The sequence below is a fragment of the Scyliorhinus torazame genome, chromosome 3, assembly GCF_047496885.1.
Source record: "Scyliorhinus torazame isolate Kashiwa2021f chromosome 3, sScyTor2.1, whole genome shotgun sequence".
In the NCBI taxonomy this organism is placed as follows: Eukaryota; Metazoa; Chordata; class Chondrichthyes; order Carcharhiniformes; family Scyliorhinidae; genus Scyliorhinus; species Scyliorhinus torazame.
Genome location: NC_092709.1, coordinates 205,334,291 through 205,478,469, shown reverse-complemented (window position 1 = coordinate 205,478,469; position 144,179 = coordinate 205,334,291). Strand labels below are relative to the sequence as shown.

At 48.2% G+C, this 144,179-nt stretch overlaps 1 protein-coding gene across 2 annotated transcripts; it reads left to right on the top strand.

The window, feature by feature from the left end:
- Positions 1-27,906: 27,906 nt before the first annotated feature.
- Positions 27,907-126,639, top strand: kdr (kinase insert domain receptor (a type III receptor tyrosine kinase)). 2 transcript variants are annotated; one of them, XM_072496781.1, is made up of 30 exons: positions 27,907-27,925; positions 35,371-35,452; positions 37,021-37,226; positions 39,911-40,035; positions 43,981-44,149; positions 45,749-45,888; positions 51,807-51,975; positions 54,770-54,887; positions 55,970-56,145; positions 64,445-64,601; positions 68,219-68,351; positions 68,661-68,769; positions 70,702-71,052; positions 71,368-71,514; positions 73,877-74,008; positions 79,521-79,627; positions 80,083-80,218; positions 80,798-80,902; positions 82,225-82,338; positions 86,867-86,955; positions 90,248-90,404; positions 90,682-90,779; positions 93,485-93,607; positions 93,946-94,057; positions 94,182-94,281; positions 95,839-95,944; positions 103,260-103,405; positions 104,252-104,345; positions 104,944-105,029; positions 123,841-126,639. In XM_072496781.1, exons 3-30 carry the CDS (start codon positions 37,067-37,069, stop codon positions 124,037-124,039), a joined length of 3,858 nt encoding a protein of 1,285 aa, XP_072352882.1. In that variant the 5' UTR covers positions 27,907-27,925; positions 35,371-35,452; positions 37,021-37,066; the 3' UTR covers positions 124,040-126,639. The 2 variants fall into 2 exon arrangements, with proteins under 2 accessions (XP_072352882.1, XP_072352881.1); XM_072496780.1 differs by lacking the exon at positions 27,907-27,925 and adding an exon at positions 28,585-28,948.
- The last annotated feature ends 17,540 nt before the right edge of the window (positions 126,640-144,179 follow it).

Here is a 144,179-nt window from a genome sequence, read left to right as displayed (position 1 = left end):
CCATTCATGGGGGCACTTGGCCCTGCATCAAATGTTCCAGAAAATCTGGTGGGGTCAGGGATTCAAAAAGCACACCCAGTTGGCAGCAGGCGGCTGTGTGATCTGCCAGAAGAATAATCCTGGACCTATCATGGCAATGCCCCAACTGAGGTCCCCAGCCCCTACTGGACCATTCCAGCATTTACAGGTTGACTATATCTCCCTTCCTCCATCTCATGGATACACCGATGTTCTTGTGGTGGTCAACAAGTTCTCAAGGTGGGTGGAAGCTGTTCCAACTAAAAGGGCCACAGCCAATTATAGATGCTAAGTGGGAAGGACCCTATCAAGTGCTACTGACCACCCAAGCAGTTGTTCAAGTCCTGGGGAAGAAAGCTTGGATTCACACATCTCATGTTAAATGAGCACAATGGGATTAAAACTCATATCCTTTAAAAGGACAATCTTATTTGCCAACAAGTTTAAGTTTTTGCATTCCTCATTATCAATCTTGTTGTGTATTGTATTATTATGCTTATTAAGAGTTGCTGTAAACAATTAACTGAAGCCCCTGCTGAAGTTCCACCTCTCAAGACAACCCGTCATCCCCTCTTGCCTAATAAACATGCTTCCCACATTCAAAGGATTGTAACAGTTTATCGGCTTGCCCATTCCGGTGTTGAAGGCTGTTCCTAAACAAAGGGATTATCTGTGAATGTGTTCCTTTGTGCTATTTTCTGCTTGTTTGTTTTTATTGCTCATTCTCTTTTAATTTTTAGAAGAATCAAAGGGGGTGGATTGTGGTGAAATATTAAAACTAGGTTTTGAAAATATTGTAACTGTAGCAAAGTCAGATAAAGAATTAGTTTGGGTGTAGATGAAATACAAGCTTGTATTATTCTGAGCCAAGGTCAGATTATGCATTTGCAGTTTGGAGGTGATAGAACTGAAATGTTACACCAGCCTTTCAGGATCCAGACTGCAAATGTGCAGAGCCAGTAAGTTAGATACCAGCATGAGTGATGGTATGGGGCACCATTCAGAAGTCACAATTCAAAACTTGTAAGCCAATTAGGGGCAGAGAGGGGAGCGGTACCAGAAAGTGCAGGTAAAAAGCTCTTGGTTCACGTGATGTCCTCTCTCTTCTTTGTTCTCTTTCCATTGTTCTCTCCCTTATGCCCTGCTGGACTTTTGTTTCTCTGTTTGTATTTGAAAGTGCACAAGCCATGTTTTGCAATAAACTCAATCTCAAGCCACCACAGGACCCTGTCTCTTATTAGAAAATAAGAGATCCTACAGTCACTGTGATTCTATTCAGTAGCCACCCTCCACGTTTCTAAACAAAAAAATAGAAGTTAGGATCTTTCAAGCCAGCTTCCACCCTGGGATCCAATAGTAACATCAGCTGGGATTGTAACAAGCTTGATAGAACAGGTTAGTCTGTTGTCCCAGCTTTTCCAGAAGCTGTTTTAACTATATTTATTTTAAACATAAAAATTGCCTGTCAAAGTTCATTTATTTCACAGCAGAATGCAAACAGTAAATCGATAGCCTTCCCATCAATGATAATGTATTGATAATCTTTCATTGTATGAATTTAATTTATCTTTCTGGCTACATTGACAGATCACTGACTACACACTTCCTCCCTTCACAGAAGGGAATTACAGATATTCCTTTATCTTGATTATGGAGATGGTTTTATGTGTATTTTGTGGTTATGTAGAGATATATCAGACTTGCCTCACTTTATTGAACAAGTCTGACTAACAACTATGTCATCCCCTGTACTTCTTGCTGAGTCATGAGTTGCAAACCCACATCAGAAGCTCACAGGACATTGCAGAATAATTATGAAATGCTGTTAAATATATTACCCTAATGTGAAGGGTTTTGAAATGACATCTTCCCTTTCATGGCAATTTTGACTTGAGTCTGTTTTTCAAATTTCTGTGGTCTAAAGCATGTTGTGGAGCTGTCAAATTGATCTCTGCATAGGTTCATACTGCAGCAAGAGAAAACAAGACATAACTTGTAATTGTTGGTTCTGGTAACATACCATTGAGCTGATCATGGGCGCCTGGCTGCAATAGTGACACTAGTGGGTAACAGAGTACGCATCTGCAATAATTAGAAGATTATGAACCTCCTGAACTTTATTGCTTTTGACATAAAATGTGGTGGAAAGGTCAGTACTAAGTTTTTTTTTCTTTTTTTTCCAATTAAGGTGCAATTTAGCATGGCCAATCCACCTACCCTGCACATCTTTGGGTTGTGGGGGGTGAAACCCATGCAAACACGGGGAGAATGTGCAAACTCCACACGGACAGTGACCCAGAGCCGGGATCGTACCTGGGACCTCGGCGCTGTGAAATAACAGTGCTAACCACTGCGCCCTGTGCCATGTGCCCCCTTTTTAAAAAAAAATTTAGACTACCCAATTTTTTTTTTCCAAATAAGGGGCAATTTAGCATGGCCAATCCACTTAACCTGCACATCTTTGGGTTGTGCGGATGAAACTCATGCAGACATGGGGAGAATGTGCAAACTCCACACGGACAGCGACCCAGGGCCGGGATTCGAACCTGGGTCTTCAGCACCGCAGTCCAAGTGCTAACCACTGCACCACATGCCTCCCCTCTAACTTAGCAAGTTATTAATATTTGTCATCTGCCTTTCTATCAACAGGGTCAGCTCGTTTCTCCGGCTCCTTCACTCAGATCTATTGCCAGTGCATACATATATTTAGGAAAATGGTAATCAAAGTTGGTAGCAGTAAACGTTGGTAGCATCCCCATTAACAGTATTGATAGACTGACCCAGTATCAGCATAAACAGATTGGCCCCAGTATAGTGCAAACAGACTGTCCCTGGTGCCCGCATCGCTCCTATTTACTGTACAAAAGTCAACTTGGTCTAGTCATGGAAATGCTGATTTACCTGAATAGATTCTGACCATTCAGAATCAGATTGATTTGGATGTCAGAAACTTATATTAGGATTAATATATTTAGATTATTTTTTTGTTTATAATACAAAAGACAGTAGTCTGTCCATGACTGATTCATTTGCAGATATGCCAATGCATTTTATGATTATTACATGCCTCAATATACACAGTGTTGTAGCATTATAACAATAAATTCTGAGGTCATCACAGAAAGTACCAGAGGCATTCCCAATAGTATTTAGTGAAATGCAATGTTTGGTGTCATACAGGCATGTTTAAGCACCAGCTTTGCTGAACCAATTGGTCACAACCAGGGGATTAATGCAATTTTCCTCAGCATGCCAGGCTTTAGGACAGGAAAAGTCAACCAGGGTTTCTGCTTATTTTTCTGCTAACCAGAGATTCTTGTTGAAATTTGCATGCATGGACACGCATAGTAGAAAGATCACGTGACAATCTTGAAGGTGAAATATGCTGATACTTAATGTTTAATTAACCACATGAGGTTCAGCACTAAGGCTAGGTACTAGAATTCTGCGAAAGCCCATAAAACTGGTACCCCAGTAAAGTGTCAGTACTTTCCAGAAAGAAAGAAAAACTTGGGATGATGAGAATCGATGTCCAATAGAAATGGAACAATTTTACCATGGAACTACCGTGTCAAATCCACATTAACAATTAGTTTGACATGTTTTGCCAGTGCTGGGAGGTTTTAGAATAGTGGACAGTTTTTTGAGAGTGAGTATCGACTGTGTAAATATCTGTATTTGAAATGTATTTGAATTTGAAATATCATAGAAATATCATAGAATCTCTACAGTGCAGAAGGAGGCCATTCGGCCCATCGAGTTGTTCAACCCTCCAAAAGAGCAACCTATCTAGGTCCACAACCCCTCCCTATCCTCGTAACCTCATAACCCCAACTAACCTTTTGGACACTAAGCGGCAATTTAACATGGCCATCCACCTATCTGCACAGCTTTGGACTGTGGGAGGAAACATGAGCACCCGTAGGAATCTCACGCAGACACAGGGGAGAATGCGAAAACTCCACACAAACAGTCACCCAAGGTCGGAATTTAACCAGGATCCCTGGCGCTGTGAGGCAGCGGTGCTAACCACTGTGCCACCATGCTGCCCCTGACGCCACTCATACCTCAAAACCAAAAACCTCAATTTTGACCAAACATACCCAGCAAGAACTGGGCATGAATGGCTCAGATGGCTGATTTACATGCCATCCAATTTCTGCCAATGGAGCATAAATTTGGGCAACATGTAAAACAGACTTGAGACGCCAATTGTGCACGTGTGTTAGGTTGAAATCAGGGCTTAAATGACTTCTGCGCTGAATTTAGGTTACTTTATTAAACGATGAGCTATAAACAGTGATAGTGTTTGACTCCACATGAAGTGTTATAAGACTCATCAATATCTGAAAATCATACACTGATTCCATTCCTGGGAAGCACCTTGGAAAGCCTCACTATATTAAAAGTGCTCTCGAAGTGTGAGCTGTTTCAATAATTTCACTGGGATAACTATAGTCGCTCAAGATACATGGACTTTGGCAGAGTGGCAGGGGATTATGAGGGGACAGAGGGAGCATCTGGGGCGGATTCTCCGACCCCCCACCGGGTCGGAGAATGTCTGTTGGCCGCCGTGAATTCCGCCCCCGCCGCCCGCCGAATTCTCCGAAGGGAGAAAAGTCGGCGGGGCGTCAATGGCGGCGCACACCTCGGAGAATGGCACGGGTGGGCGCAAGGCAATGGATTTTGGGGCTGCCGATATTCTCCCGTCCGGATTTCAATCGGCGTCAACCAGTGCTCAAGGTTTACGCCGACCAGCGTGGAGGTGGGTGACAGCCTGGGGGGTTTGGCCGCTGGAGAGGCGATGGCGTGGCCGCAGTCTGAATGTGTGGGAGAGAGGTGTGTGTAGGGTTTTGTGTGTGTGTGTGCGGTGGGGGGTGGGGGGTGGTTAGAGTGGGCTGGGCTCCGGGGCAGTGCCGGGAGGAGGGTTGAGTGCCGGGGACGGGAGGATGACTGCCGGGGAGGGGGATGGGGGGATGGGGTCCGTGCCGGGGAGGGGGATGGGGGAACGGGGTCTGTGCCGGGGAGGGGGATGGGGGGGACGGGGTTCGTGCCGGGGAGGGGATGGGGCGGGTCCGTGCCAGGGAGGGGGATGGGGGGACGGGGTCAGTGCCGGGACGGGGATGGGGGGGGGTGGGTCCGTGCCGGGGAGGGGGATGGGGGGACGGGGTCCGTGCCGGGGAGGGTGTGGGGGGGTGTCCGTGCCGGGGAGAGGGTTGGGGGGACGGGGTCGTGCCAGGGAGGGACGTGGGGGGGGGGGGGGGGGGCAAGTGAGTTGGTCCACCTTGCCAGGTGCCAGCCTCCAACAGTCGGACCCATGCGGTCCATGCCACCTGGCTGTGGGGAGGAGGGGGTATGGGCAATGACGACATGTCGTCGTTCCCCCCACCCCCACCCCCCAAGGCCGTCATGTTTTCCGCTCAGCCAGCGATGTTGGCCGCCATGGCGGCAGCCGCTAATGTCCATGTTGCCCTGGACGAGGAGGAGGAGGAGGAGCGTGCCAGAGAGGCGGCGCAGGCTGCCGCAGAGGGGCAGGCGGCAGCTGACCAGGCTGGAGGGACACCTGACCGACAGGACGAGGAGGGGGAGGAGGACGTCGCGGCCCAACGGCAACGGAGGCACCCGAGGGCGCCCCGTGTGTACCGGCCCTGGCAGTCATACCAGGACCTCACGGACCGGGAATGCAGGAGGAGACTCCGGATGAGGCGGGAAACCGTGGCACACATCTGCCACCTGCTGGCACACATGTCACCGCGTGGCACAGGCGGGGGACACCCTCTCCCCGTGTCCGTCAAGGTTACGGTGGCCCTGAACTTTTATGCAACGGGGTCATTCCAGGCACCGAGTGGGGACCTGTCCGGCATATCGCAGACATCGGTGCACCGGTGCATCCGGGCAGTGACAGACGCCCTATATGCCATGGCGCACCGCTACATCCGCTTCCCTTTGGACCGGGCCAGCCAAGATGCCCGGGCCGTGAGCTTCTCTGCCGTGGCCGGGTTCCCCATGGTCCAGGGCGCGATCGATGGGATGCACGTCGCCGTGCGGCCACCTGCAGATAACAGGGCCGTGTTCACCAATAGGAAGGGGACCTATTCGATGAACATACAGGTGGTCTGCGACCACCGCATGGTGATCCTGCACGTCTGCGCCCGGTACCCGGGCAGTGTACACGACTCATACATGTTGTCGCGGTCATACATCACCGGCATGTACGAGGGACGCCATCCCCGGCTGAGGGACTGGTTGCTGGGCGACAGGGACTACCCATTGCGATCGTGGCTGATGACGCCTATACGGAGGCCACGCAATGAGGCGGAGAACTGCTACAATGATGCCCATGTAGCGACAAGGGGAGTGATAGAGAGGTGCTTTGGCGTGCTGAAGATGCGTTTCAGGTGCCTGGACCTCTCTGGGGGCGCCCTCCAGTATCGGTCAAATAGGGTCGGCCGCATCATTGTGGTGTGCTGCGTCCTGCACAATATAGCCCAGCAGAGGGGCGATGTGCCGCAGGCAGAGGAGGGCGGAGTGGAGGAGCAGCAGGAAGAGGCGCAGTCCTCCCCAGATGAGGGGGATGGGGGCAATGGTCAGGGCAGACGGGCTAAGCACGGGCGGGTGGCTGAACACCGTTACCGGCTGGGCCAGTGGGCACGGGACAGGCTGGTAGCCGCCCGCTTCACTGACTAGATGGGCATGGGAATCGGGGAGTATGGCCACAGACCGCACACCATGGCAACAGCCGACCACCCACACCCCCCACCCATCCACCCACCCAGCACCCTCAACCCCAACCCCACCCACCCCACCCGCATGCACACCACCCCCCCCCCCATTGCCGATCCACCTGTGGCACAACGGTCGGGCTCACACAGTTGCCGGTGGATGCATGTCTATTGCAGGCCATGGAGGATGATGACAACCCGCTTTGCGATGAGCTCCTGGCTCCACATCGTTGGACTATGTCTGACCCATGGCCACAGTACCACCATCCACCCGGACCATCCCTGCATGCGGCTGTGACACTGCAGCGCACGGTCCCGTCCTCTGCCCGGGGGGATGTTGATGGCGGCCCAGGGGGAAGGGGGCAGACTCACCTGGGGCTGAGGTAAGACCACCCCTCACACACACACTTGCGCTCAACGTACATGACACCCCCGCACGCTTTGGACAGAGCACAAAGGCAGCTTCTGTAGGTGTAACATTGACTTTAATAACCAAAGGAGTTCATGCACGTGCCCTAGCCCCTAAAACTCATCTGTGCCCTGCACCCATGCCAACTTACTCAGTGTCTAATTGTTTGGCCTTACGGACCCTATGACTACGTCTGTGTGGTTCCCCAGATGGTCCAGCAGAACTGGAGGTGGACTCCTGTGATTCCTGCCCTCTGACACGGGATCCCTTTGGCGGCCGTTTTCTGGGGCGTACTGGCCTAGATGGGCCAGGCTGCGGCCCGGGCGACTGGGATGGCGAGCTGCCAGCCTGTCCTGCCCGTTGCCCACCCGATGCACCTGGGATGGAAGGGGGGGAGTCCGAGGTGTCGCGGTGTTCCGGGACCTCCCCTACAGGGGGACCCGGGACGGACCACAGCACCTCCTCCTCCCTCGGGGTGCCCGATGGCCCCCAGGCCTCTACATGGGTGGGGGATGTGAACGGACTGGCCATCCGACGCCCCCCCGACATCTGGCGCTGCCAGTCCTGGAGGCCCGTGCTGGTATCGACAAGGATCTGCAGGTTTGCAGCCATGGAGCCCAGGGGATTGGCAAACCCTGTCTGTGTCTGGGCGACGCCAGCTAGCACATGGCCACTGGTGCCGATGCCCTCAGCGATGGCCTGCTAAGACTGGGCCATGGCCTGCTGAGACTGGGCCATGGCCTGCTGAGACTGGGAAATGGCCTGCAGAGACTGTGCCACGGAGTTGAGCCCCTCTGCCATCTGGCGCTGGCTCATGGCCTCCTGTGAGAGGGCAGCCATGTCCTGGGCCACAGATGCAGCCTGCACGGAAAGCCCCAGGCCTCGCAAACCGTTCCCCATGTCTGACACCGTCGCACCCATTGCCTCCACCGTGGACGCCACCCGTGCGGTGTCGGCCTGGGTGGCACGCATGACCAGCACCACTGCCAGCTCCTGGACGCGGGTGGACTCCTCCACCTGCGACTGCAGCCGCCGCAAGCTGGCCGTCACCCTCTTCGCTCGTCTCAGATTCGGTGGTTGCATCGGATCTATGTGTGGGTGTGGTAACTCCAGGAACCCGGGATCCATGTGGGCGGCAGATGTTCGCTTGGGCTGGGCTGCCCTCCGACCGCCCGGCCCCTCTGCTGCTCCTACCTCCACCTGCTGTATCGGGACGGCTGTGTTGTGCGCACCAGTGAGTGTACCAGACGCCTCATCACTAAAGTGCCCAACCGAGGTGAGTGTTTCTGCGATGGTGGAGGGTGTTGGTGACAGCAGTGGCGTTGTGTCGTGCGCATCGTCCCACTCTGAGTCCATGGCACTTTGGGGTGGCGGTTCGTCTCCACCCATCCAATCTGTGTCACTGTCCTGTATTTCGGTTTCCTGGTTAGTGATGTCCTGGGTAGGGGTGTCCTGGGTAGTGGTGGCCTGGGTAGGGGTGTCCTGGGTAGTGGTGTTCTGGGTAGTGGTTTCGTGGCTCGGCTGTGACGGGAGCCTGTGGCTGCCCCTCTCGTCGCTGGGTGGCACACGCCTGCGTCGCCGTACCCGCACGAGACGGGGGCGTCGTCTCCCTGTTGCTCCAGGTCTCTCCATCTCCAGTGGTCTCCGAGGGGCATCATGCGGGCGTCGCATGCCAGAGGGTCCGGGTCTCTCCGTCCCCCGTGGTTTCCGAGGGGCATCATGCGGGCGGTCTGCATCTGCGGGGATGGGTGCCTGGACGTTTGGTCCTGCGATGCACAATGAAGCATGCATGGTTAGACACGCAGGCAGTGATCAGGTGATATGGCGGAGGGGGATATAGGGGAGGGGGCATATGGGGGAGAGGGATATGGGGAGGGGGGATATGGGGGATATGGGGGAGGGGGGATATGGGGGAGGGGGTATATGAGGGAGGGGAGATATGGGGACGGGCTGTCGGTGGCTCACTTGCTGGTGGGCCCCCGACCTCTGCATCAGCAACCTCCCGGTTCTCAGGTCCGCCAGCCAGTTCCAGGGCCCTTTCCTCATGTTCGGTCAGTGGCTTCTCATCAGCTGGGCCTCCTCCAGTCCTCACATGCTCCCTGGTGTTGTGTGCGCGCTTCTCCTGGGGGGGGGGGGGGGGGTGGCAGGGGTAAAAGGCAACAGTGTTAGGCAGGTATATGAATGCACGCCATCGGTTGCGCGTGTATTGCAGAGGTTAAGGTTAGGGCTGGATTCACTTGGGGAAATGGGGGAAGGCGGATATGGGGGAGGGGGGATATGGGGAGGGGGGATATGGGGGAGGGGAAATATGGGGGATATGGGGGTGGGGGGGTGTGGGGGAGGGGGATATGGGGGAGGGGGGATATGGGGGAGGGGGGATATGGGGGATATGGGGGAGGGGGGATATGGGGAGGGGGGATATGGGGGAGGGGGGATATGGGTATATGGGGGAGGGGGGATATGGGGGAGGGGGGATATGGGGGAGGGGGGGATATGGGAGATGTGGGATATGGATATCGGGAAGGGGAGGCTCACCCTGCCTGCTCTGACGAGGTCGTTCACCTTCTTGTGGCACTGGGTGCCTGTCCGTGGTGTCAGGGCCACAGCGGTGACGGCCTCTGCCACCTCCCTCCACAGACGCCGGCTGTGGCGTGGGGCAACTCTGTGGCCGTGTCCGGGATACAGGGCCTCCCTCCTCTGCTCCACTGCGTCCAGGGGCGCCTCAATGTCGCGGGACTGGAACCTCGGGGCTGAGTGGCGGGCGGCCATCCGATCGGGTGTTCCAGTCGGGTGTTCTGGTCGGGTGGGGAGAGCAGCGCGTCCTTAATGAGCCGTCACGCCGTGCGGTGTGTATGACGCCGCACGGCGTGAACCATGTGAGCCAGCGCGGATAGCGCCACGTTGCTGCTAGCCCATTCCGGGCCGGAGACTTTGCAACGTTTGGGGCGGCGTGATGCAGGTGGGATTGGCGCCGCTTTGGTCGGCGGACTTTGCGCCAATAACGGAGAATTTCGCCCCAGAGGCCGCTCTATGCCGATGACCACATGCTGCATGTTTCGAATCCGTTGGCGAGTATGGGAAGGATTATGGGCCTGTTGGGGAGGTTGGAGGGTTCTCGCGATACAAGCTGAATGTAGGGAAAAGCAAGGTATTCCCGGTGAATGAGCTGGCACTGCGGGCTAATTTAGGGGGCATGCCATTTACGGTAGCGAGGAATAGGTTTAGGTATTTGGGGATTCAGGTCGCGAGGGAATGGACGGGGCTCCATAAGTGGAACTTAACGAAGCTGGTGGAGGAGGCCAGGGAGGAACTTAAGAGGTGGGATACACTGCACTTAACAGTGGTGGGGAAGGTTCAAGTGGTGAAAATGAATATTCTGCTGAGGTTCTTGTTTATCTTTCAAATTCTCCCGATCTTTATACCAAAGGCCTTTTTTTGGAAAGTGGACACGATAATTTCTGACTTTGTGTAGGCGGGGAAGGAGCCGAGGGTGGGGAGGACCCTGCTACAGAGGCAGAGGCAGAAGGGGAGGTTGACATTGCCAAACTTGCTTCATTATTATTGGGCGGCGAATGTGGATAAGGTGGTGGGAAGGAGAAGGGGTAGAGTGGGTTAGGATGGAGGAGGAATCTTGTTAGGGGTCTAGTTTGAGGGCTATGGTGACGGCAGCATTGCCAGTGGCTCCGAGTAGGTATTCAGGGAGCCCAGTGGTGCAGTCCACGGTGAAGATATGGAATCAGCTGAGGAGGCATTTTAGGGTGGAAGGGATGTCGGTGCTAACGCTGCTGTGCGAGAATCATGGATTTGAGCCAGGGGGGATGGATCGTGTATACAGGAGGTGGAGGGAAGTGGGGCTGGTCGAGGTGAGGGATTTGTATTTGGAGGAAGGGTTCGCCAGTCTGGAGGAGCTAAGGGAGAGGGTAGAGCTGCCGAGAGGGACTGAGTTCAGGTATCTACAGATTGGGAACTTTGCGCTTTGCGTGAAAGGTCTGGAGGGGGTTCCCTCGGTTGCTAGGATACACCCTGTTGGAGGGACTGCAGCTTCCAGATGTGGAAGGGGAGGGAAGAATTGGAGATATATATACACGTGGCTGGGGAGCAGGGAGGCGTGCGGATGGTGAAGATCTAGGACAAATGGGAAGCGGAGTTGGGAGAGGAAATCAATTGGGGAGGATGGAGTGAGGCACTGTGAAGGGTAAAAGGGACCTCCACTTGTGCAAGGATGAGCCTGATACAGTTTAAGGGGCTTGTTTAGCACACTGGGCTAAATCGCTGGCTTTTAAAGCAGACTAAAGCAGGCCAGCAGCATGGTTCAATTCCCGTTCCAGCTTCCCCGAACAGGCACCGGAATGTGGCGACTCGGGGCTTTTCACAGTAACTTCATTTGAATCCTACTTGTGACAATAAGCAATTTTCATTTTCAGGTGGTGTGCAGGGTGCATATGTCTCGGGCAAGAAGCAGCAGCCAGAACAGTGGAACCATGGCTGGCTCTGATGTTCAGAAGGGAGGGTCAAAGCTCAGGAGAGCAATAGTCATAGGGGACTCTATAGTCAGGGGCACAGATAGGCGCTTCTGTGGACGTGAAAGAGACTCCAGGATGGTATGTTGCCTCCCTGGTGCCTGGGTCCAGGATGTCTCCGAACGGGTAGCGGGCATCCTGAAGGGGGAGGGCAAACAGGCAGAGGTTGTTATACATATTGGTACTAACGACATAGGCAGGAAGGGGCATGAGGTCCTGCAGCAGGAGTTCAGGGAGCTAGGCAGAAAGTTAAAAGACAGGACCTCTAGGGTTGTAATCTCGGGATTACTCCCTGTGCCACGTGCCAGTGAGGCTAGAAATAGGAAGATAGAGCAGCTAAACACGTGGCTAAACAGCTGGTGTAGGAGGGAGGGTTTCCATTATCTGGACCACTGGGAGCTCTTCCGGGGCAGGTGTGACCTATATAAGGACGGGTTGCACCTAAAGTAGAGAGGCATAAATATCCTGGCCGCGAGGTTTGCGAGTGTCACACGGGAGGGTTTAAACTAGTATGGCAGGGGGGTGGGCACGGGAGCAATAGGTCAGAAGGTGAGAGCATTGAGGGAGAACTAGGGAGGGCCAGTATGGCTCTGAGGCAGAGCAGACAGGGAGAAGTTGCTGAACACAGCGGGTCTGGTGGCCTGAAGTGCATATGTTTTAATGCAAGAAGTATTGCGGGTAAGGCAGATGAATTTAGAGCTTGGATTAGTACTTGGAACTATGATGTTGTTGCCATTATAGAGACCTGGTTGAGGGAAGGGCAGGATTGGCAGCTAAACGTTCCAGGATTTAGATGTTTCAGGCGGGATAGAGGGGGATGTAAAAGGGGTGGCGGAGTTGCGCTACTGGTTAGAGAGAATATCACAGCTGTACTACGGGGGGGACACCTCAGAGGGCAGTGAGGCTATATGGGTAGAAATCAGGAATAAGAAGGGTGCAGTCACTATGTTGGGGGTTTACTACAGGCCTCCCAACAGCTAGCGAGAGATGGAGGAGCAGATAGGTAGACAGATTTTGGAAAAGAGTAAAAACAACAGGGCTGTTGTGATGGGAGACTTCAACTTCCCCAATATTGACTGGGACTCACTTAGTGCCAGGGGCTTAAATGGGGCAGAGTTTGTAAGGAGCATCCAGGAGGGCTTCTTAAAACAATATGTAGACAGTCCAACTAGGGAAGGGGCTGTACTGGACCTGGTATTGGGGAATGAGCACGGCCAGGTGGGAGAAGTTTCAGTAGGGGAGCATTTCGGGAACAGTGACCATAATTCAGTAAGTTTTAAAGTGCTGGTGGACAAGGATAAGAGTGGTCCTAGGGTGAATGTGGGAAATTGGGGGTTGGCTAATTATAGTAATATTAGGCGGGAACTGAGGAACCTAGATTAGGGGCGGATGTTTGAGGGTCAATCAACATCTGACATGTGGGAGGCTTTCAAGTGTCAGTCGAAAGGAATTCATGACCGGCATGTTCCTGTGAGGAAGAAGGATAAATACGGCAATTTTCGGGAACCTTGGATAACGAGAGATATTGTAGGCCTCATCAAAAAGAAATAGGAGGCATTTGTCAGGGCTAAAAGGCTGGGAACAGACGAAGCCTGTGTGGAATATAGGGAAAGTAGGAAGGAACTTAAGCAAGGAGTCAGGAGGGCTAGAAGGGGTCACGAAAAGTCATTGGCAAATAGGGTTAAGGAAAATCCCAAGGCTTTTTACACGTGCATAAAAAGCAAGAGGGTAGCCAGGGAAAGGGTTGGCCCACTGAAGGATAGGCAAGGGAATCTATGTGTGGAGCCAGAGGAAATGGGTGAGGTACTAAATGAATACTTTGCATCAGTATTCACCGAAGAGAAGGAATTGGTAGATGTTGAGTCTGGAGAAGGGTGTGTAGATAGCCTGGGTCACATTGAGATCCAAAAAGATGAGGTGGGCGTCTTGAAACATATTAAGGTGGATAAGTCCCCAGGGCCTGATGGGATCTACCCCAGAATACTGAAGGAGGCTAGAGAGGAAATTGCTGAGGTCTTGACAGAAATCTTTAGATCCTCACTGTCTTCAGGTGATGTCCCGGAGGACCGGAGAATAGCCAATGTTGTTCCTCTGTTTAAGAAGGATAGCAAGGATAATCCAGGGAACTACAGGCCGGTGAGCCTTACGTCAGTGGTAGGGAAATTACTGGAGATAATTCTTCGAGATAGGATCTACTCCCATTTGGAAGCAAATGGACGTATTAATGAGAGGCAGCATGGTTTTGTGAAGGGGAGGTCGTGTCTCACTAACTTGATAGAGTTTTTCGAAGAGGTCACAAAGATGATAGATGCAGGTAGGGCAGTGGATGGTGTCTATATGGACTTCAGTAAGGCCTTTGACAAGGTCCCTCATGGTAGACTAGTACAAAAGGTGAAATCACATGATTTCAGGGGTGAGCTGGCAAGGTGGATACATAAGTGACTAGGTCATAAAAGGCAGAGAGTAGCAATGGAAGGATGCTTTTCTAATTGGAGGGCTGTGACTAGTGGTGTTCCACAGGGATCAGTGCTGGGACCGTTGCTGTTTGTAGTATATATAAATGATTTGGAGGAAAATGTAACTGGTCTGATTAGTAAGTTTGCAGACGACACAAAGGTTGGTGGAATTGCGGATAGCAATGAGGACTGTCAGAGGATACAGCAGGACTTAGATTGTTTGGAGACTTGGGTGGAGAGATGGCAGATGGGGTTTAATCCGGACAAATGTGAGGTAATGCATTTTGGAATGTCTTATGCAGGTAGGGAATATACAGTAATTGGCAGAACCCTCAAGAGTATTGACAGTCAGAGAGATCTAGGTGTACAGGTCCACAGGTCACTGAAAGGGGCAACACAGGTGGAGAAGGTAGTCAAGAAGGCAAACGGCATGCTTGCCTTCATTGGCCGGGGCATTGAGTATAAGAATTGGCAAGTCATGTTGCAGCTGTATAGAACCTTAGTTAGGCCACACTTGGAGTATAGTGTTCAATTCTGGTCGCCACACTACCAGAAGGATGTGGAGGCTTTAGAGAGGGTGCAGAAGAGATTTACCAGAATGTAGCCTGGTATGGAGAGCATTAGCTATGAGGAGCGGTTGAATAAACTTGGTTTGTTCTCACTGGAATGACGGAGGTTGAGGGGCGACCTGATATAGGTCTACAAAATTATGAGGGGCATAAACTAAGTGGATAGTCAGAGGCTTTTCCCCAGGCTAGAGGGGTCAATTACTAGGGGGCATAGGTTTAAGGTGCGAGGGGCAAGGTTTAGAGTAGATGTACGAGGCAAGTTTTTTACGCAGAGGGTAGTGGGTGCCTGGAACTCGCTGCCGGAGGAGGTGGTGGAAGCAGGGACGATAGTGACATTTAAGGGGCATCTTGACAAATACATGAATAGGATGGGAATAGAAGGATACGGACCCAGGAAGTGTAGAAGATTGTAGTTTAGTCGGGCAGCATGGTCGTCACGGGCTTGGAGGGCTGAAGGGCCTGTTCCTGTGCTGTACTTTTCTTTGTTCTTTGTTCTTTGTTCTTTGAGTGTGTTCTTTCAGGAGGTAGCAGATGAGTGTGAGAGGTGTGGATGGGGGCCAACGAATCACACGCTCATGTTTTGGAGTTGCAAAATATTGGGAAGCCCGAATCCTTTGGTGGCGATATTTGGGGTTTTAGAGAAGCCGGAACTCATGGAGAGGAGGAAGGCCTTCGCCTCTCTGATTGCATGGCGGCAAATTTTGCTGGAGTGGCAGTCGGCATCGCCACTGGGAGTAGCGGCTTCACGTGATCTGTACGACTTCCTGCGATTAGAGAAAATTAAATATTAGTTAAGGGGCTCTTCAGGAGTGTTTGTGGAAAGGTGGAGGGTGTTTGTGACCATGTTTGAGGGGCTGTTTGTCGCGGGAGCGGGGGGGGTGAAAAGGGGGGCAAATCTGTACCGACTGTATAATTGATTGTTTGGTATGTTTTCCGGGTTGTTTATTTGCTGTCTTGATACATGTTTGTAATAAAATACATTTTTTAAAAACAAGATACATGGACTGCATCAGTTCAAGAAGGCAGTTCACAGGCACCTTCTCAAGGACAATTAAGCACGGTTAACAAGGGCAGCACGGTGGCACAGTGGTTACCATTGCTGCCTCACAGCGCTGAGGTCCCAGGTTCGATCCCGGCTCTGGGTCACTGTCCGTGTGGAGTTTGCACAGTTTCCCCATGTTTGTGTGGGTTTTGCCCCCACAATTCAGAGATGTGCAGGTTAGGTGGATTGGCCATGCTAAATTGCCCCCTAATTGGAAAAAATGAATCGGGTACACTAAATTTATTTAAAAAAAGAAAGAGAAGGGTGGTCAACAAATGCTGGCCTAGCCAGCGACGGCCACATCCCATAAATGTTTTTTTTTAAATGCAGCTCTTTAACTCATGCTTGAATTAAGGGCCATTTCCCAGTAAAATTTTGAAAAAGGCATATATTTAATAGGCGTTAGCAATGGATGTAGTTTTTCTCAAACTGTGTTCGCAGGTCACAGAAAAATAAATGGGGGTCATGAGCTCCCCCTCCTCTGAGATAGGCCCGGCAATGGATTCAAGCCCAGGCATCATCCAGCTCTGCTGATTCCCTGATTCTCTCTTGCTCTCTCTCCATGCCATGGCATAAGAGAACTTGGCAGGTGACAGGCTTCAGAAACATCTTATGTAGGCTGCAAACCCCAAAGCAGGAACAGCTCAATCCTCTGATTCCACTGAGCAGAGTGGCAGCTGCAGGGCTTCTGGTGGCAAGCCTGGTTAAGAACATCCATCTCATTAGGGAGCAATGTGCAGCAAGGTACACAGGCAGCCATCCTGGGCCTGGAAGCTGAAGAAGAGGGCCTTCACTGAGTTTTATATCACTTGGGGAATACAGAGAGCTTGACTGAAATCTATATTAATACATGAGATAGCACATTTTTTATAAAGTAAATTAAAGTACAGATTTCCATATACACCTATAGATGACCCAGAGCATCAGGTTTAAAGCGGGCTGCCATGGGCATGCGCAGCTGCAGGGCTGCCTTGCCGGCTGCGGTAATGGTGTTGCGTACCCATCCACCCCGACCCAACAACCCGCCTCCTGGCCACCCCCCAATACTCCCCCCCACCCCTGGCAGAAGCCCCCTGGCCAGCGGTACACGCTGTCAGCGAAGTATGACGGCGCTGGACACTGTCCGTACACCCTCTCTCTCTTTCAGCGGCCACCACACCAGGTTAATGGTTTGTGAGAGCACATGTGGACAGCGCCGTCGGGAACTCGGCCCATCGGAGGCAGAGAATTGCAGGTAGACCGCTAATGATATGCAAAAGATGTTTCAACTAACATCAACTAACACGCATTGACGCCGTGTTCGAGGAGGTGAAGCATTGCGATTCGGCGTCAAACCGGGCCTGCCGCGATTTCGGCATCGGGAGCTATTCTCCGCCCGATCAGACGCACCGATTTTGGCGACGGCTAATGGAGAATCCCACCGTGATTTCTTGAGCAGTATATGAATGTCATACTTTAATAGAGAGTGTTATTACTGTAAATTCAAAATGACAAGCCATATAAATTCATGGGGCGGGATTCTCTCCAATCGGCGTGATGGCCGCCTACCAGCGCCAAAAACGGCGCGAATCAGTGTGGCATCACGCCGCCCCAAAGGTGCGGAATTCTCCGCAGCTTGGGGGGCCGAACACTCACCTTGAGGGGCTAGGCCTGCGCCGGACTGATTTCCGCCCTGCCAGCTGGCGGGAAAGGCCTTTGGTGCCCCACCAGCTGGCGCGGGAATGACTTTGCCGTGCGGCGCATGTGCGGGAGCGCAGCGGCCGCTCACGGCATCCCCGATCATGCGCAGTGGAGGGGGTCTCTTCAACCTCCACCATAGTGGAGACCATGGCGAAGGCGGAAGGAAAAGAGTGCCCCCACGGCACAGGCCCGCCCACGGATCAGTGGCCCCGATCGCGGGCCAGGCCACCGTGGGGGCACACCCCGGGGCCAGATCGCCCCGCGCCACCCCCAGGACCCCGGAGCCCGCCCGCGCCGCCGGCTGGCGTGGATTGACAGCGGCGGGAATTCGGACCATCGCGTACCGGAGAATCGCCGGGAGATTTCCGCCGAATCTCCAGTGGCGGAGAATTCGGGACACGGCGGGGGCAGGATTCACGGGCGTCATTCTCCGACCCCCACCGGGTCGGAGAATGGCCTTTGGCCGCCGTGAATCCCGCCCCCGCCGAAGTCTCCGCTCCCGGAGATTGGGCGGGGGCGGGAATCGGGCCGCGCCGGTTGGCGGGACCCCCCGCTGGATTCTCCAGCCCGGATGGGCCGAGGTCCCGCCCAGAAATTGCCTGGTCCCGCCGGCGTAAATCAAACCTGGTATTTACCGGCGGGACCAGGCGGCGTGGGCGGGCTCCGGGGTCCTGGGGGGGGGGCGCGGGGCGATCTGACCCCGGGGGGTGCCCCCACGGTGGCCTGGCCCACGATCGGGGCCCACCGATCCGCGGGCGGGCCTGTGCCGTGGGGGCACTCTTTCCCTTCCGCCTCCGCCACGGTCTCCACCATGGCGGAGGCGGAAGAGACTCTCCCCACTGCGCATGCGCGGGAAACTGACAGGGCCGCTGACGCTCCCGCGCATGCGCCGGGAAACTGTCAGCGGCCGCTGACGCTTCCGTGCATGCGCTGCATTTCCGCGCCAGCTGGCGGGGCAACAAACGCCATTTCCGCCAGCTGGCGGGGCGGAAATCCCTCTGGCGTCGGCCTAGCCCCTCAATGTTGGGGCTCGGCCCCCAAAGATGCGGAGCATTCCGCACCTTTGGGCCGGCGCGATGCCCGTCTGATTGGCGCCGTGTTTGGCGCCAGTCGGCGGACATCGCGCCGTTGGGGGAGAATCTCGCCCCAGGACAGCCCCCGGCGATTCTCCGACCCGGTGGGGGGTCGGAGAATCGCGCCCATGAATTGGATTTAAGACAATGATGTAATTCTTCACTCATGACGGTAAAGTAGCATAAGGGTTATGTCATTGGACTAGTAGAACAACGATCTGGACTAATAATTCAGAAATGTAAGTTCAAGTCCCATCATGGCTTTTGAGGATTTGAGTTAATTAAATGAATCTGGAATTTCATAAGCAAATATCAGTAATAGTGACAAGGGCAAAATTCTCCGGTATCAGCACGATGTCCGCCGACTGCCGCCCAAAACGGCGCAAGTCAGTCGGGCATCGCGGCACCTTGGGGGGCCGAGCCCCAACCTTAAGGGGCTAGGCCTGCACCGGACTAATTTCCGCCCCACCAGCTGGCGGAAAAGGCCTTTGGTGCCCCGCCAGCTGGCGCGGAAATGACATCTCCGGGCAGCGCATGCGTGTGAGCGTTAGCGGACGCTGACGGCCTTCCCGCGCATGCGCAGTGGAGGGAGTCTCTTCCGCCTCCGCCATGGTGGAGACCGTGGCGAAGGCGGAAGGAAAAGAGTGCCCCACGGCACAGTCCCGCCCACGGATCGGTGGGCCCCGATCGCGGGCCAGGCCACCGTGGGTGCACCCCACGAGGCCAGATCGCCCCGCGCCCCCCCCAGGACCCCGGAGCCCGCCCGCGTTGCCTTGTCCTGCCGGTAAGGTAGGTGGTTTAATCTACGCCGGCGGGACAGGCATTTTAGCAGCGGGACTTCGGCCCATCCGGGTCGGAGAATCGCGGGGGGTGGGGGGGGGCGCCAACCGTTGCGGCGTGATTCCCGCCCCCGCCGAATATCCGGTGCCAGAGAATTCGGCAACCGGCGGGGGCGGGATTCACGCCAGCCCCCGGCGATTCTCCGACCCAGCGGGGGGGTCGGAGAATCTCGCCCGATAAAACTATTTATTGCCATGAAATTCCATCTCATTTACCAATGTCCTTCAGGAACCGAAACCTGCTTTTCAAACCAGTCTGGATTACATGTGATTTGACTCCAAATCCACAGTAATGCTGTTGACTCTAACTTACTTCTGAAATGGAAAAGCAAACTGTTTTCAATCCTCTACAGGAAAGCATTTTAATAATGAAACTAGAAAGATCCACCAACAGCAGCGTTGACATCAAATTCAGACTTTACAAAGGCAAAGTCGAACCCACAAATTCCTTTGTGCTGTCATCTGGGAAAATTGTGCCAAAATTGAAATAGCTGCCCCACAGATTACTTAAGCCTAACATGATCACACTAATAGAGGTAAACTGTCCAGCCAACATCACAGACTACTACATTACTATCCCTTATATGTCCTGTTGCTCCAACAGGACAGACCCACCAAAGGTTGATAACACAATGATATACAGTCAGGAGGAAATCATCCTGGAAGTCCTCAACATTAAGGAAACCTCATGCTGATTACCACTCACAGTCCTCTATCAGATGAATGAGTATTGTTTCACGTTGGGCACAAATTAGAAAAAGCACTGAGTGTGGCAAGAATGTACTCTGGGTGAGGGGCTTCAATGTCCAGCATCAACAGTGGCCCGATAGCACTACTACTGACCAAGCTGGCCTAAAGGACATGACTGCCAGAATGGGCCTGTAGCAATTAGTTTGAAACCAACACAAGAGAAAACTTGACCTCACCCTCACTAATCTACCTGTTGGTAATTTTCCATTAGTAGAAGTGACTATCGCATTCTCCTTGCGAAAAGGAAGTCCCATCATCACATTGAGGAGACCGTAGAACATGATACTACCACTGTGCAAAACAGGATAGATTCAGAACTGATCTAACAGCTCAATACAGAGCATTCATAAGGTTTAGTGGGAAACCACCAGCAGCAGAATTGCATTCAACTGCACACATTCTTGTTGTCAATATTTAGCTCACGGTTCCTGTGTTTTAGAATATGTATTTTAGTTTCAGAATATTACTTATCATTTTAAGAATTACACTTGAACTGTAGAAATGGGGACTGCAACATAAACAATCTCAGAGGTGATTACACATAAAAGGTCAGAATAAAAGGGATGGAACCATAAAACAGCAGGTGGAGAAACTTAAACAATGCCCTACCTAACTGTATGAGGAGTATAACAGAAGGTGTTAATAGCAGATCTGCTATTTTACCTTATGCTTCTATTCGTACCTTCTTTAGCCTTTAAAAATGCCATTAACATTCCCTTTGTCTTGTGTCAAACCTCTTCTTGTTCCCACTTATCCCTGACCTTCTATTATGTTCCACCTGCTCCACCGCCCTCTTAAATAGTATAAAATCCATCATATTTTTCCCTCTCTTCTACTCTGAAGAAGTCATGCAAACTTGAAACGTTAACTCTGTTTCTCTCTCTGCAGATGCTACCAGACCTACTGAGTTTTTCCAGCATTTTCTGTTCTTATTAAAGGAACCAGCAGATTTGCTTGGAAGAAAAGGAAAAGTAATCAGAACAAGAGAATGAGTCATCCAGAGTCAAGAATGGTAAATTAAAGTTTTGCCTCTGCGAACAGCTGGAGCTGAGGAGAATTAAAGTAGTCTTCAGAGGACTGCAGCATACTTTTGGTCCCTACAGAACTAAATAATGTTAAGATTGATGTATCTCACAAGAGACTTCTTGGGGGAAGTAAAAAGTAAACTTGAGTGCATAAAATACAAAGTTATACACCATATTGCTAAATTAATACTTCTTGTTTTATTTCAGCCTTTTATATGCAATTAAGTTTCTTTTTGTTTAAGAATGTGGAATCTTCTGGAATAATTTTATTGGTTACAATAAAGGGTGGAATTCTCCGTTTCTGAGACAAAGTGTTGACGCCAACGCAGAATCCATGGACTTTTACAACAGAAAAACCGGCGCCACACCGGGACCAATTCCGCTACCGTTGAGGGGCTAGCACTGGTGCTGTGTGGAATACAATTTATTCCAATGAAAAATGGTGCAGGATTCACCGGGTCCATGACCGACAGTCAAGAGGCTGACAAGCTGCAGCTGCACATACACATTACAGTCCCCACATATACTCATCCCAGCCAACATGATGGCACTGGTTGCAATGGAGCACGCCCATAAGCTGATGGGTCGACTGCGCCAGAGGGCACCCGGGAGGGGGGTGGGGTGGCCTGGGGTGCACCTATGCAACCCATGGCACTAAGTTCACAGTCGGCTGTTAGCAGTAAACGCAGCTGCATGGCTGCCTTCCCGGCTACAGCAATGGTATTCCGGGCCCTTCCACCCCAACCCCACAGCCCACCTTCTGGCCCTGGTAGAAACCCCCTGGCCAACGGCACAACTGTCAGCAAACTATGGTGATGTTGGACACTTTCAGTACCCACTCTCTCTCCCTCAGCAGCCGTCATGCCGGTTTCGTGATTTTTAAAAGCACAAGTGATCCGTGCCGTCAGGAACTTGGCCCATCTGAGGCGGAGAATCGTGGAGGCCCCGGATAATACCGGGTTGGGCCCGCTAATGAAATGCAAACAGTGTCTACTGTAGCTGTGATCCGGAATGCATTGATGCCACTATTGAGGTGCTGGAGCATTGCGATTTGGCGTCAAATCGGCACCTGCTGTGATTTTGCCGTTGGGACCGATTCTCTGCCAAATCGCCTTTATGACTTTGGTGTCAGCTACCGGAGAATCCCGCCCAAGGTGTTTGGATTTCTCTTTGAATGTTAACAATCTCTTACTGGATCATAACAATCTGCAATCTCATAACCTCGCATATTCCTTACTCTATTCTTACCAACAAGCCAGGGGACCAGCCCTGGTTCAATGTGGAGTATAGAAGAACATGCCTGGAATAGTAACAGGCTTACAACAAAATTACGTGCCAACCTGGTGAAGCTACAACACAGGACTGCATGTTTGTTAACCAGCAGAAGTGCATGTGATAGTCAAAGATAAGTGATCCCATAGTAAACAGATAAGATCAAAATCTGCTGTCCTGTCACATCCAGTCATGCATCATGGTGGACAATTAAATAACTAATAAGAGGAGACGCCATGAATATCCCCATCGTCAATGATGGCAGAGCCCAGCAGTGCTATTTTCAGCCAGAAGTGCAGCATGGAATGACTCACCTTGGCTTCCTCCTGGAGTCCGAATCATCACAGAAATCAGAAGTGGCATTGAGATGGTAAGAGAATGTCAGCATAAACTTTGGGGTTGGGGGAAAATAGAACATTGGCATAACATTTGGAGAGAATAGAAAACTGGGAGCAGTACAGTGTCTCTGTATATTAAGAGGACGGTTGAATGATGGATGGTTGGAGTGAGTGCCAATGTGAGATCTTAGAGAGGAGGTGCAGGATTGTTTTAGTAACCATTGGAGAAATCAGACCTAAATATATAAAAATGTTTTAAACTTTGAAGCATAGTCTCAATGGTAAAGTTATTTTTTTGTTACCAAATGTATTTTCTTTTTCCCAATAATGAACTGCTTGCTGTCACTGAGATTTAATGGATTTAAAATATGCATAAAAATCACATATTTCCATGTGACAAAAGCAGAATAAAATTACCAAATGGTCTATCTTTTTAAAAAGAAACTGGAACTCCTCTCTTCATTGTAGGTTTGAAGTATTGGGAAATGCACCCAGATTGTAGGAAGCACAGCTTAGGGAGTCCTAGAAAGTAAGCATTCGGCTTTCAGAACCCGACCCTTCACCCAATGCACATTCCTATTTTCACATCAATGTAATTCGGCAAACTTTCCCACCCCACTTCCATTGGAGTGCATCACTTTCAGGAATCATCTGTGCGGAAATTTCAGCCACATAGCCAGAAGTCATGTGACTAACTGAGCCTCTCAACACGACACCATAGTCAAAATCAGGCATTGTCAAACTCAGGGGCGCGACCCGCGGATGGTCACGGGCGGGTGAAGAGAGGGTCGCGGAGCCGTCCGTCGCGGCGCTCCCAATCGCGTAAATCTGCGTGCAACAGCCGCAGCAGCCGGCTGTAATAACGCCTGCTGCAAGCGGCCTTCAAAATGGCCGCGAACATGTAAAAAAAATTTGGCCGCATTGCGCATGCGTGCCCGATCATCGGCACGCACACGGAAAACTATGCGCATGTGCGCCGATGATCGGGCACGCAGACTCAGTGCGGCCGCTTTTTTTTAAACGGCCGCAGCTTTTTGTTTTACAAGTTCGGGCCGGTTTTATTCATTTATTTTATTCATTTTATTTTATTCTTTACAAGTTCGGGTGGATTTTATTTGATAAAATTTTACAGGACAAAAATGCAGAACTTTGGACAGATGGAGACTCCATACTTTCCGACACTGGAAGGTTTCACCTTCACCCAACAGGTTCCATTGGAGGAGCGTGTACGAGGGCCAAAGGGACCCAAAACCATTTCCTCCATTTTTGTCAGCAGCAAACAAGGTAAGAGAAAATGGTGGGTCGCGCAGGTCGGCCAGCGTAATCGCGAAGGTTGGCCGGTTGGTAAAAATGGGTCCACGGAAAAAAAGTTTGAAGAACACTGGTCTAAATGGACAGAATTCTTTATTCCTGAAGTGTTTTGTTATGTCCTATTACTTGAGGTAAGGCCAACTTGTAAGGTTGGCTCCTCAGTCATCCAAACAATCCCCTTCTGACGTCACTAATAGCACCTTTGTGAGAGGCATGGGCAGAAGCAGGACTCGTACACCACACAATTACCATAGAGGAATCCAGCACTTTCGGGTGACCTCCCCCATCATTATTGGATGCTGTGTATGCTGCTTAATGTGGTAATGCAAACAAGCACAAGCATTAAGGTCCACCCCACACTCAAGACCAGAGTGAAATAGAAACTTCGACCAACAGAATATCAATGTAGGAACCCTCATTCAGTTAGAGATTCAAAAAAGACACATTATGTTGATGTTTTAAATTAGCCATTTAAATTGTACCCAGTAGAGCTCAGGACAGGCCTGAAGTGCATATTGACATGTCAGGACCATGCTGCGTATGATTTTCCGAAGGAAAAATAAATTAATGGACAGAAGATCGTGTGGAGCCTGATCGAATTTGCAATATGCATTTTCACCAAGCAAGGCTCGCTGTCAAAGTCAGAGAAGGAGCCCTTATTACTCACCCTAGTGAGATTAGGCAGGCACTTAAATCAGCTCCTGGACTGTGTACTGTGAGATCTCTTGTAATACTGCCACCTTGGCCTTCACGTGAACTAAAAGTTTATTTTTTTTAATGTTGATAAGAACCAGGCAAGAATGAGTCGGGTACAGGGACGATATAAAGCGCGCCTCGTGCTTATCTAACAGAGCGCCAGAAACCCAACCAGTTCTTTTCTAAACTCGAAATCGTGACAGAAACTGGTCAGACGTGACTGCAGGAGATCATCTGCAAGGCGAAAAAAACATTCCTTCCAGCAGGAAGTCTTCTCCTATTGTGGAAAAAAAGCACTTAAGGGAATGCAGTCGTTTTCCGCGGTGTGCTATAATAACTTGTTTTATCTCATGTGAAACAGTTAGATCTAGTGTAAACCATAGCTGAACATATAAACCTCTCAGTCACAGACTGTCCGCTCTGAAGAATACTTTTGTTGACAAGTTGCAAGCAGCAAGGTGCGACTTGACAAACGGGTCTGTGAGGGAATCTGGGGATTATTAGTTTCTATGATATTTGATAATTGCAGGAATTGATTGGATCTTAATTCCATAAAAATGTCTTTCCTGGGCAAATCATGGCACGGATTGTTTTATATCATCCAAGGCACATTGGTGGAAATGTAACTGTCTGAGTTCAGTTAGTGTCCTGGGGTTTGTGTTGCTTTGAGTGACAGAGACCTACCTCTCAGGACGCGATAAGGACAGGCAGCGTCTTTACGAGCATTCATCTTTAGTGTTTGCCCACATCAACTCGGATCAGCTTCCGTTCAATTACTTGCCGGAGTGTTGTACAGATAAGCACAGCACAAATACTGCAGCAGCCGAGCCACTTCTCCGGTTTCAAAGGTAACGAGCAATGTGTATTGTGTGATGGTCCTGAAAATAAAAGCACTGCTCCAATGGTCACCCCACGGCCTTCAACCCCAACTCACACAATGTTGACAACTTGCTGAATGAAGCATAGTCGGTGCGGTGAGCACCCAGCCGCAGCAGTCTGACCACACCAAGGAGATGGTCAAGGCAGCCACCGTGTAACTGAAAATTCTGCCAATCAGCCAAGTTTTGGTTTAGGGGCTGGTTTAGCACAGGGCTAAATCGCTGGCTTTTAAAGCAGACCCAGGCAGGCCAGCAGCACGGTTCAATTCCTGTACCAGCCTCCCCGAACAGGCGCCGGAATGTGGCGACTAGGGGCTTTTCACAGTAATTTCATTGAAGCCTACTTGTGACAATAAGCGATTTTCATTCATTTCTTTTCAAGTTGGCAGGAGGGTAGCTGGGGGTCAGAGTTAACTTTTCAGGTAGCTCATCGTCTCCCGAAAGGTCACCGACCTGATAGCTCTGAGTAGGGATGACAATTGGCAACGTTTACTTTCTCCTGAGATTGTTATGTATTTGGGTAGAGTTTAATGTCCTCTGCATTTGTCATTCCCTGATTGTGGCTCCGGTTTTTTTCCCATGTGACTTTCTTTCCACGCTCCGCTCCTGAAGATGCTGATTGGTGCTGAGTCTGAACTCCACAGGGACCGTACCCATGTGATTCATTTCCATGTGTATTCGAGGGCAGTGAGAGTGAGTGGGTCCCAGGGAAAAACATGGCCAATTTAATTCTGACATCCCCATAGACATATCACAGTTCGAGCGCCTTTGCAGATTTGTGGTCTCCAGTATCACAGAGATCCAAAAAAAATATTGTTGTTGTCGATTTGAATGGAAAATGTGCTCTTACCCAATGTGCCGCCTTCCAATGACTGTAAGCGGTATCAGGTAAAGCGCTTGTGATAAGGCCTCGTGGATGCTAAGCATTGTCTGTAACAGCGGGCTGCCTTTTAAACAGAGGTAACAGACATATGCATGGAAGTGTTTGGCTGGGAAGGAATTGAGTCACTTATTTGGGTATCAGCCAAAGCGAAAAGGTGTACAAAACTGCAAATGTTTCAGATAATCTGACATCCAGGCAGCAGTGTGCGCTTCAGGGCTGAAGAAAGGCAGTATCTTCACCCATCGGCATGACTCAGACAGACCAGGAGGCTGGTAATGTCAGTCACATTGCTGACAACTCAAAAAACTGTTTCTCACAGTTTCTGTTTGTGTCCATTCCTGACAAAGTACCTGGTCCCAAACCCAACCCAACAAGCTGCCTGGTTTCAACCTTCCAAGGAAAGAGTGGTCCTGCCATAACAGGTCCAGGGCCGGCCAGGGCCCCTGCTTAACAACCTCATGATGGGACATTAGTGCCAGCCCCCCATGTGCCTGTGGAGAGAGTAAACATTACAGAAGGATATCCAATCCACAGACCCAGTGGAGGCCTATCCGCACTCAACACAGTAGGATTGGGACAAACTGCTTGGCTTAGGGACCATGCATTCGCTCAATAAATACAATATTCATCAATGCGAGGGATACCACTGGCATGGGCCAGACTGATGGTGGTGGAGCTGCTCTGCCAAATCACCCCGGTATTAATGGGAGCGCTGGCAGGTCACTGAGTTGCTCCAATATGGAGGCCTTGCTCTACCACACCAATTTTCTTTCCCACCAATTACACCGACTGGGGCTGTCAGTTAGTGCAGACTGGTGCCAAAATGTGATCCATTCATTACATCTGAAATGATGCCCTTGCCTGTCTCATAGTGGAGTCATTACAGTCACCGCATTGGACTCACGGGTCAAAGAGCAAGGAGCGAGGAGAGAAACGTCAATGTGTACTTGGCCGTGAACTTCCGATTGGAATTCCAATGGGTGCCGATATAAAGGTAAGGCAGGAAGGGAACAAGTTACCGACATTACAACGTTTTGGGAAAGTATGACGGGAAAGCATCAATGAGTCACAGGCATTCGTGTTTGTACATACAAAATAAAACACTGGTTATGGTCGACATCACATCGGAAAAGTGCTGCCTGGATTTGGCAGATGTACTGAACTGGAATTAAATGCGTGTAGTCTATTGTATTTGCTTGCTGGTCCTTGTGTTCATTCAGGGAAAGGTGTCTCTGTTGGTGGATAAGGCACTCGCATTGTATGTCAGGATTAGTGATTCATTATCAGATGTAACGCTGAGCGAAGGTCCCTCTCTGCCTTCCCAAAGTTAAAATAAACTCCAAAAAGTGCTGTTGCTTCACATCCTCGCCCTAGGAACCGGATCGAGACTGCTCAAATTGATTCCACACAGGATCATTACACACTGTTCAAGAAAGAGACACAGGTAATGCACGGGGCATGCGATTGACTGGAGCTCATTGCTGAACTTAATAGGAAGAGACCTGGCGCCGCATTTCATTGGGAGCGTTCAGGAAGCTGTGTGTGTTTGTGCAAATTAAACCATTAATCAAAATCGCTGGGCAGTAATATCAAGATCATTTCTCTTTTAATTTTCGTTGCCTGATTCCTGACAAATAATTGGAGATAGTAATAACTCCAGACAAAAGGTCCTTGCATTGTGTACAATTAATTTTGCTTATTTTTAGGTATTTGTATATTTGGCTGGAGCAACACAACTTTTCATTTCTTAATGACATTAAAGGGCCGCCCTAATTGCAGCATTAAGAAAGATTTGCATTCGCATTTTAGAGCAGTTAGGTTTAAATATAACCTTATTTTAACGTTGTGTGCGAATTATGTCTATACTTATTTCAACATGCGTTTTTAATGCGAGACTTTTTTACGGGTGATCTTACATCCACCTTTTACTATTTCGCAGTCAACTTTGTGCTAACCTTCCTTTCGAGGTTGTTTGGAGCCTTTCCCCCCTTTTTTAAGGATGAACTCCGCCCTCAGGTCATGTGACGGGTGGATCAACTTGCCTGGTTTGGAACCTCCTCCTGTATATAATCAGCAAGTTGCCATGTCCACTTGACACTTATCCAACTGAACCCAAAGTGCAACATCTTCCCTTTCAGCGTCTGCCGAGATTCCAAGAGCAGTAGCTACCGGATTATCGCTTTAGCGACCGACCTTTGCCGAATACCTTTGCCGAATTCCTTTGCCTCTCCAACGAATGAAAGGTGACTTTAATATGTTCCGCGATCCGATCGACAGTAAGAGAATAAGACTGTGAGGCTGGAGCGCATCCAACACTTACTGAGGAAACAGGCCCTCTTGGAGCAGCGGCTACTGGGATAATCCATTGGAGGTCGGGACAATCTGGAGCCCCGGGCTTCCCTTGGTGACATGTGGAAAATTTTCGTGCTGTTGATGTGGCTGCGGATGGGATTCTCTATTGCAAAGGGTGAGGGCTATTTGCATGCTAACATAGCAATGTTGTTGTGTAATATTTAATGGCACCAAATTCAAACCTATGAATTCAATGCACAATTGCAGCTGTAGGGAACCCACACATCTGCAAACGGTAATACGAAGCCGGGTTAGTTTTGCACGTTCGTGAACACATTATTCAATCGAGTTTTATCGTGCTGCAGAGTTTAACCCCTTAACCCCACGGTTTAATTTCGTTTGAGACTAAACCCCGAGTATAAGGTGTACAGATTGATCGGCGAGTATAAAATGTGGAGTGTTGAGGTTATACGAACTGGTTGTGTGAAACATCTGCTGGATCCAGATGCGGAGGGTTCGATCAGCTACTTTGCAAACCCCACTGAGCTAACATTCGCCCTAACAGGTCGCAAGCAGACAGAGTCCATCTAGAGGAATTCTAACGATAGTTCCAAAAAGCTGAGGATTTAAAACACAATTTTGTAATCAGCTTCAACTTAAAATACAGTTGGATACAGGGCCACTGGCTGCACAATCTTCCTCAGCAACCTGCTGACGGGCAGAAGGGTTGGAGAAAGTGGAGCAGGGATTCGGTAGTTTTTGGCGATAAACAATAAATGTCAATTCTTCTGTGAGACTGGGGATCTATAGCCAGTGCATAGTAATCAACCCACGTCGGACTTAGGAGCAGGAGGAGGCCATGCGGCCCCTCGAGCCTGCTACACCATTGAATAAGACGATGGCTAATCTGGCTGTGGTCTCAGCTCCATTTTCCTGTCTGCTCCCGCCCCCCATAACCTCGTCTATCAAAACTCTGTCTAACTCGGCCTTGAGTAAATTCAATGATGCAGTCTCTCTGAGGAAGAGAGTTCCACAGGCGCGTGATGGAGATTCAACGAGATCAGTTTGGGGAAAACTAGGAACCAGCGCTGTAACTGGAATCAGCCCAATGGCTGGGTGCGACCCCCGCTTCCCTCAGTAGCCCAGCTTGAACTCTGGAATAGATAGCGAGTATCTGATGTGAGAGATGCTCCGAGCGGCAGGAAGGGTGATGGAGATTTCAGTTCGCCCAGAAGGTATGGAATGCACAACTGATGCCTCGACGCCCGTCTATTCGTACCCAGCAGCCTGGGAAGTTGGTGCAAACCTCAGCTGCCCATTGAGAATCTGCTCCAGGATCTGAGGAGGGGGGATTTGAGGTCACATTTAGTGCTCACACTTCACTCCAGGACCTTTAGAAACGGCCAGCCAAACAACCAATCTGGATCAGACAGGAAGAAGAAAGCATACAGGAGCTGTGCAAATGAGTCCGAGTCACCATCCCCACCTAAACACAAGTCAGGAACAAATCCACTATTTGTGATCCCCTAAAAAGACACACTTTGTTCAAAATAAACCTATCTGCTCTCGTTCTCTCTATATATGTATAAAGTAGTTCCCATTTAAAAAAAAACTTTACTAATACATTTCGATTTTATCGCGTGGATTCGGCATCTCTCGATTTAATTAATGGTTCATGTAGTTCGGCCTCCGGAGGAACAGAAACCCGAACAAAATAATCTGATTAAAACCGCCAGTTTTCCCACGAATTCATAGAAAAGGAAATTGGAAAAGACCCAGGGGCCAGAGAGGCTTTGAAACTCTCGGGGCTGTTCTTCACTTTTACAAGGTTTTTAATCACCGCAGTTCCCCAGTAACTGATTAAAGGTGAGCTGGTGAATAATGGGGGGGGGGGGGGGGGGGGCGGCAAGGGAATCGCTGAAGTCTGCTGTCAACAAGGATTGTTTCGCTGAAGTAGCTCCTGACAGACGGGCAGGAGATGTGGGAGTTGTTACTGATCAGAGGAAATCTGTTACACAATAAGTGCAAGTACCCGAGAACAGGCAATGGTCTTTCGCATGAGGTGAATCTGTACCCATTTTGAACTGAACTTAATTCCGGATTTGGACCCAGAACTGTGTGTTTCTTCCGCACTCCTCTGAGATAGAGAGACATGTCTTCTGTTGCAATATATTGGACATTCACATTTAATAAACCGCCAGAATGCTTAATTGTCATAATGGTGATGCTAGCTGGACATAAGTAAGTTCTATAAAGATTGCAGTATATGAAAGCATTTTATACGGGTTTAAGAACTGCACTATGTCCAAAACACTTCGTAATGGGTCAATTATTCAAGACTTCATTCATTATTTTACTGATCACACAATTTAAGGAAAATATGTTTAGAAATAACTTTGAAATTCATCAAACGGTAAGATCATCTGCTGTTTTCCCGATTCATTTCAATGTTTCACATCCTTTGTCAGTCCTTGAAGTTGGACAACATCGGAAAATCGGAACTGTGCCCATAGTTTGTAAGGTTTCAATCAATCAACTAATGCTTGACCATTTGCCCTTCATCCTATTATGATGGAGATTGCAGAACAACACACTGTGATTTGAAGGGACAGTGTTCTCTTTAACAACCAATATTTCAGAAATACTGCACTCCAAAATAAAGTACTCTGGATATCCCATCAGCATTGTTAAAGTGCTCACCTCGTTGTTCAAATATTTTATTTTGAATGCTTTGTTTCTGTGAATCAAATGACAGTCACTGCACTTTGCTTGTCTTCCTTGAGACAGCTAAGAGTCGAAATTAACAACATTATGCATTTTTCATTTTCTTAAAATATTTTGTTGACCAGTGGAATGTTTATTGTACCACCCAAGATCACAAGATACTTATTGAGGGAGAAAGCCAATAGACCCATCCTAATTCATCTACACAGTACAATATGATTCTCAGCTTTTTGGCTAAAATCGTGTGTGACCAGCTCTAAAGCCTGTTCTTGTCAGCTTGGATCTAGTATGTCTCTTTTGTGGGGACCATGAATTGGATTCAATTTGAATTTGAATTGGTTTTTGGAGCAAGCAAGGAGATGGATTGGGGTTTTTTCCCTTCCACACTGCACATTGGCTTTGTAATTGTGAGAAAGGAATACATTTTTTAAAAAATGACACTCCTCCACAAACCGAATCATAGAATCACGAACCTTAGATGATTCCGGGGCCTTTGCCTCCACAATGCTCACAGCAGGCCTTTGCAACTAATTAGCTCAAGTATATTAGAGTACATGTCAAAGAGTTCAAATGCAGCAATGTATATAACACACACCACACATATTCAATAGCTTTCTGGTCTTTGTCATTTTTCAGTTTTTCATTAAAATTCAAAATTTTCATGAAAAACCTGGGAGGGGCTGTTTAGCACAGGGCTAAATCGCTGGCTTTGAAAGCAGACCAAGGCAAGCCAGCAGCACGGTTCAATTCCCATACCAGCCTCCCCGAACAGGCGCCGGAATGTGGCGACTAGGGGCTTTTCACAGTAACTTCATTTGAAGCCTACTTGTGACAATAAGCGATTTTCATTTCATTTCAAATGCCAAGTTGGACGTCCTATTGTAATTTGTCAAAATCTACACTATAGGAATGATAGCATAAGTCTAACCTACAGCTAAAGAATGTCAAACATGAAACTGAAATGCTCTGTATTAATTACAATTTTGAGAATCAACATTTTTACTAATGAACCTAATAATGTGATGCCAGGTAGCTATTGTTCCTAAATGCATGAAGTGGAGTTTAGCCATACTATCAGCCTTTGAGGCAGATAGACCTTCTCTGCATGTTGTATATACCATAAGAGTAAGGCAATGCCCCACTGAGGGCCAGCATACTGGTACACTGCTAGTTATTGCTACTTTAGAAAATATTTAAGGGCCTTGCTCAATGCCATAGTTCCTGAGCAGCACTGCTGAATCTCAGAACCCATAGGAAATAGATACCTTGTGAATGGCTCTTCAGCTATGTTGGCTCTGATTCTTTAAATTTGTTGAGTAGGCAGTTGCAAAATCTTGACATAGCAATTTTCTTATTTATCCATGGAATTTGCCACTATTTTTTTAAAAAGTTGGATTTTGTTTGTCATCAGGTAGCCAAAGGACTATAACTGAGCACAGCCTAGTTAAGGACTTGGATATTCTATTTCTCAACCTCTGTTAGTTCCAAAAGGGGAAAGAAAGGATCAGAGGAAGAAAGTATTCTAGGTTGACCTTGCTGTTGTGAACGATTGAAATTTGGTGGCCCTTGCACAACCTCAACATTCTAAGGAATAGGAGAAGAAATTAAGAAGTCCCCTCAATCATTAGCAGGCATCGTTTAATATATCTTGTGTTCAGTGATTGTTCCTTGGCTGCATCAAATGGCAATACCTCATTGGTTACACGGAAATAGCAGTAGCTAGCGCAGTGCAAAAAATATGCCTGGCCTAAGTGGGGGAATGTGCCATGGACTATTGCTCAGTGATGTGTCACCAGACGTACAATAACAACCTTTAAGAGTCATTGCTGCTCCAATGCTGCTCTTGCTTATGTATTTGCTTTGTATGGCCCCTTGTTCCGCACTGTAACCAATCACTGTTTGTCGATGTACCATTTGTCAATGTACTCTGTTGATTATTCTTTTATTGTCTACTATGTACGTACTGTGTACGTTCCCTTGGCCGTAGAAAAATACTTTTCACTCTACTTCGCTACATATGACATTAAATCAATCAAATCAAATAATGTAGAATTAAGCAAAGCATAAACATGTTTATCTTGGCAACATTTCAGAGAGTGGCAATGTTCATTCCTCACCTGTTGCGAGCATCTGGCCACAATTGAGATACATTTACACTTTGTGCTACCGCCATCCACCTATTCTCATGCTAGACTTCAGAGAAGATTTCCCCTGCTCTGGAAAGTATTGCCCTTACTCTTCAGCACCTCGTGCAACTGGACCTCGAAAGGCCCATTCTGTTCATCATCATAGGCCTGATTAAGCCATTTCTATCTTTTAGTAGCAGTACAGTTTTAAGATTAGTTTGAAAGAGTTCTGGACAACATTTAATGTACCTCTGTGCTTCATGTGCTGTGTCTTAACAGCAGCATAATATTATCTAAAGGAGCTGACCTCACATTGGCATGTAAGCTCAGCTATTAGAATTAAATGTGCAGGCAGCACATCACTCCCATCACCACAGTACTGTGACTGTGTGAATGAAGAATCCTCTAGCTGCAACATTTTGTCAATATATCATTCAAGGAGTTAAATGGTTTGAAAAAGTATATATTTTTTAACAGGCCAGACTCCTTTTGCAGCCAAAACTAGCATTACATAAATATGGCTCCTGTATCACCATGCTGGCTCCTGAATTAAGTTTATCATAGATCATTGATCATAGAATTTAGAGTGCAGAAGGAGGCCATTTGGCCCATCGAGTCTGCACTGGCTCTTGGAAGAGCACCCCACTTAAGCCCACACCTCCACCCTATCCCTGTAACCCAGCAACCCCATCTAACCTAAGGGCAATTTATCATGTCCAATCTACCTAACTGCACATCTTTGGACTGTGGGAGGAAACCGGAGCACCCGGAGGAAACCCACGCAGACAGGGGGAGAACGTGCAGACTCTGCACAGACAGTGACCCAAGCGGGAATCAAACCTGGGACCCTGGTGCAGTGAAGCCATAGTGCTAACCACTATGCTACCATGCAGCCCTATCATGCAATCAACCCTCCTCTGGTATGCTGGTAATTAGGGCACCATATTTTCCATTAATCAAATTAATAATTTGCTTCATTTGTTTTAACAGAGATATTACATATATGCTTAACTCTTGGTAGAGGCTTTATTCATTGAAGCTAGAGCCAAAACTATGTTTACATTTTTTTAAAGTGCATGCAGATTAATATGAGATTTGTGGCTAACATAGTGTATGCAATATAAATGCACACTATTTACTATTGAAGAATGTTCAGATAGAAAAGTTTATCATAACTTAATGCAAAAAATGTACTGTGATTTATTAAAACAATAACAAAGTAATCAGTTACTTTTCAGGTAAATATTGGACCTCGACTTTTGCACCTTCATTGTTCTATCACAACCTCCAATCTTCGTCTGAGCCCTCAAATATTGCAAGTACAGGAAAATACATATTTGAAAGTATAGTTTTGCAAAGTTCCTCAGGGGAAACAGTGCTTGGTCCGTCCCAAGAAGAATTTCCTTCCTATCTTCCTACAACAGCAGTTACATATTTTCTAGTCTTTCCTGACTACACCCTCGTGTACTATGCATAATGCGATGTCGATTGATGGCTGATACATGTACGGGTTTCCATTCAATAACACTCATAAAAAACAGTGAGGTGGCAAATAAGTGTTGCAAAACAAGGACAACTTGTTTTGCCACAAATCTGCTCTCATAAAACGTGTGTGAGCATTTGGATTTTTCAACCATCAAACTCACTTCAGCATTTCTATAAAAAGTCAACTAACATGCATGAGTGTATTCACTCCATTTTTTACAAATATTTCTCATAACAATTAATCAGATGTTTTTATTTGCAGGTTCCGGCTCATCCCCATACCTTAGCATCCCAAATGAGGAACATGTAATTAATGCTAATGAAACTTTAATAATTACTTGCAGGTAAGAGAAGGTTCTGCATTTTACCTGACATATTGTCACATATGTATCAAATAAAGTCATTATACATTCCATAACCTTGCACTTAATTTGTATATGTGTGTATATATGCCTTTATGTAAATAATAATAATATTTTATTGTCACAAGCCTGTAGTTACTGTGAAAAGCCCCTAGTCGCCACATTCCGGCGCCTGTTCGGGTAAGCTGGTACGGGAATTGAACCCGCGTTGCTGGCCTTGTTCTGCATTACAAACCAGCTGTCTAGCCCACTGAGCTATTGTGGTGACTATGTACATGTTGCTGTGCATTTATTCAATCCATCTGTCCAGCTATGTATTCTATTTATCTATTCAATCTATCTATCTAATTATCATTATGTATAGCATCTATAACCCAGAATTGCTACAGGCAACATCAGTGAACATACAGTTAATGTAGTTGTAAGATTCTATTAGCCTTGTATAAATGAAGATAATTCAAGGTAAAGAAGTTAGCACTTGTGTTACTGCACTGTTCATAAGTCGCAGTGTGAGCATCAGACAGACAGCTATCCACCATTTAAAGTTTTTCTACATTAAAATATACTGATTAGCTATACCTTTTAAAGAAAGAGCAAGCTTATAAAGTTTGCTATTGAAAGTTTACAATCACCTCTAATCATCTTTTGAAGCAGTCAAATAGAAAAATATGATATTATCATTTACAGTTCATGTTGCATCTCTGTTAACAAGGGTGGCGTGTGGACAACACTTTGTGAGTTCATTTCATTTCTCCTGTGAACTCTCACTAACAAATTTACAAAATATCTCAAAATGTATGTTTAATTTTGGCATTGAATCTGACACATTTTTTTTTAGAAACTGTTGAAATGTTTTCATTTCCTGCATAAAATCATTACTATCATTGGATTGATTAAAATGTTTCAAAATATCAGTTGATTTGGCAAATTTTTTCCCTAGCTTTCCCCTTCATTCTGCCTGCTTCTAATTCATTTCACTAAGCCGAATATCCCACTATATGTTGATATATCTAAAACAAAGAGATATCAGGAGCAGAATTCATTCCGAAGGCTCTTTACCAGGGAGATCCATTGGTTGTAGCATTACTCCATGAAGGCAAAACAGTCTTTTAGCACGTCATGTTCTCGAGCTGTTTTTCTTTGCAATTTTCATTTTAACCAGTAGTTAAATTGCAACAAATTATGTTGCAACCGTCTTTAATTTTTTAATGATGAGACTTAAACATTGATGAAATAATCTCACTGTGTACCACTGTGACCTATTATATTCTACATAATTACGAATTATTTCTAATTTAAATGATAATTGCAATCCTTCTGGAGAACCACAATCGATGAATTATAATAACATGTAATTTGTATCCTGGTCTTTATTCCTTTTTGGAAACAGAATAGGGGGGAAATGAAGTTGTAAGTTTAATACTGCATCTTTCCATTTTGTTAAATGAGACGTTATCGTTATTGTGGTTAAGCAAAAAACGAAAAAAAATAACTTTATGCAGCTCTGCATTTCTAATTGAGAGCATGTTGCTTCTGAATGTTTGCTGTAGCGGAAGTGAGCCGTTGGAATGGTCATGGCCCAAAAATCACAGTAGCATGGAGCATAGGATATCATTGAGTGACTGCACCAACGGGACCGCTTTTTGCAAAACTCTTATTCTGACAAGAACCACTGCAAATGATACGGGAACATACCGGTGTTTCCACAAGCACTCTACAGTGCAAAAAGCTGCAAGTATCTATGTCTTTGTTCAGGGTAAGATAATATTTCTTTTAAAAAGTCGTGATGGGACCCTGGAAAGAAAGTTGTTGTGGCAGTTCCTATAAGCAGCAAACATTTCCACTTCCATCTCGACTAGTAGTCACTTCTTCTATGTTTAGTATCTAAATATTCCAACAAAATCATTTTAAAAGGTAACTAATGAAGGCAAAAATTACTATCAATTTATTTTAACTGATTATAAGAAATAGCACAAGTGCGAGTAGCAGTAATAGCAAATGAATTCAAAGCTAGCGTATGGAAATAAATACAAACAGAGTTCATTTTCAATTGGTAACATTTTCTCCAGTAGGTAACATTTCAATTTAAACTTGTATTTCCTGCAGCATGTGGATTTGTTCTGTTTTACTCTTTGATCTCAGGGCAATGCCTATTTTGTGGGAACAGATACAGATTCTTATCAGATGCAATACAAATGATCACCTTTGCTTCGACTCGAGTAGCGTACCCACAATAAAGCCCACCACATGCTGGGGTTAACCTCCATAGGGTTCCTGTTCTCCGACTTCCAAAGCAATGTGGTTAATTGCAGTTTGCCTGCAGCACTTCCTCCTGTCTTACCGATCAGACAGAGCTATAATGAGAAAACAGACCAATTTCCTGATTAGTGTCCTTGACACCCTGTATTTTATGTCTGTCATACCATTATACTGTAGTCAATTGTGAATCAGCCTCAAACAGTGAGTTTTACAATTTTAAAAATGCAATATTCCTAGAACTATAATGCTTAACAAAATTACACTTTTTGAAGAATACCTTATAAATGTAATATGAAAGATGCCTTGTGCTCTATTTAAAGTTATTTGGCCAGCAGATCTTATGCTGATGCAACTCAAATATTTTGTAAGAGAGCTTATTTTAAGATGCAGCATGCAACAAATCCACCAGTGTCATGTAAATAAGGAAAGCATCTGTAATGAAAAACATTGGTTTTGGCATATGTTGGCATTCTTTTAGCTTATACTTTAGAACATGCCCAATTGCTCCATTAAATATCGCTGGTGAGATGCTGAAGAGGTTGTTTGGCTAACATCGCATTTTTGAGCAATTTCTAAGTGTGGGCAAGCTTTAGAATCTTTGGTGCCTCACTGTTTAGAGAAGTTGCAATGAAATATATTGATTGATTCACAATTGGTAATGCGGCTATAGGTGCTCAAAAGGTTCCCTCAGAGACTTCTTGTATGTCTATCTTGCAGCAAACTTTATTAATTGACTGGTAATACAGACAGTCCCTTACAAAGCTTTGGGAACTTTTTACCCTAATATTGACATTTTTTGTACATTTCAAGTTTATTTTGAATGTGTATCGAAATTAGAAAGAGACAGGTAAACATTTGTCAAATGTGAATGACAAATTGCCTCATTGTTCTCACTGAATTTTAGATGTGGCACAATTAACTTGCAATTATCTGAAGGTTACTTCACGTGGAAATTGTTTTAATAAAACTCCAACCGAGAGGGAAATGTAAATCAAAAGATTTATGTCCGATCCCTAAGAATTTCTTCTGCCTCCCACCTTAATCCTGGCGAGGCAGGCAGATCCCATTATAAAACAGCATCAACCTGGTTGCTTAGCAACCTCCATTTATGGGATTTTCCAAAAAGCCTTGTAAGGTACCGAATCATTTCCCACACCATCCAAGGTGAGCGATATCAGAAGGGTCCCCTCTGGGTTATTAGGCATTGTATGGGAGGGTAGAGGCCTCTTTAACATAGAAGTTTGTGTTTTCCTGACACCATGGTGGACAGGAGACAGATTTTCTGGCTGAATGGGGCAAATATTGTTGTAATGACTGTGTGTGTTCCTTGGCTCAATACAAAATAAGTGGGCTCCCATTGACTCTGCATGGTATGCTATACCTGCACATTTGTGGGTGTTTAAACCTATTTTCTTTTTCAATACTCCTGAAGTTATGCAAAATCTTTGAAGGAGAAAATAGGGATTTTCTGAGTGCTGGATCTTTCATCCAAAGTGACCAGTACTACTCCCTTTCATTCAACCCATGCACACTTTGCAAGGCCAGAATTACTGATTTTTCCTTTCCAAGATGAGCTGAACCAATATGTTGAAAAACTCTTGAGATAACAGTCTGGAAAATGACAAAATTGCTCCTTAAGCTGGTAAACCTATGAAGGCTGGCATGCAATCTAAATCTTAAGGATGGGAATCCAGTTGTCTACAAGTACACCAATCAAAGAAGCATACACATTGCGCGTTACCATTTAGTCTTGGTTTCATCAAGACAGATGGACCTCTACTCTTAAGCCCAACCAGGAACTATAGGCATTGACCTAGATTTCTCGGCCCCCTCATGGCTAGTTTTCCAGTGATGGAGGCAGCTCGTCATTGGCTGCTGGCAGGATCTTCTCGTCCCACCATAGCTAAAGGCCATTTGCGTTAGTCGCCCGTTGCGCTGTCGGAGAACCCACATGAGGGTGTCATCTTCAGCATGTTCAGAAGATCCTGCTGGCAGGAAAGGCTCGAAAATCCTGGCCATTGTTTCAAATTTCTTAAAGGACTTTGCAATTATATTCTTCTAAGGATTTGATTGAAGTCATCAGCACCTGTTGATTACCTAAAAAATGCTTTGGAAGCATCTGCCTGTAATACCAAATTACTCCACCTTCGTAGCTAACCAGGTATGTTATTTGCATTTTAGACTACCAAATTCCTTTTGTGAATCTCCACCCTGGGAACCCAGAAGCACTGATTATAATGGAAGCCAAGACACCGGTCATTCCATGCAAGGTTTCCATGCCTGATCTTAATGTGACTCTACATACGGTAAATATAATTGCTTATGTTGCATCATATAACTGGATATACTTTTTGGTTGCCGCACTGCAAGTTAAGGCCCTTCTACAGCAAAATTAGATTCTGTTTGAACCCTGCATTGAGATAAAATGGACCTTCTGAATTTAAGTATTCCTCATACACCTCACTCCCCTTCCCTTAACAATGAAATGGGATTGATTGGAAATAGTGGTGGAACTTCCAAATCCGGGTCCCACCCATCATTTTTAATGGTCCAAGTAATCTCCATGAATCTTCAAACATCATCCTTTTGTGTATTTACAATACAGTTTACCTTTTAACAGCCATGCTGTTCAAGATATAAATGCACATATATATCTAATGTAATGGTGTTAACAGTGTGATCGTGTTCAGGATACGTTTTTTTAACCTGCATAATTTTAGAATACTGGAGGCCTCTCTGAAATGGAAATTAAAGTAATCATCGGTTAAATCAAACATTTCAGGATACTGTAAAGTATTATACTACAAAACCATGACATGGAGAGGGCAGGTATTGCAGTCCAATGGTTATACTTTCAGGAGCTAAGGAGGAAATTAAAAAGGAGATCTTCAAAAGTAGTAATTTGAAGATTACTCCCACTGCCATGCACATGAAAGCACCGCACCATTTGTACTTCAAAACAGGGAGGAGGTTCACTAGTGTGGTTGAAAGGATTAAATTGTCAGGGAGATGGGCTCCAGCATATAAAAGGAGAAAAGAAGCATAAGGTGCATAAAACAATGAGGGTGTTGGATAGTTGTAGAGAAAGAAGTTGTACCACATTAGGTAGGAGCAGACTAAGGAGAACTACAAGGAATACAACAACAGGTTTAGAATGTGTGCATGTAAATGCACAAAGACTGGATTTTTGTGGAGTCCTGGAGACCTACTTAGCTCTTTAAAAATGATGAGAGGGAACTGGATTCGGAAACCCTGCCACAATTTCCAATATATCGCATTTTTACCTTTAGGGGAAAGGGAGCAAGGTGCAACTCACATATGAGGGAAATCTGAATTCAGCAGGTCCATTTTAACTCAGCGTTGAGTTCAAACAGGCCCACCTTTGCTGTAGCAAGAGCCTTAACTTGTAGTATGGGAGCTCACAAATCTTTAGAGTAGATGTAACTGCTTATGAAGGGTAAATAAAATCTGTAGGAACTGTCAAGCTGTAAAGTATTTCAATCCACAACCCTTAAAAATTAATAAATCTGTTCCAGCAGCTACAATAGCCATTTGTTAATGTCCATGCTAATGAGGGCTATCCTTATTAATGCTTGACTGCTTTCCATAGATTATAACTGTCTCAGCAGGGGTATCCTCGCTCATAATTTTATTGATAGCTTAAGGAAATTACAAAGAGATTAGTTGTCTTTGATGTGGGGTTATGAATACTAGTCTGTTTGTCTTTATAAAGAATTCAGTAATTGGTTTAAACATTTTGAATGGGCTTTCATGAAAGGGATTTATTTTACTACAGTAAAGGCTGTAATAAATATTTAGAGCTTTACCTTATTTCATCTCAACATGGCCCCTAAGGTCTTCCCATTGGTGGATACTGGGTGAATTAGCTTGGAGGCTGTAACAGCTAAGTGTGGTGGATGGGGGCATGGGTTGGCATGAGGTGGCATGCAGAATATGTGAGGGGAGGGGTGATGAGGTGTGAGGGTTAGAGGGCCTAAAATTTAAGGAACCGACTGGGAATATGTGGCCAGAGAACTGAGGGGGGGGGGAGGAGACACGTTTAAACAGCCCATCTCACCACTTGGGTGTTCTTGAGGCCATCGCTAATCTGTGTCCGAAGATGGCAGGTCTAATTCCATCCTGCACTGCATTACACCTTACCCTGCAGCAAAAATTGGGTCTAGTAGGGCAATCTCTCACAAGGTCAGTGCAGTGAGCCTGGGAATATCCTGACTACCTGCCTTGAGAGTGAAAAGCTGGCTCAAAGGTGTGTGGAATAGGATTAGTGAGGTGCAAGAACAAATAACTGTGTAGGAATATGAAGTAGTGGTAATAATGGAAATGTGGTTGAAAAATGGTGAGGAAAGAGTGTCTAATATTCAAGGATACAAAGTATTTGAAAGAGATTCGGAAGGGAAACAAGAAAGTGGTGTGGCAATGCTGATTAGGGAAGAAACTGAACTTTTGGAAAGGGAGGATATCATTGAGGGGGCAAAGGCAGAATCCATTTAGTTAGATTTAAGGTGTATGAACGGTATGATCACACAACTGGGGTTGCCCTATAGGCGTCCAAATATCGTGAGATAGAGGAGCAAATATGCAGAGAAATCATAGATATATGTGTAAAAATTATGATATTGAGGACTTCAACTCGCCAAATATTGCTTGAGATAATGTTAAGGGTTAAGGTAAAGGGCTTGGAGACTTGCTTCCCAAGTTGCTAAGGGAAGTATGATGGAGATAACAGAAAGGCTTGTCATAATCTTGCAAACTCCCCTTGATACAAGCAAGGTGCCAGAAGATTTAAAAATAGCCATCTTGTAGAAGAAAGTGTGAAACGAAATTTCTAGTAACTATAGACTGGTCAGTTTAATGTTAGTGGTGGGTAAGGTTTTGGAAACAATAATCAAGGAAAGATTTAACAAGCGCTTGGAAAGGTATGAGTTAACTAAGGAGATACAGCGTGATTTGTAAAGGGCAAATCATGTTTGATTTATCTATTTGAATTTTTTTATGAAGTAACAGTGAAGGTTGATGAATGAAATGCAAGTTTTCTACATGGATTTTAAGAAAGCATTTGACAAAGTATCATATAAAATGCTGATTAACAAAACTGAGGCTCAGTGAATATGACAGTGCCAACTTGGACGAAAATATTTGGCTTCAGGACAGAAACAACGAGTCATGGTCAATGGTTCTTATTCAGACTGAAGAATGATGAAAAGTAGTGTTCCCTCAGGACCAGTGCTCGGAACACATTTTTTGATACATATAAATTACTTAGACATTGGAATACGGAGTAAAATTTCAAAATTTGATGATACCAAACTTGGAGGTGTGGCAAACTGTGGAGATAATACCAATTGACTGTAACAGGACATAGACAGACTAACAAATGGATGGACAAATGGTAGATGTGAGAGAGGAAATATACACTTACTGGCACAGTTTTAAAGAGCCTGCAGGGACTGAGGGATGTGGCGGTTCATGTGCATAAATCTTGGAAAGTGATTCGTAAATGGGATTTTGGGCTTCATAAATTGTGGTTTTGAATACAGTAGCAGGTACATTACGATGAACCTTTACAATACTCTGGTTAGTCACAACTACAGTATTGTGTACAGTACTGGTCACCACATTTTAGGATGGATGGTAGGGTCCTTGGGAGGATACAGTGGAGATTTGCCAGAATGCTTTCACGGATGAAGAATTTTAGCTCCAAGGTTAGGTTGGAAAAGGATGGGTTGTTCAACTTGGAGTCAAAGAGATTGAAGGGAGATTTGGTGGAGGTGTACAGATTTAGATAATGTAGCCAAAGCAAAGCTGTTCCCTTAATTGATATTACAAATACAAGGGGACAAAGGTTTAGGGTTTTAGGCAAGAGATGCAGGGGTAATATGAGGAAGAACTTGTTCACAAGCATGTGTTAATGACCGGAAGCTCACTACCTATGAGACTGATGGAAGTGAAGACAATGATTTTAGAAGAAAATTGGAGGTCACTTGAGCTAAGTAAACTTGCAGGGGTCCAGGGTCAGAATGGGTCAATGAGAGTGACTGAATTGTTCGAAAGAGAGCCAGCTTGGACTCAATGGGGGAATGGCCTCCTTCTATGCTGTTATACCTCTGTAATGCTGACATATTTTATAACATTAAATACTCATTGTATGCAATCTTAACAATAGTCAGCAATTATATTTTAATATTACAATTTTAGTCCACAAAATAATCCCCGTTTAAATTTTTGAACAGAAATTTCCAGAAAAATATATTGTTCCTGATGGAATGACAACTTTCTGGGACAATCAAAAAGGATTCACCATTTTGAGTCACAAGATCAGAGATGTCGCAATGGTCGCATGTGAGACAACAATAAATGGAAGAATATATAGTTCCAACATGTATGTGGTGGTAGTTTTAGGTAAGGTGCATTTTGTACATTTATGCTGAAGAAGCTATTTTTTCTATTTCATATTTAACTTCCACTGCAGAACAACTGTTACATTTTGAAAAATGCTTGGAGGGCGGATGAGACATGTGTTTGCCATCACAAAGTTTTTGTCACCAGACCCAAGCCTATATTTGGCCAGCCCTTGTGCAGTTTATTTTGGTAAGTTGCCAGTGCAGCATGCCTTCCTCATAGGTAGTTCACCGATTTGACAGTGGGATATTCAGCAGGGGCCGCTGAATTTCAAATTCCTGCAGCAGCACCATAAAGAAGAGTTGGAAGTGCTGGGAATGATTTGGACAAACCATTTTTGAGAAGCAGAGACAAACTTTCAACAGTTATGACAGTGTGGAAACCTTTCAGCCTCAAAATGAACAAACAACTGGTATTTTAAAAATATGTCAAGCCAGCATTCAGACTGTCCTGAATGAAGCTTCAAATTCCTTCACTGTGCACACAAAATAGCTGGCTCACAATTTCTACCATCGATATTTGGTGGATGGGGCCAGGAATGGGTGGTGATAATCTGTCAGGCCGAGATAGTGCCTTTGGCGCTCAGATCTAAATCAACTGACCCTGCATGTTCCTGGAGGAAACTTTTAACTTTCTGCGTCAGATCTATCTGAAAATGGGAGCAGGCCAGAGCTGATCTTCAACCAGCCACATTCTTATGATCCTGCAACCACCCTGTTTTGAAGTACAAATGGTGCGGTGATGACATGAAACTCATTATAGTTTCTTTCTACTATTTCTGCTGAAGTGGATATAATTACAGCAAAACAGTGGGAGCACAGTTCAGACTGGGGAAGACGTTCTAATGCAATGTCGAAATAGTTCCTTGATGAAAATAATATGGATGTTTATCAGCCTATAACCCAAAACATCTGTACCGTGGCCCATATGTATCCTACTTTAAAAATACTACAATGCAATCTGTAAACTGAGATAACAGATAATCAGAACTGGCCAGTTTATGCTACTTCACAGTGGGGCTGCTCTACTGGCTGATAACCCTAGGCTCTGCTACAGACATTAGGATGCTATTTCGTACTTATTGCCTGCTGGGATAGAGGTTCAGGTTGAGAGATCGTTTATACTACTGTGTCTCCGGTTTTATCAACAGGAAACCTAGCTCTCCTCCAGTAAATAATTTGGTTGCTTTTACACATCAAATTCTTTCATGAAGTTATACCTTCCCAAGATCTTTTGGTGTGGGATTGATGTTGTAATTGATTGAGGCTACAACCAAGAGTCTCTCTTATTTCCTAACGTTTCTTTATGCCACAGTTGGTCACCTGATTGGCAAGGGTAGACTGTCAACACAATTGTAGATGTATATTCAATACTCTGACATGGTCATGGATCTAGATGGTATTTGCTAATACAGGAAGATTTCCCTCCCATGTCTAGCGTAGAGAAATTGTAAATATGCTTTTTATATTGCACAAAGCAAATACCTCTATAGTTTGCATTATCTTCATCTCTCAACAGATGTTTCATGACTCAAAGCTTATTTCTATTATCATTGTGCCATCATATAAGGAATAATTGTGCAATGCATTCTCCCTGCAGGAACCAAGATTGAGGAGCTTACATTGAACCCTCGGCCGCAAGTGGAGTTAGCAGTGGGGGAACGTTTGATGCTTAACTGCAGTGCCAAAACTGAGCTCAATGTAGGATTAACCTTTGAATGGAAGTATCCTAGAGTGCAGGTATAACATATGAAGTCCTTGTGTTTTTGTTTAGCTCGGGAAAAGCATCTCAGTTTCTGACAATACAAGCATGAGATTAGTGCATTCAATAGGGAAGGGAAGTACAGTCAGGAATGTAATATAAAGGGTTAACAGATGGGCTGTGCTGCTATATGATGTAAATGACAATGTACCACTGCTACCAGTCAGTCAGTCAAACTTGAGAGAGAATTTGGAGTCATGCCTCGGGAGTTACATGCCTACTTTGTAACCTGATATAGATCTAAGAAGCAACTGTTTAAGCAGATACCAGTGTATGTCTATAGTCTGTCTAAGAACCAAGTCCCATGTCCAAGATAGAAAGACCAATCTCAGTTTGATCTCAGATGGAGATATCAATGTAAAAAAACATATTGTTATCGAAGGAATTGAGGGAATCACAGAGTGAAAAAACCTTTGAAGCAGCTCAAGAAATTTCAGTGCAAGAAGAAGGCACAAGGGGGGGGGGGACGGGACGTAATGATGACCATATGCAGTGAGCAGTCCCTGCCCTTTCCCTGTCCATTTTACTGCCTTGAAGGCCCACAGAGAAGTCAGCAGTGGGAGTTAGGAAATGGCACTTTCTACAGTACTGAGCAGAGTCAGGACACCATGAAAAAGAGTCATAGCTTCAAGTTAATTTATTTCTTTATGCAGTAGGTCCAATAGCAGACACTGTCCTCCTAAAGCTGGGTGTTCAGGAGTCTGCCATGGACTTTGATTCCATTCTTAAAGCCTTATCACCATAAAGCCTATTTTAACCCAAAGAAAAAATTGGTAATTGAATGAGCACGTTTTAACCAGTGCTCACAACAAACTTGGGAACCAATTGAATTATTCTCAATCGACTTATAGCTAGTTCGTGCAGATATGAGGCATTGAGGATGAGCTAATCCATGATCACAATGTCGTTGGTGTCCGGAATGAAAAATTCTCCGATCTTACATCGGATCATGAGGTCCAATTTGTGAGCAGGTTGAGCTTCAAACAATTAATCAAGCTGTAATTCATGGTGACTCCAGGGCACCACGGGCAGCAGTCCCACCCACACCAAAGCTCGCCAAACCAACTGAAAGGGCAGGAAAATCCTTGCCGGCAGCCATTTTGAGATGCTTGCATTGTGATGCCAAGACCGAGCATGGATGCAAAGGTTTCACAGCAGGAGTCAAGGATTGCTTCAAATGTTGCAAAAGTGGACATTTCAAGTGTTTCTGCAAATCCAGCAATTTTAATCAAAGTCACAGATCAACAAGTATTTATGAACATATTCCTTCCAAGAAATGGAAAGTCAAGAAAAAGACAACATCACAGAGTTCCTTAGGGAAGTAAATAGTCTTGATCCAGACTATTGGACAGTTGCAGTACAAGTTCTAGGCTTGATACTACATTTAAAGGTGAACCTGGTATGGCTGTTATATATTAGTAGAAAACTTCAACTGGCTTCAGCCAATGATCCTTCCTCTATGAGACATCAAGTTACAAGATCCAGGCGGCATAGATCTTCCAATCAAAGGCTGGATTATTGCTCCTTTTAGTTGGTGTTCCTCTTCATGTACTTCATAATCAGCATACATCACAGAATACCTACAGTGCAGAAGGAGGCACTCGGCCAAACAAGTCTGCACCAACCCTTCGAAAGAGCACTCTATCTAGGCCCATTCCTACACCCTGTCCCCATAACCCCATAACCCCACCTAACCTTTGGACACTAACGGGCAATTTAGCATGCCCAATCCACCTAACCTGCACATCTTTGGATTGTGGGAGGAAACCAGAGCACCCGGAGGAAACACACGCAGACACGGGGAGAAAGGGCAATCTCCACACAGACATCACCCTTATTGAGTGGCAATGTAGGCCTACTTCAAGGAATCCTAGACAAATCAGATGATGCTCATCATTTGAATGACTCACTGTCTTTCATGCAACAATTTCCAACCTTTTAGAAGCAGTAGAAATTCATTCTTCAGAAGTTGTGTAAGTCTATGCACTCAGCACTCTTTGTTCACAGAGACACCATCCACTAGGCCCAGGACAGAGTTGGAAGTTACAAATCTCTCAGTTCATCACAAAGTAAGGGGAAAAATACAGAAAGCACTGCAGGGGATGGTGATCATTCCCATGAAGAACTGTTGAACCTGAATTAGCTCTTCTTGAAGAGTGATAAAGAAGAATCCCTTACTACAACACATTGATCTCTTGGAGGTTGACGTCCTAGAGAGTGATGCATCTTTCCAGTTGATGGATGCACCTTATGAATTCTCTGCTGTCTTTTTAGAAGAATCAGCTGCAGGCAGAACAGTGTATTTGGCTCTGGGGAAGTCGGCCCAGACCGATACCTGCAACCATGAACAGCACATCAACCCAGCCATCTGCATTTTAATCGGCCATCCCCGGGAACAATTGCTACAAATTAGCTATTGAAAGCCGATCCAGACCTTTCGGCGCCAGCAGGGGCTGAGACAAAGAAAGGTGGACGACCACCCCCCGATCAAGGAATCGCCCCATTATTGGAGCATATCGAACCCAGTGATTGGGACCAAGTCCAATCACTTGGGACCAGGGTCAAGGTCCGCCCCGAGAGGCGGGAAGCCCCTAGGGACTAGAAAAATAGGGGCCAAGTTCAGATCAACCCTTCTTCTCCTACTTCCAACCTTCGAGACCCTTCGACGAAAGAACAAGTAAGTCTTACTCCAGCAATCGCTACCAGATAGGTGTTCCAGACTATCGATCCGTACCAGCCTTTTTGAATCCCGCAGGCCAGACCCAATTTGATAGACCATTCGTTTCCCTGACCTGGTGGGCCATCACCCATATCCCCACCTAACATACACATTCTCTTATATGATTATCTTCTGTCTTTTCCTTTGGATCAGTCTTTCATTGAAAATTCTTTGTCCTTGCAACTCAGTCATCCTGAAATTTGCATCTTGCTTTCCAGAAATGATGATAGCATTGATGATAATGTGTTGTCCTATTCTGCATATGATGGTGCCCAACCAGATGCAGAAGAAAGTTCTCGGGCAGGATTCTCCGGTCGCCAAAATCAGATTCAACGAATGGCTGGAGAATCACATTTCTCGACCAAATCGGGGGTGGCCCCACTTTTATGATGCGCCGCCCCATCCAAAGCGGTGGTACGCAGAGTACACTGCATGTTATACATTTTAGTTACCATTGTATGAAGAGTCTGTAGTCCTATTCCTTTTCACCAAACACCATTTATTTCACTTCCACATAGGACTCTGCACACACCTCTTAACAACACACCACCTGACACAAGGGCCACCTGAAGCCCCTTTACATATCAGTGTCAATCATTGGATACTTAACATAAATGAGACAACTAATTGCAATGTCTCTTAATGCATTACTTAACTCTTAACCCATTACTTAACACTGCATGCCGTATCGACAGCCTCAGGCTATTGCCTGAGGCACCCTCCCCGAGGGTTAACAGATGGAATATGCTAATACATGATATAGGTGATGATGCACCACTGTCACTAGTCAGTCATATGTTGAACTCGAGAGAGAGAGAGAGAGAGGTTGGAACCATGCCTAGGAGCTACATGCCTACTCTGTTACCTGCTTAAATGTAGTACTAACAAACAAGTGTTAAGCAGACACCAGAGTATGTTTACAGTCTGTCTACTATTTCCATGCCTATAGTCCAAGACAGAACCAATCGCAGAACAAAGACAATTGTAGCAATGAAATGTTGCTCTTATTAGCCTTAGTTTTATTAGCTCTAATTCTGTCACCTTTGCTCACGAGTCGTCAGGTATCTTTCTGATACCGCCACGTGGTCCAAGCTCAAGCAATGATTAATAATGCAGCACACCACTTAGTAAATGTTAAATCAATGATCATTTATTATATACAGCAATAAATACTTATACAATAATCCTACTTCTAGACTATTACCTACCACTAAAGGCCAATACTTAACTTTGGTGATGGCCCACCAGGTCAGGGAAACGAATGGTCTATCGAATTGGGTCTGGCCTGCGGGATTCAAAAAGGCTGGTACGGATCGATAGTCTGGAACACCTATCTGGTAGCGATCGCTGGAGTAAGACTTACTTGTTCTTTCGTCGAAGGGTCTCGAAGGTTGGAAGTAGGAGAAGAAGGGTTGATCTGAACTTGGCCCCTATTTTTCTAGTCCCTAGGGGCTTCCCGCCTCTCGGGGCGGACCTTGACCCTGGTCCCAAGTGATTGGACTTGGTCCCAATCACTGGGTTCGATATGCTCCAATAATGGGGCGATTCCTTGATCGGGGGGTGGTCGTCCACCTTTCTTTGTCTCAGCCCCTGCTGGCGCCGAAAGGTCTGGATCGGCTTTCAATAGCTAATTTGTAGCAATTGTTCCCGGGGATGGCCGATTAAAATGCAGATGGCTGGGTTGATGTGCTGTTCATGGTTGCAGGTATCGGTCTGGGCCGACTTCCCCAGAGCCAAATACACTGTTCTGCCTGCAGCTGTCCGTTTGGGTCCTGTTGGCTGATTTTCCCATCAGCCTCTTTCGTTCGCCAGTTTAGATCGGGGTTTGGCCATTTTACTCGGGAATCAGCCATTTTAGGTGGCTACAGAGTATAGAACTTTTATTTGTTTAACTGCTAGAAATTTTATTCTTAGTGCAGATGTTGGACAAGGAAAGTGTGAAATAGCAAATCAAGTACAAACATTAAAAGAAATAAGATTGACAGTGAGTCCTTCTTGAGCTGCACACTCAGAGGTGAAAATCTCCAAAAGGTTACATTGTTGGGGGGCAAAACTGATTGGAAATACTTTGTAGTTACATAATAACCATGAATTTGCTTTAGAAATGAGAAACAAACGTTCAGTAGAATTAATTGAAGCTATATTGTTTAACCCATCCAAATGGAGGTGAATAAAAATGTGACTGAGAACTGATTTTTGTTATAGGGATAGGTATAGATTGGCATGATCAAATACTCCATGGGGTACCTTCTTTTGCTATTGTAGCGGGTGATGTTCTCTGAGGAGGACAACAGTTCAGAATTAAACAGTTCAGAATTAAACCTTAGAAATATGAGGGCCAGAGTTCGATAGTAAAACAATGTCATCTGAACAATGCACGCTGTTATTAATGTGTAAGTCAGACAGCAACTGTAGCCAGTTTGACTAGTTCAGGAAAGAACCATTCCCCTTTTCCTGAACTGTATTCCTCCCTTTCTGACAATTATACCTACTGCCCTCCAGAACAAAATCCTAGCTTGAATATTAATTGCACTTTCAAGTTGAGAGTAGCATTGTTTAAAGCTGGCAAGATATGACTTGGGGGTATAATATTCTCAGTACTATCATAAATATTTCATTCAATTAATTTTGATTATCTGTGCATAGCCCAAAGGGTCAGGCCCCCTTTTTGCACTGTTCTCAATATAGAAAGAACTCACATTCATATAGCATGATGCCATGCCACAAAATAACTCAGCATATAATGAACTACTTTTGAAGCATAATCACTTGTTATGAAGGTAATGTGACAGTCTGTTTACACACAAACAAAATCCATAAACAGCAATTGGGATTTCATGGAGGGAGGAATGTTGGTCAGAATACCAGGAGAATATCCTAATTTTTGTCATGGGTATTTTATCAGGGCAGACAGGCCTTCAGTTTAATGTTCAATACAAAGGCTGCACCTTTAATGATCCAGAACGTGCGCAGTATTTTACTAAAGCAATATAAGTAACACAATTTTGGTCCGACAATGGGGCTTGAAATCTTCTACTTCAGATGTAAGAATATTGCCAAACTGACAAGGTAGCATTCACATTATTTAGAGGGTCTGCCTTACCATAATGCAATCCACTTCAGAATATATCCAGTAGGTTTTGAAACACAATTAACTGGGCCCTTTACATTACACAGATTCCACTCCCACACTTCCAAACAGTGAAAACAGCATCACCCAAAGGACTGGAATTCTTAGACGTTCTGATTATAGATAATGTGACAAAAGGAGATGAAGGGACATATTTCTGCAGTGCTTCCAGTGGAGTCATGACAATGGAGAACAGTACCAACATCATCATCTATGGTGAGATTTTCTATTTGATGTGCTGTGAAATACATGAACTCAGGAAGGGCTCTTGTAAACATTTGTAAAGCACATAATCCTTAACAATTAAAAGAAGAGATAGACCTTCATTGATGACCACCATTGGTAAATCCAATTATGAATTGTGAGTTCCTATATCAAATGAGCTGGCCAGTTAAAGTTTGAAGAATATATTTGTCATTTAAAATTCAGCTTGTTCAATTGTTGAAAGGATGTGGGCACCATTGACGAGGCCAGCGTTTATTGCCCATCCTAATTGCCCTTGAATGAAATGAAATGAAAATCGCTTATTGTCACAAGTGGGCTTCAAATGAAGTTACTGTGAAAAGCCCCTAGTCGCCACATTCTGGCACCTGTTCGGGGAGGCTGGTACGGGAATTGAACCATGCTGCTGGCCTGCCTTGGTCTGCTTTAAAAGCCAGCGATTTAGCCCAGTGTGCTAAACAGAGTGGTAGAAGGTGGGAAGTGATGTTCCACAGGGATAAGTGCTGGGACCCCTGCTATTCACAATTTACATTAATAATTTGGACTTTTGAATCAAAACCACAATTTCTAAGTTTCTGGATGACACTGAATTGGCAATATAGTTATTATTGAGGAGGACTGCCACAAACTACAGGGGGGCATTTATAAACTTGCAAATTAGGCGAATGATTGGCATGTGAAGTTAGCACAGATAAATGTGAGGCAGTACATTTCAGTGGAAAGAATAGGGAGTTAACTTATTACTCCAAGTCACTCACCATCCTGACTTTGAAATATGTCACCATTTTCGAGGAAGTGACAAAGATGATTGATGAAGGTAGGGCAGTGGATGTTGTCTTCAGTAAGACCTTTGACAAGGTCCCTTATGGCAGACTGGTACAGAAGGTGAAGTCACACGGAACCAGAGGTGAGCTGGAAAATGGATATAGACAGGCTCGGTCAGACAGAGGATAGCAGTGGAAGGTTGCTTTTCTGAATGGAGGGCTGTGACTAGCGGTGTTCCGCAGGGATCAGTGCTGGAACCGTTGCTGTTTGTAGTATATATATATAAATGATTTGGAGGAATATGTAACTGGTCTGATTAGTAAGTTTGTGGATGACACAAAGGTTGGTGGAATTGCGGATAGCAATGAGGACTATCAGAGGATACAGCAGGATTTAGATCGTTTGGAGTCTTGGGCGGAGAGATGGCATATGGAGTTTAATGTGGACAAATGTGAGGTAATACATTTTGGAAGGCCTAATACAGGTGGGAACTATACAGTAAATGGCAGAACCCTTAACAGTATTGACAGCCAGAGGAATCTGGGTGTACAGGTCCACAGATCACTGAAAGTGGCATCGCAGGAGGAGGTAGTCAAGAAGGCATACGGCATGCATACCTTCATCGGCCGAGGCATTGATTATAAATACTGTCAAGTCATGCTGCAGCTGTATTGTACCTCAGTTAGGCCACACTTGGAATATAGTGTTCAATTCTGGTCACCACACTACCAGAAGGATGTAGAGGCTTTGGAGAGAGTACAGAAGAGATTTACCAGAATGTTGTCTGGTATGGAGGGCATTAGCTATGAGGAGCGGTTGAATAAACATGGTTTGTTCTCACTGGAACGACGGAGGTTGAGGGGCGACCTGATAGAGGTCTACAAAATTATGAGGGGCATAGACTGAGTAGATAGTCAGAGGCTTTTCCCCAGGGTAGAGGGGTCAATTACTAGGGGGCATAGGTTTAAGGTGCGAGGGGCAAGGTTTAGAGTAGATGTACGAGGCAAGTTATTTACACAGAGGGTAGTGGGTGCCTGGAACTCGCTGCCGGAGGAGGTGGTGGAAGCAGGGACGATAGTGACATTTAAGGGGCATCTTGACAAATACATGAATAGGATGGGAATAGAGGGATACGGACCCCAGAAGTGTAGAAGGTTTTAGGTTAGACGGGCAGCATTGTCGGTGCAGGCTTGGAGGGCCGAAGACCTGAACCTGTGCTGTACATTTCTTTGTTTTTTGGTGTTCATTCCTTCACTGTCGCTGGGACAAAATCCTGGAACTCCCTCCCCAACAGCACTGTGGGACCATTCACCACCACCTTCTCAAAGGAAATTAGGGGTGGTTAATAAACACTGGTCCAGTCAATGACTCTCACACCCCAGGAATTAATGAATAAAATCCAGTCTTTCATATTGTGAAACAAAATGCTCAGTTGGATTGGAATTGTCTGTGATATGCGCACCTAAAAATCTATGGACATTCCTTATACTTACAATTGAAAAATGGCTATTTGAGTGAGGGATGTGAAAGGGGTCTGGCAACCATATACCTGTTCCCCGACAAGATGTGTCATCAGGAGAGAGGAAAAGATAAGTTAAAATTTACAGAAAAATTAGGAAATACAGTAATCTGGAATTCAATTTCCTCTCAACTGAAGACAGGGTAATAAAGAAAAGGAATTGATGCAGTTTTAAGGTCATTTGAAAAATGTACTTTTTGGGCATTAAGGAAGGTTCCCAAAGATTGTTTGGAGAATGAAATTCCTGGCAGAATAAAATGTTCCTTATAATGATGACCTAGCACTCTTCACACCAATTTGACAGTGCTGGAAGCTTGATTTTCACACACTTTTGCTGAATGTTAAGATTTGTTTTCTCAAACTTGCTCATACAAATATAATGAAGAATGCTGCCTTACACAAACAGTGTCAGTCCTTCTGGTGCTCAGAGATTTACAAACCTCATGTTTTCAATAAGAACACTAGCTTTTAGGATCTGACTTTGTTTTCATTGTGTGCTTTCAGACAGACCCTTCATCTTCATAGATCACAAAGCCGGGTCGATAGTCGAGGCAGTGCTGAAACAAAAGAATGTCAAAATTCCAGTGAAGTTTACCGGCTATCCCCAACCAGACATAAGATGGTAATTGCTAAATAAATGATGCAAAGAAATAAGGAGGCTTATTTTTTAGGAAAGCCTTATCATAATTTCAGTTAGATATGGTGGAGCATTACCAGCATTTATTCTACTGCATATAATATTCAAGTTTATGATTAATATTGGCATATTTACATTCAATAGTGAATGCCTTTGTGCAATTAGTGCACTGAAACAGAATGCATTAAATTGAACAGTGAATTCCTGCATTGGTTTTCCAGAGCTGAAAGTTTTCTGGTGTAGTGTGCACCTATGCAAAAAAGAATGAGAATAATTTTTGTAAGAATTTCAGAGATTTTGAAATCTGATATTAGATCAGTAATTTATGAATTTTTAAGGCAGAGGTGGATAGATTCTTGGTAAGCGGGGCAGGGGTGGGGTGATAGGCTATTGTGGGTAGGCAGGATGTAGATTTGAGGTTACTGTCAGATCAACCACATCTTATTAAATAGCGGGCATGAGGGGCTGAATGGCCCACTCCTTGCTCCTTGTTCATATGAATCTATCAACAATATGAATTATTTCTCGTTAGATAATTTAAATAATTCAGTTGCCTGCAATTTATTCATGGCAAATAATTCCATGGTAAAATTACATTCTTAAAATCACTATTATTACAAAAAGCAAGTCAGAAAATTGTGCAAACCTTTTCTACATATTTTGTGCTATCAATCATCAATTACTTTAAAAAAATAATAATTTAGAGTACCCAATTCATTATTTCCAATTTAGGGGCAATTTATGGTGGCCAATCCACCTATCCTGCATGTCTTTGGGTTGTGGGGGCGAAATCCACGCAAATACAGGGAGAATGTGCAGGCTCCACACGTACAGTGACCCAAAGCCGGGATCGAACTTGGAACCTTGGCGCCATGAGGCAGCAGTGCTAACCACTGCGCCACTGTGCTGCCTGTATCATCAATTCCTTATTCAATGACAAACATACTGGATTGTTTATTATTGTCGTAATGCTGCACACATTTTATTGGTCATTTTCTAATGGCTGCTCTATTAATGCTTATTGCCATGTGCCTCACAACAGTTTCTAATGGTTTGGATTTTTTTAGGACCAAGAATGGAAAGCTAATTAGCAACGGTCAAAAACATGACAGGACAAAGCAAGTTGGAGATACATTGATGATCAGTGACGTGACTGAGAAGGATGCTGGGAATTACACGATTATACTTACGAATCCAATGACAAAAGAGAGGCAGCGTCACACAATCAGACTCATGGTAAATGGTAAGAAATGCAAAATTCAGTAAGTGCAAGCATTTTTTTTTAAATTGAAGAATTTCATGTGAAAGACCAAAGTCACTGTAGGACACGCCACCCAGATAGGAAAAAAGGGTAAGGAAATCAGATGGTCGCTTTTTTTTTTAGTTTACAGAAGGAAGGGACGACTAAAAGAGGTTAGTTGCTTTGCAATTTTGAGAAAGATGGGAGCTGAAGATAATTTGCATGCAAAAGATATACTGAGATGTTTCTCAGTATTGGAACTCATTGCAAAGATACTTGTCCATGGGATTGCACCATATCAATTCAATATGGAATTAACATTATAGTCATACTTTGTGCAGTCAATTCTTTCTTTCTGACACATAAATTCACATGTGCAATGCAGGCAAAGAAATGGCAAGGTCTCCTTAACAAGAGTACTATTTAAGTTACAAAGTTATTTTGAATACATCCTTAGTTTTAAATCTGATAGGTTGATTTGAATTTATGGCTCAAATTTATGGCTCGGTCTAATGTCTATGGATTAATATTTTTATTCCACAAAGCACCAGATATAAAACTTATTGTGATAAAATTCAATTTTGACTGGGGCACCTAAGGGTGGTGGTGGATTAGCCACCTTTTTTACACTCTTGCATCTGTTGGTCAGTTTAAACTGGGGGTGATAGGGGAGATGGTGGCATCGTGGTAACTTCAATGAACTACTAATCTAGAGGCTCAATCTAATGTTCTGGGGACAGAGGCTTAAATCCCACCACGGCAGCCATTGAAATTTAAAATTAATTAATGAAATAAATCTGGAACTGGCAGCCTGTCACAGTAATGGTGACCATGAAATTATAATCAATTGCTGTAGAAACCCATTTGGTTCACTAATGTCCTGTGGGGAAGGAAATCTGACATTTTTAACTGGTCTGGCCTACATATGAATTCAGACCCACAGCAGTGTAATTGACATCTTAACTGCCCTTTGAAATGGCCTAACAAGCCATTCAGTTCAAAATTATGGATGGGCAACAAATGTTGGCCTTGCAAGTGATGTCCACATCCGACAAATGAAAAAAAAACTATGAAATTTTTTCTGTTTGTCCTTGTGCTTTGAACACTTTTACGGTATTGTCTTCTGGTATTCCAGATACAGCCCAAATTAAAACATATATTGCAGTAAACTTCAGAATTTTCTGTCGAGTTATATGATTCCCACCATGCCGCTCCGACGCCAGGACGCGATTCTCCGGTGACTGGGGAATCGGAGCCAGTCACGCGCGCGTGGTCGACGCGGCGCCGGTTCAGGGGCCGTTGAAAGAGGCCCCACGTGGCGATTCTCCGCAGTCATCCCGCCGAGTTCCCGCAGAGTTCTGCCGGCGTGGTTCACATATGGTACCACCCAGCGGGAGCTCGGACCCGGGGCCACGGTGGCCATCCTGGTGGGGGGGGATCAGACACTGGGCGGGGCCTCCACGATGGCCAGGCCCGCGATCGGGGGTTACCGATCGGCGGGCGCGCGTGTTCCGGGGGGGCCTACCTACGTCTGCGTGGGCCCGCTGTGTCGCTACACCATGTTGCGTGGCGCTGACGTGGAAATGGTAGCATGCGCATGCGCAGACACGCGCCGGCAGTGCAACGTCGCCTATCGGTGCCGGAGCTGCATGGAGCACCTCCGGTGTGTGCTGGCCCCTGTGGGCCGCTGAATCACTGAGCCAAGAGGCCCCTTGACGCTGGCGTGAAACATTCCGGTGTTTACGCCGGCGTCAACACTTATCCAGGATTTTAGAGAATCCCGGCCATGGACTTTGGGCAGAATTTTCCCATTTTTTGGCAGAGTGATGCACCAGGCTGGAAGAACTGTGCTAAAGCCACCAGCCACAACACCATATTGTCAGGCACCTCATTGAAAAAGGTTGAGGGGGCGGGTACCACAATGTCACGCTGGCTGTGCCGACAACTTGGTCTGGATTCTCCGAAAATGGGGCTATGTCCCCATGCTGGCGTACAAATGCTGGCGTTGCACTCCCCAGTTTCCTGCCAAAAATAATAGTCAATTCACATACCTTGAAGGGGCTGGCACAGAACCGGAGTGCTTCACCCAGCTTTCTCTGCACGAACGGGCCCCCGCACTTCTGGTTCCGGGTCCGTGCATGCGCATGGTGGGCCTCCTGCGGCCGCGCCAAGCGCCATGGCGGACCACGGACCAACACCAACAAACTAGGCAGCGCGCCCCTGCATCGGATTGGCCCGATCGCTGCCCCGGCCACCCATAAGCCCACTCCCGGTGCTCGATCCACCCGCACCCCACCAGGGCGGCCGCGCACTGAGTCCTTAGCCGCCACATGAGGTTGCCGACTGGCCATACGTGGTTAGAACCACACCCTCAGCAACACGGCCTGCAGGGAGCGGAGTGTCGCTGGGCGGGCCTCTGGCAATGGTCTCCCAGCTGCGTAGCATAAATCGCGGACGCGCGGATATTCGGGGCCCGGAGAATCACTGGAGTGGTGCCAAACCGGATTTTGTCATAAACATTGATTCTCCGCCCCCACGCCAAACGCGATTTCGGCGCGGGGCTGCGGAGAATCCGCCCTTTAGATTTTAAAAGATCGGGGCACCATTTAAGGGGCACCCTAACGCAAAAAATTAAAAGTAGAACCCCCATTGCACCCCGAATGCCAAAACCACCCTGAATGCCATCCCCCCATAACCCATGGAAGACCCGCCACGCAACACATCCCTTCATGAGACATTCACCCCCTGATGCACGATCAATGACCACTAAAGTGAGGTTGTCGTCCAACTGAAGGCTTTAATAAGCTAGATGTTTCCCCCAGCAGCTCAGGTACAGAATGAGGGCTGCTGGGGCGGCACGGGTTCTTATACTCCGCCTATCAGGGCGGAGCTATTATACACTCTAGCCAATAGCAAGCATACAGGTTCTACCAATGGTACTTTAGCCTCTCAGGTACTGTAATACCGATAATACCACATTCACCCTCTGTTAAAAAAAGTCCGGCGAGGATGGTGGCCAGAAGCTACAAAACATAACAACATGGCATAATTAGTTATGGAGGTACCGTAATACCTCCGTTCAGTGTTTCGTAACTATTTACAAGTCTGGTAGCTATGTACATTTGGTGTTTTATATTTACAGATTACAGTTAAAATGAAGCAATCAGTCGATCGGGGGACCTGGTCATCCTCTGTGATCGTCGGAGCCTCGGTGGTGATTTCAGTGGAGGCTCGGGCGCCTGTGACTCCGGGAGCGTGGCTTCGATCTCCATGGCAGCTTCGTCACCCCTAGACGGCGCGGGTGGGGAAAACGGCTGACCTGGGAAGGGAGCGCCTGCGGAGGGGCGTCGGTGGGTGTGGGGGCCTAGACGGGGCGGCGGAAGGACCGATCCTCCTGTAAGGTGCTGCGGTGGAGGGGAGGGTGGGACTGGTGGCTGGAATGTGCGTGGTGCTCCGGTGGGCGCCAGGTCCCGTAGGGAGACCGTATCTTGTCTGCCGTCGGGGTACGCCACATAGGCGTACTGGGGGTTGGCATTGGGCAGATGGACCCTCTCGACCAACGGGTCCGACTTGTGCACCCCCACGTGTTTTCGGAGCACGTCCGGGTGCTGCCAGCCAGGTCGGGAGCGAGGTCCCAGAGGAGGACTTCCTAGGGAAGACAAGGAGACGTTTGTGAGGTGTCTGGTGGTTGTACAAAGTAGTGACCGGATGGAGTGGAGGGCATCCGGGAGGACTTCTTGCCAGCGGGAGACTGGGAGGTTCCTGGACCGTAGGGACAGTAGGACGGTCTTCCAGACCATTCCGTTCTCCCTCTCTACCTGTCCGTTACCGCGGGGGTTGTAAGTGCAAAGATGCGATGGAGGGCCTTGATAACGGTGGAGGTGGTCATGTCAGGGCAGGGGATGGCGAATGGGAACCGGGAGTACTCGTCAATCACGTTCAGGAAGTACGTGTTGCAGTCGGTGGAGGGGAGGGGGCCTTTGAAGTCCATGCTGAGGCGTTCAAAGGGACGGGAAGCCTTCATCAGGTGAGCTCTCTCTGGCCAGTAGAAGTGTGGTTTACACTCCGCGCAGATTTGGTAGTCCCTGGTGGCTGTCCTGACCTCCTCGATGGAGTAGGGCAGGTTGCGGGTCTTGACGAAATGGAAAAAGCAAGTGACCCCCAGGTGGCAGAAGTCCTCGTGGAGGGCTCGGAGGCGGTCCACTTGTGCGGTGGCACATGTGCCGCCGGACAGGTCGTCAGGAGGCTCATTTAGCTTCCCGGGACGATACAAGATCTCGTAGTTGTAGGTGAAGAGTTCGATCCTCCACCGCAAGAACTTGTCGTTTTTTATCTTGCCCCGCTGTGCATTATCGAACATGAAAGCCACCGACCGTTGGTCCATGAGGAGAGTGAATCTCCTGCCGGCCAGGTAATGCCTCCAATGTCGCACAGCTTCTACTATGGCCTGGGCCTCCTTTTCGACTGAAGAGTGGCGGATTTCGGAAGCATGGACGCTTGGTTGAGGGTGGCCGCCAGAGCTACGTTGGACGCATCGCTCTCGACCTGGAAGGAGAGGGACTCGTCGATGGCGTGCATCGTGGCCTTTGCAATGTCTGCTTTGATGCGGCTGAAGGCCTGGCGGGCCTCTATCGGCAGGGGAAAAACTGTGGATTGGATCAGGGGACGGGCCTTGTCCGCGTAGTTGGGGACCCACTGGGCGTAGTAGCTAAAAAACCCTAGGCAGCGTTTTAGGGCCATAGAGCAGTGAGGGAGGGGCAACTCCATAAGGGGGCGCATGCGTTCAGGGTCGGGGCCTATAACTCCACTTCGCACTACGTAGCCGAGAATGGCTAGACGGTTGGTGCTGAACACGCATTTATCCTTATTGTATGTTAGGTTAAGGATTTAGCGGTCTGGAGAAATTTTCGGAGGTTGGTGTCGTGGTCCTGCTGGTCGTGGCCGCAGTTGGTGACATTATCGAGATATGGGAATGTTGTTGCCCGTAAACCGTACCGGTCAACCATTCGGTCCATCTCGCGCTGGAAGACCGAGACCCCGTTAGTGACACCAAAGGGAACCCTTAAGAAGTGATAGAGCCGCCCATCTGCCTCAAAGGCAGTGTATTTGTGTTCGCTAGTGCGGATGGGGAGCTGGTGGTAGGCGGACTTGAGATCCACCGTGGAGAAGACCTTATAATGCGCAATCCTGTTTACCAGGTCGGATATGCGGGGGAAGGGGTAGGCGTCCAGCTGCGTAAACCTGTTGATGGTCTGACTGTAGTCGACCATCCTTTGCTTCTCCCCGGTCTTTACCACCACTACTTGGGCTCTCCAGGGGCTGTTACTGGCTTCAATGACCCCTTCCCTCAGTAGCCTTTGGACCTCTGACCTAATAAAGATCCGGTCCTGGGCACTGTAGCGTCTGCTCCTGGTGGCGACGGGTTTGCAATCCGGGTTAAGGTTCACAAACAGGGAAGGCGGGTCGACCTTAAGGGTCGCGAGGCCGCAGACAGTAAGGGGGGGGGGGGTATAGGGCCGTCATATTTTTTCACGGGGCCCGTGGAGGGGTTTGTGGTGGCGGTCCAGATTCGCCGCTGGAGACCGCGGCCACCGCACGGGCCTGACATACCCCCACTAAATGGCCCTTTTTGCCGCATCCCTTGCAGGTGGATGCGCGGGCCAGGCAGCGCTGGCGGGGGTGATAGGCCTGCCCACAAAAGTAACAGCGGGGCCCCTCGGGGTTGCCAGGCCGCCTTGCAGTGCAGGCCTGCGGGGGAACGGGGGAAGTCTCTGGGTCGGCCGCTGCGGGGTTCCACGCTGCCCAGGGGGCTGCTGCGCGGTTGGGAACGTAGTCGTGGGTGTTCCTGGAGGCCACGTCCAGGGAGCCTGCAAGGGCCCGTGACTCCCTGAGACACAGGCTGTCCTTCTCTAACAGGCGCTGGCGGATTTGTGATGAAAACATTCCTGCCACGAAAGCGTCCCGGACTAAGAGTTCCGTGTGTTCGCTCGCCGAAACTTGCTCGCAGCCGCAGCTTCTTCCCAGCACCGGGAGTGCGCGGTAGAATTCCTCCAACGATTCCCCAGGGGTTTACCGTCTTCTTGCAAGCAGGTGCCGGGCGTAGACCTGGTTCACCGGGCGAATATAGTGTCCTTTTAGCAGCTCGATTGCTGCATCGAAGTCTTCCGCTTCCTCAATGAGGGTGTAAATCTCCGGGCTCACCCTTGATTGCAGGACGTGCAGTTTCTGCTCTCCCGTGGGTGCGTTTTTGGCCATCTCGAGATACCCTTTAAAACAAGCCAGCCAGTGCTTAAAGATTGCCGCTGAGTTCGCCGCATGGGGGCTAAGTTGCAGACACTCTGGCTTGATTCGGAGCTCCATCCTTTCTTCTTAAGAATTTAGCTTATTAAATTGATGCACGATCAATGACCACTAAAGCGAGGTTGTTGTCCAACTGAAGGCTTTAATAAGCTAGATGTTTTCCCCAGCAGCTCAGGTACAGAATGAAGGCTGCTGGGGCGGCATGGGTTCTTATAACCCGCCTATCAGGGCGGAGCTTTTATACACTCTAGCCAATAGCAATCATGCAGGTTCTACCAATGGTACTTTAGCCTCTCAGGTACCGTAATACCTATAATACCACCAACCCCCCATAAAATACTCCCACCCAACACCTACCCCCCACCATGCAACACTTCCCTGGCACTGCCCCCTGGCACGATACCCTATCATGATCCCCTGGCACTACCTGGGAGTAAATTTTAATCCAATAAAAATCTGGAATTAAAAGTCTAATGATGACCATAAAACCATTGTAGATTGACACACAATCCCATCTGGGTCACTAATTTTTTTTTAGGGAAGGAAGTTTACCATCCTTACCCCGTCTGGCCTACATGTGACTCCAGAGTCACAGCGATATGCTTGACTCTTAACTACCCTCTGAAATGGCCGAGCAAGCCATTCAGTACAAGGGCAATTAGGGATGGGCAATAAATGCTGGCCCAACCAACTACATCCACATCCTATAAATTGATGAATGAATAAAAGTACTGGGGCAGTGCCAGGGGGCAGTCCCAAGGGTCAGTGCACGAGCATGACTTACTGAGCGTTGCACTCACCTGATACCCTCTGGGGGTATGTTCGCCAGGTGCATGCCGTGGGAGGTCTGTCATCGTCTGCCGTGAATAGGTTATGTAACACGAGGGATGATTAGGAATAGAGATCTGATAATCAGACGTTAATGTATTCTAATGGGCTTCCTGATGTTGAACATTGAGATTCCCGTTACATCATTGGTGTGTGTGCGGAGGACACAATAGCATTGGGAAATCTTGCCTGTGTAAATCGCGTGTTGGACCTCTCCTGGGAAATTCCGCTCCCACTGCCTGTCCTGTTCATCGAAAATGGGTGCGGAAGATCCCCCTTCGTTTGTCTCTCCACAGATTCTAGCCTTATAGAAAATAAGAGCCATTTTAAAGGGCATCCCATTTGGCTCTTTGAGCCTGGTCTGCCATTCATTCTGATCATGGCTGATCATCCAATTCAATAGCCTGATACCACCTTCCCCTCATGTCCTTTGATCCCCTTCACCCCGAATGCTATATCAAACTGATTCTTGACAACATACAATATTTTGGCCTCAACTATTTCCTGTGGTAGTGAATTCCACAGGCTGACCACTTTCAGAGTGAAGAAATTTCTCCTCATCTCAATCCTAAATGATCCACCCCGTTTCCTCAGTGGTAAATAAGGGGAGGCAGTGGTGTAGTGGTATTGTCATGGGACTAGTAATCCAGAGATTCAGAGTCATGCTCTGGGCCCTGGGTTCGAATCCCACGATGGCAGATGGTAACATTTGAATTCAACAAAAATCTGGAATTAAAAATCCAAGAATGATGACCATGAAACGTTGTTGATTGTTGTAAAAAAACCTATCTGGTTCACTTGGGGCTGAATTAGCACAGTGGGCTAAACAGCTGGCTTGTAATGCTGAACAAGGCCAGCAGCGCGGGTTCAATTCCCATACCGGCCTCCCTGAACAGGCGCCGGAAGGTGGCGACTAGGGCCTTTTCACAGTAACTTCATTGAAGCGATTATTATTATTAAGGCCCTTTAGGGAAGGAAATCTGTTGTCCTTACCTAGTCTGGCCTACATGTGACTCCAGACCCACAGCATAAATGCCCTCAGGAATGGGCAATAAATGTTGGCCCAGCCAGCAACACGCACATCTCATGGGTGAATTTAAAAAAAAAATCATGTTCAATATTTATTTACAAAATCAAGTAATTTCTGAAAATGTGATTTTAATATTTTTTGCAGTTCCCCCAGAGATTCATGAAAAAGCTGTGGCTACACACACTGACTTTTACAGCTATGGAAGCAGGCAGAGTCTGGCCTGTACTGTCTATGGTGTTCCTGCTCCCAAAAGGATTATCTGGGAATGGCAGCCAACAGAGAACTGCAGCTTCCTCCACTAGTAAGTAATTAACAATGAAGTTTAGAAACATACATGTTGATTTATTGTTCTTGACTTGTTGTGTGCCTCGAGGCTGGGTGGTGGGGACCACACGCTTTCCATTTATCAACTTCTGTGACCACTGAACACGTTCCTTGAGAAGTAAAAATAACAGGCGGAACAGGGGCAGCACGGTAGCATTGTGGATAGCACAATTGCTTCACAGCTCCAGGGTCCCAGGTTCGATTCCGGCTTGGGTCACTGTCTGTGCGGAGTCTGCACATCCTCCCCGTGTGTGCGTGGGTTTCCTCCGGGTGCTCCGGTTTCCTCCCACAGTCCAAAGATGTGCAGGTTAGGTGGATTGGCCGTGATAAATTGCCCCTTAGTGTCCAAAATTGCACTTAGTGTTGGGTGGGGTTACTGGGTTATGAGGATGGGGTGGAGGTGTTGACCTTGGGTAGGGTGCTCTTTCCAAGAGCCGGTGCAGACTCGATGGGCCGAATGGCCTCCTTCTGCACTGTAAATTCTATGATAATCTATGATAATTTTCCCCAAATTGCGTAGAGTGTTGAATGAGGCGAGAAAAGCGGTGTGAAACACGTTGGCTTCACAGATGCCTTTTCTCACCTGATCAAACAGCACTCTGCAATTTCAGAGTGCTGGTGAGGGTCACACAATCATTTTGAGGAGTGTGGGTGACCTAAACACGGCAGCGTAATTGGGATTCAGAGATCGAGCACCATATTTAAAGAACATTGTGGCCCCACTCACACGAACCTCGGCATCCCTGGCGTCATGGGGAACACCACCAACCCTCAACCCGCAGAGGGCCATCCCACTCCATGACTGGAAGATCAGGACACCCACCCCCCCCCCAACACCAGGCAAGCATTAGAGCGACCCGACCCCCCTCACCCCCCCCCGCCCTCCGGCTGGCATTGGGGCACCCCCCCCTTACAGATTTCAATCCCCATCCCACTCCATTGCAAGTGCAAGCCCTATCCTCAACATCCAACAAGCTTCCACAACACATAATGGAACCAACACGCTCCCCCACCTCAAGAAATTAGATCTTGACACAGCGAATCCCATTATGGCCCTCTTGCGAAGGTTAGCAGCCATAACATGATTCGCGGGCGTGTTGAAAGGGACTGAAAAATCACTACCATGTTTCTGAAGTGAAGCATTAAGATGTGTCTATATGTGTGATATACGGGCAGCACTGTAGCACAGTGGTTAGCACAGTTGCTTACAGCTCCAGGGTCCCAGGTTCGATTCCCGGCTTGGGTCGCTATCTGTGCGGAATCTGCACGTTCTCCCCGTGTGTGCGTGGGTTTACTCCGGGTGCTCTGGTTTTCTCCCACAGTCCAACGATGTGCAGGTTAGATGGATTGGCCATGCTAAATTGCCCTTAGTGTCCAAAAAAGTTTCGGTTGGGATTGGGGAATAGGGTGGAGGTTTGGTCTTAAGTAGGGTGCTTTTTCCAAGGGCCGGTGCAGATCATATATATCATAGAATTTACAGTGCAGAAGGAGGCCATTCGGCCCATCGAGTTTGCACCGGCCCTTGGAAAGAGCACCCTACCCAAGTCCACATCTCCACCCTATCCCCATAACCCAGTAACCCCACCCAACACCAAGGACAATTTATCATGGCCAATCCACCTAACCTGCACATCTTTGGACTGTGGGAGGAAACCGGAGCACCTGGAGGAAACCCATGCACACACGGGGAGGATGTGCAGACTCCACACAGACAGTAACCCAAGCCGGAATCGAACCTGGGACCCTGGAGCTGTGAAGCAATTGTGCTATCCACAATGCTACCGTGCTGCCCCATCGATGGGCTGAATGGCCTCCTTTTGCACTGTAAATTCTATGATTCTATGATATATATATATCATAAGCAGTGCTATGGGAAAAAATAAGGAACAGGTTCAATGGATATATCAATGTAATAAAATCAAATAAATGATTTGTGATTTGCAGTGTTGCAAGCCCTTTAGTACTTCATGAGGCTATCAGCTTGTAAAATAGTAACTTGTGCTATACAGCAATTGAACTCATTAAAAAAAATTTGACTCTGTGTGTCCATGCAAGATGCATTCATTCTAGAGGAAGTAAGTTGATTGATGTTCAGAATGAATGACAGCATCGCCCACTAAGCCCAAGAGGCCTCTCTTATCTTGGCTCAGCAGAAGGTCCGGTGGACTTCCTGCATGACAATCCTGGGCAATCTGCTTTCCTGTTGTTTGTTTGGCCACTAACTTCCACTGGCTCTTTCCTCCACCACCCCCATTGTTTTCCCTTTCCAATCACGGATGCAAGAATTGTATTGAGGACTGCAGAGGCTTCTCTGTCTCCTTATCTTCCTCAGAAATTGAATTATCTCTGGCAACAATTCCATTTATCAAAGCCTTACTTCCAAAAATAGTTATTTTCTTCTACACATCCTAATTGGAAATCACTTGAGGCTGAATAATATTTTAAGATTTATTTCTATATTTGCTATTGCTGTGTATATAAAACATATATATTATGTGTACGTTAAAGGTCCTTTGTTTTTAAGAAAAAATGTTTTCAAACTTTTTTTGGTTTGGAAAAGGAGTGCTGGAAGAAATTGAATTCAATTTCATTGAAATAACACTTGCAAGTGATCCAATAATGTATTCCAGTTATAATAACTGGCAGCACGGTAGCATTGTGGATAGCACAATTGCTTCACAGCTCCAGGGTCCCAGGTTCGATTCCGGCTTGGGTCACTGTCTGTGCGGAGTTTGCACGTTCTCCCCATGTGTGCGTGGGTTTCCTCCGGGTGCTCCGGTTTCCTCCCACAGTCCAAAGATGTGCAGGTTAGGTGGATTGGGCATGCTAAATTGCCCTTAGTGTCCAAAATTGCCCTTCGTGTTGGGTGGGGTTACTGGGTTATGGGGATAGGGTGGAGGTGTTGACTTTAGGTAGGGTGCTCTTTCCAAGAGCCGGTGCAGACTCGATGGGCTGAATGGCCTCCTTCTGCACTGTAAATTCTATGATCTATGAATAACCTTATTGCATCATTCTAATGGTTACATAATATTTTGCATGTAGATGGCACCCTTCATCAATGCCATTTTAAGTCAACTATCAAGTCAACATTCTGTCCTGACTGGTTCAATGTAAGGGAGATATTTTCAAATACTGCCCTAGTACATTAGCAAAATACACTTTTATTAACTTGTTCAATAAAAAAAACTCTTTTACATTTTTCCAAGAGCTTATTTTCTTTTGGGTGGCATCTCTCAGATGGTAACACTCCATACGTGATTCCAGAGCGAGTGCCAACAAGTTGTTGTACTGTTGGAGCTGTATCACAATTCTAACTACCTCTGACATCCACAAAGCTATCGTAAGGCAACCCTAGTTATTTCACAGGAATATTGAAGCCAGTTTTAAAATTAGCATTGCTTGCCCATCTGAGATCTGTTAAAAGTGTAAACCCAGGATAGAGATAGAAACTTTATTGATTAGCTTCTCACCGGGTAGTACATTGGCTCTTTGAGGCGAGGAAGAGACTAATGTATTGGTAGAAACATGCACATCTTTCTTTATTTGGAAGCATGGTCTGATGAAGGTGCATTGATGTCAATTTCTTTCTGAAAGCTCTCAAACAGAATTGGGAAGCCTCTCTGAGTCACATGAAAATAAAAGGTGGAAGAGCATTACAGACAATGATGGCAGCAACAAGATTGAAATTAGAGAGCCTCGGATCATGTTTCTTGAAGGGAAGCATAAGGTAAATTAACTATTAAAAACAGCTAAATAAACACAATCAATTGTGTATACCACTAATTTAATGAATACATTAAGTTAAACAGCAATATTTACTCAGTAGTCATTAAAAACACTAAATAATGAAATCCAAGGTTTAGTTAGAAATAATTTGACCCATTTGAGTTTAAATTAGGTTTTTTAATTTTAATTAATTGCTTTTATGTGTTTCTTTTCGTATGCATTCCTTTGCCCGGAAGGTATACAAATATCTGAGCTCATCTCTGGGCATTTGTTATTTATATGGTACCATTTTTCTGACGTTTCCCACTAGGTGGTCAGCACCCTTGTGATTCAGGCAGCAAATGTCTGTGTTCTGTACAGATGTCGGGCAATTAACAAAGTGGGACAAGATGAGAGGGTCATCTTCTTTCATGTAACCAGTAAGTACAGCACGTCTACTCAACAATTTATGAAAACAAATCCCATGGAAAGACTAAAGAATCTGCTCTGAATTAAAGAGATTTGAGGACAAAATGATTATAAACGGATGACTTGTATGCTGTGTAGTAAAGCTGTCTCAGCTCCTGGAGAGGTTATTGTTTATGAATCGAGGATTAAATTGTATGGTAAATAAGCTTGGGATTGCAGCCAAATCAAACTGCAGTGCATTTGCCCGATGAGACCAGCAAATCAGTCCGTTAGCCTCATTAGGGTAGAAGAGACAATTAAGTTCTACGCATCATTCGCGGTCTTAGAAGCTGCTTGATGCGAACACCGATTGGCAATAATTATTAGCAATGTGAACCCCATACTGACCCAGTAACACATCATGTTCTGCTCCTGCCATGATTTCCTGGACAACTTGAAAGTTAAAACCGACTTCTTCAAAACAGATAGGCACAAATGTGATTTGTTTTGGAAAATATTTTTTATTTGCTGCCTTTGTTTGAATTACTTTATGTAAAGACTCTGTCCAGTAAATTAATTCTGTTCGTAGACTGACCGGAGGTGTGTTTGTTTTTATTTTAAATAAGTTCTTGTCAAAATGCAGAATGTGAACTGCTTGAGAAGCTCTTTATTTCCTGCAGAGAAACAACTTCTGTGACTTCATTAGGCTACGGAAACCGGTCCTTGCTGAAAAAGCAGTGGCATTTTATTAAAGTTTTTTTGTCATTGTCATTGCTGTTTGAGCAGATATATTATATGTGGGCAGGTCTGTTTATGCGGTACTGTTTACATTAAGGGACAATCGCTTTACGAACTTTGTGTTCCTAAAACTGTGCAGGTACAATTGCATGCAAATAGTGGGGAAAGGATTACATTTAGCTGATTTTAAAAAATAATTGAATGTTAATTAAAAGACCAAAATCCAGCCCTTCCTGTCAGTCGCATCTTCCAGCTCCCCTCCCCCTCCCCCAGGCGGATTACCCAGTGGCGGGATGAGTGAACAATTCAAAACTCCATAGACACCAGCAGGACTGGAAGATCCTGCCGGCGGCCAATGCCAAGTCTCTTCCGCCGCTGGAAAACAGGCCACAGGGAGACCAGGAAATCCCGTCCCACGTGTGGATGCCTTTTAATAGTGGAAGACCCACAGGTGTGGAATATTGTGTTCACCCCTTGGCTACAGATTTATATATTTGCTATATTGTCAACTCTAATATTTGGCCTATAAATAGTTTTGGCTAGAGTGGCTAAACCAAGCAGAATCTCTTCTAATTAAAGTCTCTTAAAGTTGTGCACTTCATAAAAATAAGAAACATACACAATCCCTACAATGCAAAAGAGGGCCATTTGGCCCATCGAGTCTGCACCGACCTTTTGAAAGAGCATCCTACATAGGCCCAATCCCCCTCCCTATTCTTGCAACCCCACCCTGAGGGGGATGTAAGCATGGTCAATCCACCTCACCTGCACATTTTTGGACTGTGGGAGGAAACTGGAGCACCCGAAGGAAACCCACGCAGACACGGGGAGAATGTGCAAACTCCACACAGTCACCCGAGGTCAGAGTCGAACCTGGGTCCCTGGTGTTGTGAGGCAGCAGTGCTAACCACTATGCAACTGTGCCTTATGAGTGACTGAACCTAAATAAGGAAAAATAATTTCATAATTAAGATGGTAAATGGTTTAATATTTGAGCAATAAATACATCTTAAGTGCCTTATGCTTGTCAACATAAATTAATATATCTGTTTTTTAAAAGAAAAACTGCAACTATTAAGGCTTTTATCAGAAAAAGAAAATTATGTACTGGAACCCAGGAAGAGACTTGCAAATTTCAGTACTTTAATGCTATTTCAGTTGGTGTTTCATAGAAAAATAGAATAGATAAAAAACAACAGGTGGGATTAATATTCTTGATTTTGCAGAGGGTCTTGAAATTAATCTGCAGCCTACGGACCATCCTATTGAAGAGGATAATGTATCGCTTCAGTGCAAAGCTGACAGATTTACATATGAGAACCTAAAGTGGTACAAGATCCACCCCACAATTCTCCAAAGCTGCCGTGGCAACCTTGCCATCCTCCCATGTAAAGACCTCCAACGTGATGCAGAACAGATGACTTGGAGAATGGTTTCTGGTGACAAGACTGAAAATATCACCATCGAACTGCTCTTTGGCAATATATCTCTTCAAGATCAAGGAGTCTATCTTTGTGAAGCCCAGAATAAAAAAACAGGTGAAAGACACTGCATGATGAAGACACTTTCTGTAGAAGGTGAGAAAACTATACAATGAACTGATAGGATGTATCATATGCAACTCTTGTGCCACGATTTTCTTTGGTGAATACTTGTACTGGCATTGTGAAATGGAGCATTTTCTGATTTTGTGTAGTCACTGCCAGCATCTCCGTTTAGTATTGAACAGTAATATTGGATATGAACAGATTTCAGGCTCAGTACAAGGAAGCAACCACATGTTCCAGTTCAATTTTCAATTCTTCTGAGGCTATCGTTTTACAGTTCTAAAAATTATTTTTTACTTAGTAAAAGCACTGACTGAGTAAAGTTTCTTCTGATTTTCATTGCAGCTCAACAGTCGCCATTGGTGCTTCAGAATCTAACAGACCAAACAGCGAATATGAGCTCTTCCATAGAGATGAAGTGTGATGTGGTTGGGACACCGAGTCCATATGTTATATGGTATAAAAATAATAAGAAGCTTTATGAAATGTCAGGTAAGCTGCTTATATTCGTCCAATATTATACCTTGAAGTGTGTAAAGAGCCATCTTTGGACGGCATGGTGGTACAGTGGTTAGCATTGCTGCCTCACAGCACCAGGGGCCCGTGTTCAATTCTGGCCTCGGGTGACTGTCTCTGTGGAGTTTGCACTTTCTTCCCATGTCTGCGTGGGTTTCCTCCGACAGTCCAAAGATGTGCCGGTTAGGTGGATTGGCCATGCTAAATTGATCCCTAGTGTCCAAAGGTTTAGGTGGGGTTACTGGGATACGGGGATAGGATGGAGGCATGGGCTTAAGTAGGGTGCTCTTTCCAGGGGCCAGTGGAGACTCGATATGCCGAATGGCCTTCTTTCGCTCTGTAAATTCTATGATTCTATTTTTTTTTAAAAAATTTAGTGTACCCAATTCATTTTTTCCAATTAAGGGGCAATTTAGCGTGGCCAATCCACCTACCCTGCACATCTTTGGGTTGTGGAGATGAAACCCACGTAAACACAGGGAGAACGTGCAAACTCCACATTGACAGTGACCCGGAGCCAGGATCAAACCTGGGACCTCGGCGCCGTAAGGCAACAATGCTCATTGTGCCACTGTGCCCTTTATGGTTCTATTTCAAACCGGTTTCAGAAAACAAATCTCTAAACCAGGCATATAAAACGTGATGGGAATTATTGGGTGCAATGGTTTGGGTGATAGTGTTAATAGAGGTGATACCGCATCAGCTATCTGTTATCCATCTCTCTTGATTTTCATTTCATTCATTGCCAGCGAATGGAATATAAAAGTATAGATATTTTCCTACTGTTTTACGGCAGGGGGGCGGGGGGGGGGGGCGGGGGGGGGGGGCGGGGGGGGGGGGGGCGGGGGGGGGGGGGCGGGGGGGGGGGGGGGGCGGGGGGGGGGGGGAGTTGGTGAGACCACATCTGGAATACAGTGAATAGTTTTGGTCTCCCCCTTATTCAAGAATGGATAATATTGCATTACAAGGATTTCAGAAAAGTTTCACTCAACTGATTTTTGATTGATTGATTGGTTGATTGTCACATGTACCGAAGTACAGTGAAAAGTATTTTTCTGCGGCTCAGGGAACGTACACAGTATGTATACGGTAAACAAAAAGAATAATCTACAGAGTACATCGACAAATAGTACATCAACAAATAGTGATTAGTTACAGTGCGGAACAAGGGCCAAACAAAGCATATACACGAGCAAGAGCCGCATAGAGCGTCATGAATAGTGTTTTTACAGGGAACAGATCAGTGAGGGAGAGAGTGAGGGCGTTATCTTAGGAGGAAAGGTTAAACAGGCTAGGCGTATATCCATTGGAATTTCAAAGAATGAGAGGTGATCATATTGAAACATACAAGATCCTGAGAGAACTTGACAGGCTGGATGCTGAAAAGATGTTTTCCCTTGTGGTCGAGGTTGGGACTAGGGGACACAGTTTAAAAATAAGGGGTCTGGCAATTTAGACTGAAGTGAGGAGAATCTTTTTCTCTCAGTAAATCTTTGGAATTCACTTCCCCAGAGAGCAGTAGAGGCAGTGTCATTGAATATATTTAAGGCAGAGTTAGATTCTTGGCGAGCAAGAGAACAAAAGTGTATGAGATGGAGAGCCAGGGTCTAGGTTCAAAAATGGAGTTGGGACCACAGTCAGATCAGCCATGATCTTATTGAATGGCGGAGCAGGCTTGATGGGCCAAATGGTCTACTCCTGCTCGTGATACATACGTTTATAATATAGCATCCACTTTACATCATATCCAAAGTCAGAATTACCCCAATTGTATTTGTTATAATTCCATTCTGTCAATGTGTTTAAGGAAGTAGTTTTAATAACTAATGCTCTTCCTAATCAAAATAAGAGTCAATTACTGTCTGTTGATTCCCAGTGAAAAGTTCACCAGATTAGGTCAGGGCGGAATTTGGTTCTTCTGATGTCTCCTGCAGTCAAATAGCATGCTCGCTGTCTCAGGCAGCAAGGATGTTCACTCCATTGGAACTACTGGAGAATGGCTATTACTATGCAGATGTAGTTAATATTATCTTCAGAAGAGGGTGGGAGGAAAGAAAATTAGAATGGGGGAGAGTAAAAAATATAAATGAAATGAATCTAAAAGCAAATGCTCATTGCTTCACAGTGTACAAAGAAAGCCAACATATAAGTTTGTAAAAGATTTCAAATAATAATTATTCAAAAATAAAAGAAACTGTTTGGCAGTGTGATTACTATTAATCTTTTACATTATTCAGTGTATCCGGTTATTTCAGTTCACACTATGATTTGTAATATTGTGACTGGTGCAGATAATGATGCCTCACTGACCTAACGCTGTATGTCTATGTCCTGCCAGGCATTGTTCTAGATGAGATGAACAGGACATTGACCATCCAGAGGTTGAAGAAGGAAGATGAAGGGATGTACATGTGTGAGGCTTGTAACATGCAGGGCTGTGCAGTTACTGCTGCGATGATTGCTGTCGAAGGTTAGGAAACTGTTGAGAAAAATTAAAGTGATTTTCGGGCAGAATAATATCTGGGTGGTTTTGAACTGAAATGCGATACTTATGCTAGTTCCAAGAGATTGTGGGCAGGATTCTCCGACCCTCTGCCGGGTCGTAGAATCGCCGGGGGGCGGCGTGAATCCCGCCCCGCCGCCTGGACACTGGCTGCCGAATTCTCCGGCACCGGGGTTTTGCCGGGGTCGCGAATCGCGCCGCTGGCAGCAGCTCCCCCCCCGGCGATTATCCGCCCCACGATGGGCCGAGCGGCTGCCCGTTTTTGGCCGGTCCCGCCGGCGTAAATCAAACCAGGTCCGTACCGGCAGGACCTGGCTCTGCGGGCGGCCTGCAGAGTCCTCGGGGGGACGCGGGGGGATCTGGCCCCGGGGGGGTGCCCCCACGGTGGCCTGGCCTGCAATTGGGGCCCACCGATCCACGGGCGAGCCTGTGCTGTGGGGGCACTCTTTCCCTCCGCGCCGGCTGCTGTCAACCTCCGCCATGGCCGGCACGGAGAAGAAGCCCCCTGCGCATGCGCTGGGATGACGGCAGCACACGCTGGCGCTCCCGCGCATGCGCCAACTCGCGCCGGTTGGCGCAGCGCCAAACCCTTCCGTGCCAGCTGGCGTGGCGCCAACCCCACCAGCGCCAGCCTAGCCCCTGAAGGTGCGGAGGATTCCGCACATTTCGGGCGGCCCGACGCCGGAGTGATTCACGCCACTCCTCGGCCCCAATACGGCCCCCCCCGCGGGGTAGAGGAGAATCCCGCCCTGTATATATTATTGTTTGTTCAGAATGTAAGGCTATAATGATGCAAGTTAGCTCATACTTGTTATTAATGTTTTAAATAAAGCAGATGCTATAAATGATCAATGCACGTGGATTTACAATTTGTTTGACGGCACAGCACAATTGTTACTTTCGATATAGTTGACAATGCCAAGCAGTCAAAATGTAGGAGCCTATATATTCCAGTAGGAATAATGATAAGGCTATCAGCGCTCACATAAAGGAATAAATCAGACAACAACATCTGGCAATTGCACATGCACGGTTAAACACAAAAGTCAAAACCGAGTTCCCCAGCTCCCCCAGAAACTGAGTTCTAACATGATCTCACCCAAGATTTCGCCATTCACATACATGAATAATGTCAAGTTATGGCACTTCCCCACTGGGTCCGCACTAAACATGAGAGAAAAAGTAAAGTTTGTCCATTCGAGGGAACATTCATCTTAATTATGTTTCTGGCACTGAAAATTTACTTTTAAGAGAATTGCATATGTTTAGGTTGTAGATTTAAAAAAAGTTAAAATGCATTAAAAAAAAAAACTATTTCAGTGTCTTTTATCTCTTGCGTGTAATCCCATCTTTCTTTCCCTCTCTTTACTTTGCTTTCTGGATATGATTTTACATTAAATTCTAACTTCACTTCCTGGTTTAGACTCTAGACGTTTCCCAGGTCAGTGGAAGTAGCTTTTGAGGGATAAGTACAATTGCAGAAAATGCCATAATGCTGGTATCCTGATAGGCCCCCACCTCGTTTCATGAGGGCTCATAGTGAAACAGAAGCCTCACTTTTGAGATGGGAATCCAGTTGAAGTAAGATGTAATCAAGAGGGATTTTGCGCATGGATTCCCTTTTACCTTACAGCGGAGTAGCCTCACAATGTATTTCTAATCTGCTGGATATGGCAAGTCCACATCTGGATGGATTTCCTCAAAGAAACTGGCAAGCTGTGAAGACTTTGACCAGTTAAACTGAAGAGCTATGGCCGGGATAAGGCACCTATGTAAAGCACTCTAAGAGTATTTTCAATGTTTGATGGGTGACTGGACGATACTTCACATGACCAGCACTTTACCCCCTCCAGCTGCACTTCCTTGCACCCAGCTACACTTCCTTGCTCCCAGCCTTCAGAGTGGCACAGGCGTAGCTGACGAACTGTTGAGGGTCAAGTGGTGAGGCTTACCACTTCTAAATGCTCCTCGAGCAGCAGAAACATCAACAGCAGCACCAACGACCTTCTCAGCCACATGTCCCTGCATAGCACAAAGGAGATGGACCCAAAATACAGCTGGAAGTAGGCAAGACTCCTAAAAGGGGGTCTACAGGCAGAGGGCCAACTCTCTCAATATGCGTGAGTACCAATGTCTCAGGAGGCTCAGGGTCACATGGCAGCATGCATGCTGCTAACATCTGCATCTTATTGGTCAGCCTTCCCAGTGGACTAGATGGATACACATGGCCGAGAAGATAACTACCATTTTTAACCATGTAATAATTCCAGGAGATGCAGAGTGAAAGGCCAAACTGATTTATTTTAAACGGAAAATAAAGCCACTACCGTGGCACACAAAACAAACATTCCAGCCCAGGACTATCGGGAACTGCCAGTCTGGATCGGGGAGCTGCATTTAAAGGTCCTGCTAACAAGCCCCAGCTCACCAGGGGAATTTGTATTCTACAAAGCCCACATGGAGATCAATCAGCAATACCCCATGATCCTCTTGACGGTTATCACAAACCACTTTCTGCCCTCCAATGATGTGTATACGATACCCCAGGTCTCTCTGTTACTGCACACCCTTCAAAATTGCACCTGTTATTTTTAATTGCCTCTTATTACCAAACTTAAAGCTGTGACGAATAGTTAATGCTGGCCTTCCCAGCAACACCTGCATCCCATGAAGAATTTCCTTTGCGTTATATTCAACTCAATGTTTTTCTTCCATAGATTCTGCCAGACCTGCTGAGATTTCCAACAATTTCTGTTTATTTTTAAGCTGTCATACACATCCATTTTCTACTTCATCGTATTCCCTTTCTCTTTTATTATCCAGAGAATTCTTGACTTTGTTTTTCCTATCTTTCCCCTCATGGGAATGTAGTTCGTCTTTACCCAAACTATCTTCTCTCTTCAGTGTCTGCCACAGTTTTGCTGGCCAATTTTTGATTCCAATTTACTTCGGCCAAATCCATTCTTGCAACAATTAAATTGGGTCTCATCTAATTAAATATTTTTGTTCCAGATTGCTCCTTGTACTTTTCCATAACTAACTTAAATCTTATGATACATTGATATATTAGTGCCACATAAGAGCATGAGAGAAATTCCATCAGCAATGCCACATCCTCTGGATTCAATGGGGGGAGGAGTATCGAACAAATGCCAGTGTCCTTCTTGAAGTTAGCTGCACAAGCATTCAAGCAAAACTCCTACAAAATTAACTTTGATGGACTGGACACTGTGTATGGACAACAAAAAAGTGTATTGACCTCCAGGTTCTGTTTTATCTACTCTCAAATGGGCAGTGTTCCAGAGGGGAACAGAGGAAGCACTTCACAGACACCCTGAAGTTTTCCTTGATGTGCAACAGCATCAGCATTAATGACTGGGAAGAGCTTGCTACCAATCGTTCAGAAGGGTGACAACTTGACCATCAAGCTACATCATGCTTTGAATCGAAACACCTTAATGATGAGGCAGAGGGATGGCAGAGAAGGAAAGAAAATGAAACAAATCCTGTACTCTGGATCCCACCATCTCATAGAGCATCCTGACAGCTATAAACCTCAACAGCTCCACTGTATTGACCTGTACTTCCCATTCCTTTGATTCATGAATGTTCCTGCACCTGATTTAATTCAAGGATACATTTTTACCAGTGTCTCTGCACGTGCCCGTTGATAATCCCTGCTGGTTAAGTAAATTGTGATGCTCACAAACTGTAGTTATTATTTTTCTGTTGAAATAAAGGGTTTTTATACTCTGATGTATTAAAGCTTAAACTCTGAATATTCAAATCTTAGCCCTTGTTATTCACATCACAATCGTTCATATATCCACATCCCAAATAGTTAGCACCCATATACAAAGTAGCATATACCGTTTTAGAAGTACTCTATTGAGAAAGCAACAATTGTGCAGTGTTACCAAATAAATTGTAAAGCCATGTGCATCTGTAACTCAATAACTGACAATAATTAAGTTAATTGGTGACAATATAATAAAAGTTATTATTAAATTAAGTTGACTGAACCCAATGATGATTACTAATTGAATCTAATGAAGTACTCACTATACTTACAAAGTCCCCCAACACCCCCCACCCGCTTTAATCATCCAGGTCTTACATTCTGGATTTACTCCTTAAGCTCATCCGAACCTGTCCACTTTTAAGACCCTGATTATAACCAACCCCCTTGACGGTAAGCCTCTGCTCACCCTTCCTAGTATCTCTTCCTTTGGCTCAGCACCCAGTTTTCATCTAATTTTGTCTGTGACTCACCTTAGGACATGTTTTTCTGCATTCAAGGTATTCTATAAGTGCAATTTGTAATGCATAGATAACAATATGGAAGAATAATGTAAAATTTAAAAGAAATTCAATTTTCAGGTCCCAAGAATTGCACCAAATAACTTGAATATACATTGAAGGAGCTTCTCTAAACATTACCCCCACCACCCAGAATGCATGCACAAGCCTACATTCACACAGCCCTTCAAATTATCTATGTGTGACACCCAGGAGATCTGGGGCGAGATTCTCCGATATCGGCACGACGTCTGCCGACCACGCCAAAAACGGCGCGAATCAGTCCGGCATCGCGCCGCCCCAAAGGTGCGGAATCCTCCGCATCTTGAGGGGCCTATCCCTAACCTTGAGGGGCTAGGCCCGCGCCGGACTGATTTCCGCCCCGCCAGCTGGCGTGGAAATGACTTTGCCGTGTGGCGCATGCGCGGGAGCGTCAGCGGCCGCTCACGGCATCAGTGGAGGGGGGTCTCTTCCGCCTCCGCCATGGTGGAGACCATGGCGAAGGCGGAATTAAAAGAGTGCCCCCACGGCACAGGCCCGCCTGCGGATCGGTGGACCCTGATCGCGGGCCAGGCCACCGTGGGGGCACCCCCCGGGGCCAGATCGCCCCACGCCCCCCCCCCCCCAGGACCCCGGAGCCCACCCGCGCCGCCTTGTCCCGCCGGTAAGAGAGGTGGTTTGATTCTCGCCGGCGGGACAGGCATTCCAGCAGCGGGACTTCGGCCCATCGGTGCCGGAGAATCGCCGGGGGGGGGTGCCCGCCAACCGGCGCGGCGCGATTCCCACCCCCGCCTAATATCTGGTGCCGGAGAATTCGGCAACCGGCGGGGGCGCGATTCTCTGACCCGATGGGGGGTCGGAGAATCCCGCCCCTGTTTGTGATTTATGAAGGTGTAGACTATATTATTTTAGAAATATGTTATGGACTGCTTGGTCACTGTAATTATAAAGAGGTCTGTATTTTCTTAAGGTCGTAAATCATGCGGCTACTGAGTTGTACTGTGACACTTTGCTTTTTACTTAATATGATTTGTATGGCACCAGCTAATCTTGTTCATGCCAGTTTGGTGTCTCTGTCGGGTTCAGTCTGTGTATTTATCTGTTCCTTTATAAATTCCCACCTATCGATGATCACATGCATCGCCACTGAACTGAAAGGATTTTTTTTCTTCCGTACCAGGAGTTGAAGACAAGGCAAACCTGGAGTTGATCATCCTGGTTGGCACTGGAGTGATCGCCTTGTTCTTTTGGTTGCTTCTAATAATCATCTTGCGGACAGTAAAGCGGGTAATAAAACAATCCCAGTATTGTCCCATGGGAATATACATTGCCTGACAAATGAAAGCTGACTGTAGCCCTTTTATGTGGATCTTTCCTTTGTGTTTAAAACAACACACACATTTTTTTCTTTCATTCCATAATGCTGCTGCATGATTTAACGAAGGATTGACTAATGTGTGTTAATTAGAATTGCCATTCATGGGGGAGGGAAAGCCTTGTTGTTCAGTGCTGCATGCTTAGCATGGTCCTTGTGTATTACAATGAAATCTGAAGTAATTGTGAGCTAGGCATGCATGTTCAGTTCATCTGGTGTGATGTGTGCTTTTGTTTGTTTGGCAACATTTAATTCTGCATCATTGACTGCTCTGTGTCCTTTCTCAACACTCACTAAAGTGAGCATGACCACTCTTGAGAACACAGAGCCAGCAGCTAAAGTAACTTGATTTGTCACTCTTTTCCAGCCCAGTGATGCAGAACTAAAGACGGGCTACTTGTCAATCATCATGGATCCTGATGAAATACCTATGGATGAACAGTGTAAACGACTGTCCTATGATGCCAGTAAATGGGAGTTTCCCAGGGATAGACTTAAATTAGGTAAGATTCCACACCCCAAACTATGTATTCCTCCCTCTAGAATAATACCTGCACACTCCAAATAAATCGTTGATCTATACAATGTTCATATTTGACATGACACTAGGATATACTTTGTTCTGTATTAGTAACTCTAGATCCTTTTGCCTGCAAGTATTTTTAACTGCAACTGAGATTTACGAAGCACATGATTGGGATAAACTCTGGTATAATTGTGCTGTACATGTTTTCTTATTTATCAAACTTCAGAGGGAGTACCAGCGCACGTCAATGGAATTTACTAAAATCTATTCTTTAGGAAAATGTTGTGCTTCCGTAGTTGTATTGTATTTTTGTATCTATCTAAGGACAGTCAGATTGACCTGTTCTTCAGCACACATCAGCTTCATTAACAACACCAGAGCTGTTGAGTTTCCCTCAGCAAAGCCTTTCTCTCTTTAATGTTGTGCACCATTATCTGAAAAGGGCTATTTTGCATCCCCTATGGCGTTGGAATTGCCAAGAACATTCAAAGAAACAGATTAATTATTTCATATAATTTTCATGATTGAAAGATCCTTCTTTTATTTCTTGAACTAGGCAAACCATTGGGTCATGGAGCTTTCGGCAAAGTGGTTGAAGCAGCTGCTTTTAACATTGAAAAAGCCTCTACTTGCAAAACTGTTGCTGTCAAGATGTTGAAAGGTAAATGAAAGTTGGAAAGATTTCTGTCTTTTCTGTTTTCCGAGGCCCAGGTGCCAATTGGAGGCCCTCCTCCGCAATCTTCCCTCCCTGCACCTAGCCTCCCTCCACTGCCATGTTCAATATTATCCCCCACTCCACCCTTGCTGGGGCCAGGATTTGGGGTCCACAATTGAATGACTCCGCAATAAACTCAGTGCAGTACCGGACAGGGCTGCCAGCCATTGATTGGCTGACAGCTGTCTGAGACTGGTCTTCTCGTCCCTGAGGGACAGGTGTCCCCCCCCCCCCCCAGCAAACTTTTAGTTCTGGGCAGAGACTGCGGAGTCCAGTTAAACCCAGTCCATGGTCTTTGGGAACCTACAGCACTCAGAGTATCTGAGAGAAGAACCCATGTGAGTCTACAAGATTTTCGACCTGTTAAAAATGCCATTGTGCTAGCTGACCTATGAGCCTGAATTCTTGATGTACATTCTGAATGTGTAAATCTCTACATCGAGTATGAATTCATAAAATCTATCATTAAAAAAAAACAGGAAGATGGCTGTAATTTTATTGACAACTTTATTTATGCAGAGACCAGGTGCTATCTTTAATTTTGAAGGTATAACCTCAATGTTTTACACATTTCAAATGATGCCCTTCTCTTACTTCCGATCACTGGCGGCCTCTTTACAAAGGTCCCTTTAAGAAACAGGTCCTCTGATGCTGCTTCCCTGCCTCGTAAGAGGTGAAACCCTTCCTCAGAAGGCTATTTTTGAAAGTTCACAGCAAGAGAGCTCAGGGAATACCTTGGTGTAGCGTTGAATTTTTGTGGCCTCTTGTGTTTTTAAGTTAATTGTTTGAGTTGGAAATGTCGGTCAAGTAATATTTTCCATAACGAATTCAGATGATGGATTTTGGTCTGCATATAAATATCATAAGATGATAAGACTTGGGGCAGCATTAGGCCACTCGGCCCATTCAGTCTGCTCCGCCATTCAATCATGGCTGATATTTTTCTCGTCCCCATTCTCCTGCCTTCTCCCCATAACCCCTGATCCCATTATTAATCAAGAACCTATCAAGCTCTGTCTTAAAGACACTCGGTGATGTGGCCTCCACAGCCTTCTGCGGTAAAGAGTTCCACAGATTCACACCCTCTGGCGGAAGAAATTCCTCCTCATCTAAATTTCTGCACCTGCTCCATGCACATTCTGTACATGCATAGCATTATGTGTAAATGCTATTACATACCCTGTATTTATGCATGGGTGCACATCCTCTGTATTTGCCTTGTTTGCAACGGAATGGAATGTATTTATTTCGCTGGCTGCTATTTTCAGATGGAGCAACAACCAGTGAACAAAGAGCTTTGATGTCTGAACTGAAAATCCTTATTCATATTGGCCATCACCTCAATGTGGTGAACCTGCTGGGAGCCTGCACAAAAGTGGGAGGTGAGTCCATACAATCGCTTCCCTTTGACCGCATTTAGGACAACAACTCTTTTTACTGCTGTTCTCTGTGAAAAAATAAAACAAATAATTTCTACTGTTATCGGTATCCATCTCCCAAAAGATTTTGGTGATAGATGGGCTAACCAGTTAATCTTTACATGGTAGTGACTGTTCAGCTTTGCAGTTCCAGCAACGTTCAAAAATGACTCCTAACATAACTCAGAAATGAATTCGCCATCGTCATATGGGACTTAATTTAAAAAGGAAGGCAATTCCCAAGCATAAACCTTTAAACAAAAATAACTATGTGAGCATTTTGCTTCTTCACTATTCGCTTAACCACTTATACCAACTCCATTTGTCTTGAATCTACCTGGGAGAATAGTTAAACATATAGGGCGGGATTCTCCCGCAATTGGCGGGGCGGCCCGTCCCGGCGCCAAGAGCCGTGCGAACCACTCCAGCGTCGGGCCGCCCGGAAGTTGCGGAATCTTCCGCACTTCTGGGGGCTAGGCTGGCGCTGGAGGGGCTGGTGCCGCGCTAATCCTGCCACCGCCGGCCGGCGTGAGTTGGCGCATGCGCAGAACTGCCAGCGTGTTTCCTGCACATGCGCAGGGGGTTTCTTCTCCGTGCCGGCCATGGCGGAGCCTTACAGAGGCCGGTGTGGAGGGAAAGAATGCCCCCACGGCACAGGCCCACCCGCAGATCGGTGGGCCCCGATTGCGGGCCAGGCCACTATTGGGGACCCTCAGGGCCGGATCACCCCATGCCCCCCTGAGGACCCCGCTAGACGGCCGACAAGCTAGGTGCCGCTGGGATGGACCATGTCTATTTCACGCCGGCGGGACTGGCTGAAAACGGGCGGCTGCTCGGTTTATCGGAGCCCGGAGAATTGCCGGGGGGGCCGCTGCCAACGGCCCCAGACCGGCGCGGCACGATCCCCACCCCCGCCCGAAAACCGGCGCCGGAGAATTCGGCAGCCGGCGTCGGAGCGGCGGGGTGGGATTCACCCCCCCCCCCCCCCCCCCCAGCGATTCTCCGACCCGGCGGGGGATCGGAGAATCCTGCCCATAGTCTTTCACTTATGTTTTTCATGATATCAGGACATTTCAAAAGAGTTTGTAGTTTGAAGTGTAATCACTGTTGTAATCGAGGAAGCGTGGTGGCGTGGTGGCGACCTGCACGGCAAATTCCCACAAATAGTAATGTAATATCGATCAGGGGCGAAATTCTCCCCAAACGGCGCGATGACCGCCGACAGACGCCTAAAACGGCGCCAATCAGACGGGCATCGCGCCGTCTCAAAGGTGCGGAATGCTCTGCATCTTTGGGGGCCGAGCCCCAACATTGAGGGGCTAGGCCGACGCCGGAGGGATTTCCGCCCCGCCAGCTGGCGGAAACGGCCTTTGTTGCCCCGCCAGCTGGCGCGGAAATGACATATCGGGGCAGCGCATGCGAAGGAGCGTTAGCGGCCGCTGACAGTTTCCGCGCATGCGCAGTGGAGGGAGTCTCTTCCTCCTCCGCCATGGTGGAGACCGTGGCGGAGGTGGAAGAGAAAGAGTGCCCCCACGGCACAGGCCCGCCCGCGGATCGGTGGGCCCCGATCGCGGGCCAGGCCACTGTGGGGGCACCCTCCGGGGCCAGATCGCCCTGCGCCCCCCCAAGGACCCCGGAGCCCGCCCACGCCGCCTTGTCCCGCCGGTAAATAGGTACTCTAATTTACGCCGGCGGGACAGGCAATTTATCGGCGTGACTTCGGCCCATCCGGGCTGGAGAATCGAGCAGGGGGGGGCCCGCCAACCGGCGCGGCCCGATTCCCGCCCCCGCCAAATATACGGTACCGGAGACTTCGGCAACCGGTGGGGGCGGGATTCACGGCGGCCAACGGCCATTCTCCGACCCGCTGGGGGGTCGGAGAATGACGCCCCAGATAATCAAATGTTGATTGAGGGAGCCAGAACACGAAGGGTAACTCAACTGCTCTTCTTCAAAACGGTACCAGAGGAATCTTTCCTTTCCTCCTTAGTGGGCATATGGAGTTTCAACTTAATGTCTGACCTGAAAGAAGGCTCCTATAACAGTGTAGCAGTCCCTCAGTACTGTACTGGAGTGTCAGTCTAATTGTTTATTCTCAAACCCTGGAGTGGGACTTGAGCCCAGAGACTTAGAGCTGTGTGCTACCAATTGAGTCGCAGGTGACACTCTTAAATTGGTGATAGACTTCCTCACCGGCTTTTTGGGTCAGATCCAGACCTGTATTCACTCACACTTGGGGCACAATCTACAGGCCACATCCCACCAGAATCAGGGCAGGCCGTGTCTGGTAACTCCCGAGAGAGGCCTCTCCAGGTTTTCCGACAGCTGTTAGGCCTCTTGAGATCTAGCCAGATCTGGCGAGACGTCATGCTCTGGATCCTGTTCATTGAACCCAGCGAGCCTTGCTGTAAGTGAATCGAACAGCCACCCGGGACCTATCAGCCTCGCCGAGGAGACCCCAGGAGGGTGCTCTTCAATATTGGTCCCCACAAATGGGGAGCAGGCGGAAATGGTACCTGGGTGGGTTCCCCAGGCAATCCGAGGTCCTAGGTGGCTGACCTTTGGGTAGAGTGACACCCCACCTGGGCACTGTGGCAGTGCCACTCTGGTGCCATCCTGGCACTACCAGGGTGCCCTGAGGGTGTTGGCAGGAGTGCTGCCAGGGTGCCAGCCTGGCAGTACAAGGTGCCAAGCTGGCATTGTGCCTAGGGGTGCCCTGCCGGTATGTGGACCCCCAACAGGTGAGTTGGGGCACTGGGGGGTCCAGAGGTTGCATCGGGGGGGAGGGGGTTGAGAGATCGGGGCACCATTTGTAAATGACGTCCCAATCTCTTCCTGCACAGAGGAGCTCTATTCGGCAGAGCTCCTCAGTGCAGGAAATGACACAAATGTGGCCTCAGGGGGCATTCCCTGCTGGGGCACGAAAACAAGCCAGAGTGCTGTTAGATAGTGGGGTTGTTGCCGGTGCTATAAGCACCAGGAAGGACCCTCCTAATCCCACCTTAATTGCCTTTTTAGTTTTGGTTAGATCGTGCCCTTAGTCATTTATTTGGATCTTGGGGAGTTTCTCACTGGTCAATCCCACACTTGAGAATTATTTTCTGCAGTGAGTAACTAAACTAATCAGCCAGAACGGCTCTTTAGAGATCGGGGCACCCTTTTGAAAGGGTGACCTGATCTTAAAGCGAGCTTGAGGGTTCCTGACACCCTCCACTCACGGACAGTGCAACTCTTTGCATACATGGGCAATGCCCCCAACCTTTGAGGAGGGAACCCCCCCATTAATAAATGTTAGTGTGAGGCCCCCCCCCCCCCCCCCACACACACACACAATTGATGATATCCCGTTATGTGGTTGCTGAGGCCTCCCCCTTCAGTCTCTCCCCCCCCTTCCCCTTTCAGGACCCTCCCTTCACCCCCTCCAACCTTCACGTCACCCCATCATACCCACCTTTAATGGGCATAGCTTCTCAGGCACTGGCAACCTGGCACCCAGCCATTGCCCTTGGAACTGCCAATCGGGCACCCTGGCAATGCCAATTTGGCACTTCAGTTCAGAACATACTGAAAGTCTACCATAATATAAGAAATGCCATCTTTAGGTGAGAAGTTAAACCAAGGTCCTTTTTGCCCTCTCGGGTATACATATAAAATCCTATGGCTGCCTCACTAAAAACGGATGAACTGGTTATCTCACTCCTGTTTGTAGGACTATGCTGTCCTTTGTCTTCACATTATGCCAGTGACTATACTGCACAAGATACAGAAGTCTGAAGATCCGCACATCCAGACATAGGAACAGCTTCTTCCCCACAGCTACTAGACTCCTCAACGACTCTCCCTCGGACTGATCTGTTCCTGTAAGAACACTATTCAGGACGCCCTATGCTGCTCTTGTTTGGCCTTGTTCCACACTGTAACCAATCACTATTTGTTGATGCTGTCAATGTACTCTGTTGATTATTCGTTTGTCTACTATGTACGTACTGTGATGTTCCCCTGGCCGCAGAAAAATACTTTTCATTGTACTTCGGTACATGTGACAATAAATATCAATCAGTCAATCAATCAAAAGTAATTCATTAGCTACGAAGCACGTTTGGTCATTTTGAGATTATGACTACCGCGTGGGCTCCAATTGAGACCAGTACTAATCGGCACCTAGGTGAGGCCTCGCTGGTATGGCTGGTGACTCCTCGCTGGTACGGCTGGGGAAATGTGGCCGCGCATTTCAATGAGCCGAATGGCTCATTTAAATAATATTTCAGATCGGGCTGGGGGTGTGGGTCGGCTGACCCACGGGTAGTTCGGTGCCTGGACTGAAGCCCGTTTTGGGTCTCTCCTGCAATGCTCCCGGTTCAATGAGATTGCCTCCAGGCGCAACGTGGTGGGAAAACCGCACCCAACAAAGTAGAGAAGGAGTCACTCTGCCCTTTGTACGGTGCATTTCTGGCAGCTATACATTCTGTTAACCCTGCTGTTCTAACTCCAGGTCCATTGATGATGATTGTTGAGTTTTGCAAGTATGGGAACCTATCAAACTACTTGAGAAGCAAGCGAAACAACTATGCCCCTTACAAGGTGAATATGTGGCTCATTACATGTTACTGTACTGGTATTAAAGGTTTTCTAATAGGCACAGACTCAATAGCTCACAGACGTTCTCCAACTCTAGGTTAATTGAAAGAAACGACTTCCATTTTGGCTTTCAGAACCTCAAAATGGCCAAACGTGCTTCATAGCTAATGAATTACTTTTGCAGTGTAGTCACTGGCGTAATGTGAAGACAAAGGACAGCATAGTCCCATAAACAGGAGTGAGAGAATAACCAGATGATCTGTTTTTAGTGAGACAGCCATAGGATTTTATGTGTATATCTGAGAGGGCAAAAAGGACCTGGTTTAACATCTCACCTAAAGATGGCATTTCTTATATTATAGTAGATTTTCAGTACTGTTCTGAACTAAAGTGCCAAACAGGATTATGTACTTGAGTCCCTGGAGTAGGACCTGAAGCCATCACCTTCTCACTTATTGCTACTGACTGACCCAATGCTGACATCTTTGCACAACTACCTAAAATCTCACAGACCAGCACAGATAAGCATTATTGAGCAAGCAGCATTCATCTCTTAATAGCCTCTATGTGTATTAAGATTAATTCTACTGACTGATTTTACTCTAAAGTTTCTCCGCTCCTCCAATTATGGCCTCACTAGTGTATTCCTGATTTTCTTTGCTGTATCATTGGCAGCTGTGTTTTCAGGTGCCTAGACACGAACTTGGTGGAATTAGCTTCCTAAACCTCTTCTGCCTCTCCCCTTCCCTCTCCTGCTTTACATCTACCTCTTTGACCAAAATGTATACAATATTAAAGGTGCTATTTGAATGCAAATTATCATTGTTAAGCAAATGCTATTTTATTGTATCACTCAATAATTAAAACGGGACAAATTAATTTAAAACTTGAAATAAAACTTTTTTTTTGTTAGTTAATCTAACAAGTTGTATGTTGCAGTTAAAATAACCCAGTTGGCATTCCCCCATTGAAAACAATGGAATCAGAGCACAGAAGAACTGTTTTTCCAGAATACTCTCTGTTTGTTACCCTTTTGTGATCCCATTGTCTTCAGTGAAATGAGAAAACTGCCAACAAAATTCCTCTGTGGCTGAGTCATATCAAAAGATAGGATTAAAATGGCCAGACTACAGATACATAACAACGGTGACAAATCTTTAGCACTACATAAAAGTTAACAGCAATTTATGGCAGTGGTCAGTAATTATATTTGATTATGGGTTCTTTGCGAGACAATCTGAGACTAAGATAGGCAGCGGAGCATGTCCATGATCTGTTCAACATTTCCCCATTGCATAGGAAGTGGAGACTGAGAATAGGTCATAGAACCACTACAGTGCGGAAGGCTGATTCGGCTGACCGAGTCTGCACTGACCCTCTGAAAGAGCACTCTACATAGGCCCAGCCCCCACCCTATCCCTGTAACCCAGTAACCCCACCTAATGTTTTGGACAAGAAGGGACAATTTAGCATGGCCAATCCACCTGGGGCGCCCCAACGCTGGCTTCCCCATTCTCTGGCGCCGATTATCGGGCGCCCAGGGAATTCCCGGTGGGGGCCATTGACAGCGGCCCCCCCGGCGATTCTCCGGGCCCCGATGGGCCAACTGGCCAACGACTTTGGCCGAGTCCCGCCGGCGTGGGTTACTCAGGTCCCACATGGTAGGACTTGGAAGGTGAGTCTGCGGGGGGCCGTCCTGGAGGGGGGGCGGGGGGGATCCGACTGGGGGAAGTGGGGCCCCACGGTGGACAGGCCCGCAATCGGGGCCTACCGATCGGTGGGCCGGCTGGTTCCGTGGGGCGTATTTTACTCTGTGCCGGGCCCCTGTAGGGCTCTGACATTATGCCCGGGGGCTGGAGCGGAGAAGGGAACCCCCACGCATGCTCGGAAATATGTCAGTCGTAGCGCACGCCGGCCATCCCGCACATGCGCGAACTCACGCGGGCCGTTCCATGCCGGCTGGAGCTGCGGGGACCATCCGACGCCAACCTAGCCCCCTGGGAAGGGGAGCATTCCCCATTATCGGGGACCGTTGATACTGGAGTAGTTGACGCCGCTTTTCACGCCGGCGTGGGGACATAGCCCCATTATTAGAGAATCCCGCCCAATATCTCCAAATTTGCAGATGAGACAAAGCTGGATGGGAAGGTGAGCTGTGAGGAGGATGCAGAGATGCTTCAGTTTAATTTGCACAAGCTGAGCAAGTGGGAAAATGCATATTAGATGCAATATAATGTGGATAAATGTGAGGTTATCCACTTTGGTAGCAAAAACAGGAAGGCAGATAATTATCAGAATGTCCATAAATTAGGAGAGAGGAATGTGCAATGAGATCTGGGTGTCTCTTACACCAGTCACTGAAGGTAAGCATGTAGGTGCAGCAGGTGGTAAAGAAGGCAAATGGTATGTTGGCTTTCACAGCGAGAGGATTCGAGTACAGGAACAGGGATGTCTTGCTGCATTAAACAGGGCCTTTGTGAGGTATTGCAGTTTTAGTCTCCTTATCTGAGGAAGGATGTGCTTGCTCTAGAGGGAGTGCAGAGAAGGTTTACCAGACTGATTTCTGTGATGGTGGAATTGGGCATGAGGCGAGATTGAGTCGGTTGGGATTATATTCGCTGGAGTTTAGATGAATGAGGGGACATCTCACAGAAATCTACAAAATTGAAACAGGACTAGACAGGATAGATGCAGGAAGGGTGAGGGTTTCTAGAACCAGGGGTCACAGTCTAAGGATATGGAGTAAACCTTTTAGGACTGAGATGAGGAGAAATGTCTTCACCCAGAGAGTGGTAAGCCTGTGGGTTCCCTACCACAGGAAGCAATTGAGGCAAAAACATTGTGGGCTGGATTCTCCAATTTTGAGCCTCTGTCCGGAGCATGTGTCTAGTCTTATGACCGAAAAGTCAGTGCTCCGCCAGGTGGGGTGCCAGAGCGCCACGTAAAGCCCCCGGCGGCTTTACCTGCAGATACGGATGGAGAGTTGCCGGGTCCGTGGCCGCGCATGCGCACGGCGGCGACCTGCAGTGGCCGTACCCTACACCATGGCGCTGGCCGCGCGCTGACCCGGCCTGCCAAATTATTGGGGGGGGGGGGGGGGGGGGGGGGGCTGGACGGTTAACTGAGTTGGACGATCAGCCATGATCATATTGAATGGTAGAGCAGGCTCGAAGGGCAGAATGGCCTCCTCCTGCTCCTATTTTTAATTGCTATGTTGATATATTTGTATGCATAGTTTTTCATGTAAAAATGTTCAGTTTGCTTAATTTATATTCTTCTTCTCCCCTTTTTACAGAATAGAGCACTGAAGTCAAGACAGATAAAAGAAAATGATCCTGCTCAGATGGAGAATGAATTTAAACGGCGTTTGGACAGCATCGCAAGTAGTGAGAGCTCCACCAGTTCCGGATTTGCAGAAGAGAAATCACTGAGTGACGTGGAAGAGGAGGAAGGTAAAGTGATGATGCACCTCAATATGTTTCCTAAAGTCCATCTTTGATGGGACATCATTGGTTAATTTCCGAAATTGTGATGATGCCAAGAAGCACAAGAAAGGATATTCATTTCATATTTAATAGCTTCTTGCTGAAGTATTGGATGTATCACTTTGCAAATGGAAGTTTATTTTGATAAAATGTAACCGGAAATGTATCAATTGTTATCAAAAGAAAATAGAAGCAGTCTTTCTGGTCCCATCTCCACCAACTCACACTTCTCTCTTTTTTACAGCTGCAGATGACCTTTACAAGAGCTGGTTGACATTGGAGGACCTTACATCGTACAGCTTCCAGGTAGCCAGGGGGATGGAGTTCCTGGCATCACGAAAGGTAGGAAACCATGGGTTGAATCTTACAAAAAATGGCAATAGTTCCGAAAAGAAAAACAGTGCGAAAGGCAGGATTTCTCATGGCCGTGTGAGCCTCATTGCCAAAATGAAGTGAGTGGGTGTGGTTTATGCAGACTAAGAGCTGGGAACTGTCTCCAAACAGATTGGGGTGCCATCTCTAAAGGGTTCGCCAACCAGTGCTGCAGCCTAATGTTTCCCAGCCCACATCTGGGGCGAAATTCTCCCGAAACGGCGCGATGTCCGCCGACTGGCGCGCAAAACGGCGCCAATCAGAGGGGCATCGCGCCACCCCAAAGCTGCGGAATGCTCCGCAGCTTTGGGGGCCGAGCCCCAACATTGAGGGGCTAGGCCGGCGCCGTTGGAATTTCCGCCCCGCCAGCTGGCGGAAACGGCCTTTGGTGCCCCGCCAGCTGGCACGGAAATGACATGTTGGGGGGGCGCATGCACAGGAGCGTCAGCGGCCGCTGACAGTTTCCCGCGCATGCGCAGTGGAGGGAGTCTCTTCCGCCTCCACCATGGTGGAGACCGTGGTGGAGGCGGAAGGGAAAGAGTGCCCCCACGGCACAGGCCCGCCCGCGGATCGGTGGGCCCCGATCGTGGGCCAGGCCACCGTGGGGGCACCCCCCGGGGCCAGATTGCCCTGCGCCCCCCCCCCCAGACCCCGGAGCCCGCCCACGCCGCCTTGTCCCGCCGGTAAGGTAGGTGCTTTAATTTACGCCGACGGGACAGGCAATTTATCGGCGGGACTTCGGCCCATCCGGGCCGGAGAATCGAGCGGGGGGGCCCGCCAACCGGCGCGGCGCGACTCCCACCCCCGCCGAATCTCCGGGCCGGAGACTTCGGCAACCGACGGGGGCGGGATTCACGCCAGCCCCCGGCGATTCTCCGACCCGGCGGGGGGGTCGGAGAATGACGCCCCTGGTTCTTCCCACTCTCTCCGAACCCATCCCCCCCACCTCAATGTCATCTCTCCCCATCTTTCATCCACGACACATATGTGTGCCCCCCTCACGTCCTGGGGCTCCTACTAAGGTCCACCCCAGGCACAAGTTGACACTAGCAGGCTGTCCCTAATGATGCCAACCTGGCAATGTCTGGTAGTACCAGGGTAGTGCCAAGGAACTGCCTGGTCATTCCGCCCCCCCCTCCCCCCCCGGGGCTACACTGACCGGTGCACCCCCGAAGAGATCCCCTCGTACATATGTCAGTGTGACATCATGCTGGCGCCTGGTGAGTATTCAGTGAGCGGGGTGAAGGTCTGGAGAGTGCTCGCTAATGACATGCTAATATATTAAAATGAGGTTTCTGGGCTCCTGCAGCCCGAGTCACGGTACTCCACCAGAGAGGGGGTGAACATTCCAATACCCAATCACACCGGAGAGAATCACGTTTTTTAATTCTCTCCCGATTTTGAGCCCGTGCCAGGTTTCTGAAGGATGGAGGCAGTGGGTTCAAAATCACCCCCCATTACATGCCCTCACTCTTCACAAATTTCCCATAACATAATTTCTATAACAGGGAGTCTATTGAAACTTCATCAATTGCACTGCTTTTTTGTCAATCCAGTTTGTTTTGTCAATGGCCACTGTTTTCTTTTAAATGAATTGGGATAGGTGTTGACTTTGTACGATAAGTGATAGCAAGTGGCCAACTTGTTTTACATCTCTCAGTGGAAATAAAAAAATGGTGTGAGGTAAGACAGTCTGCTGATTTACCAACATCCATTGCACAAAATCATGGGGCGAGATTCTCCGACCCCCCTGCCGGGTCGGAGAATCGCCGGGGGCTGGCGTGAATCCCGCCTCTGCCGGTTGCCGAATTCTCCGGCACCAGATATTCGGCGGGGGTGGGAATCACGCCCCGCCGGTTGGCGCCCCCCCCCCCCCCCCCGCGCGATTCTCTGGCCCGGATGGGTCGAAGTCCCGCCGCTAAAATGCCTATCCCGCCGGCGTAGATGAAACCACCTACCTTACCGGCGGGACAAGGCGGCGCGGGCGGGCTCCGGGGTCCTGGGGGGGTCGCGGGACGATCTGGCCCCGGGGGGTGCCCCCACGGTGGCCTGGCCCGCGATCGGGGCCCACCGATCCGCGGGCGGGCCTGTGCTGTGGGGGCACTCTTTCCATGGTCTCCACCATGGCGGAGGCGGAAGAGACTCCCTCCACTGCACATGCGCGGGAATGCCGTCAGCGGCTGCTGACGCTCCCGCGCATGTGCCGCCCGGAGATATCATTTACGCGCCAGCTGGCGGGGCACCAAAGGCCTTTCCCGCCAGCTGGCGGGGCGGAAATTCATCCGCCGCCGGCCTAGCCCCTTAAGGTTGGGGCTCGGCCCCCAAAGATGTGGAGCATTCCGCACCTTTGGGGCGGCACGATGCCCGACTGATTTGTGCCGTTTTGGGTGCCAGTCGGCGGACATCGCGCCGATACTGGAGAATTTCACCCATGATCTTCCTAATTCTCTCTAACCATGTGCTCTGATTTCTTTTAAAAGCAATGATAATTAATTTTCCTGCAACAAAAATATTTTTCTCAGCCATTTTTGTAGACATTTCTCTGTCAGATCCACCTAGACTGCTGCCTGTGTAGTCACTGCACAAATAATGAAGTGATCTTGACTGCCTGATGAGAATGAGAGAGAGAGATAGCAGATGGGGAAAGACCAACCAGTTTCTATTCTCTATTTCAGTGCATTCATAGGGATCTGGCTGCACGCAATATACTCTTGTCAGAGAACAATGTGGTGAAGATATGTGACTTTGGATTGGCTCGAGATGTTTATAAGGACCCAGATTACGTTAGAAAAGGAGATGTAAGTATATGAAAATTAAATTATACAAGTACTGCATTGTTTCTAAGCAACAGTTCAGTAATCTGAACTGAGAGAACTTTTCCATGTATATTTAGAGATTATGGCATTGAATCACAATGGTGAATTGGATTGCTTGCTTATTATGGAACCAATTTGATTTTAATTTAATTGAAATTAAAGGATTGGTAATTGAACTGGTCCGATCATGGATGATTGATCTACTTCTACCTAAACCTTATGATTATACTCTATGATATAAAATAATCTATTCTTAAATCATCCTTTGGAATATTTAGGTAAGAATCTATATTATACACTAACAATCTGTTATTTTCTAGGTACGGCTACCTCTTAAATGGATGGCCCCAGAGACCATCTTCGATAAAGTTTACACAACGCAGAGTGATGTGTGGTCTTTTGGGGTTTTACTGTGGGAAATATTCTCATTGGGTGAGTCCAGTTCTATTTCTTCACATTGAATAATCAAAAAAATGTTGCAGGGGAAGATGTTTTTAAAAATAATTGATTTTCCTCGTAAAACTGAGGTGTCCTGCTCTTACAAATCACTTCCCAGGTGCTTCTCCGTACCCTGGTGTTCAGATTGATGAAGAATTTTGTCAAAGACTCAAAGAAGGGACACGAATGCGATGTCCTGAATATGCATCTGCAGAAATGTAAGTCTATGCTATTATTTCCACGCCAATTTGTTCTGTAGTTTCTCACTAATAGAACTATCACATTTAAACGCATTTGGTCAGAGTATATTCAATCGCACACTTCTGTAATACACTACAAAAGAAGATTCGCTTCTGGGTTGATTATTCTGCACGGAACAGGCTGCTTTTGTAGAAGCTTATAGCAGAGAAGAATAACTTTTGTCCATCAAGCCTGTGCTGGTTATCCAGTTAGTCTTGCCCTCCTCCTCTTACTCCATAGCACTCTAGTTTCTTTTCTCTTTTCAAATATTTATACAATGTCCTTTGGACATGTGAAAACTGGTGTGTTTTTGGATGATTTTGCTGTAGGGCAGCAAATGGATGAAAAATTGAAGGGGGCCAAGGGGACACCTGAGCTAACGAACTGGGCAGAAAAACCGGGTTATTCTCTGGCTAAGAATGCAGTGAGGCAAGTATAGTCCCACTTAGGTGGGTGATGGTGGAGAGACGTTGGAGAAGGATGGGATTGGCGATCAAGTTCAGGGATGCAGACAGGTCAGAAAGGAGGAGGAAGGAAGGTTTGCCTTTATCACAGTCTCATAGTTTCTGGACGCGATCTAAACAAATTGTAACAGAGTCTCGTGATGAGCACATTTAGCCGGATGTTTCCCCATGCTCGCAATGCCGAGAAATACCGTGCTATTTATTGGAATTCTGTTGCAATTCATGGCCTCACCAGGGAACTCCCAGACAAGGCCGCACTTAGTCCCATTTCTTGCACTTAGGAGCTCCACATCCCGGTCTCTCAACGTCCCGACACAACCCCTGAACCCTCCCAAAGCCCCAACTCGCCTAAAAGGGGGTCCTGCGGGGTCGGGGTGGGGTGGCGGGGCAGGGTCACACCCCAACTCACACACGAAGGGCACCCCCTGGCCCGATGCCAGCCATGGGAACAATGCCAGCCACATTGGTAGTGCCAGGCTGTCACCCCAGTGGCACTGCCAGTGTGCATACCTGGTAGTACCAAGGTGCCCAGGGTGCCAACCTACTCAGAGGGCAACCACTTGGGGGCCTCCGATTCCCTGGGAAACCTTCAAAAGTATCATTCTGTCTGGTTCCCACAAATGGCGCTGAATGGCGCTCACTCGATGTCTCTTAGGCAAAAGGGTTAGATCCCAATGCCTTGGGTAGATCAGGGGATTGCATTTTAGACTGAGACTAGTTGTCTCACTCTAATATGCAGATTTACAAAATACTGATCCCACCCACAATGGGCAAGATTCAGATCGTGAGATCTCTCTCAAGGCATGGCGAGCCAGGTAGATCTTGGAAGAGGAATCTACTGCCTTTTGAGTGCCACGTAGCCGGTAGATTGTGCCCATTCGCAGAGGTGGAAATTTGATAAGAGGGATTCAAACATGGAGTTCCATGAACAATTACCATGGACTTGGCAGACAGCAACATGTACAAGGACATTGCAGGACTCACACATGGCATGGACCGGACCCTGTGAATGAATTATTTTATGTGGTATCCAAATAAATGTTGAAAGTCTGAATTGTTCTGTCCCATCAGCTATCAGACAATGCTAGACTGCTGGCATGGGGACTACAAAGCAAGGCCTGTCTTTCCTGAACTAGTGGAGCACCTCGGAAACCTACTGCAGGCAAATGCTCAACAGGTAAGCATGGCTTTGTAAAATGTGTTATTGATTTGTTGTTCCACTTCACACTTCCATCTGATTCCATAGCTGTTTGCTCGTGGAACAGGTGCTGCCCTGTCCCCAGGGGGTCATAGCCTGAGGGGCACCGTTCTGCATCAAGCATGGCTGACCAGGAGTCCCCCCCCCCCCACTTGTCGCCTGCCATTGGCATGTTGGAAGGATTTTGTCGGTTGATTCTCAACCTGTTTGGCCGTGTTGCAAATGCACCTTTCTTGGCCATCACATCCTGGGGTGGAACTTGGCTCAGAGGCAGGGTCGCTACCCACTGCGCCACAAGACCACCTTGTAAAATACATACAAATTGCAAAATAATTTCAGTTCAATATCTGGACTACCTAGTTCCCAGTATGGCCCAGATATCTGCCATGACAGAGAGCCTGTCCATCATGGCAAAAATGGTTGCCCACTCCCCTGAACAGGGCACTATCTGTTTTTGCAGGGACAGGACTGGAGTCAGGCTAGGATTCACACATGCAGAATGTATGGAGGCAGCCGGATATTTAAATCGTCAGCTGCCTCCACTGAAGTGGGATTCTGGAAGGCCAGGAGTGTGAAACCCAGAGTGTGCAGATTAGACTAGGTAAGAGCTGGTCCACAAATAGTGGGTTTGTTTGGATAGTCAGAGTCCCCTTTGGCAAGGTCAGGGGCTGGATTCTCTGAACCCCCGCCAGGGTCGTTGGGAGGATCTGGCCCCGGGAGGTGCCCACACGGTGGCCTGGCCCGTGATTGGGGCCCACCGATCCACGGACGGGCGTGAGCCGAGGGGGCATTCTATTCCTCCGGCCCGAAAATCAGGCTCTCAGGCCTGCAGGTCCCGCAATGCGCACCGACCCGACACGCCCCCTTCTGACGCGTCATCCGCCTCGTGCGAATCATGGGAGTGGCCATCTTGTCGGCGGCCATCTTCTCGACCCGACACATGCAACCGACTGCGGCGGGCATTTTACGAGTCCGACTCGGCTGAGGACTCGGACTACCCGCGAGTGGGAGCGATCACCAATAACGTGCACCATGTACAAGTAACAGTACAACAACTCACCAGGTTTTATCGACAGAACCTTTCAAATGCATGGCCTCTATTACCTAGAAGAACAATAACAAGAGGCACATGAACATCACCACCTCCATCCCGCACACCATCCTGACTTTGAAATATATCACCATTCTTCCACTCTCGCTGGCTAAAATCTAGACTCCCTCCCGAACAGCACTGTGTATGTACATCAAATAGACTACTGCATTCAAGAACACAGCTCACCACTGCCTTCTCAAGGGCAATTAGGGATGGGCAATATTGACCTTGCCAGTGATGCCCACATCCCACGAACAAAAAAATAAAAGCACCCTGGATATTCAGGAAGCAAGTCCCCTACCTCAAACTCAGCAAGAAACAGAATAAGGATGTCCTCAATGAAATCAAACATACTAGTATTTAACCAGACATAACTGCAGCCTCAAAGCAGAATTTTCTTTTAAAAATTAATTTATGTGATGTGGGCGTCATTGGCTAGGCCAACATTTATTGCCGACCCTAGTTGCTCTTCAGAAGGTGGTGGCATGTTGCCTCCTTGAACTGCTGCAGTCTGAGGTGTAGGTACATCCACAGTGCTGTTAGGTAGGGAGTTCCAGGATTTTGACCCAGTGACAGTGAAGGAAAGGTGATATATTTCCAAGTCAGGGTGGTGAATGCCTTGGAGGGGAAATCTCCATATGGTGGGGCTCCTACTTATCCATTGCTCTTGTCCTTCTAGATGGTCGTAGTCCTGGGCTTGGAAGGTACTGTCTCAGGAACCTTGGTGAGTTCCTGCAGTGCATCCTGTAGATGGTGCACATGGCTGCCACTGTTCATTGGTGATGGAGGGGGTCAATGTTTGGGGAAGGGGAGCAATCAAGCTGGCTGCTTTGTCCTGAATGGTGTTGAGCTTCTTAAGTGTTGTTGGAGCTGCACACATCCAGGCAAGTGGAGAGTATTCCACTACACTCCTGACTTGTGCTTTGTAGATGACGGACAGACTTTGGAGGGTCAGGAGGTGAGTTGCACGCTGCAGGACTTTTTTTTATTATTCATTTTTATGGGATGTGGGCTTCGCTGGCTCAGTCATCATTTGTCGCCCATCCCAAACTGTCCTTGAGAATGTGGTGGTGAGTTGCCTTTGAACAGCTGGAGTCCATGTGGTGAAGGTACACCCACAGTGCCGTTAGGGAGGGAGTTCCACGATTTTGACCCAGCGACAGTGAAGGAATGGTGGTATATTTCCAAGCCAGGATGGTGGGTTACTTCCAGGTGGTGGTGTTGCCATGTATCTGCTGCCCTTATTGTTCTAGATAGTAGTGGTCGTGGGTTTGGAAGGTGCTGCCTAAAGAGCATTGTTGAGTTCCTCCAGTGTATCTTGCAGATGGCGCACACTGCTACTACTATGCCTCAGTGGTGGAGGGAATGCATGTTTGTGGAAGGGGTGCGAATCAAGTGGGCTGCTTTGTCCTGGATTGTGTTGAACTTCTTGAGTGTTGTTAGAGCTGTGCTCATCCAGGCAAGTGGGGAGTATTCCATTACACTCCTGACTTATGCCTTGTAGATGGTGGACAGACTTTGGGAAGTCAGGAAGTGAGTTACTCACCACAGGATTCCTAGCCTTTGACCTGCTCTTGTAGCCACAGTACTTATATGGCAAGTCCAGTTCAGTTTCTGGTCAATGGTAACCGTCAGGATGCTGATTGTGGGGGTTTCAGTGATGGTAATGCCATTGACTGTCAAGGTGCGATGGTTTGATTCTCTCTTATTGGAGACGGTCATTGCCTGGCACATGCATGGCACCAATGTTACTTGCCACTTGTCAGCCTAAGCCTGGATATTTTCCAGGTCTTGCTGCATTTGGGCATGAACTTTTTAAGCATCTGACGAGTTGCAGATGGTGCTGAACATTGTGCAGTCACCTGTGAGCATCCCCAATACTGACCTTATGATGGAAGGGAGGTCATTGATGAAGCAGCTGAAGGTGGTTGGACCTAGGACACTACCTTGAGGAACTCCTGCAGTGATGTCATGGAGTTGAGATGATTGACCTCCAAACACCACAACCATCTTCCTTTGTGCCAGGTATGACTCCAACAGTTGGAGAGTCCCCCTGAATCCCATTGACTCCAGCTTAGCTAGGGCTCCTAGATTCCAAACTCGGTCAAATACTGCCTTAATGTCAAGGGCAGTCACTCTCACCTCACCTCTGGCATTCAGCTCTTTTGTCCATGTTTGAATCAAGGCTGAAATGAGGTCAGGAGCTGAGTAACCCTGGCAGAAACCAAACTGTCCATGAGCAGGTTATTGCTGAGTAAGTGACATTAGAAACTGCTGTTGATGATCCCTTGCATCACTTTTCTGATGATCAAGAGTAAACCGATAGGACGGTAATTGGCTGGGTTGGGTTTGTCCTGTTTCTTGTGTACAGGACATACTTAGGCAATTTTCCACATTGCCGGGTAGATGCCAATATTGTAGCTCTACTGGAACAGCATGGCTAGGGAAGTATCAAGTTCCAGAGCACTTCACGACTATTGCCGGAATATTGTCAGGGCCCATAGCCTTTACAGTATCCAGTGCCTTCAGCCATTTCTTGCTATCATGGGGAGCGAGTCATATTGGCTGATGATTGACATCTGTGATGCTGGGGACCTCCGGAGGATACTGAGATGGATCATCCACTCGGCACTTCTGGCTGAAGGTTATTGCGAATGCCTCAGCCTTGTCTTTTGCACAGATGTGCGGGGCTCCTCCATCATTGAGTTGTTTAATTGTCCACCACCATTCACGGCTGAATGTGACAGGACTGCAGAGCTTAGATCTGATCCATTGATTATGGGATAGCTTAGCTCTGTCTATCACTTGCTGCTCATGCTGTTTGGCACACAAGTATTCCTGCATAGTCGCTTCACCAGGTCGATACCACATTTTTAGGTATGCCTGGTGATGCTCCTAACATGGTCTCCAGTACTCTTCATTGAACCAAGGTTGATTTCCTGGCTTGGTGGTAACGGTAGAGTGGTGGATATGTTGGGCCATGAGATTGCAGGTTATGGTTGAGTACAATTCTGTGTTGCAGATTGTGCACAGCACCTCATGGATGCCCAGTTTTGAGTTGCTAGATCTGTTCGAAGCCTATCCCATTTAGCAAGGTGGTAGTGCCACACAACACGATGGAGGATATCCTCAATGTGAAGATGGGACTTTGTCTACACAAGGACTGTGCAGTGGTCAGTTCTATCGATACTGTCATGGACAGATGCATCTGCAGCAGGCAGGTTATTGAGGATGAGGCCAAGTATGTTTTTCCCTCTTGTTGGTTCCCTCACCACCTGCTGCAGTCCCAGTCTAGCAACTATGTCCTTTAGGACCCAGCCTGCTTGGTCTGTGGTGGTACTATCGAACCACCCTTGGTGATGGAGTACATTCTCCATCCTTGCCACCCTCCATGCTTCCTCTGAGTGGTATTCACATGTAGGAGTTATGATTCATCAGTTGAGGAGTTGCGGGGGGGGCGGGGGGGTGCGGGGGGCGGGCGCGGAGATGTGGTGATCAGCAAGAGGTTTCCTTGCCCATGATTGACTTGGTGCCAGGAGACTTCAAGGGGTCTGGAGCCGATGTTGAGGACTCCCAGGACAACTCCTTCCTGACTGTATACCACTGTGTCACCACCTCTGCTGGGTCTGTCTTGCTAGTCAGGCTTACAGCAGTGCTAAATGTGTGAGGGTGCAATGAAGCTATGAACATTAGTTTCCAGATTGATAGAGATTGTTGCTAGGTGAGTTTTGGGAGTTTGATGAATTAGGCAGTGTGTGAGGCTGATAGTGCAGTTGGCAGGATGTGGTGTTTGCAGATCTATTTACTGAGCATGAGAACATATGTGAAGATATTGATCTTCTTGCAGCATTGATTCCAGGTCTTCAGGCTGGATTTGTGACATTGACCACGTTGGCTCTGTGGTCCCACAGCTTTCTCCCTTGGAGAGGCGGTGGCATAGTGGTATTGTTACTGGACTAGTAAACCCAGAGTAATGCTCTTGGGAGCCAGGTTCAAATCCTGCCACTGCAGATGGTGAAATTTGATTTCAATAAAAATCTGGGGCGGGATTCTCCGCGAACCGGCGGGGCAGGCAACTCCGGCGCAAAGGAGTGGCGTGAACCACTCCGGCATCGGGCCACCCCGAAGGTGCGGAATCCTCCGCACCTTCAGGGGCTAGGCCGGCACCGTCGTGGTTTGCGCCCCGCCGGCCGGTGCAGAAGGGGCGTTAGCTATGCCAACCGGCGCTGAAGGGCCGCCGGCGCGAGTTGGCGCATGCGCGGGATCGCCAGCGTGTGCTGGTGTCATCCCAGCACATGCGCAGGGGGGGTTCATCTCCGCGACGGCCATCGCGGACTTTTACACCAGCCGACGCGGAGGAATAGAGTGCCCCCTCGGCACCGGCCCGCCCGCGGATCGGTGGGCCCCGATCGCGGGCCAGGCCACCATGTGGGCATCTCCCAGGGCCAGATCCCCCCCCCCAAGGACCCCGGAGGCTGCCCGCGTGGCCAGGTCCCGCCGGTAAGGACCTACTCTAATTTACACTGGTGGGACGGGCCTAAAACGGGCGGCCACTCGGCCCATCGCGGGCGGAGAATCGGCGGGGGGGGCCGCTGCCAGCGACCGCCGACCGGCGCAGCGTGATTCCCGCCCCCGCCAAATCCCCGGCACCGGAGAATTCAGCAGCCAGCGGGGACGGGATTCACGCTGCCCCCCCCCCCCCCCGGCGATTCTCCGACCCGGCGGGGGGGGCGGAGAATCCCGACCCTGGAATATGGGGCGTCATTCTCCGCCGGCGGGAGTCTCCATTCTGCCGGCGCTCGGGGGTTTCCCGACGGCGTGGGGGTGCCCCACAATGGGAAACCCCATTGACCGGCCGGTGTTACGGAGACTCCCGCCGGCCGGTCGGGGCAGAAATGTGGCGGGGCGGGTAGGAGAATTTCGCCCATGAAGTCTAAAGATGACCATGAAACCATTGTCAATTGGCGTAAAAATGCATCTGATTCACTAATGAACTTTAGGGAAGGTAATCTACCATCCTTAACTGGGCTGGCCTACATGTGACTCCAGATCCACAGTAACGTGGTTGACTCTTAACTACCCCCTCAAGGGCAATAAATGCTGGCCCAGCCTGTGGTGCCCATGTCCCATGAACGAATATTTTTTTAAAATGTCTGTCTGTGGTACCTCTCAAGTTCCTGGTTAGAGGACATCTTTCCACCATCTGCACCAAAGCTTCTGACCAGACAATCTTCCCCAGCCTCTTCTAGCACCTGGCTGGCTTTAAGTAGCGCTGGCTAGCTTTAAGTGGTGTTAACCTCGCTCCAATTGGACCTCCTGTCAAGACACACAGCTACCCAACAGTGTGTTTAGCCAGCATAAAGGGGTGCTGTATTCTGGAACAAGTGCTAGAAATGCTAAAGAATAAAGTTTTGTTTAGAATTCTCTTTGTGTGAATGATCTGAGCAAAATTATGTTTTGCCTTTTTATTAATGTATTTTATTCCAAGTTTACTCAGTTACAAAACATAAATAATCCAAGGAACATTCTCCCCATCTCACAATTTTACAGTTTGCACAAGTTTTTTCCCATTTTCACCCCACATTAGCCCCCCCAAGATGAACAGCTCCTCGATCATGCTTGCGAACCTCTCTTCCAGTTACAAATCTCTTGCTCTCACTAGCCCCACTTCTCTCCACTTCCTGTACATACCGTCCCCCCCCCAGCTTAAACCCGTGTTTCTCACATAGCACTGTTAACACCAACATCCCCTCTATCCCCAAATGCCTCCTCAGCTGGTTCCACACCTTCATCATGTACAACTGGACTCTCCATATATCTACTTGGCACCAGCGGCAATGCCGCCGTCAACATAGCCCTCAGGTTGGACCCCTGTCCACCTGTGTGCGACCACTCACACCATGGCCGTCACTGGAAGTCCATGTTTTGCCTTTTTGTCCTGTTATTCCAGAATGGTGCTTTATCCATTAATTGCAATTATGTACCTAAATAAATTCCATGTAGTTCACCAATATTGCAGAAATCATTTATCGATAAATGATGTAGATATCAGCTCGTGGGAATTGAAGATTGGAATGTAACTTGTTCAGACTTTCATATAGGTTTGAATCAGAGAGTTACCATACAGTGTATTAAATTTTGTGTCTTTTCTCTGCAAGCAATGTCTACAGCTAACATAAAAATGTTTCTCCCTGCAATTAGAATGGAAAGGATTATATTCCACTCAACATGTCACTGACTATGGAAGATGATTCCGGGCTTTCTCTGCCAACGTCACCTGCTTCCTGTACAGAGGAACAGGAAGGGTGTGATCCAAGATTCCACTATGACAACACAGCAGGAATACGGTAATTACCTGATGGACATCCTATCATTCCTGAAGGCAGCTTTTATGTGTCTGTGAACAGAAGGAAAATAAGAGGAAACAGTGCTGAGCCATTTCATTTGGTTTGTAGGTCAGCTCAGAGGATTTGACATAAAAGTTGTGTGAAATAACACCAAACAATGAATGGGAAAAAATTAATGGAAGCATTCCAACAGTAGATAAAATCCAACATGTTTGAACAGTAGTGCTAAAACAATGTATCAGTTGATAAGACAGCTACTATAAATTACAGTAGGTGATAAAATAATTAGCTGATAGCTCATAGTGAACTAATATATATGCTTTCAGTATGACAAGATGACTGTTAGTAATAACAGTAGATAATATTTGGTGCAGTTACCTTCAAAAGCACAGGATGTAAATCCAGTGAAAATTCCCAGCCCTTCTTTGCCAGTGGAAAAACTGAGGGGTGGGGTTGGTATGGGGACTGGGGGGGCAGGGTGCATGTGGGGGGACTGGGGGGTGGGGGACATATAATGTGCTATTATAAATCTATTGGTCTGCAAAGTCCACAAGGTCACAGGGTGACCCAGTGATTTGGTGCTCCCTTTCGGGACCAGTGCTCACAGGGAAAGATCCTTGGCAAATTTGAGCCCTTATTTGTTCATAAATCACAGACATTGTTCTGAGGTGCACTCCTGGGAACTTCAATCTGTGCTTGTTTGTAGAACCGCTCCTTACGTAAGTTTATTGTACCTGCTATTCGATGCCATTGCTACAATGGTGTCATTGGAAAATAACTCTTTACAAGGATTTTGGAACATGTGGTTTTAACATTGTATACTATGGATCCTGTTTCTTTTTCTAGATATCTGAATGGTAGTACAAAGCGAAACAGGCCTGAGAGTGTTAAAACATTTGATGAGGTACCTGTGGAACAAACAACTATCGTTGTGCAAGAGGTACATATTGAGAGAATATATTAAGTCTTGCTTTGCCAAATAGAAATTATGTACTTCTGAATGCAGTTAAGATAGATTGAGTCATAGATAAGCAGATATTCGTGGGCAATTTGAGTTGAGCAATGAACACAAAAATGGAGGGAACAGGGGTTCAAAATTAACAAGCCTAATACCATCGTGGGAGCATTGTTAGCAGCAGCATGGCAGTGGCTCAAGGAGAAAGCCCACAATCATCTTCTCAGGGTAATTAGGGATGGCCAATAAATGAGCCACTGCCACTGCTGCCCCATTATGAGAGCAAAAAATAAGTGAATCTAGGGAAATTCAGTGGATATATAGGTATGAAAAAGACTGTAAGGATGAACCAATCCATTGCTTACAAAAACAGATAAATCAATCTCTATTCCAAATAAGGTTTGGTGGCTGTAGAAACAATAATATATGTGCTGTTAAGATCAAATATTCAGAAGGAAACAATTTCATGGTAGAGTATGATGCCAGCGGCCAGACCAGACTTTCTGAGATGATTGCCCTTTCTCATGACGCACTTCCTTTTGAAGAGTTTACTCATCTTCACTGAGTGCTTTTTTCTTACTAGGATAATCAGACTGACAGTGGTATGATACTTTCATCAGAAGAACTTCAAACACTGGGAACAAGACAGAGTCAGAGCTTGACATTTAGGTAAGTTTGCATGACTCATTGTGATTTATAATAATTGCCTTCATAAGAAATTGTTTTATTTTGGGAGGAAGAAGATATTCCGTGGAATCCCTACAGCGCAGAAGGAGGCGATTCAGCCCATCGAGTCTGCATTGACACTCCAAAAGAGCATCTTACTTAGACCCACTCCCCTGGCTCATCCACATAGCCACACCTAACCTGGACATTTTTGGATACAAAAGGGAACTTTAGCATTGCTAATCCACCTAACCTGCAGCGTGCATCATTTTTGTCAAGAGTAGAATGTGAAACACTGTCTTGTTTGCTACCTTATCAGATTTTCTTTGCTAGAATGGATACCTCTCTGCTCATATCACTGATGAGTGTCATAGATTTTAGGGAATCCCTCTCCCCAACATTGTGAAATTTCAGGGGTACCTCCAGGCCTAACAAAATCTTGGGCGAAATTCTCCCCCAACGGCGCGATATCCGCTGACTGGAGCCAAAAACGGCGCCAATCAGACGGGCATCGCGCCAGCCCAAAGGTGCGGAATGCTCCGCATCTTTGGGGGCCGAGCCCCAACATTGAGGGGCTAGGCCGACGCCGGAGGGATTTCCGCCCCGTCAGCTGGCGGAAATGGCGTTTGGTGCCCCGCCAGCTGGCGCGGAAATGTGGCGCATGCGCGGGAGCGTCAGCGGCCGCCGACAGTTTCCCGCGCATGCGCAGTGGGGAGAGTCTCTTCCGCCTCCGCCATGGTGGAGGCCATGGCGGAGGCGGAAGGGAAAGAGTGCCCCCACGGCACTGGCCCGCCCGCGGATCGGTGAGCCCTGATTGCGGGCCAGGCCACCGTGGGGGCACCCTCTGGGGCCAGATCGCCCCGCGCCCCCCCCAGGACCCCGGAGCCCGCCCACGCCGCCTGGTCCCGCCAGTAAATACCAGCTTTGATTTACGCCGGCGGGACAGACAATTTCTGGGCGGGACCTCGGCCCATCCGGGCGGGAGAATTGAGTGGGGAGTCCCGCCAACCGGCGCGTTCCGATTCCCGCCCCCGCCCAATCTCCGGTACCGGAGACTTCGGCGGGGGCCGGGGCGGGATTCACGGCAGCCAACGGCCATTCTCTGACCCGGCGGGGGGTTGGAGAATGACGCCCCTTGTTCTACATTTTCATTCCTGGAGTGCCTGCAATGGTTTGGCCACTTTGTCCCTTTATAATTTTTCCCTGTGGGACGATAAAACACTTCAGTTATTACTAGTAACAGAATTTAGAATAATGGAGTAAAGCTGAAAAATGTGATTTATTTTGGCAGCTTTTGTTTTGTGTTAAAGGAATTGGTTTCTGATGAGTCAAAACTCTTTACGATCTGATCCACTTCCTAATGAGATTAGAACGTGTTGTGCTTGGAGTCAGTATCACCATTAGTTAGTTAGTATCAAATGGATTTTTAAATCCTAAGATATTAAAACAGTTCACTGTTATTCAATGGTATCTCAGAGGAACCATAAAGACTTTATCACAAACTATTTGTTGTGAAATGATGGAAAATTCCATTTAATTGTCAAATCAAGGTTTCTTTCCAAGTGGCTGGAAGAAATTTCTAGTTGAGAATAGGCAAGCATTTATGAAAGCCTTGTATATTGAAGCTCTTAGTGATGCCCTTTAAGATCAGTGGGGATTAATTTGATCTTTGATGAATCGGTGACTTGATTTTTCTCAACTGGATTTCTTTCTCCGTGGGATGCAAAGCCCTGTATTCCATTGTCTTACTAAATGAATTGGGACCAGAAACATTATAATCTCAACATGTTGATGGTTGTGCATGAACCTTGGGCGGGATTCTCTGATCCTGAGGCTAAGTGTTGATGTCACCGTAAACGCCGTCGCGGTTTACGACGGCGTCAACAGGCCCCTAGGAGCAGCGATCCTGCACCTCTAGGGGGCCAGCATGGCACTGGAGTGACTCACGGAGCTCCAGCTGCTGATACCGCCGTCAGAACTGGCGCCGCGGGTCTGCGCATGTGCACTACGGCCAGCGCAAATTCGCGCACGTGCACTACGACCAGCGCGAACTCGCGCATGCGCGTTAGTTGCCTTCTCCGCACCGGCCCTGACGCAACATGCCGGAGAGCTCCAGGGCCCCGGCGCGGCGGAACATAAGCCCCCACCAGGACAAACCGGCCCGCTGATCGGTAGACCCCGATCGCGGGCAAGGCCACCGTGGAGGCCCCCACCGGGATCAGATTCCCCCTCCCCCCCTCCGCACTAGGCCGCCGCCCGCAGGATGAACAGCGAGGTCCCGGCGGGTAGGACCACACGTGAACGGCACTGGCGGAACTCGGCCTATCTTGGCGGTCACTCGGCCCATCGCGCGTGGGGAATTGCCTGGGGGGCCGCGTGGAGCGGCCCCCGACCGACGCCGCGCTGATCACGCAGGCACCAATGGCGCAGATTCACCGGAGAATCAGTGGACCGGCGTCGGAGCAGCGTTGCCCGCTGATTGGTTGACCCCGATCGCGGCCCGTGGTCGGAGAAACCCGCCCCTTATTCCTGGATCTACTCATAAATGGTTATAGAAATTGCTGGAAAATAATTTTCTTTTGTATTTGTCCTAATATACTACCGGTATAACAATGAAGAATATGCTGGATAGGCTGGAAACTAAGATGAGGTGGGTGTGGCTCCATTTCATGCTATAGTTTCCCTCCTGGCTTGGTGGGGTTGAAACTCTGTTGTTCTCAAATATACCTATCCATTTATGAAATGGCGGAATTTGGCTTGGGTGAGGATTCTGAATGTCAATGTTCGTGCTGTCTGCCTTTGGCCGAGTGTGCAGTTGGCAGAGATATATCTGGTCACGAAATGAGGCTCACCTCACCTGGAGGTTTAGGCTGGGGTCAAGGCATCAGCCCCTGAAGAAGGAAGGCACTTTTAAAGATGACACAGTTTACAGCCATGTTGGATTTGGGGACACTTACATTAGTCGTTCCAGGTTCTTTTATATGATAGGCATCCGAGATGCTCTTGAAGTATCACAGGCACTCACCATTTCCAGATCAATTAAGTATGTCCCGCTGGCACTGGAGTATTTGTTGGGAACAAGGACAGATGTTCCTGGCAGGTACAAACCTAGTGTAAGTGCTGGGAACACTGGCCCACTGATTTTCAAATCTTAAATCCTTTCAGATTGATTTATATCCTAAGGAGGCTTCATTAAGTGTTTGCTATTCATTCATTCTGACTAATGTAATGTAACCAAACGCACATCTTTATTTTACTGATTATATAATAATATCTTCTTTTTGGAAAGGTTGCCCTTTATGCTCATAAAGATGCAAGATGATGATGGGTGGGATTTGACGCCCCCCAGTATCATAGAATTTACAGTGCAGAAGGAGGCCATTCGGCCCATTGAGTCTGCACCGGCCCTTACAAAGAGCACCCTACTGAAGCCCATGTATCTACCCTATCCCCGTAACCCAGTAACCCCCACTTAACATTTTTCGGACACTAAGGGCAATTTAGCATGGCCAATCCACCTAACCCGCACATCTTTGGACTGTGGGAGGAAACCGGAGCACCCGGAGGAAACCCACGCACACACGGGGAGAACGTGCAGACTCCGCACAGACAGTGACCCAGCCGGGAATCGAACCTGGGACCCTGGAGCTGTGAAGTAACTGTGCTAACCACTATGCTACCGTGCTGCCCTTTCACCGGCGGTTGGATCTATTGATCTGCCACTATCAATGGGGTTTCCCATGGTTCGCAGGTAACCTGCCAGGAACCCACAGCAGGTGGTTGCCATGAGTTCTGAGAATCTGAACAATTTCAGAGTTCAGGCAACCAGTTATCAGTATGGAGCACTGCCTTGATAGGTACAGTGCAGCCAGGTATAAAAAAAAACTTCCCTCTTACTCAGAGAAGTAATCACTTTCCAACAATTAGCAAAGTGATGAAAGGACTCATCAACAGTGCTATCAAGTGGCAGTTATTCAGTAATAACCTGCTCATGGGTGCTCAGTTTGGGTTCTGCCAGAGTCACTCAGCTCCTGATTTCATTACAGCCTTGGTTCGAATGTGGACAAAAAAGCTGAACTCCAGATGCAAGAGTGACATCAAGTCTGCATTTGACAGTGACACATCAATGAGCCCCAGCTAAACTGAAGCCAGTGGAATCAAGGGGGAAATCTCTCCACTGGTTGGAGTCATACCTGGCACATAGGAAGATGATTGAGGTTGTTGGATGCCAATCAGCTCAGTCCCGGGACATTGCGGTTGAGTTCCTCAGGGTAATGTCTGAGGTGTAACCATATTTAGTTGTTTCATCAATGACCTTCTATTCATTTTATGACCAGAAGTGAGATATTTGCTGATGATTGCACCATGTTCAGCACCATTTGTGGCGTCTCAGAGTCAGTCTGTGCAGAACATTAAGGCTTGGGCTGAAAAGTGGCAAGTAACATTTGCACCACATAAGTGGCAGGCAATGAACATCTCCAACAACAGAGAATTTAAGCATCATCACTTGACGTTCAGTGGCATTCAATATTAAGTTGGAAAAGGATAAAAAGCAGTCACAGATTAAGATCCCAGACTAGAAAAGGGCAAATTGTAGGGGTCTAAAAGTTGAACTGGACTATGTTGATTGGAAATGCATTTTGGTGGATAAAACAGTGGATGAAAAGGAGAGATGAACAGGGTGCAAACTAGTTACATACACATGAGAAATAAAGACGGGGGCTGGGATTCTCCGAAATCCCGGTCAAGTGTTGACGCCGGCGTAAAAGTGGTGTACGCCGGTGTCAACGGGCCTCCTGGCCCAGCAATTCAGCGGTCTTCAGGGGGCCAGCATGGCGGCGGAGTGATGCACGCTGCTCCGGCGCTGAAAGGCAGGCGTGCACGGCCGACGCGGGTCCGCGCGTGTGTGCGACGGCCGTCTCCGTGCCGGAGCAGGCGCGTGGTTGCCGTCTCTGTGCTGCAGCATGCGTGTGAACATAGAACATTACAGCGCAGTACAGGCCCTTCGGCCCTCCATGTTGCGCCGACCTGGGAAACCACTCTAAAGCCCATCTACACTATTCCCTTATCATCCATATGTTTATCCAATGACCATTTAAATGCCCTTAATGTTGGCGAGTCCACTACTGTTGCAGGCAGGGATTTCCACGCCCTTACGACTCTCTGAGTAAAGAACCTACCTCTGACATCTGTCCTATATCTATCTCCCCTCAATTTAAAGCTATGTCCCCTCGTGCGAGAATCTCACTGTCCACCTTATCTAATCCTCTGATCATCTTGTATGCCTCTATTAAGTCACCTCTTAACCTTTCTCTCTATCAAAAACAGCCTCAAGTCCGTCAGCCTTTCCTCATAAGATCTTCCCTCCATACCAGGCAATATCCTGGTAAATCTCCTCTGCACCCTTTCCAATGCTTCCACATCCTTCCTGTAATGCGGCAACCAGAACTGCACGCAATACTCCAAATGCGGCCGCACCAGAGTTTTGTACAGCTGCAACATGACCTCATGGCTCTGAAACTCAATCCCTCTACCAATATAAGCGTACTGTACTGAACAAAAAAAGAACACACCGTACGCCTTCTTAAAACCCTATCAACCTGGGTGGCAACTTTCAGGGATCTATGTACATGGACACCGAGATCTCTCTGCTCATCCACACTACCAAGAATCTTACCATTAGCCCAGTACTCTGTATTCCTGTTACTCCTTCAAAATGAATCACCTCATACTTTTCTGCATTAAACTCCATTTGCCACCTCTCAGCCAAACTCTGCAGCTTATCTATGTCCCTCTGTAACCTGCAACATCCTGCCGCACTCCACCGGCTTTAGTGTCATCCGCAAATTTACTCACCCATCCTTCGACACCGTCCTCCAGGTCATTTATAAAAATGACAAACAGCAGTGGCCCCAAAACAGATCCTTGTGGTACACCACTAGTAATTGAACTCCAGTCTGAACATTTTCCATCAACCATCACCCTCTGTCTTCTTACAAACCGCTAAATCACCCTCAATCCCATTCCTCCGTATTTTCTGCAATAGCCTACCGCAGGGAACCTTATCAAACGCTTTACTGAAATCCATATACACCACATCAACTGCTTTACCCTCGTCCACCTGTTTGGTCACCTTCTCAAAGAACTCAATAAGGTTTGTGAGGCATGACCTACCCTTCACAAAACCGTGTTGACTATCCCTAATCAAATTATTCCTTTCTCGATGATTATAAATCCTATCTCTTATAATCCTTTCCAAGACTTTGCCCACAACAGAAGTAAGGCTCACTGGTCTATAGTTACTGGGGTTGTCTCTACTCCCCTTCTTGAACAAGAGGACAACATTCGCTATCCTCCAGTCTTCTGGCACTATTCCTGTAGACAATGACGACATAAAGATCAAAGCCAAAGGCTCTGCAATCTCCTCCCTAGCTTCCCAGAGAATCCTAGGATAAATCCCATCCAGCCCAGGGGACTGAGAATACCGCTGAAAAATATTCATTTAGCGCCTCTCCTATCTCCTCGGACTCCACGCACAACTTCCCACTACTGTCCTTGACTGGCCCTACTCTTACCCTAGTCATTCTTTTATTCCTGACATACCTATAGAAAGCTTTAGGGTTTTCCTTGAGCCTACCTGCCAAAGACTTCTCATGTCCCCTCCTGGCTCTTCTTAGCTCTCTCTTTAGTTCCTTCCTGGCTAACTTGTAACTCTCAAGCTCCCAAACTGAACCTTCTGTCTTATCTTTACATAAGCCTCCTTCTTCCTCTTGACAAGTGATTCAACTCCTTTAGTAAACCACTGTTCCCTTTCTCCCTGCCTGACAGGTACATACTTATCAAGGACACGCAGTAGCTGTTCCTTGAACAAGCTCCACATTTCAATTGTGCCCATCCCCTGCAGTTTCCTTCCCCATCCTATGCATCCTAAGTCTTGCCTAATCACATCATAATTGCCTTTCCCCCAGCTATAACTCTTGCCCTGCAGTATATACCTATCCCTTTCCATCGCTAAAGTAAACATAACTGAATTGTGGTCACTAACACCTACCTCCAAATGTAACACCTGTCCTGGTTCATTACCCAGTACCAAATCTAATGTGGCCTCGCCTCTTGTTGGCCTATCTACATACTGTGTCAGGAAACCGTCCTGCACACATTGGACAAAAACTGACCCATCTAATGTACTCGAACTATAGCGTTTCCAGTCAATATTTGGAAAGTTAAAGTCCCCCATAACAACTACCTGTTACTTTTGCTCCTATCCAGAATCATCTTTGCAATCCTTTCCGCTACATCTCTGGATCTTTTCGGAGGTCTATAGAAAACTCCCAACAGGGTGACCTCTCCTTTCCTGTTTCTAACCTCAGCCCACACTACCTCAGTAGACGAGTCCTCATCAAACATCCTTTCTGCCACTGTAATACCGTCCTTGACTAACAATGCCACACCTCCCCCTCTTTTACCACCTTCCCTGAGCTTACTGAAACATCTAAACCCCGGAACCTGCAACAACCATTCCTGTCCCTGCTCTATCCATGTCTCCGAAATGCCGTGGTTGCCGTCTCCGCACCGGCGCCATGCAACATGGCGGAGACCCACAGTGGACCCGCGCGGAAGTAGGTGGGCCCCCTCCAGATCGCGGGCGCTCGCCGATCGGTTGCCCCCGATTGCGGGCTGGAACCCCGTGGAGGCCCCCCCCCCCCCAGAGTCAGATACTCCTGCACCCCCACCAAGACGTCCACCGCGGCCACGGGTCCGAGCTCCCGCCTGGTGGTACCAGGTTGGAACCACGCCAGCGGGAGTTCGGCCGGTCAACCGCGGAGAATCGCCGCGGAGGCCTCTTTCAGTGCCCCCCGACCGGCGCCGCGGCAACTGCGCTGGCACGATTGGCGCCGGAGAATCGCATCCTGGCATCGGAGCGGCGTGGCAGGAATTTCCCGCGTCCCTGGCGATTCTCCGACCCGGCGCGGTCTCGGAGAATCCCGCCCAGGGTATCCAAATCTACAGTTCCCTCAACGACTAAGGTTATCGAGGAGAAAATAAGGAAGAAAAAAGACGCATAGGATACATGCTGGAATAATAATAGCAATAGAAATCTCAAATGCAGGAGAGAGGCTTAGACTGAGAAAAGGAAGGCTAAGAGGAGGCATGAGGAAACAATGGCAGGTTGCGCTAAAACAAATAGTAAAATGTTCTTTAATAGTAAAAGATTAATGAAGGATGAAATAAGGGATAAGCAGGGTAAACTACTCACTCAAGTGGAGGGTATGGCAGTGGTCCTAAATGTGCACTTTGTTTCTGTCTTTACCAAAATAGAAGATGGTGACAATGGCCCAATGGAAAATGTGGGTGTTGAGCAACTGAACTGTATAGTGATAGATAAAGAAAAGGTGCCAAAAAGGCTGGCAGCATTCCAGGTAGAGAAGTCGCCAGGCCCAGATGGGATGCATCCTAGATTGCTGAGAGAGGTAAGGGAGCATTTTGCGGAGCCATTGACAGAAATTTTCGAGGCTTCTCTGAAGACAGCATTAGACCCGGGGACTGGATGATTACAAATATAACACCGTTGTTTATGAAAGGAGCAAAGAGGGGCGGCACATGGCGCAGTGGTTAGCACTGGGACTGCGGCGCTGAGGACCCGGGTTCGAATCCCGGCCCTGGGTCGCTGTCCGTGTGGAGTTTGCACATTCTCCCCGTGTCTTTGTGGGTTTCACCCCCACAACTAAAGATGCGCAGATTAGGTGGATTGGCCACGCTAAATTGGCCCTTAATTGGAAAAAAAAATAATTGGGTACTCTAAATTTATTTATTTTTAAAGAAAGGAGCAAAGGACATTCGAGGAAACTACAGACTTGTCAGTTTGACGTCAATAGTGGGAAAACCAAGGGAGGCTACGATACGGGATGAGATAAATGTACACTGAGAGAAAAATAAGTTAATACTAGACAAGCAATATGGCTTTGTCATGGGCTGGTCCTGTCTGACAAATTCAACTGAGTTTTCTGACGTTGTGACACAGGCAGTAGATAAAGGTACTGTTGTAGGTGTTGTACATTTGGACTTTCAGAAAGCATTTTAGATGGTGGAAATGGCAGGTTGGTTAGCAAATTAAAAATGTTTGGGATTGAAGGGTCCTTGGCAGCAGAATTAGAGTTGGGTAAGAGATAAGAAACAGAGGGTATGTATCAATGGCCATTTCTCAGACTGGATATGAGTTGAAAGCGGTGTTTCCCAGGGCTCAGTGTTGCTACCTTGCTTTTTCTGATTTATACAAATGATTTAGAGATGGATGTTGAGGGCAAAATCTCTAAATTTACCGATGATACTAAGCTAGGGAGAATAATGAATTGTAAGGATGGTGGTGAGCCACTTCAGAGGGACATTGACAAGTTGGCCAAATGGACAGACACCTGGCAGATGAACTTCCATCCAAAGAAATGTGAGGTAGTGCGTTTTGGGAGAAGAAACATGGGGAGACAAGATAGGTTCAATGGTACAACTTTGAGGGGATAGAGGAGCAAAGGGACCAGGGGTCCAAGTGCAAAATTCTCTGAATGTAGCCAGTTGTTAAGAAGGCTTATAGGCCCTGGGTGGGATTCTCTGTCGGCCAATGCTGGAATCTGGAAATGCGATTGGGCAAAGAATTGATTTTGACGCCGAAATCGTGGCAGGCGCCAAGTTCACACCAAATCATGATTCTCCTGCACATTGATATTGGCGTCAGTGGACGTACAGTAAATATTGTTTGCATGTCATTAGGAGGGCTGACGCGGTATTCTCCAGTGCCTCCGCAATTCTCCGCAACCTCTGGGGGGAATTCCTGATGGCAAGGTTCACTTGTGCTTTTAAAAATCGAGAAACAGGCTCCATGCCTGATGAGGGAGAGAGAGGAGGTAGGACGCGGAGAGGCACGACCGTGGGCTGACGGTCCTGACACTGGCCGGGCTAGCTGGGGCGGAGGGGGCCCTGCCAGGGCCTGGCGATGGGGGGACAGGCCGTGGGGCCAGGGTGACCCCACACGGGACTGGGAAAGTGTCCAGGCACAGACTGCCATTGTTGCGGCCTGCAAGGCAGCCATCTTGCTGATCACCCCACTGACTACCCACCTTGGCCATGGTTCTGCAGAGTGATACCGGCCATACAGCAACACGGTAGCACAAGTGGCTGGCACTGTGGCTTCACAGCGCCAGGGTCCCAGGTCCGATTCCCCGCTGGGTCACTGTCTGTGTGGAGTCTGCACGTTCTCCTCGTGTCTGCGTGGATTTCCTCTGGGTGCTCCGGTTTCCTCCCACAGTCCAAAGATGTGCAGGTTAGGTGGATTGGCCAGGATAAATTGCCCTTAGTGTCCAAAAAGGTTAGATGAGGTTATTGGGTTACGGGGTTACGGTGGAAGTGAGGGCTTAAGTGGGTCGGTGCAGACTCGATGGGCCGAATGGCTTCCTTCTGCACTGTATGTTTTATGTCCTATGTTCTATATGAGTGCCCCCACCCTCCAATCTGGCCGCCACCCACCGGTGGTGCATCATGCCGCCCACCCAAGGGCAACGGCCACAGTAGCCCCTGTCAGGGAGTGCCGGACAGGAGCTGCGCAATGTACCATTGGCTGGGTTGGTGCCAATCGATGGTGCACCTCTCAGCAGGGATGGATGCCAGACCAGAGGCTCCCATGGTGCCAAACCCGACGGGGCCAGGGGTGTGGGGTAGGGGTGTGGGGGGGGGGGGGGGGGGGCAGAGCCTGCAGTGCCAACCGGGGCCACTTTCTAGCCTGGTGGACCTGGTTGGGCACGGGGGTACGCACCATGCTAATATGTTGGCCTTCCAGCCCCTGCAGTCAACGGATATTGGAATACAACCAGCAGTGATGGCCTTCCTCCTAGTCACTGCAGCCCTGGGGAATGCACTGCGGCTGTACGAGCTGGAGCTGCTCGAGGAGGAGGAAGTTGAAGCAGCGGAGCCTTCCCCAGAGGAACAGGAGGCAGCCGCTGTAGATGGAGAGCCCGCCACCCAAAAGGCTGTGGAAGAGGAGGAGGTGCAAAGGAGGCGCCCCATGAGGCCTTGTGTGTACCTGCAGTGCCTGTCATTTGAGGCTTGCCAGGGCATGCCATCGAAGACTCCGGCTGAGCAGGGGGACAGTGCAACATATTTGACAGATCATTGTACACCTGGCACCGTGGGGGAATGTGGGGAGGTCGCCTCCTCCCGGTGGCCATCAAGGTGAAGGTTGTCCTGAACCTTTACGCCACGGGCTCCTTCCAGGCACCGAGTGGGGACCTGTCCGGGATCTCACAGACCTCGGCGCACAGGTGCATCCGGGCTATCACGGAGGCCCTGTATGCCCAGTCGGCACAATACATCAAATTCAATGTGGACCGAGCCCACCAGGATGCCCGAGCAACGGGGTTCGTCGCCATTGCTGAGATGCCGGGTCCAAAGGGTAATTGACGGGATGCATGTTGCCCTATGAGCACATGCAGATGACAGGTCGATCTACACAAACTGAACGGGGTTCCACTCCATCAGCGTGCAGCTGGTGTGTGACCATCAGATGCGCATCATGCACTTCTTTGCCTGATACCCGGGCAGTGTGCACGACACAGTCATCCTGGCACACTCAATGATTCCTGGCCTCTTCAAGGCACACCCGTGGCTTGGGGGTTGGCTCCTGGGTGACAGGGATCATTCGCTGAGGGCATGGCTAATGACGTCTATTCAGAGGCCATGACCGACGTGGGACCTGCTACAACGACGCTCATGCAGCAACCACGGCTTTATCGAACGGTGCTTCGGCATTCTGAAGTTGCGGTTCAGGTGCCTGGACCGGTCTGGAGGGGCCCTCCAGTATGATGCTGATAGGGTCGCCCACATCGTAGCAGCCTGCTGTGACCTCCACAACATCGCGTAGCAGAGAGGTGGCGTGCTGGAAGAGGAGGATGAACCCCAGTCCTCTTCTGACGAGGAGGATGTAGGGGGAGGGCGAGGATGGGCAGGACATGGGGCTCGGGCAGGCACGGGAGGCTGCACAACATGTGTGCCAGGGCCAACGTGCACGGGACGCTCTGATCACCTCCCGGTTCACCAACTGATGGGGGGGGGGGGAGACTACCCAGGGGCATGGACACTGCAACCCCCCCCTCCCACCGTCCACCTGAGTGATGCTTGCATGCGAGCTGTGAGCTTGTTATTCCATCACACGGTCCCATCGATTCTCTGGGTGGTGGAGGTGGGCACACTGAGGGAGGGGACACTGGAATGGTGAGCACTGACTGAACCACGATCCCTGAGCCAAGCCGTCTCACAATGGCCAAGGGGGAGTGGGAGTGGTGGGTGCGGGGGTTGTGTGAGGGTGGTGTGCGGATGAGGGTGGTGTTGGGGGGCATTGACACACGTGCCATGGGGAATCGCAACTCAGCAGGGTTTCACTTCCTCGCCCAATGCCGATCTCGACCCTGGTGATTGTCCTTTCCTCAGGCCTGCCGACCATGTTCAGTGGAGGGGTTAGTGTTACGGGTGTGTGGGACGGGGCTGTTGCCCTGAGAAGATTGTGCAGTTTTTTCCTGCTTTGCTGGCCGGTCCGGACAGTGTTGCTGATGGCGCTGACCGCTTTTGCCTCCTGCGCCCAGGCATGGCTAAAGGCAATGGCTGGCAGCTTCCTTCCCGGGCTGGAGTACAGGGTCGCCCTGCATGGCGTCCAGCAGGGTCTTAAGGTCGGCATCTGTAAAACAGGGTGCCGATCTCCTCGCTGCCATTTTGGCTGGGATGGTGTGTGTGGGGAGTGCAGGGCGTATATGCGGCTGCAGCTTGTCAGCCTCCTGAGTGTGAATTGCGAATCCCGTGGCGTTTCTTATTGGAATCAAATGTGTTCCACGTGGCACCAGTGCTAGTCCCATAATGGTCATTGAATCGGGCCTGGTGCGACGGCAGTTTCGCTGTTGTAGAAGTCCACGAATCCTGCCCGGTGACAACGCTTAGTCTCAGGAACACAGAATTCCGCCGCCTATTTGTTCCAATCACCTGCCAGCATGGTGGGATGCTATGTTGGAGTGTGGGGAGGGAACAGGTTGGGGGAATAGGAGACATGTTTTTAGGAAGGGCCATTTACCAGCTTAGAGGAACTAACGATGAAGTACGGGCTCTCAGGGTCGAACTCATTTAGCTATCTCCAGGTTCGGAATTTACTACAGAAGACTTGCCTGACTTTTCCAGTGCTGCCGCCGACATCGCTAATAGAAAGGGTTCCTTTTACTTAAGGGGCAGAGGAGGGAGACATGTCAGAATCTAAGGGCGGATCCTTTCAGAAGAAGCAAGTACAGTGGATGGAGTGAAAGCAAAGTACGCGGGGGAGTTGGGGCCTGTAGTAGATGATGAGGTGTGGAGTGAGGCCTTTCGCAGGGTAAACTCCACGTCCTCATGAGCGTGGCTGGGCTTGATCCAGCTTAAGGTAGTGTTTAGGGTGAACCTACCCAAAGAGAGGATAAGCAGTTTTTTCCCAGAGGTGGACGATAGGTGTGAGTGGTGTTCTGGGGGCCCAGCCAACCACACGCACATGTTCTGGTCCTGTCCCAAGCTCGTGGTTTTTGAGTCTTCAGCACCATGTCAGCGATTCTCAATATCGAACTGGAGCCCCGCCTTTTGGTTGCCATATTTGGGACTTGCCACGGCTGCAGACGGGGGTGGAGGCAGATGTCCTTGTCTTCACCTTGTTGATTGCCCGGAGGTGAGTCTTCCTGGTGCCCCAGCATGGTTAGGGGATCTAATGAATTTTTTGTACCTAGAGAAGGTACACCCTGAGGAGGTCGGATTCTACCGGATGTGGCGGCCTTTTAGTACGGAACTGATCACCGCCAGTTGCTGGGTGTGAGGGAGCGGTTGGGGGAGGGGGGGGGGGTGGGATAGTGTTTTCATTCAGTTTTTCTTGATGGCTGTTTCGGGGGTTTTATGGAAACTTGTATGTATTGTAAAATTGAAAAACAAATAAAAGTAGTTTAAAAAAAAAAGCAGGCTTCTATGATCCTTGGGTTTACAAATAGACGATTAGAGTATAAAAGCAAGGAAGTGATGCTACACCTCTATAAAACATTGATCAGACTACATTTGGAGTGTTGTGTCAGTTTTGGGCACCTTGGGCGAGATTCTCCGACCCCCCGCCGGGTCGGAGAATCGCCGGGGGCTGGCGTGAATCCCGCCCCCACCGGTTGCCGAATTCTCCATCACCGGATATTCGGCGGGGGCGGGAATCGCACCTCGCCGGTTGACGGGGCCCCCCCCCCCCCGCGATTCTCCGGCCCGAATGGGCCGAAGACCCGCCGCTAAAATGCCTGTCCTGCCGGCGTAGATTAAACCCCTACCTTACCGGCGGGACAAGGTGGCGCGGGCGGGCTCCGGGGTCCTCGGGTGGGGGGGGGGGGCGATCTGGCCCTGGGGGGTGCCCCCAGCGTTGCCTGGCCCGCGATCGGGGCCCACCGATCCACGGGCGGGCCTGTGCCGTGGGGGCAATCTTTTCCTTCCGCCTTCGCCACGATCTCCACCATGGCAGAGGCGGAGGTGACTCCCTCCACTGCGCATGCGCGGGAATGCCGTCAGCGGCCGCTGACGCTCCCGCGCATGCGCCGCCCGGAATGTCATTTCCGCGCCAGCTGGCGGGTCACCAAAGGCCTGTTCCGCCAGCTGGCGGGGCGGAAATTTGTCCGGCGCGGGCCTAGCCCCTTAAGGTTGGGGCTCTGCCCCCCAAGATGCGGAGCATTCCGCACCTTTGGGGCGGCGCGATGCCCGACTGATTTGCGCCGTTTTGGGCGCCAGTCGGCAGACATTGCGCCGTTTCCAGAGAATTTCGCCCCTGATTTAATGAAGGATATTAAAGCACTGGAGAGACTGCAGAGGACATTTACTCGAATCATACCAGGAATGTGGAACTTTAGATATGAGGAAAGATTAGAAAAAGTGGGCTTGTTCTCCTTGGAGCAGAGAAGATTAAGAGCGACCTTATTGAGATATCCAAAATTATGAACAGTTTTGACAGAGTAAAGAAGGATCTTCTGTTTCTACCAGTTGGTACGTCAGTGACTAGGGGTCACAATTTCAAGATGGTCAGCAAGAGAGTTAGGAGTGAGATGAGGAGAAACTTCTTTACTCAAGAGTTGGGATTTTGAATGCGCTGCCTGGGAGAGTGATTGAGGCAGATTCCAATGAAGGTTTCAAAGGAAGGAATTAAGAGCAGAAGTAGACAATTCAGCCCTTCAAGCCTGCTCCACCATTCAATCAGACCATGGCTGATCTCTTCCTGGTCTCAAATCCACCTCCCTGCATGTTCCCCATATCCCTTTAACCCAATTTTTAAAATCAGAAATGTGTCTGTTTCTTTCTTGAAATCATTTCATGACTCAGATTCCACCACACTATGGGGCAGCTAGTTCAACAAATTCAACAACCCCTGTGAGAAGTAGTTTCTCCTCATTTCATTTTTAAATCTACCATCTCTCAATCTATATCTGTGACTTCTCATTCTAGATTGCCCTACAAGGGGGAACATTTGGTCTATGTTTACTTTACCAATGTTATATACCTCGATCAGATCCCCTCTCATCCTTCTAAACTCGAGTGAGTACAAGCCCAAACTGTTTAATCTCTCCTCATTCACCAACCCTTTCATCCCTGGAATAAATCTGGTGAACCTCCTCTGAACTGACTTCAATGCCACCACATCCTTCCTCAAATAAAGAGACCAAAACTCGACACAATACGCCATATGTATACGCCAACATTCTATACAATTGCAACAAAACTTCTCTACTTTTATACTTCAGTCCTTTTGCAACAAACGCTAAACTTGAATTTGCCTTTCAAAAGAGAGCTGGATATATATTTAAAAGTGATGAATTTAGAGGGATATGGAGATAGGGCTGGTGAATAGGACTAGCTAGGTAGCTCTTTTGGGAGTCAGTGCAGCCACCATGGGCCAAATGGCCTTCTCAGAGCAAGTCAGAGGCCTTAGAATTTTGTAGCAAGTAGTTCACTTCTTGACTCCCCCAAAGCATGGCACAAGTAAAAAGTGTAATGGAATACTCTCCATTTGTCTGGATGAATGTGGCTCCAACAAAAATCAAAAAGCTTGACACCATTCAGGACAATGCAGCCCGCTTGATTGGCATTTCATCCGCAAACATTCACTTCCTCTACCACCGACACACAGTAGCAGCACTGCAGGATCTCACCAAGATACTTTTGTGAGCATCTTCCAGACCTGTGACCTCTATCACCTGGAAGGACAAGGACAGCAGGATAGGAACACCACTTGAAAGTTCCTCTTCAAGCCACTCACCATCCTGACTTGGAAATATATCATTCTTTCTTCATTGTTGCTGAGACAAAATCCTGGAACTCCCTTTCGAACAACACTGTGGCATACCTACAACACACGGACTGCAACAGTTCAAGAAGACAGCTCAGCACCATCTTCTCAAGGGCAATTAGAGATAGGCAATAAATGTTAGCCCAGCTAGTGATATCCATACCCCATGAACAAATTTTTAAAACATCCTTGCGGATGGCAAGGTAGAAATTTAGGGGCTGAAGTTCTGTTTTTATCCAACAAGAGGAGCATAAGAGGAAATAACCAGTGCACAGGCCCTGTGTCTACTTGGAACTTGATGTCTCTGCTGGTCCTATGGAAGGAGTGCAGGAGATCTGCAAGCCTTACTGGGAATTCTTTTTTTGTTCAAGCAGGGACACATTGTTGCCACAAAAATACTGATCTGTCATGCCTTTGGTAGAAAATCATCTCTGAATGCTGTATACTGTGATATGTACACAGCCACCTGAAATACTCTTGACATTGTTGTGTTTGATATGTTTAAGTTATTTAGCAGTCGGGGCTATTTTGTTGCTTACGTTTTTGCATGTTTGTGTTGTTGTAGGTTCTTTGACTTGTACCTTTAACTTGTTGCCCTTTTTTATTTGATTTTAAGTTTCACTCCATACACCATTTGGGCAGTTTGTCTGAGCTGGACACTCGTGCCCTGTAGAAATGTTATGAACTTCTTTGGGATTCCCTCTTGCCCTTAAGTGAGAGGCGGGTTGTAATCTGAATTGTAGGGTATCTCCTTGGCCTTGTGCCTATCAAGGGAGCTGTGTGTAAAGATCATGGGTGAGATTCTCCAGTCCCCCTTGTTTCTTGGCGTTGTTTAATTCGTTGGCAGTGGAATTCTATCCTCCTGCTGCTTGTCAATGGGATTTACTGTAAAGAAACCACCCAACGCCTCTGTGAAACCCACTGGCAGGGGGTGCACTGCCAGCGGGAACACTGAATACTGACGACCAAGAGACTTTGACCCATATCACATAAACTCCATCTATTGGAATGCCCTGCCTGCAACAGCAGTGGACTCACCAACACTAAGGGCATTCAAATGGTCATTGGATAGACATATGGATGGTAAGGGAATAGTGTAGATGGGCTTTAGAGTGGTTTCACAGGTCGGCGCAACATCGAGGGCCGAAGGGCCTGTACTGCGCTGTAATGTTCTATGTTCTATGTTCTATTTGTCAGCTATCTTTTCCCATGCAATGCTGTCTGTAGCTTACCAAGACATGCCTCTCATAAATGGCAAGCTGCCTTGGCATCACAACCCTCCCCCCGCAACATGTCTTCCAGGACTCTGATTTAAAAGGTGCCATCGTGATGCGGAAGATGTTCAGGGAGTCCGGCGAACCATGTCCATATGTTTTGGTCATGCCCGGCATTGGAGGGGTTCTGGAGAGGAGTGGCGGGAGCAATATTTCAGGTGGTGAAAGTCCGGGTCAAGCCAAGCTGGGGGCTAGCAATATTTGGAGTAGTGGACGAACCGGGAGTGCTGGAGGCGAAAGAGGCCGGCATTCTGGCCTTTGCGTCCCCAGTAGCCCGGCGAAGGATCTTGCTAATGTGGAAGGAGGCGAAGCCCCCTAGCTTGGAGGCCTGGGTAAATGACATGGCTGGGTTCATAAAGCTGGAGAGGATTAAGTTTGCCTTAAGGGGGTCTGCGCAGAGGTTCTACAGGTGGTGGCAACCGTTCCTAGACTACCTCGCGGAACGTTAGAGGAAGTTCGGTCAGCAGCAGCAGCAACCCTGGGGGGGGGGGGGGCAGAATGGGGGATTGCTTGGGGGGATGGAGGAGCAGGAGATAACATGAAGGGTGGGGGAAACTGGCACGTGCGGGAAAGAGCCAGTGTATAAAGCTATGTAAATATACCATTTTGCCATGTATATATCTTGCTCAGTGCGTTTACGTGTTATTTTGTTACCGGGGGGGGGGGGGGGGGGGCGGTTATTGTTTGTAAGGGGAAAAAACTGTGTTGGTAAAAAACTTTAATAAATTTTTTTTTTTTTAAAGGTTCCATCTTTCCAACTGCTAGGTTAGTGACAGACCCATGGCTTATGGCACAGCAGAAGCAGAATTAGACAATTTGCATCCAACAGAATTTCAGTGTTCCCAACCTCGATGCTCCCAGTTCAATATCACTGGGAGTGCACCAGCAGCATGTAAATGTAGAAAACCCAAAAATCAATCTCAGAAAAGCCAGTGAGTCACCACTGTATTCCAGGAGCAGATATTGTGCAGGACCAAATGCATATTTGTGGCAATTTAAAGTTAGCTTTGCGCTGAGGCACATTGGGTAGTGGATTGATTTTCACCCAACCCATTTCATTAATGACTCTTTTAGCCAACAGATTTTCATCTAATCGGTTTGGTCTGGGTTCAAAACCAACTCAGATTTCCTCAATTACATTTTTGTGTCCACACTTTCTAAATTGTAACATTGACTTTCCTTTTATCTGCAGTGCTTTGATACCAAGCAAAAGTAAAGAATCTGTGACATCTGATGCCTCCAATCAGACGAGTGGCTACCAGTCGGGATACCATTCTGATGACACTGACACGGCTCCTTACACCAATGAAGAAGCAAAAACAAAGGAAAATTACTGCACCTTACCAGCTGATTACAACCTTGTGATTCGATACAGTGCGCCACCTGTTTAAGAACTCACCACAGAACTGATGGCAATCTTGTAGCAAATTCACTTAAGACTTTTATGAATAAAGTTACCGCAAATGTTATCTAGAATATTGTCGAAATATGAACGTTGTTCTCAACAATAGAACTACTAGGTATCTTTATATAGCAGATAAGGGCAGTGGATAACTTGCAGTCAATGATATATCCACTGTTTAGCTGACTAATCATTGGGCCAAGCTAACTCCAGTCTGTTCAGCTCATGGCGTGCAATACATAAACTCCATCACACAAACCACAAATAAACATGGTTGTCAGAATTGCTCTCTAGAAAAAGTGGAAAACATTGACTATTACGTTGGTGCCCAAAATCACTTCACAATAAGGCCATAAAGTTGCCTTTTAAACTTCAAGCAATTCTAGGCTGAGGAGATGCAACTATTGAATGAAACACTGCACAATTGAAAGTTACCTGGCAACGAAGGCTGGGCTCCTAATAGACATTGAAACTGTCTGAATGTATAAGTCCTATAATGCCATATTTCATCCCTGTTTGATGGATAGCTCTCCAGTTAGACATTGGAGTGTGTGCGGCGAGAGTGTGAGAGAGCAAGTAAAGATGGGCACCTATTTATAGCACCTGAGTGTTGAATGTGTGCATATTCACAAATAAATGTAATATATTGAACACAGATAAGAAGATTTTCATTGAATGAGCATGTTGTATCCAAGACACATTCAAACTACTATGTTTCAAGGAATGTTGGGTTGAATAGGGTAAACAGGAAAACCAGGAAAAGTTCATCTGGTGGTACATATACACTCTTTCATTGAGTGGTCAGCAAAATAAAATGCTTCCAACTAAACGTATATAGCATCAAAAAGATTTTTTTTTTAATTGTGCTGTGTATTATATGTATTGGTAAAAATACAGCTTTTTTACTACTTTTGAATGTGAATATTTGGAGCCTTCGTTATGGTTTGCACAATCACCATGGAAATGGTCCAGTGTGTTATTGATCAATGTATTGTTTCGTAAATGAAAGATTCTTTATTCCAAAATTACTTTATGTAAAGAGAATATTTGAGCAGGTATTTGTTTTACTTTTCTAGTTCTGTCTCTTGTCTTCCAAAAGTGAAACATTTCAAAAGACAATGCAGTATGACAGATGAATAAACATCCGCTAAAGGCAATTCGTACCATTGTAAAATACATATATTATGTTTTGCAATTTCTTAGATTTGAATTCAGTTTATCAACAATAATGTTATAGAAAATCTGTATTTTATAGTAGAAACATTTGATGATGTTAAAGGAAATTAATTGTTCTGTTTTGTAAACTTACTCGCTGGCTGGGAAGAGCTTTAAATTCTGAGAGGACCAAACAATTTATTCTACCTTTTCCACACCCCTCTCCCATATAGCTTGTCCTGATTTTGGACAATGAACTTCGGGGTGGAACATACAGTTACAGGCAAGGGCTTACTTCTAATGTTAATCTGTCAATTATTGACCTGAAAGCACTGATACTTCTGCAACCAATTAACTCAGTACTTGGAATTCTGACACACCCTTATGGAAGGTTGCAGGCCAAGCAGTTTTATTATGTAATAGTTGAGATAATGAGAGCCACACATCTTCTAAAGGTGTCATTATGTCAATTCATAACCAATGTGTTTTAATGAGGAAATAACATCTCATCCAATTCATTTTTAATATAAAACAATTTGGTTTCCATGGTATAATGGGGTGTGAGGGTTAGCTCACTTGGCTAGACAGCTGGTTCATGATGCAGAACAAGGCCAGCAGCCACAGGTTAAATTCCTGTACCAGCTGAGGTTAAACATGAAGGCCCACCTTCTCAATCTTGCTCTTTGCATGAGGTGTGGTGATCCTCAGGTGAAATCACCATCAATCAGCTCTCCCCCTCAAAGGGGAAAGCAGCCTATGGTAATCTGGACCATAGCAACCTTACCTTTACATCCTATCCAAATCATTTTTTAATCTAAAACAATTTGGTTTCCGTAAGGGTATCCCAATATATTGGATTAAAACAAGCCACATTTGAGGTAATCAACTTTTGTACAGAAAACCCATCTTTGGTTGAGTTTGGCATGCAACAAATGTTTAAGGACATAAAAAAGTTTTCCTTAAAAATATTGCAATCAAATTAATTGACTCTCAATGGTTTTTAAATTATTTTAGTTGAATTGATATACAAAAGGATCTGCCGCATGTCCCACAGTCTGGTGATGAAAATTGATGTGAATGTAAATTGGGCCTCATGAATGATGAGAAGTTGGTCCACTATCATCAGTTTTCTGCCTGACAGTCAAAGTATCCATCCATCTCCTGGGGTTTAATTGCCTCATTTATTACAGGCATATCTCTGGTCCATGATAATTTGTTGACCTCAGCCATGGTTTAAAACTAAACATGTAATTTTCACAAAGCTGTTTAAAATTTCAAACTAAATACAACTCAAATCTCAAAAGTGAATGCGTGTTGAATGTAAAGAAACAATTTTGTCTATACATGTTTTGTTTAAGAGTTCTTCGCAATTGAACAAAGTGTAAAAAGTTCACTTCTGTAATTTTTTTTAATAAACATTTTTCATATATTTGATATATTTTGCAATTACATTCTTCTTTATGCTTTTTGGCCTTTGAATTTATGTTAAAATATTGTTACAGGCCAGGGTTTAGAGAACCCCAAAGTGTATCATGGAGATCACCTGACCCACAACTTTTAATAGATTGTGGTTATGGGGAGCACACCGGCTTACTCTGCAGTTGTGATGCAAACAGAAATCTACAGTACTTTTAAATTAAAACAATGTTTATTTATGAAACCAGTTAATGCTTTATAAACCCACAGTAAACATCTTAACAACTATCAACACCAATAAATCCCTAAAGAATACAGTACTCAACAGATAACCCTTAATAAATTCCCAAACAACATCCGGAAGACAAAAGACCCTTTTTAACACAAAGATCATGTTTAAATTCACTATTGAGAACAGTCAGCACTTTTAAATCACCCAATTGATTTGGAGACAGTCCTTAGTTTGAAAAGAGATCCTTATGCAGCTCCTTGCTTTGCCTGCAGCTATCCAACTCTCAAAACAAAACTAACCACACCCTGTAGCAAACAGGGTAAAGCAGACAGACAGCCCAGCTACACCCACTCTGACATCACTGCAGCTCTCTAATAAACACCCATTTCTTAAAGGTACATCCAGGACAGCTATTTTATAAATCCCCATTTCTTAAAAGGTACTCTCACATGACAATATTAACCTCGTACACATTTTAAATATTCTCTCAGAGACATGATAACCGGACAGCCCAGGCTACCAGGTTAGAAATTGTACATGTCCTTTTTCCTGCCACGGGATTGGACATCACGTTTCACAGCAACTTCAAATGTTTCACCCAACTGTCCAATGATTTATCTCGCATGTTTAGAATGAGTTTCAGAAATACTCTACATTATTATAATGCAGACTCTCCCTTTTTCAGTATTGTCAATCTTCAAAGCTACCCTCATTCCATCATTAAGCTAATACAATTCAATGGATAAAATCAAAAGTACATGAAAGCCTTAAAAAGATTTTTTTTTAAAAAGAGGGATGGCAGGCATTTTGGATCATTTAATTTATTTTTTGAAAAAACTTGGGTGCTTGATTCACATCCTCTTGAATGATTCTAGAGTTATTTCTACTACCATACTCTATGTAGAAGATCACTCTCTGAATCATTCCACACATGATAATCTATGATGAATCTAGGACAAAGGTTCGGCACAACATCGTGGGCCGATGTTTCTGTTCTGTATTTTTCTATGTTCTATGTTCTATGAAATGGGGCGAAATTCTCCGTTATCGGTGGAAAGTCCGCCGATCGGCGCAAAAAACGGCGCAAATCCGACTTGCGTCACGTCGGAAAAATGGGTCGATAGTCTCTGGCCCGAAATGGGCTAGCAGCGACGTAACGGGATTCGCGCTTGCGCAGTGGTTCACGCCGTGCAGCATCATACGCGCTGCACGGCGTGACGGCTCATAAGGCCGCGCTGCTCCCCCCCACCCGACCGGAACACCCGACCGCAACACCAGACTGGATGGCTGGCCGTCGCTCAGCCCCAAGGTTCGAGTCACGCGATGTGGAGGCGCTCCTGGACGCGGTGGAGCAGAGGAGGGACGCCCTGTATCCCGGGCACGGCCGCAGAGTTGCCCCACGCCACAGCCGGCGTCTGTGGAGGGAAGTGGCAGAGGCCGTCACCGCTGTGGCCCTGACACCACGGACAGGCACCCAGTGCCACAAGAAGGTGAACGACCTCGTCAGAGCAGGCAGGGTGAGCCACCCCCATATCCCCGCCTCCCCCATATCCCCCCTCCCCATATCCCCCTCCCCCATATCCCCCTCCCCCATATCCCCCATATTCCCCCCTCCCCCATATCCCCCCTCCCCCATATCCCCCCTCCCCCATATCCCCCATATCCCCCCTCCCCCATATCCCCCATATCCCCCCTCCCCATATCCCCCCTCCCCCATATGCCCCCTCCCCATATCCCCCATATCCCCCCCTACCCCATATCCCCCATATCCCCCCTCCCCCATATCCCCCTCCCCATATCCCCCCTCCCCCATATCCCCCCTCCCCCATATCCCCCCTCCCCATATCCCCCTCCCCCATATCCCCCATATCCCCCCTCCCCCATATCCCCCATATCCCCCCTCCCCCATATCCCCCCTCCCCATATCCCCCATATCCCCCTCCCCCATATCCCCCATATCCCCCCTCCCCCATATCCCCCCTCCCCCATATCCCCCACTCCCCCATATCCCCCATATCCCCCCCATATCCCCCCTCCCCCATATCCCCCCTCCCCCATATCCCCCATATCCCCCCTCCCCCATATCCCCCATATCCCCCCTCCCCCATATCCCCCATATCCCCCCTCCCCCATATCCCCCCTCCCCCATATCCCCCATATCCCTCCTCCCCATATCCCCCTCCCTATATCCCCCATATACCCCCTCCCCCATATCCCCCCTCCACCATATCCCCCCTCCCCCATATCCCCCCTCCCCCATATCCCCCTCCCCCATATCCCCCTCCCCCATATCCCCCCTCCCCCATATCCCCCATATCCCCCCTCCCCCATATCCCCCCTCCCCATATCCCCCTCCCCATATCCCCCTCCCCATATCCCCCCTCCCCCATATCCCCCTCCCCCATATCCCCCCTCCGCCATATCCCCCATATCCCGCCTCCCCATATCCCCCATATCCCCCCTCCCCCATATCTCCCATCCCCCATATCCCCCATATCCCCCCTCCCCCATATCCCCCCTCCCCATATCCCCCCTCCCCATATCCCCTCCCCATATCCCCCCCTCCCCCATATCCCCCCTCCCCCATATCCCCCCTCCCCCATATCCCCCCTCCCCCATATCCCCCCTCCCCCATATCCCCCCTGCCCATATCCCCCCCTCCCCCATATCCCCCGTCCCCCATATCCCCCATATCCCCCCTCCCCCATATCCCCCCTCCCCCATATCCCCCATATCCCCAAGTGAATCCAGCCCTAACCTTAACCTCTGCAATGCACGCGCAACCGATGGCGTGCATTCATATACCTGCCTAACACTGTTGCCTTTTACCCCTGCCCCCCCACCCACAGGAGAAGCGCGCACACAACAATAGGGAGCATGTGAGGACTGGAGGAGGGCCCGCTGATGAGAGGCCACTGACCGTACACCTGGAAAGGGCCCTGGAACTGGCTGGTGGACCTGAGGACCGGGAGGTTGCTGATGCAGAGGTCGGGGGGCGTACTAGCGAGTGAGCCACCGACAGCCCGTCCCCATATCCCCCCTCCCCTATATCCCCCTCCCCCGTATCACCTGATCACTGCCTGATGTCTAACCATGCATGCTTCATTGTGTATCGCAGGACCAAACGTCCAGGCACCCATCCCCGCAGATGCAGACCGCCCGCAGGATGCCTCTCGGAGACCACGGGAGACGGAGAGACCCGGACCCTCCAGCATGCGACGCCCGCAGGATGCCCCTCGCACACCACGGGAGACGGAGAGACCCAGACCCTCCAGCATGCGACGTCCGCAGGATGCCCCTCGGAGACCACGGGAGACGGAGAGACCCGGACCCTCCAGCATGCGACGCCCGCAGGATGCCCCTCGGAGACCACGGGAGACGGAGAGACCCGGACCCTCCAGCATGCGACGCCCGCAGGATGCCCCTCGCACACCACGGGAGACGGAGAGACCTGGAGCAACAGGGAGACGACACCCCCGTCACGTGCGGGAGCGACCACCCAGCGACGAGGGGGGCAGCCACAGGCCCCCGTCACACCCGAGCCAGGACACCACTACCCAGGACACCACTACCCAGGACACCACTACCCAGGACACCAGTACCCTGGACACCCCTACCCAGGACACCCCTACCCGGGACACCCCTACCCGGGACAGCACTACCCAGGACACCCTAGCCGGGACAGCACTACCCAGGAAGACGAAATACCGGACAGTGACTCAGAGTGGATGGGTGGAGACGAACCCCCACCCCAAAGTGCCATGGACTCAGAGTGGGACGAAGAGCACGACACAACGCCACTGCTGTCACCAACACCCTACACTATCGCAGAAACACTCACCACGGTTGGGCACTTTAGTGATGAGGCGTCTGGTACACTCACTGGTGCGCACAACACAGCCGTCCCGGTACAGCAGGTGGAGGTAGGAGCAGCAGAGGGACCGGGCGGTCGGAGGGCAGCCCAGCCCAAGCGAACATCTGCCGCCCAGATGGATCCCGGGTTCCTGCAGTTACCACACCCACACATAGATCCGATGCAACCACCGACCCGGAGACGAGCGAAGAGGGTGACGGGCGGCTTGCGGCGGCTGCGGTCGCAGGTGGAGGAGTCCACCCGCGTCCAGGAGCTGGGAGTGGTGCCGGTCATGCGTGCCACCCAGGCTGACACCGCACGGGTGGCGTCCGCGGTGGAGGCAATGGGTGCGACGGTGTCAGACATGGGGAACGGTTTGCGAGGCCTGGGGCCTTCCGTGCAGGCGGCGTCTGTGGCCCAGGAAATGGCTGCCCTCTCACAGGAGGCCATGAGCCAGTGCCAGCGCCAGATGGCAGAGGCGCTCAACGCCATAGCCCAGTCTCAGCAGGCCATGGCCCAGTCTCTGCAGGCCATCGCTGAGGGCATCGGCGCCAGTGGCCATGTGCGAGCCGGCGTCGCACTGTCACAGACAGGGTTTGCCAACCCCCTGGGCTCCATGACTGCAAACATGCAGACCCCTGTCGATACCAGCACGGGCCCCCAGGACTGGCAGCGCCCGATGTCGGCGGGGCGTCGGATGGCCAGTCCGTTCACAACCCCCACCCATGTCGAGGCCTGGGGGCCATCGGGCACCCCAAGGGAGGAGGAGGTGCTGGGGCCCGATCTGGGTCCCATTGTAGGGGAGGTCCCGGAACACCTCAACACCTCGGGCTCCCCCCCTTCCGTCCCAGGTGCATCGGGTGGGCAACGGGCAGGACAGGCTGGCAGCTCGCCATCCCAGTCGCCCGGGCAGCAGCCTGGCCCATCTAGGCCAGGACGCCCCAGGAAACGGCCGCCAAAGGGATCCCGTGTCAGAGGGCAGGAATCGCAGGAGTCCACCTCCAGTTCTGCTGTTCCCTCTGGGGAACCACGTAGACGTAGTCAAAGGGCCCGTAAGGCCAAACAATTGGACACTGAGTTAAGCACAGATGAGTTTTAGGGGCTAGGGCACCTTTTGTTATTAAAGTCAATGTTACACCTACAGAAGCTGCCTTTGTGCTCTTCCCCCTGGGCCGCCATCAACATCCCCCCGGGCAGAGGACGGGACCGTGCGCTGCAGTGTCACAGCCGCATGCAGGGATGGTCCGGGTGGATGGTGGTACTGTGGCCATGGGTCAGACATCGTCCAACAATGTGGAGCCAGGAGCTCATCGGAGAGCGGGTTGTCATCATCCTCCATGGCCTCCAATAGACACGGGTCCACCGGTAACTGTGTGAGCCCGGCCGTTGTGCCGCAGGTGGATCGGCAATGGGGGGGCGGTGCATGCGGGTGGGGTGGGTAGGGTTGGGGAGGGGGGTGAGGGTGCTGGGTGGGTGGATGGGTGGGCGGTGTGGGTGGTCGGGTGTTGCCATGGTGTGCGGTCTGTGGCCATACTACTCGATTCCCACGCCCATCTAGTCAGTGAAGCGGGCGTCTATCAGCCTGTCCCGTGTCCGCTGGCCCAGCCGGTAACGGTGGACAGCCACCCGCCTGTGTCTACCCCGTCTGCCCTGACCATTGCCCCCATCCCCCTCATCTGGGGAGGACTGCGCCTCTTCCTGCTGCTCCTCCACTCTGCCGTCCTCTGCCTGCGGCACATCGCCCCTCTGCAGGGCTATATTGTGCAGGACGCAGCACACTACAATGATGCGGCCGACCCTATCTGACCGATACTGGAGGGCGCCCCCTGAGAGGTCCAGGCACCTGAAACGCATCTTCAGCACGCCAAAGCACCTCTCTATCACTCCCCTTGTCGCTACATGGGCATCATTGTAGCGGTTCTCCGCCTCATTGCGTGGCCTCCGTATTGGCGTCATCAGCCACGATCGCAATGGGTAGCCCCTGTCGCCCAGCAACCAGCCCCTGAGCCGGGGATGGTGTCCCTCGTACATGCCGGGGATGTATGACCGCGACAACACGTATGAGTCGTGTACATTGCCCGGTTAACGGGCGCCGACGTGCAGGATCATCATGCGGTGGTCGCAGTCCATCTGTATGTTCATCGAATAGGTCCCCTTCCTATTGGTGAACACGGCCCTGTTATCTGCAGGTGGCCGGACGGCGACATGCATCCCATCAATCGCGCCCTGGACCATGGGGAACCCGGCCACGGCAGAGAAGCCCACGGCCCGGGCATCTTGGCTGGCCCGGTCCACAGGGAAGCGGATGTAGCGGTGCGCTATAGGGCGTCTGTCACTGCCCGGATGCACCGGTGCACCTATGTCTGCGATATGCCGGACAGATCCCCACTCGGTGCCTGGAATGACCCCATTGCATAAAAGTTCAGGGCCACCGTAACCTTGACGGACATGGGGAGAGGGTGTCCCCCACCAGTGCCACACGGTGACAGGTGTGCCAGCAGGTGGCAGATGTGTGCCACGGTTTCCCGTTTCATCCGGAGTCTCCTCCTGCATTCCCGGTCCGTGAGGTCCTCGTACGACAGCCGGGGCCGGTACACACGGGGCGCCCTCGGGTGCCTCCGTTGCCGTGGGGCCGCGACGTCCTCCTCCCCCTCCTCGTCCTGTCGGGCGGGTGTCCCTCCAGCCTGGTCGGCTGCCGCCTGCCCCTCTGCGGCAGCCTGCGCCTCCTCTCTGGCACGCTCCTCCTCCTCATCCAGGGCAACATGGACATTAGCGGCTGCCGCCCAAAACATGACGGCCTGTGGGGGACGGGGGGACGGACGGACGACATGTCATCATTGCCCATACACCCTCCTCCCCCCAGCCAGGTGGCATGGACCGCATGGGTCCGACTGTTGGAGGTTGGCACCTGGCCAGGTGGACCAACTCACTTGCCCTCGCATCCCCCCTCCCCGGCACGCACCTCCCCATCCCCCTCCCCGGCACTCACCTCCCCATTCCCCTCCCCGGCACGCACCTCCCCATCCCCCTCCCCGGCACGCACCTCCCCGTCCCCCTCCCCGGCACGGACCCATCCCCCCCCGTCCCCCTCCCCGGCAGTCATCCTCCCGTCCCCGGCACTCATCCCCCTCCCGGCACTCCCCCGGAGCCCACCCCACTCTACCCCCCACCCCCACCCCGCCGCACACACACACACACACAACCCTACACACACCTCTCCCCCACACATACAGACTGCGGCCACGCCATCACCTCTCCAGCGGCCAACCCCCCCGGCCATCACCCACCTCCATGCTGGTCGGCGTGAACCTTGAGCACTGGTTGACGCCGATTGAAAGGTGGTTTGATTTACGCCGACGTGACCCGTCATCACGTCGGCGGGACTCCGAAATCCATTGCCTCGCGCCCACCCGTGCCATTCTCCGAGGTGTGCGTCGCGATTGACGCCCCGCCGACTTTTCTCCCTTCGGAGAATTTGGCGGGCGGCGGGGGCGGAATTCACGACGGTCCACGGCGATTCTCCGACCCGGTGGGGGGTCGGAGAATCCCGCCCCAGAATTGGAGGAGTCAATTGGGAGAGTCCAGCCAAGAAAGGGAATATGTTGAGAGGAACAGAGTTAATGTTTAAATCCAAATAACCCGGTCTACTATTCTGTAGAAGGGTAATTCAAGCTCTTAACAATAATTCTGTTTCTCTTCACAGATGCTGCCATACCTGCTGATTTTATTTCAGATTTCCAGCGTCCACAGTTTTTTGCTTTTATAAGGGAATATGGTAGTTGCCTTTCCCTTCCTCTTCTTTCTTAACCTTTTCTTCTTCTTCAGCTGCTCGCCCTATACTTGATAGCAAGGGCTATGTCCTCATGATGATGAGGTTATACAGAATGCAACACACTTCTCTAAGCCATGACACACTCTCTGTTGAGTGCTGCAGAGTTCCTTCAGAGTGGTACAGGTAATGCAAGTGCTGCTTCAGTACCCCGATGGTCCGCTCAATGACATTTTCTGTGACAGCATGCCTTTATGTGCATGCTGACCACTTGTACATGGGTTGTGCCCATGATCAAGATAGTCAGCAGATAACCCATGTACCTCCAGTAGCTATGCTATGGTTTGTTATTGAAACCATGATGGTGCAGTGAGCTGCCACAGAATAAAGACATCATGCGGGCTTTTCTGGCCGTTCCCACCAGCGGGATCTTCCGGTTGCACTGAAGTCGAACCCTGCTGTGGGTTCCCTGTGAGCCAGGCAAATTACCATTGGCTTCGTTGGGACCGGAAGATCCTGCTCATGGCCAATAGCCAGCCACCTCCACTGTGGGAAAACCCAATGCGGGCGGAGGATGGGGGTGGGAGGGTAGCTAGAAAATTCTGACCATTGTTACTGCTGCCAGGGTATTAAACTGCATGATGCACTGAGTCTGGTCACACATCGGCTGGACACTGAGAAAATGGAACCCTTTTCCATCATGAAACATCTCCAAATTTAGATGCAACACTCACAAAGCATTATGTGTGCTGTTAATGCCAACCTGCATCATGGAGAAATCAGATATATTGGCAAAGCCAGATGTTTGCTCCAGCTGCTTCAACTTACAAGGCAGATGAAATGTATTGTCTGCCTTTATATGCTGAGTCTCAGTGACCTACCTAATGAGACATGATCAACTTGGCAGTCACTGGAAATTCTATACCTGCTCTGAGGCTCAGATCAGGCTGCAACAAGGGATGCCAGATTTCTGAGAGCACCTCCTTAAAGTGAAACAGACGTTTTGCAAACAATGTTCTTCATGTCCATGACTTTTTCCACCCTCCTCCCTCTTCAAGCAGCTTGTTAAGTCCTGTGTCACCTCTGCTCAGTGTCCCTGTACTGCAGCAGGCATTGGTGATACAAGGTTGGTAGAAATTACTGACTAGGAACAAGTGGTGTGAGCAGAACCCAAAACGTTTGCCATGGGTCACATCATTCCATATACATTTCGAACTTCAGCAAGTTTCGAAATCATCAAACATTTCTACTAACTTAGCAATATAGAGATAGAAATCATACCAACATATCATCATATGAATTAGGAGCTGGAATTGGCCAGTCGACATCTCGAGCCTGCTCCATCATTCCATAAGATCATGGCTGATCTGATTGTGGCTTCGACTCCACATACTCCCCGAGTCCCATTATTCTTTGGCTCCCTTGTTAGTCAAGAATCTATCTACCACTGTCTTAAAACTATTCAATGACCCTGCCTCCACTGGTCTCCACGGAAGAGAGTTCCACAGACCCACAATCCTATGAGAGAATAAAACTTCCCCTCATCATTGTCTTAAATGGAAAATCCCTTATTTTTAAATGGTGCCCTCTAGTGCTTGTCTGTCCCATTGGAAAATCAATCAGATGGTGAAATCTGAATTTAAGACAAATCTAGAATGACTACATGATGCGACCATCAATTCACTCGAGACAAGAGTAGAGGTAAACCGTGGCTTTAATCAACTTAGAACAGTGCCTGCCTGCGACTGATCCAATACTGAAATCCACCTACAGGTCGACTGCTCTTTATACCTCCCTTCAAGGGGATGAGCCATGGGCAGAGCCCATACATGCCCCAACATGTTCCCCTATGGATAATGCCATACAATGGCTCATAGGTGGAGCCCACAAGGGCAACAGCATAGCACAGATACAAATACAAGGACAAAGCATGGTACAGATACAATGGTGGATTATTGGTATAATACATTCACCACACTACAATCCTACCATACTCCCTCTCTGTTTTGGCCAATTTCAATTCAAGCTGGCTCTATCACCCCAGCATTTTATACTTTTTGCTGGTCACATATGAAATGAGCAAGCCCCTTACAAAGGCCTTACAGCTAACGCACAGAAGTGAAGAGCTTACTTCAGAGAGAGAATTGACTGAATAGAAGAGATCAAATTCAGTCTCAAAGAACGAGATAAAGTTGTGGGGCTGGATTCTCCGTTTCATAGAATTTACAGTACAGAAAGTGACATTCGGCCCATCGAGTCTGCACCAGCCCTTGGAAAGAGCACCCCACCTAAGCCCACATTTCTGAGACTAGAGGCTGGATTCTCCGATTTTGAGGCTATGGGCTGGATTCACCGGTCGCCGACGCCAAAATCGCGTTTGGCAATCGGCCGAAGTATCCCAGTTCACGACCAACTCGGGAGCGGCAATGCTTTCGCGATGCTCCGCCCCCTCCAACGTGGAGTGCTCGGAGACTACACCGCGCAATGTATCGACGGCCTCTGGACATTGCCTGAGGCCCCCCCCCTCAATACTCCATCCCTGACCGGCCGAGTTCTCGATGGCGTCGGTCGCATGTGGTCTCATTCGTCGGGATCTCGGTGCGGCGGCTGCGGATTCAGTCCAGCGCCGCCACAGTCGGGGGAGGGTAGATCCGTGAGCAGGGGGGACGTAATCAAGGGCTGGGGGCACTGTGGAGGTGGTCCGGATGCGCGAGCCGGCCAAAGGAGGGGGACTATTTCGTGGGCCATGTCCACAAGCAGGTGGCGCCATGTAGCACGGGCCGCTGCAGGCTGCCACCGTGCGCATGCGCGGCCCATGGACCTGGCAATTCTCCGGGCCATATCGGCAGCTAGAGCCGGGTGCTCCATGCTGCCGGCATGCTAGCCCCCAGCAAAATGGAGGATCGGTGGCCGCTTTACGCAATTTTCTCTGTCGTAAAATGCCTCTGTTCCCACGCCGGCATGTGGATATAGCCTCAAAATCGGATAATCCAGCCCATGTTTGGCGGAAGTGACTAGTTTTCACTAGTTTTAGTGAAAGGTCGGTACCGCTCCCGCACCGATGCTCTATCCGGTAGGGGGCTAGTAGCGGCGCCAGGCAAAATCCCCAGCGTTCCTGACAGAAACGACTGATGAATTGCCGGGTCCGTGGCCGCGCAGACCCGGCCTGCCAGATCGTGTCACCTGTACCTCTCATCGCCACCCTCGGACTACTCCCCCTCAGTTTCCCCAGCCCCCGCCAAAGTTCCCCCGGCCAGCAGAACGGCTCCCTCCTCCCCAACGGCTCCCTCCCCCCCAACTGTCTGCAGCTACCACGTGAGGTTGACGAACACTTAGGGTAGATGCGTCCCACGCCATCGGGAAGTCGGCCCATCGGGGGCGGAGCATTGGGTGAGGGCCTTTAGGTGACGTCCTGAGGCCATCCCAACGGCGTGCGGCGCACTCACTGATGATGCTGTTTTGGAGGGGGCGCAGCATCCAAAAGCAGGCGCTGTCCCTGATTTCGGCATTAAAAGGAATTCTCTGCCCAATCGCCGAATACGATTTTGGCATTGGGTAACGGAGAATCCGCCCTAAGTGTTGACGCTGCCTTCCTGGCTGCAGCAATGATGTTCCTTTTCCATCCACCCCGTCCCCACAGCCCACCTCCTGGCCACCCCCGCTACTCCCTCCCTGGCCTGTAGCAGAAGCCACCGGCCAGCGGCACAACTGTCAGCAAACTACGGCGATGTTGGACCCTTTCCGTACCCCTCTCTCTTCCTCAGCAGCCATGACACCGGTTCCACAATTTTAAAAGTACAAGTGAACCATGCCGTCGGGAACTCGGCCCAGCAGAGGGGGAGAATCATGGAGGCCCCGGAGAATACGGGTCAGGCCCGCTAAAGATATGCAAACAGTGATTACTGTACATGCGTTCCGGTAGGCATTGATGCCGCTGTCGAGGTGATGGAGAATTGCTATTTGATGTCATATCGGCGCTTGCCACGATTTTGGTGTCTGAACCTACTCTCTGACCAATCGCGTTTCGCGACTTTGGCGTCAGCCAACGGAGAATTCCGCCCATGATCCTTCAGCAGAGATGCATTAAATCTCCAAGATCTGGACTGAAGATAAATCCCCCAGAATAAAAATTTCAATAAGACAGGGGCATGATTGGAGATGACAATACTACCTGTAGAGCAGGAGACCACTGAATAAAATATTGTTTTGGGCATGATAAAATAATCAATTCCAGTATTACATTGGTGGGCAGCGGGTAAAGTGAACTTTTTGTCTTTGGGATTCAATGTTCTCCAAACATCCAAGCACCCAAACCCTCACATACCAATACTAATGCTTTGCCTGTTGAGTGGGAGGATTCCTGGTTTGGGGAAATTTGTCCATCAAAGGAATAAGATGGCAATTGAAGTCCCCACCTATGAAGGAATTTCTTGAAGCTAATTCAGCAAAATCCATAAAGACGTTAGCAACAAATCAGGAGAGTAGTTTGGAGGGCTGTAGGCATTTATTATCGAAATATTTTCCCCCAGGCAGCATCCCCTTCACAATTACATACCTTCCTCCCTTGTCTTTCACACAGTTCTCCAGTCTTAAGGGCACATTCTGATCAATTAAAATCGTAAGCCCCAGTTCAGGTCAAAAATGGGGCCAAAATCCTCTGCCTCACCCAATCTTGTTTCAAACTCTGGAGCTGCTTGTCAACTGAGTTACCTGCAACAAAGCTATGTCAACTTTCTGCTTTTTAAGGAAAGGCAGAACTTTTTTCTTTTAATAGGATGATGTATACCCCCGTACATTCCAGGAGCAGAATTTCAAAATAGCTACTGCAATTGCTTATTCAACCAAAGAGCAGATAGGATATTGACACAAAGAAATGGTTTACATAGAAATGCACATAGAAAATAGGAGAAGTAGGCCATTCTGCCCTCCGAGCCTGCTCTGCCATTCATTATGACCATGACTGATCGTCAAATTCAATACCCTGATCCATCCCTCAACCAGAAACCATGGGTTAATCGGGAGATTGACTACCTCCGGAAGGCCAGGTCTGAGGCGTTCAAGTCAAGTGATCCTGACCTATAAAAGAAATCCAGGTATGACCTCCGTAAAGTCATCAGGGATGCCGAGAGACATTATTAGACCAAACTAGAGTCATAGACTAGCGTTACAGATTCTCGTCGGTTGTGGCAAGTCTTAAACAACATAACAGGCTACAAAGCAAAGCACCCCTCCTCAATGAACTCAATGCATTCTATGCACGGTTTTAGCAGGAAACCATCAAACTGCTGTCAACTGCTCCAGCAGCCCCGGGCACACCCATACCCACCATAACAGCTTCTGAAGTCAGATCGGCGTTTCTGAAAGTGAACCCTCAGAAGGAGATGGGTCCGGATGGAGTCCCTGGTCGCGCACTCAGAGCCTGCGCAGACCAGCTGGCAGATGTGTTCGCGGACATCTTCAACCAACCCCTGCTCCTTTCCGAGGTCCCCACCTGCTTCAAGAAGAACATCACCATACCAGTGCCAAAGAAAAACCAGACAACGTGCTTCAATGACTATCGTCCGGTGGCCTTAACATCGATTGCAATGAAGTCCTTCAAGAGGTTGGTCATGAGGCACATCAACTCCATACTCTCAGAAAGCCTAGATCCACTGCAATTTGCATACCGGCGCAACCGGTCCACAGCAGACGCCATCTCCCTGGCCCTGCACTCATCCCAGGAGCATCTCAACAACAAGGACTTCTACGTCAGACTCGTGTTCATTGACTACAGCTCCGCCTTCAACACCATAATCCCAGCCAATCTCATATCAAAGCTCCAAAACCTAGGACTTGACTCCCCACTCTGCAACTGGATCCTCGACTTTCTGACCCACAGACCACAATCAGTAAAGATAAACAACAACACCTCCTCCACAATAGTCCTCAATACCGGGGCCCCGCAAGGCTGCATACTTAGCCACCCACTATACTCACTATACACACACACACAACGTTTTGGCAAAATTTGACTCCAACTCCATCTGCACGTTTGCTGACGACACAACCGTAGTGGGTCGGATTTCGAACAAAGATGAGTCAGATTACAGGAGGGAGATAGAGAACCTAGTGGAGTGGTGTAACGACAACAATCTCTCCCTCAATGTCAGCAAAGCTAAGAGCTGATCATTGACTTCAGGAAGCAAAGTATCATACATATCCCTTTCAGCATCAACGGGGCCGAGGTGGAGATGGTTGACAGCTTCAAATTCCTAGATGTGCTCATCACCAATAATTTGTCCTGGCCCACCCGCTTTGATGCTACCACCAAGAAAGCACAACAGCGCCTATACTTTCTCAGGAAACTAAGGAAATTCGGCATGTCCACATTGACTCTAACCAATTTTTACAGGTGCACCATAGAAAGCATCCTATCTGGTTGCATCACAGCCTGGTATGGCAACTGCACGGCCCAAGGCCAGAAGAAACTACAGAGAATTGTGAACACCGCCCAGTCCATTGACTCAGTCTACACTTCCCGCTGCCTGGGGAAATCGGGCAGCTTAATCAAAGACCCCTCCCACCCGGCTTACTCACTCTTCCAACCTCTTCCATCAGACAGGAGATACAAAAGTCTGAGAACACGCACTAACACATTCAAAAACAGCTTCTTTTCTAATTACCAGACTCCTAATTGACCCTCTTATGGACTGATCTGATCGCTTCACACATTTTCTGTTTGCCCTATGTATTTTGTTTTCATGTGTGGAATTATCTGTCTGAGCTGTACGCAGACCAATACTTTTCACTGTACCTCAGTACACTTGACAATAAACAAATCCAAATCCAAGTCCATGGGCGGGATTCTCCACTCCCACGCCGAAGTGGCCGCGCCGTCGTGAGCGCCGTCGAGGTTCACAACGGCGCGGAACGGCCCCGGTCCCGACCGATTCAGGCCCTGACAATGGGCCAGTATCGGGGCCGCGTCATCTACCCGCGGCGCCGCATAGATGACGCAGCCGGCGCCGCAAAACGGACGTCATCCGCGCATGCGTGGTTGCCGTCCTGTCCAAATCCGCCCTGCAAGAAGATGGGGGACGGATCTTGCGGGGCCGCGGAAGGAAGGAGGTCCTCCTTCAGAGAGGACGGCCTGACGATCGGTGGGCACCGATCGCAGGCCACCCCACATTCAAGGTGAAGCCCGGTGCAGGATCCCCCCTCGCCCCCCCCCACAATCCACCCCCCCAGCGTTCACGCACCGCCCACGACTGCAGCGACCAGGTGTGGACGGTGCCGGGGGAACCCGCCGTTTTGGCCTGGCCGCTTGGCCCATCCGGGCCTCAGAATAACGGGGGTGCTGGAGAATCGCCATTTTGGGTGTCTCCGGCGATTCTCCGGCCTGCGGCCCGCAAAACTCGACCGGGCCGTTCCCGCCGCTTGGGAGAATCGCGGGAGGGCGTCGGACCGGCATCCCCGGAAATTTTGGCGGCCCAGGCGACTCTCCCAACTGGCGTGGGAGTGGAGAATCGCGCCCCACATTCTTTCAGCCCCAAAAGCTGCATCTAATTTCTTCTTGAAATTACACACTGTTTTTGCCTCAACTACTTTTTGTGGGAGTAAATTCCACAGGTTCACCACTCTCTGGGTGAAGAAATTTCTCCTTACCTCAGTCCTAAAAGGTTTACCCATTATCCTCAAATTATGACCCTTGTTCTGGACTCCCCACCATCGGGAACATTCTTTCTGAATCTACCCTGTCTCATCCTGTTATAATTTTGTAAGTTTCTATGAGATCCCCTCTCTTCTAAACTCCAAAGAATATAATCCTAACCAATTTAGTCTCTCCTCATATGACAGTCCCGTCATCCCAGAAATCAGTCTGGTAAACCTTTGCTGCACTCCCTCCATAGTAAGAACATCCTTCCTCAGATAAGGACACCAAAACTGCACACAATACTCCAGGTGTAGCCTCACTAATGCCCTATACAATTGCAGTAGAACATCGCTATTCCTAGACTCAAATCCTCTCACTATGAAGGCCCACATACCACTTCCCTTCTTTACTGTACCTGCGCGCTTACTTTCAGCAACTAATGCACGAGGCCACCAAGGTCTCGCAATTTACACCCATTCAAATAACAACTTGCCTTCCTATTTTTGCTACCCCGTGGATAACCTCACATTTATCCACATTATACTGCATCTGCAATGCATGTGCCCACTCACTCACTGTCCAAATCCCACTGAAGCATCTCTGCATCCTTCTCACAGCTTGCCCTCCCACCCAACTTTGTGTCATCTGCAAATCAGGAGATAATACATTTAGTTCCCTCGTTCAAATCATTAATATATAATGTGAACAGCTGAAATCCAGACCTGGAGCGACATTCTCCGACCCCCCGCCGGGGGCTGGCGTGAATCCCGCCCCCGCCGGTTGCCGAAGTCTCCGGCACCAGAGATTCGGCGGGGGCGGGAATCTCGCCGCGCCGGTTGGCGGGCCCCCCCGCTCGATTCTCCGGCCCGGAGGCACTCGGGAACACACCCCTCAACCCCTCTCTGCTTGGCAAGTCCTCCCTGGGCCGATCCCTGGCACTGCCAACCTAGCACCTGGACACCCTGGCACTGTCAGCCTGGCACCCAGACAGTGCTCCTGGCGCCATGGCTGTGTCACCTAGGCACCCTGACAGCAACAGGGTGGCATTGCCAGGATGCCAGGCTGGCAGTGCCAAGGTGACTGGATGATGGGGGGAGTATCAGGGTGCCACCCTTCCCTGTCCTCAACCACCTGGGCATCTCCAATGGCCTGAGAGAGCCCCCCCCCCTCCCCACCAGTGCTGTTATGCCTGGTCCACGTTTATGTGGACCAGTACGAAACGACGCCCTGGCATGGTCTCCCAGGCATGGCTAGTGAGTCCTGGGCACTGGGCGAATCCGGTGTCTGGGTATTTGGATGAGCCATTAGGCTCATTTAAACATTCAGATCTGGATCTTGCCCAGTAAGGGCGAGATCTAGATCGCGCCAAGCAAAGTGAGTCAGGTGACTCGAGATCGGCTTGGCACCCAGCGCAGAGCCTGATCGCTGCATCCAGATCCTGCCCAAATTCTGCCCAAAGTCTTTTTCTGAGACAAGACTTGTCTGTACCCTTACAGGAACCAATTCGTTAACCCTAAAATAATTTTTTTAAAACACCCAAAGCCAATAGCTCTAAGAGTTCCAGCCTCCCCAAATGTGAGGCCCTGTAGGGCTATACCTACAAATCTTCCATAATTACACCAAGGAGTCTTTCTCCTCAAAGTAGGGGAGACAAAATATGCCACGTAAAGGATGAACACAGAATGCCCTTTCTGCTTTCGAACTGTTCCTAATGAAACTTTATCCATACACCCACCTCCCAGCAGTAGCATTCCTTACACACATCATGACCAGAGCAAAGGAGACCATAAAACATGCACCTCCAGTATATGTGTATCAATGAAAAGAAGGGAAGATTGAAATTCTTCACACAAGCCTAGTGTCAGACAACCAGCACGTTTATTCTTCAATTAGAAGGAGCATGCTGAGGAATAATTTTCATTAGAGACAGATGGAAGTCTCCATTCTTAAGGATAAAAACTCACTGTAGTGCTCAATTGCTAAATCATCCCTGCGAGACTGAAAAATACCAACACAGAAGCAGGAAGGGATAATAATGACAAGGGATAGAGACTGGCTGATACACTGAACT

What these genes read in the sequence shown, in the direction of transcription:
- kdr (XM_072496780.1), top strand. Translation starts at nt 28,891, where the DNA reads ATGTGGAAAATTTTCGTGCTGTTGATGTGGCTGCGGATGGGATTCTCT. An exon ending in CCCCAACCAGACATAAGATG is followed by an intron (nt 54,888 to 55,969) that starts GTAATTGCTAAA and finishes GGATTTTTTTAG; the next exon opens with GACCAAGAATGGAAAGCTAA. An exon ending in CAACTATCGTTGTGCAAGAG is followed by an intron (nt 104,346 to 104,943) that starts GTACATATTGAG and finishes TTTTCTTACTAG; the next exon opens with GATAATCAGACTGACAGTGG.